Source organism: Accipiter gentilis, chromosome 4, assembly GCF_929443795.1.
Source record: "Accipiter gentilis chromosome 4, bAccGen1.1, whole genome shotgun sequence".
Lineage (NCBI taxonomy): Eukaryota > Metazoa > Chordata > Aves > Accipitriformes > Accipitridae > Astur > Astur gentilis.
The window spans coordinates 21279355-21401250 of NC_064883.1; the positions used below are offsets into that span (position 1 = coordinate 21279355).

Here is a 121896-nt window from a genome sequence, read left to right on the forward strand (position 1 = left end):
ATTCTTCATGTGTAAAGCAAAGTAGGTGATCTGGACTGTTATTTATCTTGCCAGCAGTAGGAATGACTGCACATTAGAAATGGAGTCATTCTCATGTAGTCCCCCCAGAGGAGACAAAACAATTTGTAGTCAAGATTAGTAATTCAGAATTTGCTGCACTAGCTCAGATCCATGTTTCCACTACTCTGGTGGCTTGTCTGCAGCTTTTACCAGCAGTAGATGTTTCAGAGGAAGCAGTAGTTGCCATCCTCCAGGAAAACAGTTAAATGTGGACAAGAGACATATAGAAAAACTTGTGCTGGTTTTGTTCATGTTCATGTCCAAAAGGGCAGGAGTCTTGCTAACATCCATGCCTTGACCTGCACTTGCACCACAACTTCTGTATGCAGAATGTAAACTGGATTCCTTTCTCTCAGATTAGCCCGAAACCAATCTCTTTTCATGGCCTTTCCCTGTGCCTTTTCCAGCCTCACCAAACAAAAATAAGGTTTTGCATAGTGTGAGAACACTGAATCAAATGAGACCGGGAGATTCACCAGTCACCTAACTAAAACCCATCCACATCATCTGAGTAGCACAACAATACATCTGTTGGTTCCACATTACATACAAAGTGCTACCTAAAAGCATGGATAGCTGTATGCATACCATTGTGAACATCTAATAGTTTGCAGATAGGCATATAACCACTTTTGATTGTATTTTTATAAGTCAATTAAAAAATTGGTCTAAAAAGTCAAAAGGAATCTGTATACAAAATGAGAATAATTAACTGAGAAAGCAATATTTTATTTCTTGGGAACTAAGGCTCCTCTGATGGTGCTGCCTTCGTGTACATATATGGACCTCCCTCTCCTCTGCTGATAGCTTTTGAATCCATTTGTCTGGTTTTTCCCAAACTGGACATATCTCAAGGCTCAATAGATTAATAGATTTCATTATAAATAGGTGGATGGGTAGATTGATGGAAACCCAGTAAGGATGTCCTGTGAGTCTCTTGACTGAGAAGAAAACTGCAAGGGTGAGTTCTCTGTTAGGTGACAGACTATCTGCATAGGACATAATAAATGTCTCTGCATCCAAAATATCTGTGTTCACACTTTGAGATCAATCTTAGGACGTGAAGTCCTTAAGAAAGAAAACGTCATTAATTCTGGCTCTTCAAGACCATATTGTTTGCAGTTTTCTCCTTCTGGGTGTACTTTCAAGGGACAAAATAAGGATTGTTTTTCTGTGAAATTTAAACTGCTTTAGTTAATTTGGCTAAATTAGCTAAATAAAAATTTGCATGTCAGCTGAACTACAAAAAATCACTACATTTCGCTGTTAAAAAAATCAGGTTTATTCCACTTGGAGAAAACAAAGTGAGCCTTCTGTGTCTCTCACTTCGTTTATGCTTATTTGACCATTTACCTTTTTTTTTCTCTCAGCTTTCTTCCTAGTGTATTTGTTAGTGAAATAAATGACTTCTAGAGAGTATGCTGGAATAGTTTTCCAAACATGGATAGAAACCAGATTTCACAAGAATTTCTTACATTGCATAAAACATAGTAATACTATTTGTAACAGATGTTTAGTTAAGCAAAAGCTGATTTTTTAAGGATAATTTCAACATACTGTGGCCTTAGTTTTAGGTTCGTTGTTAAAATTCACAACTTTTTGTATCCTGTCCTCTATTTTTCCAATTCTGAACAGGTGTCTTTGTAAATGCACAAAAAAAGGATCAGAAAAGTACCACCTTTCCCATCATCATTCCATCCTCAGTCAAAACCTCTAGCTAGCACTGTGCCCCGATATCATTCCTATTGTTGTCCCACAACTTGGGTCGTTTACCTGGTGTGTGAAATGCCAATATACACACGGAGCAGAAGTATGTTATTCCCATTCATGTTTGCACAAAGATGGAGGCTAGGTCGTAATCCACAAAGCTAGCACCCCTCATGCCTAAGCGGGCAAGCAATTTATACAGTTCAGTTATACATATTCAATTTCCAAAGTTCTTCCCCAAAACTATTACTGGTAGTTGCTTACCTAGCACAGTTTCTATTGGGTTAAAGTTTCCCTGCTTCAAATTAAAGGTACAGTGTTCTTTTATTCTACAGCACATGGTCAAGGAGAGTGGCAGGGGTTAAGTCTTTTGGTCTTGAATTGAGTTGGTGGTCCTGATCTCCCCCTGCCTCCTTTCCTCCAGTTACCAAAGATTTTTGCTGACTTCATGCCTATTCCAATTATTCAACTTTTTGGTGCCTCCTGTGGTAGGACGTTCCTTTCTTATCAGTCTTTTATTTCTTCTTCAGGGGCACAGTCGTTAGCAAGGCATGCCTTGTGTATACAAAGGGTATCTTATTTCACAAGACCTTCGTGGTCTTCTTAAGTACATCACCGAAAGCATCCTGAAATAGCCTATTGCTTTCCTTGTGTAGAGAGAATTGTGAAAACTTTAAGGCTCTTGGAATATGAAAGTAACACAGGATTTGCATCCTCAGTCCCAACCCTGCAAATTCCTCTCTTTTGGCTGAGTAATGAAGGAGATACCGTTCTCCTTCAGATGTATTAAACCCTTCTCCACAGAGTACAGAAAGCTGCAGTTCAGGTCTTCAGCTTTCAAAGTTTTACCTTGCTGCAGTTCCCTGCATACTTGTTATGTGTTTGTGTGGCGTGGGTTTTTTTGGTTGTGGGGGAGGGGCCCGCAGGGCCGGCTCCTGTGAGGAGCTGCCAGAAGCTTCCCCAGCTCCAGGCTGGACCCTCATCTGGCGCAGGGCGACCCATCAGTGGCAGTGGTAGCGCCTCTGGGAGAACAGAGTTAAGAAGGGGAAACCATAGTGAGTAGTGGGATTGGAATGTGAGAGGAACCCCTCTGCAGATACCGAGGTCAGTGAGGAAGGAGGGGAGGAGGTGAGCGGAGGCGGTGGATGCCCCTGCAGCCTGTGGTGAGACAGCAGGCTGTCCGCCCCCAGCCCATGGAGGGGAGCGGGGGAGCGGAGGCCCCCCAAGATGGCTGTGACTCCGTGGGAAAGGCCACGCTGGAGCATTTTGTGACTGAAGATCAGCCCGCAGAAAGGGCCCAAGCCAGGGAAGTTCGAGAAGAACTGAAGCCCGCAGGAAGGACCCACACCAGGGAAGTTCGTGAGGAACTGCAGCCCGTGGGAAGGACCCACGTTGGAGACGTTCGTGAAGGACTGTCTCCTGTGGGAGGGACCTCACACTGGAACAGGGGAAGAGTGAGGAGTCCAGCCCCGGAGGAGGAAGGATCGGCAGAGATGACGTGTGATGAACTGACCCCAACCCCCATCCCTGTCCCCCTGCGCCACTGGGGGGAGGAGGGAGAGACAACCAGGAGTGGGATTGAGGCGGGAAGGAGGGAGGGGTGGGGGGAAGGTGTTCTAAGGTTTGGGTTTACTTCCTAATATCCTTGTTTTGTTTTGATTGGTAGTAAATTAAATTGATTTTGTTTCTTCCCCAAGTTGAGCCTGTCTTTTGCCTGTGACCATAAGTGCTGAGTGATCCCTCCCAGCCCTTATCTCAATCCACAAGCCTGCCTTTATATTTTCTCCTCATCCCACCATGGCCGGAGGGAGGAGTGAGCGAGCGGCTGCCTGGGGCTTTATTACTGGCTGGGCTGAAACCACAACAACACTTAAAAAAGGGATTACACTTGTCTTGACATTAACTTCTAAATCTGTAGATGTTGGACACACCGTAGACCTGAACCATTTCCCTTCATTCTGACGTAAACCAAATGGGAATTAAATGCTTGACTGGTAATTCTACAGCAGTGCTAGTCAAGGACATTTGCTGTGCTTGAAGAGGCATAAAGTTATCCCACATAGCTCTGTCCCGAGTACAGAAAAAAGTACACCTAGCTAGACTGTGGTCTCCTCTTCATACATTTTGTGTCTAACTACATCAAGAATGGTAGGATATACCGATTTTATATGACACTGAAAGACAACAAGAAAGGTGGGAAAAAAGTGTAGAGTAACATGAAATTGAAAAGGAAGTTCGCAGATTCCATTACAACTTCTGTTCTTACTGTTTACCCTCCTTGGGTGTACCTGTTTGTGATAGCAGTATGGCATAGTACTGCAATAGCCTATTTTAAAAGCTTGTAAAAGAAGAGTATGTGTGGCTTGATACATGGGGAAAGAGAGAATGGTATATTCCTTGTTGTGAAATATCCGTGGAGAAGGCATACTTCTGTGAGCATTCGTAACTTCAAAGAACACACCATGTACTTGTGTCCCACGTATTTTCTGCAAGAATGCATTTCTGATAATAACTACACAAGCTTCCTGATGTATTTTCATGCATCCCAAAGCAAAAGTTCCTCTCTGGAAGTCCCTAAATAGTGTTATAATGATGCTAATTCCAATGATCTAATTCCTTAAATGATTTTAGTGACCAGAATCTGTAGGCAGGCAGGCCACTGTACATAAGAAAGATATATATCTCTGTCTGACCAGCTTTGCCAGGCTGTTTTTTAAAAGTGCAATTGTTGTTAGAATTACTTCAAATATGAAAACAATCCTTTTATTTTCAAAGGAAAGTAAGAATTTTGCATAGTTTCACTAAAAAACAAGCCTGAAGGCAGAAATGACAGTACTACCTCATTCCCATTTTAGAATTTTTTTTCAATCCAAAGACTGGTTGAGAAGTTTTTCCATTATTTTTTACTAACTTATCTTGAAGTAAGGTGCAATGTTCCGTTCAAGTCATAGATAGTGAAGTGAAAAAAAGTCCTTAATTGGTATCCAGGAAAGCAAAGAGAAACGGTTTATCTTCTGTCCTAGCATTAGAAATCATAACTGTTCTTTTTGATATCACACTGTCACAATCCACAGGGTTTTTCATCCTGTCTCTTCAGAATAAAAAAGGTTATTTCCATGTCTGATAGCAAACTTTGGTGAGCTGCCAATACACAAGTTGGGCTTCTGAAACAAAATTTCAAGCAGCAGCCCAATACAAGTATTCACATAGACTCAGCTGACTGTATGAGAAACTTGCATCCCCGGAGACAGCTTATCCCATGATTTTAGAAAACTGCAGGAGCTAAACTTTGTTTTGGCTTTGGAGCCTCTGTTGGGCTTTGTTGGAACTTCAGCTTGTGCAACCTGTGGAAGGAGTTTGGAGGGGGATATCAAACTTCTGGCAGAGTGCAGTGGTAACAAGTCTGTACAGAGATTTTGTTAAAGTCTGTGAGGCTTTTAATTAAACAGGGTAGTTAGCTTTCTCCCAAGCTCTCACTATTAAATTTGATTCAAGCAAGGCATGATTGTTTGTGTGGACAGTGTTGTGTGCCCCAGTTAGGAACTGCAATTACCAGGGAGGATGTTTTAGTAAGAAATCTGTGATGAGTAAAACTGTTTGTCTTTTTATCAGCTTTGCTCACTGCGGGAGCCTGCCATTCTCTTGGCAGTAGCATTCTTTTTCTCTCTGTGCTCCAAACTTTTTTTCACCGACATCAATACCGAATATTGACTTTGTTTGAATGACACCATTAGCCCAAAATAAGGCCAAAGTTAAATCAGAAGAAATATTTCTTCAAAATTGATAGTAATTAAACAGTTGTTACATTTCATTTACAATTTATGGGCCAGGTGTTTATTCCTATTTAGTCAGCAGAATGTAATATTATTAATGACTGACACCTGGAATTAAGTCCTGAAACTGCACTCAGAAATTAATCTACTTCAAAATATTTTTCAGTTAAAAATCAGTTTAGTTAAGTGCATACATTGATTCATATGGAAATAAGCAGAACAATAATTTCTCCCAGAAAATTGTCCATAACTCATATATTTTACGTCTCACATTCTTTATTCTACCTTCACAAATTTAGAGTTGGAAGTTCAGCTCCCAGCAGTATTGTACATCTGTTATGAATGCTGCCATGCAATGTTCAAAATCTTGCATTGAGATCAGCTTGAAGAACCTGATGTTAAAAATGAAGTTGCCAATCTTGCCCAAAACTGTTACTTCTATAATTAAAAAGTCATATGAGATACTTATATAGCTATAAACATCTGCTTGAACCACTGACCTCTATCCTGGCACAGGAACTCCTAGTGAGACCCTCTTGTATGCAGTACTGACAGTATCACTTATCTTGCAATGGTTGATAACTCCTGTTCAAACAGACTTGCTGCCTGAAAGATCATGGTCCTGATCTTCCAAAAAATGAGTCCTACCAAACAAGCATTTTTTCCAAAGAGCTGTCACTGCAAGTATTTGAAAAGGGACTCAGTGTTCAATAAAGGTGTAGCACTGGGGAGTTCTGCTAAGAAGGAGCTCTGCATTGCTAAGTATCCAGCATCCAGCACAGGTCCAAAATAATACCATTACTTCATTGTCTTTCCTTTGATAATAAAAGCTGAAATACAAATGCAGAGTAATGAGAGTTAAAATTACACCACTAAATATACATCATAGATTTTCAACACATGCGAACAGAAGTTTCCTAGAAAAATTTCAAGGTCCCTTAATAGGCAGATGCTTTTTTAGTCACTTTTGTGTATCTGCCAGTAACTCCTTAACTAACTCACCAGAGCAGAGAAATTTGATGACTTTCTGATCAATAGCTGTACAAAGAAATTAAAATAAGATGCACCTTGTAGAAAGATACAATAAGCAGACCTTTTAAGTAACTATATTCACAACAGAAAAGAAAAGACTGATCAAATATACATCTGAAAATAGGTAAGGTTAACAGAGATTAGCATCTACTACTAATCTGTTCCTAATTTACTGTGTTTAATAGCCTATTATGCTACTAAGATATCAAAATACAATGAGATTGCTGATAGGAAAATAGCACCTTTAGAATGAATTACTTATTTGGAAATACTACAAATGTCAGGTCTTGTAACCGTAGGTGCTGCAGGACTACAGGAATTAGAGCTCTCAGCTGACCAAATGTGCCACAAGGTAACCCCAGTTCATATGTGTCGTGGTTTAACCCCAGCCAGCAACTAAGCACCACGCAGCCGCTCACTCACTCCCCCCCATCCAGTGGGATGGGGGAGAAAATCGGGAAAAAAAAAGTAAAACTCCTGGGTTGAGATAAGAACAGTTTAATAGTATATAAAAAGAAGCAGCTGATAATGATAATGATAACACTAATAAAATGACAACAGTAGTAATAAAAGGATTGGAATGTACAAATGATGTGCAGGGCAATTGCTTCACCACCCGCCGACCAACACCCAGCCAGTCCCCGAGTGGCGATTCTCCGCCCCCACTGCCCAGTCCCTATACTAGATGGGACATCCCATAGTATGGAATACACCGTTGGCCAGTTTGGGTCAGGTGCCCTGGTTGTGTCCTCTGCCAACTTCTTGTGCCCCTCCAGCTTTCTCACTGGCTGGGCATGAAAAGCTGAAAAATCCTTTACTATAGTCTAAACAATACTGAGCACCAACTGAAAACATCAGTGTTATCAACATTCTTCGCATACTGAACTCAAAACATAGCACTGTACCAGCTACTAGGAAGACAGTTAACTCTATCCCAGCTGAAACCAGGACAATATGCAATCTGAGCACCAGTCTCATACCTTTAATGACATTAATTTCAAAGGAATTACCCTAACTGGAGAAGGAACTATATAAAGTCCCAATAAAACTAGCAACATTTAACTGAAGCATTTGGTAAGTGTTTGGTTGGATCAACACACACATTTAAACAAGTCTATTCATTAAATATTTTGCTTGCATTGTCTCTAATCAAGAGTATAATGCAGGACTGCTTGATCACAGCTAGATTAATATCATATGCAATCATAACTACCTGACTAAAAAAATAAGCCTTGGTAACACAGGAATAGTATTCTGTAAGGTGTAAGACCTGTACTAACTGAAATCAAAGGGAAATGTATTCCTCTGATTTCAAAGGGATCAAATTCAGCTACTGTTATCTGAAAAATAAATAGGTTCATTCATGTATTACTCAAAAATTATTGAACATTGCACAAGTTACAGCACAGGTGCAAGACAAAAATTTAGAAGCTAGTCTTTAATGGAAGCCTTTAAATGTCTCCAAATCCTTTTTCACATTTTTGTCCTTAACATTTATTCAAATCTGTAAGAATTGGATATTTTCATGATGGACCTATATCTAAAAGATTTCGCACAGTCATTTTCATCAAATCCTAGGGCCAAATTGTATTGCAATGCCTAGAAGTTCAGAGTGTAATAACCTCAGCTGAACTAAGCTAAGTGTTTTTCTTCCTCTGTACTTCACAGAAAAGAAAAATAAAAAAATAGTATCATTACTCTGTTTCAAGAGATATGAAAAAGTCCTCATCTTCCAAGATGAATCTTTATTTTCATCTAAGCTTTGCTTTATGTCCTTTGTTTTAATCAACAGCATCTCATTGCTTAGAAACAAACATTTTCTAGTCTTTCACCTAGGATGTATTAGTCAATATTTACTTGATATATATGGTATTTGTAGCTTAAATGATGGCCTAAATGATATAAATTCAAAAAGGAAATGTAAAACCAGTTAATTTTTTAATGAACTCAAACAGTTAATTTTGTTATGATACCTGGTTAAGGACTAATACTCTCCTCACAACTCGGGGAATGAAATATGATTGCATAGGGTTAACGTTCAGAGCTTTGGCACCATTCTAACATACTTGGAGCTTTCACTAGGAGCTCATTTGAAAAGGCAAGACCACTGATCGCACCACCTCGCTTTCTATACCAAGACAAAACACAGAAGATTTATTTTATATGCAACAGATCACCTTTAATTAAATGTCCTGCCGAATAGTACTGAAGTTCTACCACCCTGGTACACAGACAAGTGACCACTGTCAACCCACCTTTGATTAGTTAGTGGGCAAAGAATTTAAGCAGGGAAGTGTCTCATCCAATAATAGCAGTGAACAACATGCAACATACACATCCATTATCTTGGGAAAGAGAGATCAGATGTCATCAGAAGCCACAGCACCTTCATTGTGGTGGAGCCTGCCTAACTGTTCAGGGTGTAGATGGCCTTCAGCTACCGATCTGCTGCTGCTGCCCTCAGAAGGTCTATGGCTGCATAGATCGCAAAGGATAGCACTCATAATGTGCAGCCTGATGGACTAGCCGTCAGTGAGTTTGGTAAGCTAACATAGGATACAGCAGCCGTGTGTACTATGCCTACATCTCCTGAAATATGACCATTGTAAACCAGGTTAATGCTGTATATTCCTCTTGAAGACGGGAGCATTGGCGGTATCAGGATACCAGTCTGCATTGCATCTTTTTGGCTGAGTCATCAGCTTAAGGAGTTGGTTCAGTATCTGTTACCAGAAGCCCTGGCAGTGTCTGGGACCTCGTGTCAAGAGCTCCAAGCATCTGTCTTCTTATCATCATCTTCCATGATTTATGCACCTGAATTTCCCCATGGAAGTCCAGTGTGTTATTATTTGGCTTTAACCCAATCTTTCTGATTAAGCAAAAGCAGCTCTTGCCAAAGATTATCATTGCCGTGTGAAAATCCTCTCCTGACTTTTGCAGTTTGTCAGCCAAAATGCACTGCTGATCAGTGTAGAATACAAAGGTGACAGAGGTGTTTTCACAGATGAGTAGTTCAACCTCAGCCCATCAGATGTTTACAGAGGGGGGAAAAAACACCCTACAACTCCATTGACATGCTTATATTGGAGCAAGTCCAGCGGAGGGCCATGAAGATGATTAAAAGACTGAAGCATGTCTCATACGAGGAGGGGGTGAGAAAGCTGGGACTGTTGAGCTTGGAGAAGAGAAGGCCTGAGAGGATTTTTTCAGGTGTATAAATACCTGATGGACAGAGTAAAAAAAAATGGAGCCTGGCTCTTCTCAGTGGTACCCAGTGAGACAACGAGCATAAAGCAAAACATGGGGAATTCTGTCTTTTACCACAACTTGGGAATATTTTGATTTGTTGTGAAGCTTACAGAGATTGTTCTAGATGAAGTGACACATGCTTTTTATCTGATTCAATGAGAAGTCCAATAGGGGCATACCCTGCAATTTCCAGAGTGCTCAAATTTCACTCCTCATTTCTACCAAAGGTACTATGGAAAAGTTTCATTGCATGTAATAGAACTAATGCTGATTTATATCAGAAAAGGGAGCAGCTGTGTTTCACTGGTCTCTGAAGAAATAGTGCCTGAAGACAGATTGCAAGTTTGACCCACTGCAGTAGCTCTTTGTGTCAGATGTATATGTACAATTATGTATTTAATTGATAATTTTATTCTTTGATAGTTGCATATTCTGTGCATACCCGTTGACTTGAAAACCCGGTAAAATCCAATTGTTATGTTGTTATGTTGTTACTAGTAAAGAACAATGAGCATTTGGTTCCTGCAAAAAATTAATCTTCTCATTCCTCCCCTCCGTCTCCAGCTACTGACCATCAGCTAGCAGGTCCTTCAGCTGGGAGGCAAAATATATCATTGATTAACAAAAGATATCTTAAAACCTTGGTTGTGCAAGACTGACTGTCTCCTGGGCACCTTGTTTGGTTCCTCAGTACCTGGCAGGACAGAAACTCATTCTGGCTGAGGAACTGACTGAAAGGCTTCTCAGGTATATGACAGAAATGTGACATTTTTTCATCTTCAGCCCAGACCTAATTTGGTATATAACCAGGAGCTCTAGTACACAGTAATTCTCAATTGCAGACCATGCACTAGCCCCCCTCAGAGTGTAAGTGAACTTTTTGAGCTTTTTCTTAAACAATAATTTTTATTCTATTTACATATTCAGTCTCCTAAGATAGTTCTTCAAAAATTGTGCATAAGGTCTCATGGCATACAAATTTCACCTTACTTCACCAAGGTAGAAATTGACTGGGCAGTTTTGCTGCGGCTTGATAAAATTGAAGGAAACCAGACTGTCATCTCTCCTCCTTCTGCAAAAAGTTTCAAAATTGCTAACCAAATGTAAGACCAGAGGCACTGATGTCTGCCTGAAGTCTTCTTGGCATTTGCCCAGTGAGATCACCAAAGTTCCCAACTGGAAGGTGATCTCATTCTGCAGTGCATCCTGTTAAACACAGAGTCCGTCAAACACACTCATGCTGCTGGTTGCGTGGTCAACAACACAACCTCCAAGGTACAAGCTCATTGCATCATCTGAATGACTTCAGCTGGTGGACATCAGAGCCTCATTTCAGCAAATCAGTTAAATAGCATTTTAAAATGGTATTTAAAGCTAGGCTTGCATTTAGATGCTGTGCTAAACAGGGATTGAGTGTAGTGCATGCCAGAGAGATCTAAGTATTTCAGATCTCTATTGAAACATGTTCAAAGCACAAAGTATGAGCACAGACTCTCCCTTGTGGTATTACAAAAATGTCCCACAGACGTTTTCAGCAGTATTTCAGCTCTGTTTTATGGTTGAGGAGAGAATGTAGCTTGAAGGGAAAGTAACTTTGCTTAGGTAAAATCCAGTGAGATAAAGGGAGCGTGTTTCCTGCAAACAAGGCCTGAGTATAGCACAAGGGAGAACAATGTGCCTTTTCACTACCTGGAAGCTATATTGGTGGAAAACAATCTCAAACACCTCCAGCAGAGATTTTCCAGTACTCAGTGAGACTTTTTTTTTGCTGTGGCGTGAAATAAATAAAGGCTCTGTCAACTATTTTCACTATGATGGCCTTCTCTTGCACAATGATATTATGCTCGTTGCCCTGAATGGAAGCTGATGAGCTAACCTAAATATGTTGTAGGCACTTTATTTTTATAGTTGTCATTAGCTGGGTTTGAAAGTAGGTCACAACAGGCGAGTGTCACAGTGGACAATCTGTCCTTTTCCTTGTCATTTTTGCCAAATACCAACCCCCTAAAATCTGTACTATTGCAATAAACTATGTTCATGGAAGAAGTGTATTGTCTTAAGGTGTTCTATGCTGCCTTCAATGTCAAAAGTAATGTTTGTAGTTCACGTCATGTACTGATTTTTTCCCATGTATCTTCTACTTTTCCTGGCAGAATTCATGAAAGTAAAGCCAGGTTTGTGCTGCTAATGACCAAAGACCAAGTGAATCATCCAGTCATAGGTGTCAAAACTTTTGAGCCAACATCTGGTTTCAGAAAATCAGTTCATTGTTTGATTTTGGACGATTATTTTAACTCAAATGTCAAATAAGCACCTAATCTAGTAGAATTACTCAATATAGATGAATGGCTGGGCAAGAGTTTCACTTAAAAGTTCACAGAGCAACTGTTGTATCATAGGAGCAGCATGATTTTTTGGATACTCTCCCATTACTATCAGCAATGTAACAGGAGATCGATGAAGTAATGATTATCATAGTTAAACCACTCTAAAACAGCAAAATCCATATATTTGCCCAATTGTCTTTGACCATTGCCCATCTTATGATGACATTGGAGTAAAAGTGGAGTTTCAGGCATTCAGGACTGGCCAAGAAACACCAAAAGTGAAAGGTTGTTATTTTATACCAGTTGTGGCAAGTTAAAAAATACATAAAGGTATTCAGCAACATGTACTATTCCCATGTCCAGCAGCTGTTCTGTCTATATTGCAATGTGTAATTGCATGTTGATGAAGGCGGTACAGCAGGTGACTGAATGCAGCTTGCTGAGAGGGGCATTTCTGAAGGAATTGTACCTAAACTAGAGTGCCCAAGAAGGATGCATGCACTTAGTCATTCCTTGCATAGCAGCTGTTAAAACTGTACAATGTGAATGCATTTAATCCTTTTTATAGTGGTTCTTTCAGAACTCACTTTCCCAAGTAGGGTTTAGGGAGTTGTTCTTTTGCTTGGGACTTTTTTTTTTTTTTTTTTTTTTTTTTTGCCATTGGTGTTTTTGCTGTTTCTTTTTAACTGTTTTCAAAAGGATTGTGGGATTCCTCTTTGATTGCAACTGAACCTGTCTCCATTCATTAAGAGGGGAAGTAAACTTGAATGATTTAGGCATGATGTGATCCCTGGAGTAGAAATGTATAACTAGAGCTCAGTAAGCCTAGCCTAATTCTATAGCAAAGTGCTGGGGATTTTGAGGACATAATACAGCCAGCTAGATATGCTGTAAACTTTCAAGATAAATTCCACATGGGTGTTTTACCAAATAAATATGGAAAGTGATTAACACAATATTCACTGACAGTAGACTAAATTAATGTTATACCAGATTTTTCATTATCATATGCTGTAGAGCTCTGTGCTGTCAGTATAGGACTGCATTATGAATATAATTAAAGAAGGTGGGAATAGTATCTTCTGGAAAAAAATGCAGCTGGAAAAAGAGATAAAGGATAGTGGGAAAGTGCTAAATATAGAGAAGGGAACTATGACTACAAGGTCTGGAAGAAGACATGTTAGGACATATGGCCATGGAAAAGCAAGTTCTGCTACTTGTGTCTTTGCTGTGAGCTGTACTCTTACATAGGAATAGTCAAGATATTTTTTCACAGCTGAAATAATACCAGCTTATTTGGCAAGACTTATTCTACAGAAAGGTTCCTTTTGTAGACCCCTCCATTCCTTCTGTCCCAAACAAGATTCAGGCTACAGACCTACGCAAACATACAACTTCATTTTCCAGTGCCAATCCTGCTCCTGAGCTCATTTGTTGCTTTATGGTGATGTCTTCCTCTGTTAAAGCATTGCTTTTCCTTGTAGCTCTGTGAAACACCTGCTTAAATGGCATCAATGAATGAGACTACAAAAGTGGTGTTATTTTGCACATACTGATATCAAGTGAGTTAATAAAAAAACCCAAAAATTAAATCTGCATACTTTTAATAAAGAAAAAAACCTTCCAGATGCTGTTTGTGGCCCACAAATAAAATACGTGGCTTTTACATTGCATTTTTGCTTGTATATGTGCAATGTGGGAACTATATTATATGCAAAACTAGATCTTACTCCAATAAAACAGAGTTGGGCCTCCCACTACCTTGGTGAAGTCAGCTATCTAAATACAGTGCAGAAGATTCAAAATGCAGCCATAATTAGAAATATTTAGATTGTTTGAGAAAAACATTCTTTAGGTGCTTTTTAATTTGGTGGTGCCCGAAAAACATACTTCATAGAAAGGTCAAGTGCTTCATCAGGATGAATACTCAGCAAGCTTTAGGCAAAAGCTCCAACTTGCTTATAAGCAAACAAAAGCCTGAACTCTTTGCATCCCCTAGAAGGCCAAATCAACACCAGAAGAAGGGCAAAAAAGCCTCAAGACACAACCTCTACAGATCCCATAAGAGCTAGGCTGTGTAAAATACCCTACATCTTGAGATTTTTTACAGCTCTGCAGAAGCTTACACACACACAAACACACACATGCACACCGGCTTGGATTCAGCAAGACAGTCAGGATGTCAAGCAAGGTCAGCCGTAGCTGCTGTTGAATAGACTATGCTGACTTCTTTCCAAAGCTCTTAGAAATTTTTCTGAATCTCAGTGCTCATCCAAACAGGCTTCCCTTTTGTCCTCTGTCTGCTAGATAAAGTACTTTCCATATGAAGGCCCTTTGTCTGGCAACGTAATTTATGGAAGAGACCGTCTATTATTTTTCCACATGAAGCTTTTGATCATGGATGGGTATTTGAAGTCATTAACAGCACAGAGAGGCTAAAGTTTCAGGTCTTTTTACTCATTGCCAGTGAAATAAATACTCAAGTTGGCAACCTATGGTGTAACAGGAAAAATCTTGCTGAGAATTACAGACTACTTCCAGGTTTTTATTTTGAAAAGCCCTACAAATAGGCTGCTATATTGGAGGCATTTCTTTTCCTGTTTAACTTTATCATTTGCGGTCCAGATTATCCTTTGTCTCTGCAGCGGGATTTGGTAGGAAGATTTGGGGCAACCCTAAGCCTAGCTGTTACATAAGTGTCCAAGTTTTAGCTTTATAGGTTAAACTGAAGAACAGCTCCATGGCACCTGCATGGGTCTGGGCTGTGCTCAGGAAAGTAAAACTGACTCTATATTTTCAGCTGACTCAAAACTTGGAGGCTTGTCCTCATTAGTGACTTCAGCTGTCATTTTGGGGTTGGTTCTGAATTCCTCGGGTAATGGAGTCAGAAATTCAGTTCAGCAGCCCCAGTGAAATAAAACCCTGCTAAAGACAGGCTGTAGCCAGTGTATATTAAGATTTCACCAAAAGCAAACCTTGGCATAAGGAAGCATTGAGTGTTAGTTTTGGCAGCCTGAAGAAATACAGTATGTTAGAAGTGATCATGAATGGGCTTCGACTGACTTGCTTGAGAATTGCAACGGCCCCAGAGGCTTTCAGTCCTAAACAATGGAGCAGGTGGGAACCAGAGCACATGATGCTTCACCCACAGCGTGTCTCACTGGCCCTGGTTAACAAGATGCTTCAGAGTAGGCCCTCTCCCCACCAGTGCCCCGTCCAGCACAAAATTAGGCTAAGCATGAGCTGTCTGCCAAGGTACGAAATAACACATGAAAGGAGAGCAAAATCAGATAAATTAATTTGAAATAATCACAGTAATAGCAAATGGGACAGTAGGAATGACAAGAGGCCAATAAAAAGATCTGTATTACATTTAACAGGTTCTGAGGAGCCAACATTGGTGATAACAAATCATTCCCAAGCTATGCCATTTTCCTTTATGAGGTGTATACGTTAGCTTCCCAGTGCCGTCTCAGAGCTCCACTTAATATGTGGAATGGAAGAAGGAAAACCCAGGACTCCCAGAAGGGCGGTTCTGCTGCTTTGTGTCTGTATTGCAGCTTCTGCTGAAGGCAGTGAGAACCTTGGCACTTTGGAGGATCCAGCACTGAGATTACCCCCAACAAAGTGGGCAGCAAGAGCAAAGTGTCAGTCTGTAATCTGTGAGAGAGCCCAAATTGTCAGCGTTGTCCTCAGACTGCAGGACAGGAAGAGATCTTCAATAAATGCAGCTTAATACAAGCAGAGCTTCACTAACTCCTCAAGAACTTATTTATAGTAGCTCATCTCAGCAGAATGATGCAGTCGAAGACCTAAAGATCCAAAGCCTGTGCTCTGCTTTTCCTGGCTGGCAAGGTTGTAGTGAAAGGACTTGTTTCACTGTTGTACTGTGTTCCTCCTGCTTCATGATTTTTCTATTTTGGGAACATTTCGTCCACCTCTGATCTGCCAGACGATAAAGCCTTCTTCCATGGACCTGAATACTTCGGTGCCAATACAACTTCTGTGATAGGTGATTGGCCATTGATAGTTACGTGTATTTAGAATCTGTGTGAGGTCTTTGCTGAGACTCTGAACCCCACAAGTGTTTATGATAATCCTTCTGCTTATTAATATTTATAAGCAGAGGAAGAGGGCACCAGAGCTGCTGTTTGCATGGTATGGGGGCTGGCAGCGGATTTCCCTGAAAGGTCAAAGCTAATCTTGGTAGCAAGTAATGACAGGCCCTTCAATTGACGAGGCTCGTGCACGTGTTTCAGCCACGATCTAATTTAGCCATCTCCAGGCCTTGTTTTCTTGCAAATACCTTGTGTCTCACCTGGACCCACCTATCCCTGTGGGATACCCGGATGAACCAAGACTGCAAGCCTGGAAGGACATTTGGAACAAAGAACCAGGGCTTTTTATAAGATTTTCTAGGAATATGTGAGTGAGTTACACCAGTAATGTCTTGTCTCACTGTTCAGATGATTCCCATTCCCTATCTGTATTCCTTGCTAATCCACTCTAATTTACAGAAGAGGAGAGGAACCATAAAGAAAACACTAACCTTCTCTCTGCAGGCCTCTGCAAAGACCCGTTCCCCCCTTTATTCTAACCTAAGCACGTGTGTGTCCACTACGAACCTCACCTGCCTAGTTATCATTGGAAGTAAATGTCTTCACATATGTTAGTCTTGAAGTCTTCCACAGAATTTTAGTTTAAGTGTCTAATAGCTACCTCTTGGTAAAATGTCAGTTCATAGTAATTTACAATATGTAAATTGCCCCATTGAACTTCTGTAATGAATGTGTAATGCCATAGTGAGCAATGTGTGGATTTTGCCCTAACTGAAACTGGAAATTTAGACTGTTAAATTCAATCTAACCCTTTACAGTAATGGTGCCGTAATTCCTGGCAGGGACAACACAGTATCCAAGATGGAGATAATCTTGTTTTTACTGACTCACCTGTGTTTCCTTACATCTGCATCATTCATTACACCATTATATCTTCATTCATCATTACATCAGTTGTAAAAATAGTCTAAATTACAATGACAGCTGTGGGTCACTTTTCTATTTATTGTAGTGTAGACGTGGTAACAGACATATTAGTGTTGCAGTAGATATAATAGTTTAAGAGCATAGGTAAAGCAAGATTTGCCAGCAGAGTCAATAACTCTCTAAGTAGACCAGCTGGTATATATGTAAAAGTTAGCCAAGACCTGAGACACACAAAGCCTTCTTCAAAGACTGTCACAAGGGGGCTTGCATGCCTCAAAGCTTGTCTGTCTCTATTAGGGCATTTAAAATACCCCATTAGATACAACCCTTCCAGATCAACAGTGACATATTCTGACTTCAAATCATAATTACGATTTCTATTCATTATTAGCAGAGCTGCTATAAAATTAGAACCAGACTCAAGAAAAAAGTATTAGTGTTTCAAAACAGAATCATTTTTGTCAGGGCAGAAATGAAACCTACATCCAGCTGTAGCATGGGTTATTCTGCTGCCAAATGGGGAAAAAAAAATGCTTTAAATGTGTGTCATGTGCATTTGATTTATAGCAATCCACTCACAGGATTTTTCACACTTTATATGATTTATATAAAAACAGTGACATAATAAGAAAGTATAATATTTCTCTTGGTTTTTTTCCCACCCCATAAAATATTCACTTGCTTCAAATAATCTATAGGAATGTATGGTTACAAAAAAAGGACCAGTGGGAGTTTGCCTGGGGAAGGATCGAATGGAAAACTGAGAGGGAATTGGCCACAAATAAATATTAAATAACTATTTTTCTTTCCAGTATATGCTGCAGCTGAAGGAAAAATTTTAACACAAATCTTAATATATGGAATCAAAAAAGTATTAATCCAAAACAGTATTGATCCAAGAGGGAAGAATATCACATATGAGGTTGCATTCATCCAATTAGATGAAGATTCTTCCAAAGTGATACAGAAATAACTTGGGAATTAGAAAAAGCAATGCCCTTACATTCAACCTGTATCCTGCAGTTTTTCTTGCTTCTCCCTAACTCTTCATGTGTGCTTGCAAAGTCCATCCAGATCTGCCTTGTCATTATATTCTTGGTCCACTGAACTCAAATACTTGTTAGAATATTTTTAAATGCATTGACAGGCATGTACTGTACATAAGACCTAGGCTGTATGTACAGTATGGTCAGGGTGGCGGTCCAGTTAAAGTCGTAAGGCAACCATGGAGGTGGCTTTTTCCTTAACTCACAGAGTTTTGACTGAAGCTGTGTAACATATTTCAGTTTATTTAGCAATGTTTATTTTCAATTCTCATTGTAAATTGTACTAGTTATTAATGTTAGCAACAAAGATTATTTTGCAGGTCATAAGGTCTCTGAAAAGAAGAGAATTACAGTTACAGATTAATTCCAAATATCTGTTTTAATTTTGAAAGCTATACAAAAGATTATAATCTGACATAAATGTATGCGACTCCTTTGAAGTCTTTGCTCTACAGCAGGGTAGTATTGATCCCAAGCTTCTGGATGCATCCAAGCTGCAATGACACCAAGATTAGATAATTGCATACTTGCTCATTTTACAAGCACTGCTGCAAAGCCCTCCAAAAATTGCAAGCACTTTTGAAAAGACCTTTCACAGCTGTGCCTAAAAGGCTAAAATTATACTATGCTACTATGTGAGATGCTAAACCACAGCTTCACAGTGTAGTGAAATGGCAAGGAAGTGTTCTGCTTTGAGGAATGTTCAGTGATGAGCTTGGCATTCCTGCATTGTGGTTGATTTCATCTATCACATGGTAGACCAGTAGCCAAAGCTGCTTCATCTAGTCCCGTTACTCAAGCACTCTTTGAATATCAGGAATGCTCTGCTATAGATTTTACTTCTCTGCTTTATTACACAGCTTTCTGCTTCTTTGTTCTATAACTTGAAAATACTTGAATTTAGCATGATAACATTTACTGGCATTTGGTAAGTTTTTTTAAAATGTTGCTGGTTTTATCTTGTTATCTGTTACTGAAAGCAGAGCTAGTAAAATCTTGAGTGATACTTCAGAAATGTAAGGTTTGTATTTAACATTAGCATTACAAATCTGACTGTAAAACCAAACAAAAATAAAGCCTTCAGCATCAGATATGAACAATATGATATGCCAACTGTATCCTGAGCTGCATCAAAAGAAGCATGGCCAAGAGGTCGAGGGAGCTGATCTCCCTCTCTGCTCCGATCTCAGGAGACCCCACTGGGAGTACCATATTCAGCTCTGGGGACCACATTACAAAAAAGACATGGACCTTCTTGAGCAGGTCCAGAGGAGGGCCACAAAGATGGTCAAAGGGCTGGAATACCTCAGCTATGAAGAAAGGCTGAGAGAGTTGGGGTTATTCACCCTGGAGAAGAGAATACTCAAGGGAGACCTCACTGTGGCCTTTCAATACTTAAAGGGGGCTTATAAGAAAGACAGAGAAAGACTTTTTTACCAGGCCCTGTAGTGACAGGACAAGGAGCAACAGTTTTAAAATGAAAAAGGTAGATTTAGATAAGATATTAGGAAGAAATTCTTTACTGTGAGGGTGGTGAGGCACTGGAACAGGTTGCCCAGAGAGGTTGTGGATGCCCCATTCCTGGAAGTGTTTAAGGCCAGGTTGGATGAGGCTTTGAGCAACCTGGTCTAGTGGAAGGTGTCTCTGCCCATGGCAGGGGGTTGGACTAGATGATCTTTAAGGTCCCTTCCGACCCAAACCATTCTATGATACTTAGAAGGGTGCTGAGACCCTCACTTAATTCTTATGTGAACCATCATTGTTTTGTTACAGTGAGATTATTTTAAGAGTGTATCCTTCGAATAGTGATTGAAGAGGATGAACTAATTTTCCAGAAATGCAGTGTGATCTACTCTCTGTACTGTATTATGGCTCGAATACAAGTGTAATTGCATGTGTTGTTTCTTCTTTCACTGCAAAAGTACCAAAGTCAATTTTCTTTTAATTTCAATTCCACAACAGCTTAAACTGATATATATCAGGGCAGATGTGCTGTTGATACTCCCCATCACTTCCCCTTTCCTTTTATCACGAGAGCCTGTGGTAAGTTCAGAGAGTTGCAGAGGCAGAAAACCTTGTCAGTCAGTACAACATGAGCACAAGGGAGGGCTGAAAACATGTGGCTGAGGCACAGTATACCAAAAAGCAATAAGATTGTAAATGCTTATTATTTATATTTGAAGATGAATTCTGCAGTGTTCTTTCCCCCCTCCCCCACCCCCCCCCCCTTTTTTTTTAAACAAAGATGGTTCTTTCTGGGGTAACTTCACGTCCAGCTTAAACCCAATGCACATTCCTAAGAGTACAAAATAAGGTCGTATACATTGTTCAGACAACTATTCCTGGGTAAAACAGAATGATTTTACCAATTTCAGAGACGTGCAACAAGTTACACGAAGTCCTGTAAGAGGCTAAACTCCAGAAGTGCTTGGAATGCCTCTCTTCAAATACTGCTGTTAACACTTTGGGCTAAAATACTTCATATTTTACACCTTCTTAGAGTACATTTGAAAAAGGTAACAAGTAAAGCTTTTGAAAAAAATGACACAGTCCAGTCTTTGTAAGTATTTCAAACTTTGGCTACCAACAAATCCCCTGAAATACTTTGCTAGTCCCTTCCTGAAATTTTCTTTGCTTTTACTCGATTTTAAACTTCATAAAACCCCTTGGCCAACAGCCAAGAGAGGGATTAGGGATGGCTTCCTTAGTACTGAAAAAGTAGTAATTTTCTTGGCTAATACATGGTAGGAATCACCTGCCAGTAACAGCCATCAGAGAATGCAGAAATACTATAACCAGCTCTCTATATAATACGAATGGGATTCATTTAACTTCAGGGACGTAGAAGCTAGGTGCCAGTGCTCAGTTAGCTACGTCAGCTCCCCTCCTAGGTAATGGAAACCTGCCAAGGGCCCTTCACCCCGGCGTGCCCCTGGCAGGTGGAGGGAATCAGCTCCTCTAACTCCTTTAATGCTTTACTGTCTTTTATTTCATGAAAAGGTTCAGCCTTTTCTGAAAACCTTCTGGGTAGTTTGGCTTGCATATTATTAGAGTCCCAGGTAAATAATTCGCATTCAAAGCACATTTCTTGTACTTTTTATTCATTCAAAGTATACTTATCTCTGTCGTATTACCTAGTCTAATAACATCCAACTTCAGTTTTCTCTATAGTGTGTATGATCATATTGGCTGCTCAGATGGGTAGTGTGGGGGCTTTTCAAAACTTTGTGATCACCATAAAAGTAAACACAGACAAGTTTGTAGATACTTTCTGTTTCTTTCTATTTTTGTCCAGTTTATTGGCAAGGATTTGGTTAAAGGCAAGCCTAAGGTAAAACAGCCCCTTCTTGGCTAGTTTTGAATGGGAAAAAGAAGCAACAAACACTACAGCTCTGATGTAATCCAAATGAATCGATAAAGTAGATTTATTTGGCCACTTAATCTGTGTAGCTCTGAAATTGCCTATTTGCCATGGCTAATAGTTTCAATTTGTTAACATAGCATACACTCAGCTCTACAAGATGCAGTTCACTGTCTCCACCAGGCAAGCTAATGGAAATTAATGGTGATCTGCTTGAGTAACAACTGAGAAGTCATCACACAACTGAGCATTTGGCTCCCTGATAGTGAAATTATCTCCAAGACTACAAAAGGAATGAGATAAGATCCAGGAAGTGACCTAGATGCCTGCAATTTTCATGTAGCAATGTCTTCAGGTGCCTGACGCCTGAAATGAAGAATTTGGAACCTGTATTTCTCAGGAGATTTTCATATGAAAACTTCAGGAGTGTTAGACAAAAGAACAAGGAACTGTGTAAAGGTAACCAATAGGGAATACAGGAGTACAAGACATTAGATACGTCTTCTGCCTTGCCTCATCTTCCTGGTCGCTTGACTAGAGGCTGTAGGGAGGCACGTCTCTCCGCCTGGGACTGATGGCCACCAGCTTTATGACATATTAGGAAGAACTGAGCAGATCTCACCATTTCCCTTGGAAATGTGGTTGCCAGAAGATCCTGGTGCCAGTTAAACCATTTGCAGACCACTGCAGGCTAATGGCTAGCGCATGTGCTTGGGAAATAGGGGGGCTGACTGTATTCCTTTCTCATGTGGGGATCACACCCATGGCATTTCCTCTGCCTGAAGAGGCTGTAAGCTACAATACTGGTCTGCACAGGACCTGTGATTATAGAAGTGTGATGTACAGCTCACTCCTGGCCCAAAGCAGTAGCCTAAATTAGGAACACAGAGGTAAAATGTCCAGCTGGGAATGAGGACACAGTTTTAGTACTTTCCCCCAGACTATCTGTGCATTTGGTAATGCAAACAGACCTACAACCTCCTCTTTGGATCCAAATTCCCTAAACGCTCAGCAGCAAGGTCTGCTGGCTTGCCTATGTCTTGCCCATGTGCCTCTGCCCTGTGTTTCCTACTCCAGTGTGACCACAGGTAGAGTGAGTTGGTGCCCTTCTGTGCTGAGCGGCAAGGCACTCCCTAGGTGGGTCTGAAAGCCTCTCCACCAGTTAAGAAATCTTAGAGACCTTGGGGTTGGAGGTGGGTCCACAGCTATTCACCCCGAGAAAGCTGCATGGAGTGGAAAGGAAGCCCTCTAAGGAACTTGCAGCCAAACGAGGAGGTAGTAAGTGAATTTTCAAAGTTTCTGGGGGTAATACACCAACTGAGAAAGAGATATTTTTGCATCACACTTCTGTTCTTAGCTACAACCCCCACAAGTCCTGTTTTGTGCCGTTAAAACCATTTCTCCCTCCAAAGGTATGTCAGCACTGTTGTGAAAGATGGCATTGCAGAATTATCAGAGCAGAATAATTAAATGAGAGGTTTTTTCCAGTTCTTCCTCCAAAAAAGCCTTTCTTTCTTATCGTTTCTTCAGACCTCTGCAAAGAAGTGTTGCTCTACTGCCCTCTTTTGAATCTTCCCCCTTATATCCTCCTTTCTGACTAAATTTGACTCCCCTTGTTGGCCTTGTGCAACTGGCTGTGCAGGGAGGGTTGTCCCACCTTCTGGGTAACCCGATGGTAATTGTAATTGAAGCCCTGTTCAGCTTAGTACTACAGCTGCAGAAATCAGGACAGAGCCAGAAAAGATGTCATTACTAAGTAGGATGCTATGCTCATCCTCAAATGAGCATTAGGACTAATCCCAAGGTGTCAATAGTATTACTATAATAGCTGAAGCAGGAGGAATATCTTAGCACATAATGAGCTATGCTACACTTATGAAGAAAGAAGGAACAATATTCTAGGTTAAAAAACAGACGGAGATGTCACACATAACTATTATAAGCAACAGAGGGTGAAGAATTAATACAATAATGGAAAAGTACTGGGCTTTAGCAATGTGCTTGTGATGAATCACTAGATATGGAAGTTCTAAAATTGAAATGCATGAAGCACATTATATTATCTTAACATCAAGCAAGGACATTGTTGGACTTACAGAAAAAGGATAAATAGTATAGAAACAAGAATCAGGACAGCACCTAAAACCTGCTTGTGAACTTCAGCAAATGAAACAAATTTTGGGGTCATTGTAAACTTATTAAACCCCCATAATAATCATTCTTACATTAGGTCCAGTGATCCCAAGAACTATCAGTACATTATCTATAATTCCTGTTGTTTATTGTAATAAGCATCATCTCAGGAAAAACCTCATGCATACCTTGAAACATCTGCAGTGAAGAGCCATCTAAAATACCTACGCATAAAACAGCTTGAAAGATCAGAATTTATTGTTCCTCCATCTCTAATGGTAAAAAACATGTATTCTGTTCTAAGTGTGTAGCTGAAAACTGATTTCCTGACCTGCTTCACAGTGTGGCCCTATAGTGTGGCTGTGGAGGTAGCACAAGTCAGGTGGTAATAAGCAGCCAGAAGAAGGCAAGGAGAAATGCCTTTCACAGGTACTCTCATGAAAGCCCATATGTGCTTGAGTCACGGCATGAGTATGCACTAGGGACCAGGCTCATTTCTGATTTCTCCCCCTGTGTTCCTGGTAGCACAGCTCCAGTGCAACTATGCCCTCCGTGAGGCTGCTTTGGTCTGACCAGGCTCCCTTCAGCTGCAAGCAGGCTGTCCGTGGGCAGTAGTTGGTATAAAAAAGTGACAGTTCTAGCACAAAAGACCCAAAACCCAAGGCACCCTAGTGTACTGCTTTGCACATCCCAGCTTGCCTGTCACGTCACACCTGAACCTGGATCACTGGAGACAGGGGCAGAGCCCTGGAGATGCTGGTCTGTTCTCCATCTGGAGGCTGACAGGGTCCATCTCTTGCGGCTCCCCTTTATGTGAGTCTTTCTGCCTCCCTGTTGTTTCTGCACTGCCCATTGACCAACACTTTTTACCTTCATGTGCCTCTTCATTTCAAGGCGATCATCATCCTTGATCCAATACTGGAGCTAACCCAAGTGTGCTGTAGTGTTATGGGCCATTCTTATGGTTAAAGTAGAGAAAAGCCACTTCTTAGTCAGGGGCTTTATACTTGGACTGTTCAAATATTGTTCAACGGTTGTTGAAACTGGTGTCACTAGAAAACACTCCTGTGAAAGAGGAAGAAAAATGAGGTGCTGGATTTTATGTAGCATCTCAGCCATTCCTGTGGTTAGAGCTGGCTAGAAGAAGAAAGACTAGAAATATCAAGACTATATAAGATTTAGCATGGGAAATAATTCTTACTCATTTACTCGTATGTAGTATCATATGGCACAGTCATCACAGTTAACAGAGGGGAAAATAATGTGTTATATATTTTACAGATGGCTTTTTTTTTTTTTAATTAGAAGAGACAGGAGCAAGAAACATTTTAAATAGCTTTTTCAGTACATAGTAACAAATGTTCACAAACTCTCAGGAGGGTAAGATCTACCTGCAGCTACAGCTATAACCCAACTTAGTGCTGCAAGCGCTCCCAGCACAAAATACAGGAAAAGTAGATGTTTTGCAGGTAACTTCAATTGCTATTGATTTTTTTTTTTATGCTTTCTAGGCCACAATATTGTGTGCCATTTGTGAAAAGTGATGTGTAGTTTAAAACTGTCAACAGTTTGTAAGGCAAGTCCTTCCTTTGCCTGCTTTTCACCAAATCCCTATAGATGCAGCAGAAGTAATGAGGCTGGCAAGAAAAATAGAGGCACCTACCAGACTGGCTTTACACCACACTACAGAACGCTTTACAGTACAGTGTGTAACTGTATGTATACCGTATTCGTGCTTGTATATCTGATGATTGCACAGCTGACCAAGATGCATTGTTTATATCTTTGTGAATCTTTTTGGCAGTTTTGAACCAATACACACTGCAGTGAATTGTCTGGAGAAGATGCAGACAGTTCCAGGCATTTTCCTCTGATCTAGCTGTCCAATTTTTGCTTCAGTTGAGTTGTCTACCATTGCTGATCAAATACAACTATGTGGCCGACAGCATAATTACATATTATTTCTGTTTCATTTGCCTGCCCCATTACCTCTGGCTCACCAGAATGGTTCTGGCAAGGCTCAGACAGTAATAAGGCTACTTCTTATTAGAGGCAAATCCTCTGAACCCTCTTTTCCATCACTTTGTGTTTTATGTAATCTCAGTGACACAGAACTGCAATGCTCCCATTTGGATCTTGTAGGAGATTTACTTCCACGTGTCCTACACTGAAGTAGAAGTGCCACACCTTTATTACATTTTGAGATTACATATTTCTGGTTTAGATGAGGACAGTTACAACTGATCTCATATTTTCCTTTCCCTCTGAAAATGGGTGACCTTGAGACCATTTCAAGATGAGAAAAGCTGTTACAGTACTGTTCCAGAGATAAATGTTACACAAGTGGTTGTGTTGCTTGCTACATGTCAAGTAGACTAAGAATCCAAGTCTGTGTGCCTTTTCCCATTAAATTTCTGGGTTTCAGATATGTAGGGTGCTTACAGGATTTTTTGCCCAGGTAGAAAACACCTCACTCCTAGTTTTTAAGCTGTCTGAAAAAAAAAGTTGTGTGAGTGCTCACTGTCTTACTGTGTCTGAAGGTGATCTATAGGTATGTTGCTCAGCCCATGCACCACTAGTGGTCGATGAGAAATCAGAATGCACTGTGTCTTGATGAAAGCCATGTTTCTCACTCTAATGCAGAAGTTCCATTTTTATAAAACTAAAAATGATGTGTTAATGCAAAGAGCTTTGCTTGCTTGAACTCCCCAGACTGTGAACCAATATGATGATACATGGCGACCCCTGGATATTTTTCCCAGAAAGGCCAGATGGGTGTTGATTTAGGAAAAAAAAAGAAAACCAAAAAGCTGCCTATCCAGTTCCCTCCCAGCCTGTGGAGTCATGTCCATGCTCTGCCTCTCCTGTACTTTATGCAGCTGAAGCAGTCATTCTCAACAGCCAGAGGGTTACACTGCCATGTGTGCATCCGCAGCCTGGCTGAGCTAGCTGCATTAGGGAGGACGCAATCCCACGGTCTGGTTCCCAGTGTCTCTCTTTTCCTGCCACACTTACTTGTTCACCTAGCTGGGTGTCACCCAACCTCTGGCTTTCTCTAGCCCCGTAAATATGCTTTTTGAGCTGCCATTATGCTTATCTGTGAACCAGATCTTTCTGGGGTTTTTAGGTCATTTTTAAAATATCCAGATTCTTCATAGGTCTGCAGCCGTGAAGGTTAGAAGCAGCTGAATTAGGACAACCAGGGTAGCCTCAGCTGGTGAAGACACAGAGCTTAACCCAATTCTGCTGCTGGTGATGTAGTAACATGAAGCTGTACCCCACATCAGCTGAATTCACCACTAGAGATCTACAGAGGAGGCCAAATTAAAAGCATACTGGCCTCCAGTGAAATCAAACATGAGCACATGCAGGGCTGGGGACACACACACACACACACACACAGGGAGTCCACTTTTAGTCTGAAAAGATGCTCATACACAAAGACAAAGATTTTATCTTAACAGGTAAAGTCTAATACTGCTTTTGTTTTTGTTCTTTAATTCCCAGAAGGGTCAGCTACAACGTGTCTCTCCAGGAAGACTCCACAATGAAAAAAACAACCCACGGTTGCTTCTTACTACTGATCATCTTTCTAATTGTAAGTATGAGAAAACTGAACTGCTCATGACACATGCCAAATTTAAACTTGTGATGTTCAGAAAAATGAGTACTGTTATATTTGTTATACTGCACAGGTGAAGGAATGAGTTCCCTTACTGATAAATTTCAAAATAAGGTTAATAAAGTTTCTAAATAAGATATTGCATAAAAGTTTGAACTCGAAACCATTGTTTCTTGGTGAGACAGAACTGGCAGTCTGAAGAAGGTAATGCATGTGATTTTTCGTTTCTCTGTTTTACAGGCTGCAACATATAAGTGACATGGAAACTTAATGTGTTTGAAAACTTCCTTAACTTTGTTGTGTGAGACAGACTGACTTAAGTAATTGTGGTTTCTCACTGGTTATAGTTACTCTGCTATTAGGAAAGCAACTGAAATGGAAAATAACAGTATAAAGTTTAGTTATTCAGTTCAAATGCTATTTTCAACTGTTTGAGATCCATATTACAGTTATTTCAATGTATGCAATATGGCTGAGTAACTGGTGTTCTAAACATGTAGTAAATTCATTTCTACCTAAATACCTCTCTTGTAAGTTGAATGCTTTCTCCAGTCTCTACTTGTGAAACCTCAAATTATTAGCAGTTATCATAAAATCATAGACATTACATGTAGTCAGAAATGAGAATACTGCCCAGAGCCTCGGTTACAGAATGGTGAGAATATGTCTGAATGATGCTACTGGGAACAAGCACCTCTCTACCTTGGTGTGGTATGAGTAACTTGCAGGCTGGAAGCCACCTTATTCCCCAACTAACTGTTTATCTCTGTATTCCTGAATAAAGCTTTGATTCTTACTCTTCTTGTGTTTTGTTGGTTAGCTCCTCATGCCCCTCTGCTTCTCATCTTCTCTTCCCACACCTGAATGTGGAACATTTGTTTGCATCTCCCCATAAACCCCCATCCTTTCTGGCTATAAGTTGTAGAAATGGGGCTAGAAGACATGTTGGGGAACAGTAGAGACTGCTCTCCCTGGTTTGTTTGTTGGGTTGTGTCCCTCCTCTTCTCTCAGCCTAGAATAACTTGCCCACAGTGCTGTTTGCCACTTAAATTTATATGGATAAAAAGGAGGGAATGAAAGTAGAGAACAGTAAGAGAACAATGGATAGAAAGAGGGAAAAAGAAAACAATTAAATGAGATCATGGAGAACCCAGGAGAACAGTAAAGAACACCTTGCTTTGGTAAAATAATGAAGTCATAGTTCAGCATTAGAACTGTCAACCAAAGAAGAGCTGGAGAGCAGGAGAAAGAATGGAGGAAAGTTAATACATTTCTGCTAATTTGGTCTCAGAAGAATTTGTCCAGAATTGGTTAATGATTTGAGGAATCATCCCCGTGCTTGGCAGAAGTCTTCTGCCTTGAGGTATATTGGAATATTCTGGTATTTGTGACCTATTGTGGCTGTTCCACATAGCCCTGAAAGGGATGCACATGGCAGTCCACTGGCTGGGAAATCACCCATGGTTAGAGATGTCTCTAACAAAACAGCCTGACAGAGACCAGATTCCTTCTGGGTTTGAATCCCAGCTGATCTGCATAGCCTGACAGGGGCCTTGGCAAAGAACAGTGATTCCTCCTATAACAAGCCAATGCCGACTGAAGGAACAGTACCAGATTATTTTAATTCCCCAGTCAAGTGATAGGACTGTAAATATTCAGATAACTAAACTTGTCAACAGCATTTCTGAGCATCTGAGGTGCTCTGACCTACAGCTTGGATTTGTAGGTCAACCCTGAAGGACTGGGCTGATCCTTGCCCTGTTGTCCACAAATCTTTTAAATTTCTCACCCATGATAGCATACGTGCAACATTAGTTCTGTGCTCATTCCTGCAGTACTCCAGGGCTAGGACTTCTTTAAGAAACTGCAGTGAGATCTGCATCCCTTTCCTTTTAGATATCTTTGCACAAAAGGGCTGTCCAACTTCTGATCTCAATAGATAACTTAAGCACAAATTTACTTACATTTTCACTGTTTCAATCTCTATATTCCTTTCTTCCCCACTGCAGTGGCCATACTGTCATCTACTTAGACACGCCCTAGAATAATTTATCTTCTCGTAAGGGAGAAGCCATGGTCATAGAAGGAGGCCATGAGCAAGCTCTGTTTCCTTGATGACACTTGCCAGAACACTGCCATTAGATCAAATATGAAAAATATTTGGCATCAGTCATTTTTCCAAAAATTTCCCCACCTGTACCTGATAGAAAAACATTCACTTTTTACATTTTATTTGTGGTCTGTAATAAGGACTCTTCCAAAAAGACTGCTCCCACTCTCTTGGTTCTTCTAATCACACCTTGGTTCCCAGAGCCATTAGCTGCTGGGACTTACAGGTGAGCCATTAGCTGCTGGGACTTACAGGTCAGCCACTGTCTGAGGTTGAGGAAGATAAAGTAATTAACGTGATTTGTGACACATGGGTGATGTCCCATTCCTGTTCTCTACCCATCCCACAAACCATCCTCCAGATCTTTCTTCTTTGATGGCTTTGATGGTTTATTGTCATCCTCTTGTCCGTGTCCTGCACTCCCAGCAAGCTGTTGCAAAGCAACACAATCTATTGAGGTCCTTGCTTTCTCCTCTAGGCTCCAGGCAATCTGCTTATGCCATTTGTCCCGCTGTAGCTGCCAGTCCCGCTGTGGTGGTCACTGCTATTGAGAAGGGCATGCTTTTACTTGAAATTTCTTTTCTTGGGGTAGCTGTGATTCCCTAACACACTTTCAGTGTTGGAGCATTCTCTGTCCTGCATACAGTATCAGTGCTTTGCAGAAGACTTCCTCAGATTCATCCCATATCTCTCCTTGAACATTTTGTCATAGACTCTAGTTACATGGTGTCCATAGACACACCCTTCTCACAGTCTCCTTTAGACTTGTCACCAAGGGGTTTTGGTACCTTCTGATAGAAACCCTCTCTCTTACATATGTCATTTTTTTCATAGAATAAATAGCACTTTACTCTTCTGTGTACACGTCCATAATAACTCACCTTTACCAAACAAAAACAGAAGCACCAGTTGCTCCAAACTAAAGCTCCAGTTGATAGTTTAGAAATAAAACTCAACTCCTTATTGTCTTCCTCTTTGATGGCTTCCCTTGGTTTTGGATGCACAAAAATGCATCACCAGATAGTCCTCTACAATTCAAAGAGAATTCCATTAGAAAATTTAACTGTTCATTATTTCTTAGTTCACTTTATTCCTGATGCTCTCTAGTTTTTAATAATTATTGAGAGCCACAGAATGTGACTGAGATTTGTTCCTCAAGTAGATGAGCCCCTGTGCACTGGAGCAATTAGTTCATCTCCTCAGTGCACATTTCTCTCCACAAGAAAGATGGAGCATCAGTACAGTGCGTCCAGGGGCATCAAGCTGCAGAGAATGAGGAGAAGAAAACAAAAGTCTCTTTCCTGTGTGACGAATCAATTTTGCAGGACATTGAGAAAAAAGAGTTCTATTCTCTGCACAGTTATGTCAAGTAAGAATTGTCATCTAGTGCCTACAATTGGTAGTTTGGTCTTATCCTGTACATGAGGATTGATGGAGTAGTTTTTCTCACACATTCCAATTTTGTCCTGAGCCAACCACAAAGTAAGGACAAAATGGATGCCGCAGCTGAAGACCACACTATTATTCAATTAGGTCCATTAGACCAAAATTGTACTTTAAAATGAATTAATTTTGAGTGGAAAACATATTGTACAAGTTCATTAAGTCCAAATCTGTCAAATTGTTACCAAGCCTCAGTCACTAAGCTATACATAATCTGGTACATTGCGTCAGCTCCTAAAAGGCTTGTGAATAATTCCCATTCACGAAACATGGAAAATTAATTACGTGAAAGCCTAAATGTAATTTTCAGTAACTGCACAACTGGTGTGTTTGCAATGCAGTTGCAGTAGGTTCAAGTGTCCAGAAACCAATTAGTAAAACATTTGCCACCCTGATGAGGGCACCACTCATGGTGTACCCATTTGATCCTCACAGCTGGGGGTGCAATACGCGCCAGTGGTGTGGTGTGGCCATGTGTCCCCCTGGGGTCCTGCTGCCTGCCCAGCTCAGTGGCTTTCACCATGAGTCTCTAAAACCTGAGTCTGTGCAGGTACTGTAAGCACAAGCCTTTTCCTGCTTAGCCAGTGGCTCTTCCACCACCTGGTCCAGAGCAGGTCCCACTCTTCGGTGGGCAGGAAGAGCTGCTGAAGATCTGTCACAGCCTCCTCCTGTTGTCACAGCTTCATCAGAGCCTAGCTTGCTGTCTGGCGCTGAGGGCTTCCCCAGCCTTGGATGATGAGAACCCCCTGGGTGTCATCACCTGAGACCATGCCTCTGAAAGCTGTTGCTCTAAAAAGCACATTTCCCTTTGTAACTATGGGTTCCTTCAAGCTGTATGGCAGTGGACTTGCAAGTTCTGGAGCTCTTCTCACACAAGGAAAACTCAGGAAAGCAAGCTGCTGAGAATTTATGGTGGTGAGAATTAGTGTGAGAATTTGACACTCAAGCTGCTCATGGTTTCCCAAGAGGGAGAAGAATGCCTTATTCTGTTCTACTCACCCAGTTTCAGGGGTGATCAGGACTTTTTGTCTCCATCTTTGCTTTTTTTAAAAATAAGAATGTTGCTATGTAGCTGATTGCCCTAACGAGGCCTCTCGCAAGATGATAATCAGAGCTGCAAGCAAAAATTCATGAAGCATTCTGCCGCCTTCCTTTAAGACCACAGTTTGCATCAGGCTACTCCAGGAGTAAAGCTTCCTTGCGTGAGCAAATCCTGCAGCAACAGAAAAGAATTGTAAGATTTGTGAGTTGCTTTTCATTACAAGTGCCTTTTTCTTCATCTGCTGTGGCTGATAATCTCATGCTTGTTGAAACAGCTGCCAAAATCTGCAATGTAAATCATATGGGATCTCACTGTGAGATAATTTCCATCCTGCTTCAACAGCAGCTGAGTATGGGAAAATTTTAACATTCAATGGTTAAGTAAAACATGTCATATTGAGGTATTTCCCCAAAGAAATTGTCTTCTGTTTCCTAGCACATTTGCGATGGATAAGAAATTACTGTTATGTTTACTGAGCACCATGCACTAATGACCTTCCTAAGGCATCACAGTCCTTTTCTGTCCTAACACTCACAGCTGTGAAAAGTAGCTTAAATGTAATCGACGTATGAGAGGAGCTCTGCAACCAGTCTAAATCATGCTAAGCTCTCACTCAAAGGTGTGATATATTGAAGGACAGGAGTTTAGTGACCTACAAAGTGGTGACTACACATAACAGTTTTAAAAAAATTGTACCAAATGAATGGTTGAGCTATTGAAATCAGTAACAAACAGTTAGAGCCTCCAGAATTTGAAATATGTTTTTACTGATCTCAACAATAAACGTTACAAAATTACCATATTTAGTGGAAGGAGGGAAAAAAACAAAAGCAAAGAAAGCTACAAATGCCTTCTTTTCCTAAATGTCATGTGTAGTCAACAGTTAGTATACTTCAAGCTCCTTGATGGTGGAAGAAAAATATTTGGGGATGCTTGTTCATCATGTCCTATATTTTGTGGGGAAAAAAAAGGAATTCTATGCTTGCTTTATCTGAATTCTCTCTTCCAGAAATGGGCACAGTCTTGCACAGGTTAATAGCAGGTGTCTGTCTTACAGAAACTGGGGCACTATTTGTTCTTTTTGATATAGTTTAATAATGAAGCCAAATTGTTTTCTCTAGATTCCTTTATTAATTCTAGGTATAAAGTGAAATTCATCATTCCCAGCAGCCTGTTTTTCTCTTTGTAATGATAACTCATTTTCTTATAACAGTCGTTTGTCACGTGGTGGCTTGGTGGTCGTATGTATGACGTCATTTACTTGGACTTTTAGGAGTGACATCATATGTACGGCTGCTAAACTGCTGCATGGGACATCACTTAAACAGTTTTCTTCTGAAGAAATCATACCAATCATTTTCAGGCTATGAACACATCCTGATTATTAAGTTGTGAATTATTTCTTTCTCTTTAATAAAGATGTTTATAAATGAATGAGGCATTCCTTTATTGTATCTAACATCATTTATATTTCCATCTGAAGTAACTGATGGATGGATGGGAAGGGTTTTTAATGTGCAGTAATGGACTCCGAACATTCACAATTTTTTCAATACCTTAGGTAGTAACCAGGTCTTGGCTTTTTTATGGTGAAAACATGTGTTTTAAAACTTAATTCCTAAAATACCTAGCTATAATCATTAAAACATAGTAGCAGAGGTGATTCCTAATCATTAATTTCATGAGAGCACACACACAGAGACACACAGAGACTCGTGGGACATTCCCAGCCTCTCCCATTAGCATGATACACACTAAGCTTTCCTCCTGTGCAGCCATGCCCAAACTCCTGCTACTTCTGATAAGAGAATAATGACCCAGAGATTTCTTTCTGTCCCATTTGCTCTTTCCCAATCCCCATGGTAAGGAGCACAAGAAGACTAAAATAAATAATAATATCTGACATCACAAACTGTACCAAGATTTTTGTCTGACTGAGCCCCAGGAATATAAGGCTGGATCATCAGCCCACTGAACTGACTTTGGGGAGGTCAGGCTTTAGGCTCCGAGTCCTGCAGTAGTGGTGGATGTGTGACTCTCCTACGCACAGTAGAAACCACCAAAATTGCAAACAAACAGAGGTGTGACTGCTCAACCCCCAGCAAGCCACCAAATTAATTTTTCATTAGTCTGCTGAAATGGTCATCTGATTTTAAGGTAGAAGAAAATATTGTTCAAACTTCCACAGCCAGCTTTTCAAATTGAGGCAAACAGAAATGAGTAATAGCAATCAAAGGGAAGAGTACATTTAAAGGTCATATCACATTTGAACAATACTAGTAACGCACCTACATATAACCCCTTAATTTGATTTCACACATAAGCTATTCGATTACATCACAAGTGCCTGGCAAGTTTTTTGTGCAACTAACTTTGAAAAAATGAGTCTTTGTGTTTGGTTAAAAAAAAAAAAAAAAAAAAGATCATTTAAGAGGCAGCTGTAATCTAATATCATTATCCCAGTTTTTATCCAAATTTGCTTTAGATTTACTGTAGGCCATTACGTGATTTCCAATGATGAAGTAATTTCCATTGAGCTTTAGTGACGCAGTCTCATCCATATTTTTAATCTATCTGAATGAATTTCTGGCCCAAATGTGGGCAATAGAAATTTTGCTGGCAATTTCAGCTGGGCCATGATTGCCTTGCACAGAAGCAGTAGAATGGGCAGTCCTCCTGGTTACGTGGTTGAGCACTGTAAATAGTTTTGTGCACAATCCAAGACATTTATCCTATCCACCACCACAGGTACTCTCTGCCTCCAAGTATTAAAATATTCTCATTAAGCTGTACCCAACAAGAGTTGACTTCTTCTTCAGGAATTGGATTAGTCCTTTACACACAGCAAGTTATGAAAATGACCTTTAAGAGTAAGGTGTCTTTGGTCTCTGAATTGTATCTTACCCCCCAAAATCATCATCTCTAGTTACAAACTGTTACATCTTCGCCAGTTAAAAGATGTGAATAGAGGATTCCTTTTCTGATGCTATATCTTACTTTTGATTTCAGCTTATATGTTTCTATACTGTGCAATCTTCTGCGAATGGTCTGTTGTTTTAAAAATGGTGTATAAAAGAGGCTCCAAGAAAAGCTAGAATAGGGGAAAGATGTTCTGAAGCACTGAACAATTTCTACAGTTTCTATCTGCGTAGCTGGCATTTGCCAACTGTTTCATATCTGTGTTGTGATTTATTCTGTACAGATAAAGCAAATGAAACTGCAACAGTATTTATGGCCAGCAACACCAGTCTTTCTGGTCTCTGTCAGTGTGAAAAGATTTTGATCTTGTTTGGTCAAACATCTGTGAAGAACAGATCATCGCCTTGCTAGAAGAAAACAAAAATAAAATAAAAGCATTGTTTCAGGGCAAGGAAAACTGGTGATGTTTTCTGAGCGTAATCAGATGGTTATGCTTTCAAAACATGGGTGTGTTCCCAAACTGGCCCAAAGTAACAGAGGAATCCTCAAGAACAGAGGTGATGCCACGGAAGTCCCTCTAGCTTTCTTTGGCAATACCATTATTCCTCTCTTGAATGCAAACAGCTTGGAACTGGGGTATTATTCAAAATAAGAATGGAAAAAAATAAGCATGGAGTACCTATGAATCACTTCAGAGAAGTACTGAAGCCTGTGGTGATACATGAACACAAAGGGCTAAGACAGACCCGAGGGTGTCTGAAGAAACTCATCTGCCCTTTCCTACATTACATGCTGGATTTAGGATATTGCTTGGTTGGTTTTTAAATGATCCTCATGGACTCCAGCTACTCCCTTTAATCTTTTCATAAGTGAGGGATCTGTGATGTGTGGCTTTGCTTCTGTATTTGCCTTTCTGGCTTTCTAGATGCTTAAATTTTCACTTGGATGGCCAAATGAAATGTTCCAAATGGCTTCACTGCCCAATTATATCTTTGTGTGTGTATGTGTGTATACATACACATAAAATTTATTTAATATTGTTTCAAAATTTATATAAAATTGTTTCTTCCAGAAAATATCTTCCTTCTTATTCATCCCATTTTATTTCAAGTACCTGTTTAAGTGCAACGAGATAAACTGCCTTCACTGTCCTCCAGTCTTCAGATAGTAGATGTATCCAGTTGAAAATGAAACTGTTTCTATCAATCAACAGAGATTAGATTAATTTAAGAAAAAATAATTTATTAGGTATAAGAGTACAAAAATATTAAACTCAGATGGTTTGGCACAGAAGTATTGGGATAAAGTAATGATGCACTTTTTTTTTCCCCAACTAAGTCAAACAACATCCTGTTGTTTTGCTGTGTATTTTACCAAGGGGTTTTAGTTGTGTAAATGGGATAAAAAGTAATGTATTAATGAGATATAATTGCTTGTGATGTTCAATAAAAAAAGGGGAAAAATTGTAAGAAGTAAGCTGATGTTTGAACTTTCAAACCTGTCATTTTCAGTTTGAACAACTACAAATGCTTGCTTAAAGATCTGTGTACTAGTATTTGCTGCTAAAAACATCAAGTTTGTGTGTTTATGAGAGTCTTAAGTTTTGAAGCCGCCTGTAAATTACTCTGTATGTGTTTGTGATGGCTTTAGTATGATTTTGTATAGGGAAAAATAGAGGGTCATACAAGGGAAGTTCCACAGCAGCATTCCTTTTGCTTGGGGAAGCAGAGGAAGTAACACTTTCCTATCACCTTCACGCAGAGAAGTGTCCTGATACAGGATTAAGGCAGAACAGAATTAACTAAAGCTACGCACTCTCATTTCCACCCGGGCTCACAGACCTGGGCTGTGCAACAGAAGGATGGATAGAGGGAGGGAGGGATGGATGGATGGATGGATGGATGGATGGATGGGAAAAAAGACAACTGACCTCTCTCCCTGAGATTTTTGCCTTCCAGAGGCAGTGATCCTTCCCTTTGCCCCGCAGGCAGCTCAGAGTGGGAGAAGTCAGAAAATGCCACTCAGTCAAAGAGGACCTTGCTATTCAGATTCTCAAATTTAGGGACACTGCTTAGGTACTTCACTAGGAGTTAAGGCAAGGTAGTGAGGTTTAAACTCTCTGCTCCATGTTTCTATGACCTTAACAGTTGAAGGAGCACAAAGCAGGTGACATAAAACATGAAATAATCAGTTTTGTGGCTGTGGCATTGAGATATTTTGTGAGAGTGGTCCGGAGGGAAATCGGCACAAATGAGCAGAAATACATGGGTGTAACTTTGGGCAGATACAGAATTTTTTTGCAGATCACTAAGCTAAATGAAAAGATTTTAAAGACTTTTTCAAGTATTTAATGGTCCTCTGTTTTGCCAAGAAAAAGGGCTTGGTTAAAATCCTGAGTTTATAGTGAGGTAAACTAGTAAAAATTTAGCATTTACTTTGCAAGCAGTATAAGGCCTATCATAATGCTAAACACATGTGCAAATAAAAGGCCTCTGAAGCATTTGTAATAGAGATTTCTGATCCTTACTTTTTTATTTTATCCTCCTGGTTTATTCACTTGTACTAACACTTTTTCCTTTCTGTACAGAGAATGGTTCCAAGTCTTTCTTCTACTGTAAATTATACTGATCCTACATTAGAGCCTGTAGTAACTGAAAATTCAGTCATTCGACAGAAGATAATAGATTCACAGTTCAAGTGCTATGAGAGGATGAACAGAGCTCCTCCGTATAAGAAAAAAGGTAAAAAAGTTTAAAAAAAGGTCTGTTTGTGTATTGCCACTCTGGCTTATATCACTATAAATATTTTCTTCTGCATACTAATCCATAGTTTTCCTTGGGGTGCAGTTTCCTTCCTGTAAGCAGAGGTCAAATTCACTCTAATTTCGCACCCTCTTAAGCTGAACAGCTCTTCCTCACCATGCAGATGGTACCCCTGTCATCTACATTTCTGGCTCAGTGCTTTGCTGCTTGAATATCTCTTGTTCTTGCTTAGGGAATGGCATTCTCCAGAACCTTTCAGCAAGCTCACACAAAGACCTGATTATGAATAGTGATCTCTTAAAAATAAATGCCATTCTGCTTGCTTCACTCACTGTTTTGTTTTTCTGTCATTCTTCTATTGACTGATAGCTGCCATGCTCTGTACCAGCACAGATGTGCCAGGTATTCCATATTCAGCAGTGACACTAGCAAAAAGAGGTTTATAAAGCACTGTGGATACATCTTTATTGAATATGAGGCACATATTAAGATTAATGAAAAAGGAAATGACAAATAATAATGGTGCTACAATAGCACAATATAAATGAAGCAGCATTTCTGCTTGGGATGGAGCGTTCTGGTCACTTTTTCTCACAGAAAATATGGAAGAAGTTAGGAGGAGGTTAGAGAAAAAAATATTGGAGGCATTGTGGGGATTTATACGAGTAAAGAGCAGAGATACTGAGGGCACAGTTTAAAGAGAAAATATATTAAAAAATCATGATTAAAAAGCCACAACATAATAGATGGGATGGAGATAATGTGGGAGTTTTTTGTAATACATGAACACAGACATTTCTATAGCTCTTTACCATAAAGATTTTATTGGGCTCTGTAAGACTCAAAGAATTGGATATTAAGATACTCAGGTCTTGATGCAGAAATGTTTTTGAATGAATATAGAGATTCCCATTGCTTCAAATAGGTTTTCATTCAGGCCAATAATGGGGAAACCCCACAAGTATTTAAACAGGGTTAGGGGATAGAAAGCATCATGTTTCAGACATAAACAAGCCTTTAGTTGCTGGGCTTGAGGGGGAGATAACTTACCGTCTGCTCAGATCAGTCTTAGTCTCCAGCTCTATAAATTTGTAATTTTTGCATGCATTGATAGTTCTGCTGGATTAACCTTTCTTTTGCACCTTGCTCACATGATTAGTTGCAAAGGGCTGCAACTGGCATGAGCTGGGAATTTGAATGTCTTATGACATATGAATTCCTGGTAGTGTTCTCAAGGACAGCGTTGTCCCAGGAGGACAGCAGTGGCAGACCTGCAGCCATCAGACACAGCACAGCAGTTCCTTCACTGCTTTGACTGGCAGCTAGATTTAAGTGATGCCATTGGGTACTGTTATGTTCACAGCAAAATGCACTGAATTTATTTATAAACCAGAATGAAGATAAAGGGTGACTAAGGAATGATGCCAACACTACTGAAGTTGCTTTTTCAACTGAATTACAGGATCGTCACCAGCCCTCCAACATTTACACTTCATACAGGGTTGGAAGGGAGCAAGGGTCTAAGTCTCTTGGCTGCAGATTTGAAAGGGAGGATGGGATGAGGTGGGAAATTCCTTTAATGCAAAGGACAACCGTAGGCATGTCTCCTGAGAGGAAAAACCCAACACATGAACTGAAGGGGTATACTGGGTATGCATTTTCAGCACAAACAGTAGTGGAGTCTAACATCAAAGTTCCCAGGAAAGCCCAGTGTCTGGTACCACTTCACAGAGCCAGCCGAGATGTGTCTAATTTTTCCCTGGTATCGCTGCAGACCCTGATGGAGCCTATTTGTAGGCTGGCACAAAGGTCGTTTAAATCCTTCATAATCCTGGGGCTCAAAGCTGATGTCAATGAACTGCAGAGTAGCTCACACTCAGGAGCCAGAGAGATGGTATAATACAGGTGAGCTGTGGCAGCAATACAAGTAGCCATGTGTCAGCAGAGCCAAAGTAACAGACCATGTACACTCACTTATCTTGCCCATTTCAAGGTAGAGTTGATTAGCTTCAATCCCAAAGAAATAACGAAATGAGGATCTCAGGCACATGGGAATACCTGACCATCCCTCTGGGACAACGCAACACTCCTGCACTCCCTGTCCATCCAAAAATGTAATATTTTTAGCTGGTGATACAACAGTATGGTGTTCAAGTCTTCCTCTTCTGTTTTATTACTTACATTTTTTTACTTCCTGCAGGACTTAAAAAACATATATATGTGTGTGTAGATCTATATGTGTGTGTGCATATGTATATATTTATGGATGTATGTGTGCATATGTATCCTGTTACTTACCTCAAACGATACATTCCACAATGTATAGATCAACATCAGTGATTTTTTTTCTTTATCAGGCAAGGCAAAGGATTTAAAGCTAGAAATGCCTACCAACCCCATTCTGCAGTATCTTTCAGATAGAAGTTCAAGTTGCAAATATTTTCTACTCTTCTTTTTCTTTGATATTACAAATAGATTCCTAAAAGTCTTTCAGATACATCTCAAAGCTAGACAAGAACATGAGAATGCCTGAAGCAAAGATAACAAACTGCTGATATGATGGTTGGTTAATTAGGTGAACAAGTAGCATTAACACATTCAACTTGACAATGGAAAAATAGCTGTACATAAAATCTTAGCTAATGAAGAAAAAGTGTTGAAAAAATATCTTTTTTTTGCTAGACATCTGATCTGGAAAAAATTAATTTGGAACATTTTATGATTTCAATTTTTAATCCACAACTATTTTGACTTAAAACCAGTTATTGATGCAAACTTGAACGATTCAGATGTCTTTTTACAGCTTTCTTGCTTCAGTAAGAAAGCTTATCTGTGGATAGTTTCAAAAGCACCAGAAGCAATTAGCTGCCCATGTTTTATTAACTTTCAATGGTTATTAGGTGCAATCCATATGATTCTTTCAAAAACAACCTACGTGGTCATAGCAGCAATTCTGAAACTCCCTTGGGACCACAGCAAAAAAAGGCAAGATGTACCTTCTCACTGTATTTCCCTTTAACCTGATGGTCATGATGATAAATACCTTTTCCCCAACACAAACTGATTTTAAATGGAAAATAACTAAGAAGCATAGGGCAGTTTTTAATGTTACTTGAATAAATCCACAATGAGTCAGGAAATCGCATTATAGCAAGCAGTCTTATAACGCAGTTTCTGTGGCCCATAGTATGTAACACCTCTGTAATGGGAATCAAGAATGAGCTGTGTTCTGCCTCCCTACTATGGCCGTCGTTTCTGGAGCTGGGAACAGTCCTTGTAGGGGACACAACCTCGACAGTGCTACCCTCCCAGAAGGGGCATGATGAGGACAGGATCACAGCATGCCTACCTGGGCATCGGCAGGCAGAGTTTGCCTGTTACAGATTGGTCTTGCACCTGCTTCACTGGATCTGTAGCTATGTCAGTGATCTCTAGCGTTGAGCAACGCAACAACCTTAAAGACAGGAAAGTGTCTCTGCAAATGTTGCTTTTAGCTGGGACATCCCTGCAAGCCCTTCTTACCTTTACATTTCAAAGTCTTGATTTTCAGACCTGCCGAGCAGCGGAAGGTGAAATGAAAAGTGGGTGTCTATAAGGTCTTTAGGTACCACTAGTGTAGACACTCATGCCAAGGATGGAAGGAGGATCAAAAAGAGGAATTTGCACGATCAGACCCTCCATTCAAATTTTAGTTCAACAGGCTTTAAAACATTATTTTCCAGCAAAATGAACACCACTAACATCACGTCAGCAAAAAAAAAGTACCTTGTAGCACCTGAATGCCACTCAAAGTGTAGCAATAACAAGGGCTTTTACTGCAAAAAGAAAACATGATTTTCTGCTGGTGGCAATATTCCTTGAGAGGCTAGAACAGAGTGGGTTCAGGAGTGACTGTGTGTTGAATTAACTCCTGCATTCCTCTTAAACGTCCAGGTCTGTTCTGCAACCGAACGTGGGATGGCTGGTTGTGCTGGGACGACACTCCTGCTGGAAGAATCACTGCTCAGAATTGTCCGGATTATTTTCCAGACTTTGATCCAACTGGTACATATTTCTTTTTATCATCTGGTCTTTTGAAGGAAGTCTTCAGAACATTAATGCCATTCAATGGAAGCATGTTTCCAGTGGCATTTTTGAAGCATTGTGAAATCTTAGAGAGTTTGGCTGAAATTAAAATGGGTTGCTTAATTTAAAATATTGTAAAATATTTTATGTGTATTTATATTTATATAAGTATAACCCATGGATTTATGCAACCTAGTTTATGAAAATATTAACTACTTAGTTATAATATCAAAACATTTTTAGCACCTCATACTATTTTTTTATAATGAAGAGAAAATGCTTATGTGCATGAAATATATATCAGCATGTTCTTTGTTCAGTTTTTATTGGAAAATAACATTTTATTGAAGAAAATGACCAGAAATAACATTCTTTCTGTCACCAAGTTTCAGTAGTTCATTGAATTCTTCATACAAATATTAGCAGCCATGCAGATGAAGAAGCAATTCAAGAACATTTTAAAGGACAAATGAAAGGAAAGATCAAGCACAGAAATACTGCTAAATAGATATGAAGAAATACTAGACACAAGTATAAGTCCACAGAGTATTGTTTGAAGAAAGGCACAACTGCGTGTTCCACACTACATGTTGCTTGTAGGCAGTGCTTGATGCCACAGCGTGCTAAATCCAGCATAGACACAGTGTACCTACTGCAATTAAAAACTATGAAACTAAACATTTGGGGGGGAGGGTATATAAATCTAAAAATTTTCAACAAGGTTAAACCAATATGTGTGTGCCCAACTGAAAGGTAAGGAAAGAGACTATTGCATAGCTGTGAATAAATTACCCAATACCATTAGCTAAAACTGTTGATTTTGTCGAGCTTGTTGCCTATTCAGAAACAGAGGAGTTTCTAGGTTTGATCAGACCCAGTACGCATTTTGCTGAATCCCATTTGCAGTAGCAGCCAGATTGATCGATATTTCTGTTCTTTACAAATCAAGCTATCCACAATTAGAGAATTCACCCAGCAACCGGGAAACTTCTAGTATCAGCCCCAGTCTGAGGGGATTCAAACCTGCATCCCAACTTTGCTAGAGGAACCTCTCCCTTTCCAATGGAAGTAGGCATTGACAGGATGGATTGAAGGATTTGTGTGCCTGGAAAGTGAGCTCACATGGCAGTGTGACTGTCCATGTCTTGTGGGAATACCCTGAGCCCTACCCCACAAACCTTTACAGCAGTTTACATCCCTGAGACAGACAACAGGCACCAAATCACAAAGTCCTGCCCTTTGTGACCTTTTTTCCTTTCTGACACACTTAGTCTTGACCTTTTTTCTGTACAGTGTCATAGATTTCAAGGAGGAGTCTTGGAGGGCCACACTTGTGGCTAATCATTGGAGGACCTGGGGGGAGACAGGCTGAGGAGCTGAGACCCTCAACTGGAGGGTGCCTTTGACCTAGGTCTCCCTCTTTGTAGTCAAGTGCTTCAACCATCAGGCTCTTTGCACAAAAGATGCCAGAAGAACATTTTCAAAGAATTGGCCAGACTTGGTTCAGTTCCCAGACAGAAGGGTCCATGTTCAGGAGAGAGCTTGAGGTTCTGGATCCTGAGGTTGCACAAGCCTGTTCCTACATGCATGTTGGATGTGCCTCTTGGATGAGGTCTGTACCTTCCGCTTCCACCCCCATTTTGTTCATGATATCCTGCCCATGTGGCAGCAGCCTCTTTGATGAATAGGAAAATTTACTACAAGGCTTCTGCTTTCCCTGCTTCCATAGTTTTCATAGAAAATAAAAAATAGTGGCACTAACAGTCCTAGTTTATGTATACTCCATGCGCTGCTCAGCTTACACCTGCAAAAGTAGCTGTTGGGCAGCCCTGTGATCACAGATGTTTCCCCACAACTTAAGGTCCTCTTTCTTCAGTGCGTGGGGATGATTACAGAGCCATTCTCCTACTCATTCCCAAGCCACTAATTCCCAGCTTTTCCACTTGCTTGCTTGCCTCCAGTGACTTGTTCTGAACTAATTGCTCTGCTACAACACCACTATTCAAAGTAGCACTTGAAGCTGTCCATGGAGAAGCACCTCACTCCACTTTTAATGCTTATTAACGCCAAGGTCTGTGGCTTGTACAACTGATTGCAAATCACTCCTTAAGGTACAGATGTATGCTGCAGAGTCTGGCCCACAGTGTGTGCGTACTGCGGTTACTCTTTCTGCCACACTTTAAAACTTGCAGGTTTGGGAATTTTTTTAGTATTCATGTTCTCTGTACACAGCCATAGAAGGCAAAGCCAGCTCCAATAATTAATTTCCTACTGTCCTCTCTGCTGTTCCATTTAGCAACAATACCTTCTGGACTCCGTATTTTCCCCTGGCACATCTCTCTTCTCCTTGCCAACTTCTTTGCCTGCATCCTGGTCAGTCAACACTGTTTCCTTGGCTCAGCAGCAGCTCAGCATCTCCTGGTTGAGTCAGAGCTCCTTTCCTAGAGTAGCTGTTGAGTAGCCCAGCACATATTACATCTGCAGCATCAAACCAGCAGGTAGCCAGCCTTTGCTTTACAGGTGGCTGATTGTCACACAGGGACTTAATAATGTAGGAGGGAGAGAAGAAATCGTGGGGGTGACTAGAGGTCTTTCAACTGCTAATGGTAGTGGCTGCCACTGACAGGTGGCCAAAAGCACAGGTTCAGCCATCCTGAGAAGCCTGTCAGGTTTTGTGCCACAAGTCATTATTTCCTTCGGTTACTTATGCCTGTTAAACAAAATACAGCTAGATTTTCTGATGAGAAACAGAAAATTCATCCTAAGAACCATGATTTTACAAGGTGAATACTACAGTGCCTGTAAGATTTCCTTCCCATGAAGTCTCTGATATCAAACCACCTCAGCATGTATTTTAGGCATACAAGTAACTCCATGGACTTCTGAAACAAGAATTTCAAGCTGTGCCGCTGTGGGCTGCACTGAGATCTGCAAAACCACTATGTATCAGCTCACTGATGGCTAAGTTACTTTCAATTGAGGCCATGCATAGCTTTGAGTCCTGCAATAAAATGATGTCATTCAGCTTACTTTTTGTGCTTTGATACATATGTCATTTGTAACTGGAGAAGTGAAATGTTATCTGGCAGCTTAGGATCGGATCCTCCTCCCATCGGCACCTGTGGGTGCTGTATACCAGCTCTCTATATCTGAACACTCAATAACATTCAGCATCGATGCCAAGAAGAAATTGCTAGAGTATGTTAGGCAGTAAATAAGGTGAAATCATATTCTGGAGAAAAGGACCCAGAAGCAAAATGATGGACAACATGCTCAGTGCTCTGTTCATTTTCTCTCTGACAACTTCATAACTAACCACCAAATGTAGTCCCACTTATTTCACTGAACTTACATCAGTTCTTACTAGATAGGAATCTGTGTTCTGAAAGAAAGAAGGACAACTGTGATAATCTAGTCTGTTCAGTTAGCTAGGGCTTCCCACACTTCTTTCCCCACCTGAGGAAGCTCTGTCCTGTGAAAGGAAATTAGTATCTTAAAGCTAACAGACAAACAGAAAACCCTCTCTACAAGCTGTGACAACTTTGTCTTTTCAATAAACAACTCTTGTCTCTCGTAGCAATTTCTTTCTCACAATGACCACCATGTGCAATGTGATAATGCATAAACCCAAATCAATTTGTCTGGAAAACATACCGAGACCTACTGCTTTAACTCCAGTGACAGCAGGAAAGAAATTGTCTCATCTACTCCTGACTGAGAAGCTCTGAGCAGGGCTGAGTTTTATACTCCCCTATTCAGGCAACATGCACAGTTTCTCTTGAATTATATTTTATATTCCTATTTTATCCAGGTTAATTTTTGGTGTAATCCCTTTGAAATGGTTCCAGGTCACACTGAAATTGCTAGGAATTGAGTTTGATAGGAATACGGTATGTATTTCATGCTGGTAATAATCTTGCTGATAATTAAGGGAAATCTATTGTGGATGTAATGGCCTTCTAGCAAGGCAAATTTACTGGGGGCAGCAGGAGGAGCAGAACATTGTCTTGTGCCACCCATAGGCTGTGGGTTTGTGGCAGGGGAGAGTTATATCACCCACCGCACTCTCCCTGCACAGTGCGTTCAGTCAGGATGGATGCGGTGCAGTCACATAGCAATGGAGCTGAATGTGCAAGCTGCGCTGTGGCAGCCATACCTTTTCGTTTCACTTTCGTTCCCTTTCCTCTCTGGCAAAGAGCAATGGTTAAGAGCAGTAGCCACCCCAGCAGAGAGCAAGCCCAGCCCAACTTTGTGATCCAAGGCTGCATTTATCAAAACTCAACTCAGTTCTCCACTTTGTTGGGCTTCTGTCTTTCATTCCATTTTGTAAACCAGTTACTCATAACTCCTCATGTGGCTCCAAGAGCAAAGTTCCTAGAAGTGCAATTTGGAAACAGATCCATATGTATCCATAAACAATTAGCTCAGATGATGGTTAATGTGTTGTTACCTCTCACAACTGAGGAACATGGAAGTACAGCCTTGCCTTCCTGCTCTGACACTGACTAAAGACAGGGAGGTCCCCTTGCTCTGGAGTGTGGATCACGGTGGCAGAGGGGACAGAGGCACTGCGGTATTTGTATTCTCTGCAGCTCTCTTCTTGTGCCATACTGCAGTCTCTGAATTGCTTTGTCTTTCTTACAAAATAGAGGACTGTTAGAGAAATAAGGATGAATGCTGCATGCAGGAAAAGGGGGAACAGGTTGGATAGCTCTTGCAGACCCTTTTGCATTTACGAGCTGTGATGCCTGTGACCACGAGGGACTGGATCTGGGGGACACAGGCACACCCTTCTCACAGCTGGCAAATTGCTCAGAGCATTCAGCTGAGTAGGTTGCCAAGCTGACAAGAGCAGTCATTGCAGATGAGAAACCATGGCCTTCCACAAACCAGAGATGGAGAGAGACCTTCTGGGTCGCAGCAGCAGCTGCGGCTCCTTCCACCCCCTGGCTCCTGGCAGGCAGGGAGGCCACTTCCTCAGGCATCCCCTAATGCAAGCACTTGCCTAACCGTGGCCTCCCCTCCTGCATGCCCAGTCCGTCCTGTGCTCCTTCCCACCCAGCACTGGGTCTCGGCAGGGTGACATGCCTGCACTCAGAGCAGGTAAGGAGCAGCACCCTCTGTGGGCAGGAGCCCCAGGGACCTGCTGGGGCACCCTGAGCAGCCTAGGGAGGACCGGGGAGAAGGCTGGGAGACCCCTTCTCTTGCTGCCACAAACGCAGTTTTCCTGACTCTGCCTGAAAAAGCCAGCTCTGATTTTCTGCTGGTCCTATTTTCCCATCTTGAAGTGGTATCATTTAGACAGTGACAAATAAAACAGACCTGAACACTTTGTCCAGCTGCTTCTTTTCCTCCTACCCTTCTGTATGTTTCTGTCCTGCTTCTTAGTAAGCTTGACAGTTGTATTTTAAAAATCAATTCTTATCCCCACAGTGCACAATATAACTTTATTATACAGATTCCAGTTCTGCTGACTGAGACATTCTGATGATAGTGATAACTTCACTTACCAGGACACTGGAACTGAAGTTTTCTAGGGTCTCCATTGTATTATATCAGATGATTTTTTTGGTTTTGAAAAATTTTCTTTGAGAATATTTTATTGAGGATGTAAGTAAATCACATGTGCTACATCAGCTATTCCCTCATCTGCAAAACTAAGTACTGCACAGGTCTGTCCAAACAATGGCAAAGAATCCGATGTCTGGTATGTGCTGAGCACACACTGCAACAGCGGAAAACTTCTTTCTACTTCCAGCTTGTAACTCAACAATAAATTAAAAAAATGGTGTTGACTCTTTTAACATCTGCTAGCTATAGAGTTGGTCTAATTGTAAAAAAACTGATTGATAGAGCTATCCTGTTTGTTTCAGAATTATTAGGTGAAGATAACTGTTACATATAAATGACTGAGTTGGTTTTATGAAAATGTGATACATAAAACACTATTCGTAGCACAAGCAATACCACATGCAAAAACATTACTACTCGTTACTCTTTTTAGACACTTCACTTCTCCCATGAAACTGCCCTCATGCACAAGATTTCTCTTACTCTATTTTCCCAGACAGCTCTTGAAGTGTCTGTCTTTCTAAGCTAACTACAGATAGCCTGCACAACTGCCTATGAATTGCATAACTTTGAGGTTGCTAAAGTCAGATGAGACAAATCCCATGCAATGTCACTGTTCCTCCACTTCGAATAACGTGGTGCTCAAGTGGTGCCCTATCCAAGTTGATAGGGTACAGACAGAGACTAAAAAATTAGTGTTCACATCGTATTCGAATAGTCTTAAAGCACACACTTCCATTGTGCCTTGCTGGAATTGCTTTACCTTACATTCTTCAGAGCTTACTAGATTCTTCTGGTTAGCATAAAAACCAACATGTGCCCAGGTTCATAATCCCACACCTGCTGCTCGGCCACTGGAGAATAACTTGCAGTAGAACAGTGGCTGGCTTACAGACTCACAACTTTATTTCTGTATAAAATCATAGATTTAGAAAAGATGTTTGACCTGTTTGAGTCACTGGGTGGATGGGAGGGAGTCTTATTGCCCAGTCCCATATTCTGACAACATCACAGCAAGAAATCTGTGGGACATAGCTGCTTCCAGACTAGGATCAGTTGTGCTTGTCTGGCTTCAAGGAAAAGTATGAGGCAACAGGTTTGTCTCTAACTTACAGAGGCCACATTAAACTTGGGCAGAGTGCCTATCTAGGCACTAAAGTACAGAGATGATAGATGGTATTACCATTATACTCTATAGCATAGTAACAAAAGCCGTGTACTTTGCAGAGTGTATGGGATAGTAGGTACGATGTTTGTACACTGTGTTCCATGGTAGCATAACCATTAATCTTTTATCTATGACTGAAAACTTTTTCCAGCTTTAGATAATATCTGGCAACAAGTACAATGGGAACGTTGCTACACAGGCAGTCTGAGATTATCTCCAAGCTGCAGCGATGCAAGGCTGAGATAACATGTACTTTTCCTCTTGGTTTTGTTGATGCACGTATTGATTTTCAACAAGTCCACCAAAACAATGATTTGAAACTCATAGTATTTTCAAAAGTATGCTCTGTTCTGGAGGATTGTCTCTCTTTTTTTTTTTTTTTTTTTTTTTTTTTGCAATGGCACTGTATAAAGTGTATTTCTAGTCAGAGGAAGATAGCTTAGTCTGTACAATCCTTACCTTGCCGGTATGATCGATCGCTTTCCTTACGGTGTAGAGGGAATATGAATATTCCAAATGAGCTGATTAAGAAAAATGCATGCAAATGTTGAACACAAAAAGTGAAAATGTGTATGTTTAAATGGTAACTGGCTCTGTAAAAGTATATTGACCGGAAATGCTGTCAATCTCTGTATAAAGCCCATAAAATTACAAAGCTAGAATAGGCAAAGGGAAGTCAAGATAGGCTTTTTACACTATTTTAAAAGTCAGACTTGAAAACCTCTGTTTTTCATAAATAAACAACTGTGTCACTATTTAAGAAAACATCAAATAATTTAAGTTTCTGATCTTGTCCTGCCTTTGTTACTCGAGCAAACTTTCCAGTGACTCTCATTTGGCTAATGTTTGAGGGGAAGGCCAAAGGAACTAGTCCAAAACTTGACAAGTGATTAGAAGTGACTGTCTGCGCCTCAGCATCCAGGGTGAGTGTGGCTGGGAGGACACAGGCACAGCACACATCTGTGGCTCCAGGCATCCCTTGGAGCAGTACAGTGCTAAAGACCTGCCACAGTAAAAGGACGCACAGGAAGGAGCATGAGCCTGGAGAGCAATCCATATGGCAGGGCTTTCGGGAAGGATGCCAGAGCCTCCTGTGGTGCAGGAACCAGCACCAGAGACACACGTGGAGAGGCCAAACACACATCAGACTATTTAAACAGAGAATTCTGCAGCCATTTCAAATTAAACCGGACACTTGGGACCTGTGCCAAAATGTTTGCAAGGCTGCTTCTCCCAGTGCCTGCATGCTTTGCAGCCTCAGAGGAAAAGGAGCAGTGCTCCTGCTCACCCCTGGCAGGATGCAGCTGGCACACAGACTGGGCAGGACTCTTCCATCCCTCTGCATAAGCACATGGCTGGTGTTGGGGCTGTCACCATCTCCAGCACCCAGGCTCTGTTTCATACACTGCTTGCTGCCCTTTCTCTACACAGCATTTTTAACTAATTATTTCCCTTGATACCTGAAAGCCTGCTGCAAGATTCAGTCTGTTAGCATCTGTGTATGGCTACCAGCATGTCCTAGCGAGTGTCAGGTTTGAAAACAAAAAGTTAGATTTGCATGCTAGCCAGTGGGCACATTCATGTTCCAACATCAGTAATGCAGGTTGGGACAAGAACTAACGATATGCAGACATCACTGTGTTTGCCTGCCTGTGCACACTTCTGTCAGGTTTGGCATCAGGGCCTAACATTACTTTCTGTCGTGGTTTAACCCCAGCTAGCAGCTAAGCACCACGCAGCCGCTCACTCACTCCCCCCCCACACAGTGGGATGGGGGAGAAAATCGGGAAAAGAAGCAAAACCCGTGGGTTGAGATAAGAACAGTTTAATAGAACAGAAAAGAAGAAACTAATAATGATAACACTAATAATAAAAAGATTGCAATATATAAATGATGCACAGTGTGATTGCTCACCACCCGCTGATTGACACCCAGTTAATCTCCAAGCAGCGATTTTCCCACGACCACCACCACTCCACCCCACACACCCCCCCCCCCCCAGTTCCTATACTAGATATGATGTCCCATGGTATGGAATACACCGTTGGCCAGTTTGGGTCAGGTGCCCTGGTTGTGCCCTGTGCCAACTTCTTGTGCCCCTCCAGCTTTTTCGCTGGCTGGGCATGAGAAGCTGAAAAATCCTTGACTTTAGACTAAACAATACTGAGCAACAACTGAAAACATCAGTGTTACCAACATTCTTCTCATACTGAACTCAAAACATAGCACGGTACCAGCTACTAGGAAGACAGTTAACTCTATCCCAGCCAAAACCAGGACACTTTCTCTTCCAAAACCAGCTTTCAACAGCCTCCTTAAATGAATTATTATCACATAAATAACTGCATCTGAATGAAGGCTAGGTATATATTCTCTGCTGTATTCATTCAAGACAAAAGGAGACAGATAAACAAGTATACCATCAAATAAATCTCTGAGAAAAAAAAAACGAAACAGACAAATGTATATTAATTGCACAAGTTGAAAATCCTTTGGATTTTGTTACACAGGCATTTTATTTCCAAACATAGAAATTCCTTTTTTATGTTTTTTTTAAAATATGTAATATGCATATGCTAAAATAACTATTCTTGCAATTTATTGTCAGAGAGGGCTTCAAAATACTGTGATGAAACTGGAAACTGGTTCCGCCATCCCGAAAGCAACCGAACTTGGTCCAACTATACCCTGTGCAACTCTTTCACCTCTGAAAAATTGAAGGTATGCTACAGTTAAAAAGACAGTGATTGTTTGGGAATGGTTTTGAGCTTGTCTAGCAGTAAGACACAAATGAGAGAGACCAGAAAAGTTCTTATCTTTCAGCTCAATTTGTTGCACCAGAATTGAATAGCATTGTCCTCATGATTTTAGCTTATTAAAATTATTTGATGAGTGCTCAAACCCAAATATAGGTTTGCTATGGGGTAGATAATTTAGTAGCAATTCATGTGACAAGTTTTGCAGTATTTTTCAAATGCATTCTTTAATTCCTATGATTTTCCCTGATTGTCCATCAGTTATAAAATGATCCTTTAGAATTTCAATTTTGCTTTCTGTAACAAGTATCTTCCAAGCTGTTAATGTCTTCTCTGCAGGGCTAGAAATATTAATGTAAGCTAAAATTATTTTTCTTAAACAAAGAATATCACCCTGTACTTGGTCCCTTTGAAAAGCAATATTTATGAAGGTACCATTAATCCAGAAAATCCTACAAGCCTGGACATATTTAACTTTAACAGTTTGACTGAAGTCGTTGAGACTATTTACAATAATGAATTAAGCGTTTGCATTAATATTTTCAAAATCAAGTTGCTAAGCTGAAAGAGGAGAACTAAATATAAAAAGCACCAAAAGAAACAAGGAGAGGGAAATCTGAGAAAAGCTTAAAAAAAATTAAGTTAGGGAAGCTCATGAAAATAAACATATTTCTCAAATGTGAGTGGAGCTCCAGGAAAATCTGATTACAGATTTATGACAGAATAATTTGTGACTATTTGGAATTGTGGAAGGAAAAGAGTCAAAAAGTGATTTGATTTGGGGTTTGTATTGGAGGATCTTTTTTTATGCAGCCAAAAAGCAGTATGTGGTTATACTTAGTAATGATGCAGCCTAAAGGGCCTTGGAAAAGTCTACTGGACTAGGCAGGAGGTGAATTCTAAAAGTTTTTGCAGCATGAGGAACCATCATGGTGAAATGGGGCTCACCTATGTGACAAAGAGAGTATAATAGTAACATTCTGAGCTCACAGAGGCATTAAATGGAAGCACCATAAAAATATAATTTTTCCAGATGTTGGCGCATGTAAGGAGGCAAAAAATGTAGTTCTGTTACCTATTATCCATGTTTCCAGAAGAACAATTTTGAACATCATTCAAGCAAAGTGCAGATAGAACACAAAGGAAAATTATACGTACATTGAGATTCTTCTGAAACAAAAAATAATGGAAAATGCAGAAAGAATCTATCTTTACAGAAATGCCAAGTTAGATTATGACCTTTAATCCAAGTCTTCAAAAACAAGAGTATGCTTCATTTGTAGACTATTTCCATGTATTTACAGATAATGTAATTAAGTGAGTAGGAGGTATTCGTATTCAAGAATTCTGTTTCCTCAAGTGAAGAATTCTAGAGGGACCAAAAAAGAACATTTAAGTGTTTCTTTTAGAAGTTTTCTAAGCCCAGGATGACAAAATCTGCATAAACTAAAAATCTGGTGAGTCAGTGTGTTATAAGTCCTATATATCAGAACGGACATGACAGATTGCCAGTTCAAGGAGTGCAGAAATTAATAAAACAGTTCATTATTTGTTGAAGTTAACCGGAAATACCAACATGCTATACTTTTGAGGCAGATCACTTAAAAAAAAAATACTGTAGCCAGTTCTTTAAAATGTGGTGGTAGACCATACGCTTTGTTAGCTGATGGTTCAGTCCATTCTGATTTGTCTTTGTTGTTGTATTTGGGAAGCTTTTTTTGAGCAGTTACCATAGTAAGTTTACATGGAGTAATCAAAAATGCTATTGCTGAGTCCCAGATATACAGTTAAACTGATTTAGCAGTTGTACACTGAAAGGTAGATAGTTTGAATAACCAAGAGTCTTCTGGGGTGCACATATACTTGCATGTAGCTATCTGGAAGCCTTTCCTACTTCTAGCTGTTTCAGGCTCAGGGTTGGATACAGGATAGGCAGCACAACAACATATTTTTGAACAGATAATCTGTAAATTAAATTCAGGCTTCAAAATTATATCAGTCTAATATCATGAAAAACCACAGCAACCACTTAGTATGGAGCGGCAGAAATGTCACATGCACACAGGTGTAAACCTCTCCCACTACCCTGTATTCAGAAAGTTGTCTCATCTTCTCTGCACTTTGCTCTTCCCTCTCTGGGGTTGCTGGTGCTTCAGAGCAAGTTGTCAAGCATTTGCGCTTACTAGCAATGTTGTGATTAGTCTTTGTGAAGGAAAACTAGGAGACCTAGGATATTTGCAGTAAATATGCATAGATATCCACAATTTGTTGAATGATATTTACACTCAGGTCATGTCTGTTCTACATGGTCAGGATGGCGTAAATGTGACTTTGGCTTAAATTTGAATCAGGCCACCACCACCTAGGTTAATGAAAGCAGGAACTGATTCCAAAGTTGTAAAATGACTGAAGAACAAACTAAATAAGAAGACGTGCACCTTTGCTAAGAGGAATGGCTTTGTTTTCTAAATTTTATTCATATTTGTTTTCAAATGAAAGTTTAAAATTTCTTGGAAACACCACAAAAATGTGAGTGGCAAAACTTAGGGCTACAGCAATTCATCTAATTGTTGAAAAAAAGGAAAATTGCTCACACGTAACAGAAAAATGAATGAAGTGGAGCTGAAAAGAAAATAAACCCAGCAGAGGAACTAAGGCCTGCTATCTAGTCTTTTTTTCAGGACAGGCTGATACTATCTTAGTGCTTTCAGAAAAGAAGGCAATGGTGAAGCCTGGCATGCCATTTAGCCTCCTGCAGTCTTCTGACAGCTGGATGATGCTTAAGAGCTTGGCTGAGACCAAAGTATGACATTTAAATACCGCAGCATTCTGCAGCCCAGGTGCTGTCCTGTGATTTTGTTTTACTATTGGCATACAAAACATGGATAGGCCTATCTTAGATTTCACTGACATTAGTCTAAGTGAAAGCCCAGTTATCTGTTCATGCATACTGGCTTCACAGCACTGTAAGACCATCTAGTTGCCCAATAGCAAGGTGCACACCAGAGTGAACCAGAATGTCTCAGGCTGTGCTCTTCTAGTGTGGTAGGAGTTGAGGATAATTTTGATCTCATCTGCTGCTTTCATGACTCTGTAGGCCTTAATCGTCATTCCCCTCTGAATTCTCTCCAAAGGGGAGAATCCCAGCATTTGTACCCACTAGTCATAGCACAGCTACTCTACCTCAGTCATTTTAGTTGCTTTCTTTCCACCTTTCCTAGCTCTGCCATGTCCATAACGTGTGGAGACAAGAAACACAGATGCATTTAAGATGTTCTATGAAAATTTGAAGCAGAGGCACAAGGATGTTCTACTCTCGGTGCCTTTCCTGGTGATATCCAACATTTTGTTGATGTTTTGGCTGTCATTACACACTAAGCCAGTGATTCAGACAATTGGCCAGGATGACTCCAAAATCTCCTTCCCGAGTGCGGTTTCTAGTTCTGAGTTCAGCATTGTGTAGGCAGGGTTTAGATCATTTGTCCCTAGGTGTATCCCCCCACTTTTTTCTGTATTAAAGCTCATATGGCATCTTCTTGTCCCCTCAGTTATGTGAGGCCCTTCTGTAGTCCCTCACTATTACCTGGAAGACCTAAGTATCACCTGGAAACTTAGAGATTTCTCTGCATCAGGTTACTGATGAATATGTTGAACAAAAAAACAGCCCTGATACCAGTCCTGAGGGCACCTAACCACTGACTCATGTCCAAAAGCGACAATTAAGATTTTTCTCCCTGTTGTTTAAGCTGCTTTAAAACAATAAAAGCTTTCTACCAGTCCTGTGGCAATTTGTCGTGGACTTTTGAAAATCTGAATGTGTTATGTCTGCTGTGCTCTCCTAGAGCTCGGGAAAGTTAGTTACACATAGTGTGAGCAGAGATCTCACCAGTTACTTCAGCGCAGCAGAAACAAATCAACTCATCTAAGAAACACTTATCTCATCTTTAGACCGTGAGTCATGCTATTTAATAGATTGCTGATATTAAAAGTATATTGAAAAAGAACCTTTGAAAGAAAAGAAATACAAAATGGGAGGTTGATTTTGTAGATTCTTCCTCAATGAGAAAAAAAAACATGAGTGCCTGCAAATTGTTCATGTTTGCCTTTTTTTTTTTTTGTTAAATTGCAGATGGCGTTCATACTTTATTATATGGCGATCGTTGGCCATGCTTTGTCTATAACATCCCTGTTGATTTCCTTGGCAATTTTCTTCTATTTCAAGTAAGTGTTTCTTACAGACATTCTCTCCTCTTTCCCTGAGGGATCTCAAGTGGTAACCAGAGAAAAGATTGGAAGGAGACATGGCAGTGAGGAACAGCTCTTCTGAGTGCCTTTTTATATAATCCTGGTAAAAAAGTCTCAGCATAGGGTCTTTTCACGAATGGGACATGCAGTGCATAGCCAAGATCATGCTGTTAGATTTATCAATAGTGGTGTAAAAGTGCAGCCCATAGGGAAATGGTGTAACTGGGGGTGCGGTAGGGCCCTTCATTTACCAGTTGCCTATTGTTCCTTGAAGGGCATGTCCAGCCCCTGGGCAGGTGCAGTGACTACACAGGGCATTGGCTTGGAGCCCCCAGCTCCTGAAGAAAAGGAATACCTTCATCCGATGCTGAAGGACTGAGCTATTAACTTGAGTAGGTGCTTACAGGTCTCAGCACTAAGAGTGAATCTGACACTAGCGAGTAGCCTGTCATCATCATTAAAAGGAAAAACACTGATGTCCTATATCAGAACTTTAAAGGAGACTAAATTGAGATTCAGTGAAAGCATTGCAGCTACTGTATGGCAACTTAACTAGAGCATTTAAATCTTATCCTTTAGTGAACCTGTCTGCACACCATTTATTATAATGTGTCTGCAGTGAAGGAGCAGAGGGAGCTCAGATTTGCCGTCAGACAGGCAGTCACAGCTTCAGTCGCAATCAGTAGTGAAGGGCTGTCTGGGAACAGCCTTCAGTTTTCAGCTCAGGGAAATGGTAATCACTAGAAGACATCAAAGGCTGTGAGGAAAATATTCAAGAATAAACAATGGACAAGATCCTGAGCTGTTGTACATCCAGAGCTATAATGACTTGCATAAGCTATATTCTCTTACCTCTTTCAGCAATTTTTTAAAGGTATTTCACTTTTGTAACATTACTATAAACTGCAAACTTCCCCTACTGATAGCACACTCAGAAATCGGGGTTGTAATGTCCATTCACAGATACTTCGATGGAAGAGAATGATACATCCGGTATAATGACCCAATCTTACTGATGTCAGCAAATGCACATCAGTTACTTGCAAGCAGATAGCCAGTTCATGACCAGAGATAGAGAAATGCTCACCATCAATAAAGTATATATGGGGACAACTGCAAGATAATCTAAAAGGCCAGGTAAAGTTTTCCAAATTTACCTGGATAAAGGTTTCCAAGGATACAAAGGAGTATTCCCCACACTGCTTACTGGGAAACAAAGTAAGAGTAATTAAGAAACAATTACAACTGTTTCTGAATAAATAACACACACAGTTGTAACCTGATGGACTTTTATTGCCAAAAAACTTACCTCATTCAAGAATAGAGAAAAACCCCAAACTCTTCAAAGAATGCAGTATTCTTTGAGCAGTCAAGGATACAAGGAAAAAGGAACACACAAAAAATCCTTTTTTTCTTCACAAGCTTCTTCAGAGATTTTAAGAAAGAATAGTTGCACACTAATGGCAACCTGCAGTAACTAAAAGTCCATCACTGTTGTCATTGTAAGAGTATACTGTTTCAAGGTTGTAATTTAGCCTGCAAGAAATTATTTCAAACTAAATTGTGCCAGAACACAAATAGGCCTGTGTGAGAGTATTAGTAAGCTTATTTCTACATGTATGTCAACAGATTTGAGCGCTTGATGAGCATCCAAAATACAATTTTTTGTTTCTTTATCATCATCCTCATAGAAACATAAAATATATGCTTTTGTGTATTCATCAAACTATTTCAGCAGCTCAAAGACATATTTGCAATCCAGAAGCATAGAATACTTCTAGGCATTAATTATCTTTCCAGCAGGCAGATAGAGAGCATGACTTTTGTATACAGGTCAGAATTTATCATTTGGTTTTATTTGGTTGATGTTTCTAGAAAAATTAAAGCCAAAAATAAGCCCTCAAATCTCCCAACTCAAATTTAACAAACACATCAATTGCATTTTTTCAGATCTTAGTGGCCAAAATAGTAACTGTGAATTATGAGCAGGTTCTAAGTTAATACCTTCCCACTCATGCCAAATCATGAATGTATATATGCCTTATTTTCAAAAAGACCAGGATTAGTTCTCCGTAGAACCTTTATTTTCCAAAGCAGTTTTTCACACTGAAATTTCCAAGTCTGAAAAGGGAAAAATTGGTCATTGTTTCTATTCCTTTATCTTGCAGGCTTAACTTAAAACAAAGGGTATTTCTGTAAACATTCATCTATTCCTTTTTGTCACCTGTAAGGCCAAGAAATCGTAATGAAGCACAGCTAGTGCATTTTCTATCATGACCATTTAGTTTTAAACAGTTACCATGACTCTTTTAGTACAGACTTTTTAAGTGTCTAAATTAACTGGCATTTGTTAAGTGTCTTGGAATTGATAGATTTAATATTCCACAGTGAAAAACTTCAATGCAACGTGACAAACTTTACATGCTAGATTGTGTGATATCATCAACTTCATTATCTGTGTTCCTGAGATGTGGGGTTTTGGCCACAAATGCACATATGAAGATTTGTAGAATCCATCAGCACACAGCAAACACAGAATTCCAGCTTACACATGCACAGTAATTGCATAAATTTGGGAATAAAAAGAACCCCTTGCTGAACCCCCACCTCTAACGCACAAGGGATGGTTGCCTTGCTCTAAAAATCTGCAGTAAAGGTGCTCCGCAAAACCCCAGATACCTTGTGCCAGTGCTTAAATCAGTTCTAGCCTCAGAGTCCCTGCATAATTTAATCTAAATCTTACATGAGGCACCTTAGCCTATTTCTGGTCTCAATTTTCATCTATGTGTACTACATATCTATGGATATGCTCAGGTTGTGTACCTCCTAGCAGTAATTTCCTTAGTAACATTATGCAAAGCTTGTCCCTGGTTACTTCATCTGCTGCTGGTCCCTGGAATGGTACACCATGGATGAGGGTGTCCATATGGGCTTGAAAAGGGTATGCTTAGTAAATTGAGCGGCTAGAAGAAGCTGACATAAATCCTAGGGCTATACAATTAGATGTCTCTGCCTCAACTGTCAAACAGGAAGGGTAGTAAAAGAACAAGCCCCCAGCATCACCACCACCGAGAGTGAGTCTAGGAAACATAGAAAAATGAAATAGTTGGACTTTGTATAGACTGAAAGAGTCTGTAAGATTACAAGCTCAAAATAGGTGGATCCCAAATACATGTTATGAATTCTGCTAATTTCCAGAGAGGCAGTTTGATGAGCAACTATGATAATGTGCAGTAATCAGATACAGAGATAGCTAGAAACTGCCCAATGAACTGATGAAATCCTTTCCCATCTAAGTAAAGATGAAGAGGACAAAACCACAGACACAGTAATGCTTTGAGAAAACTGGGAAGAACACAATTTAATCTGATTTGGAATCCTATACCCAGGCTTCAGAGTTCTTTGGGACAGTAAAGACAGGTTCTCGTTAAATTGGCTGCCCAAAATGGATGAGGAAGGTGATTCCCTGCAGCGAGCGAGGCAGGATCGGGCTGACTCACTCTTAGCTCTGAGTCATGGACAATGCACAATCCTGACCGGTCCCAGGCCGCACTGAAAGACTCATCTTTGCAGCAGCCTTCCAGACAGTAACACACCTCCTCCTCAATTTCCTCCTCCACTTCTCCTTCCCCTTCCATGACTAATCCATGACACAAAGGTTACAGGAAGAAGTAGAGAAAGGAATTAAAACAAAGCACTGCAAAATGGGAGGACAAAGATGAAACCAAACTACAATCATAAGAAAGTGAGAATAAACCTGTATGGGAGCAGGGTTCATGTTACCTTCAGTTGTTCTCTATCATCTGGCTATGACAGCAATAGATTATTTGACCTTCAACAGAACGCGAGCTGTCAATCAGACAGTCAATCAGATAGCAGGAGATTATTTCAGGACTGTATAATAACCTTTGACTGTAGAGGCAGCAACAAACGGCTTGCAGAGGTTGCTGTTTCCCACATATAAGCCTCTCCTGGCAGAGCTTTATTTTCCTTTCAGTTTTGGGTATCAAGATTCATAATGATCTGGCATCACAGATGTTGCAGTACTTTCGGAAGGGAATACTGAATCAGTAGTGATGAGCATCACTAAGCAATACTAACTCATAACAGGAGACAGACTATTCATAAAGTAGTGTCTAACAGTTACGTGCATGATCACATTAATGTGATACTTTTATAATTGCAAACTGAGACCCCATTATCTTATACGATAATATACAAAAGAGAAAAGGGACTCCTAGCTCCAAATCACTTCCAGTTGAATTATTAAAACAAAGACATTTGTATAAAGACAGATGGGAAGTACAATAAGTCTAGATTTGCCAGAATAATAGATGGTGTGTTGTGAATGCACCTGCAGTCTACTTGTTGCCAAGGCTTTTAAAGGGGGAGCTGAAGAAGGATAATGGGTGGAAAGATAATTTGTGGAAATTTGTTGGGAGTCTTCCCCAGGGGTAAGGGAGAGCATGGTAGAAAGCATGAAAATAATTTTAAAATTAAACAAGTGTGTAGGAGATGGAAAATGGCTGGTGGTGAAAGTCAGTATTCTCGGTATTCATGAATGAGAAGAAATGACAGATTCATGAAGAAAATAATGCTAAAAATTCCTTGGAAGTCAAAATATCCTAGGTGTAATATAGAGGTGGGGATAGGAACGCAAAAGTAAGGGTGACTCTGTGAGTAGATAGGAGAACCTCTCTGCCAAAGGAAATGTAGGAGTCATAGAATAAATGTGAAACATAGGGGAGCCACGAGAAAAATAGGAGACTCGGAAACTCTGAGACACAATTGGTAGAGGCATAGCGACACAAAAAACTCACAATTTTTTGACACAGGTAACTGATTAGTGATGCCTTCTTGCATACTGATTAATGAAGTGAAGTAGGGAGCATATAGAAACATGGGTGGGGGCTGAAAAGGAGCCTTCAAAAAGACCATGAAGGTATGATTAGGAAATCAGGAAGGGGGCCAGAAAGAAAGCTAAGAGAGGTCAGAGAAGGAGAAGATTACAGATGTTTGTCAAAACCAGAAGAGAGGATGAATCAAGTAAGGGTTTTGGTTTTAACCAATGTTTTCCTCTCGGTGTGAGACGAGTCAGGCAGGTGCTGATGCCATTTTGAAGGCAAACACTGAAGGTCAAATTAAAAAGTGAGGGTATGGAAATATACACTTAATGATCTAGGTGGGTCTTTAATGTGAAAGCTCAAGTCAAGGAAAAAGGTGGGGAGTACTGAGAGGAAAGGAGGAGAGCAATGCAGGAGTAAAACTAAGAGAGGACAGCAGGTAGGGAAAGGAGCTTGGACAGCAGGTGAAGGCAACATGCAGTGAAGGACAGTCCAAACTAACAAAGGAGTAAGAGTGGCAAAAGTCAAGCGGAACAGTGAGGAAGGACAGAAATGGGAGTGGAGGCATGTGCACCTGCCAGAGATTTTCACAAAGGACTGTCTCTGTACCAGTACCCGTGTAGACAGGCAGCTGGAGAGACAAGAGTCTACATTTCTGTGGCCAAGTGCAGCAAACTGAAACCGCACCTGGCTCCATATCTGGTGCTCATCAGTTGCCAATATCTGATACTAAAGGAAGAATATAAAATCAGGGCAAGTGTAAGGAGATATTCTCATTCCTAGCCCCCAGGACCTACATCTCATGGACATCCTGAACCAAAGAAGGTGTCTTGGTAAATAAGGAGGTCAACAAAAGCGATGAGCACTGCAGAATGATGATGACCATAACCAGAAAGGAAGCTAAAGGAAGAATTCCATCCAATGACTCAGAAAATAGGTGTATGGAGAACTAAGAATAAGTGGCAGGTGACGAAGGAACTAAAAAGGGAAAATAAATATATAAACAAACAAGCAAAATTAGCAGAAAAGAGTTCAGTTGGTTAGATTAGATCTCTGTTTTTAAAGAAAGTGCATTCTGCATTGACATCCACACGCAAAGCATCAGAAAGTCACAGCCTGTGCTCCATTCCAGACTGCAGAAGACTCCTAGTGCCAAGGGGGGAAGCTTACCTCAGCGAGACAGAAATACTTGCTCTTCTTAGCTATTTTTTACCTACCAGTTTTGCCTGCTCGCTCTCAGTGATCACTGAATACAGACATCACAGCATTATCTAACAACTCCATGATTGCCTTTCTGCAATCACCTCCTGCCAGCCCCGGGCTGTGCTCCGGAGCATGGAGTGCTGCAGGGATGTTGTTCCCTGCATCAGGGGTAGCCGAGAAGGTGGCATGAGGATTTGGGCATGAATTAGAAAGGGGAGACGGTTCTGGTCTGAAACTGCAGTCATGATTTGGTTTCACAAGAATTCTGCAAACTTCTCTTGTGAAATTCTGCTACCCACAATAGCAGAAATGCTACCCTCCCCCAAATCAGTCATTTGGAAAAGATTGTTGCTCCTTCTAAGCAGGAAAACAACCTCTTCTGGTTTGGGCTCTCAGCTGGAGTTAGAAACATTCAGGATACCAACCCAAATCTCCCTGTAATTTAAGGAGATTCCTGACCAAATTTCCCATCCTGTCTCACCACTAATTCCTACAGTAACAAATAATTTTCATCTGAATATTTGAGAAATTCCCTCAGTCTCCAGGGAACAGTTACTTATAAAGCAGTATTCCTGATGTTCATTACTTGTATCATGCGCATCTAATAATTCTCAGGGTTCTGCTTCACCACTTAATATCTCGATTACCATGAAATAAAGAAAGGCATCAAGGGCTGAGAATGTAGCCGGATGGCTCTTTACAGCATGGTCTAAAAAGCATGTGGTGCTAAACAGGTGTAAAAACAAAACCAAAAATTTGTCAGAGGGTATGACTGCGATGTAAGGCATGTATTTTCCGATTATGCCTTGCCAAAAGGCATTCTTGAGAGACTATTGCCAGAAAGAGCTCGTTAAAGTGACATCAGAAGAAAAATACTAATTTACGATGTGTGCTACATATTTTTCAGGAGCCTCAGCTGTCAAAGGATAACACTGCACAAGAATTTGTTTTTTTCTTACGTGCTGAACTCCATGTTTACAATTGCCCACCTCATTGCTGTTGTGCCTAACCCTGGTCTTGTAAAAAGGGATCCTGTAAGTACTGCATGACTTGTCTCCATCTTAACACCCAAGTAAAATTACTACGGCCATGCCAAAACCAGACATTCCCATTCACCAGTTAACGTTAGCCATCTGGTAAAACACATATGGAGGGTGCAGATTCTGAGAACTTCACTCAACCTTACTCAGATCTTTCACGGAGCGATAGAAAGCTTTGAATCTGGTACAAGAAGCAGCCTCAGACTTGCTCCAGCCAGCCCATCCATACAAACATGTGTCAGATCCCCACCTCTTTCGGCACTACCTGACTTTTCCCAGCAAAGCCCCTGAAGGGGCAGGTGCCCTTGGTGGCCACGTGTCCTTTCCCACAAGCACACACGGTAGGGAGGGGCAGGGATGGAGAGAGAGACAACTTTTTTTCAAAATACTGCCCCAAAATATCTGTTTGCTGCATTTTTTTGCTTAGGAGGTGGTAAATCAAACCATAGCTTGCTTCACTGCTCTCAGTGACACAAATTGTGCCAGCCCCTCACCTGATAAATAAGTATGGCAGATCTCAGTCACACAGCTCTGATCTTGCTCTCTAACAGAGCAATTGCATTGTGCTTGCTGTCGTTACAGCAGCCCCGGCTGATGTGAAATTAATGCAAGCCTGGGAATCTCTCAAGTTATGTCACAACACTGATCAGCTTGTCTTCTAATAAGATCATTCAATTACAGTTCAACCATTTATCTGCTTCTAATTTTGTGGGAGCAATTAAGCATTAGCACCTGATATTATCTGATCACGTGTGTGTCTCAAATGTGTGCTGGTTAAGTAAGCTAATTAAAGCAGGAAATATATAGACTAAAGAAAACATCACCAGTCCCAGGGACCATCTGGAGATTAAAAAATAGAAGAGCAGAAAAATAATTAAAAAATCACATATTTTGTTTCTCCTTATTGCATAGCATCATATGTACATAGCCTGTGCAAGAGATGCAACGAAAATACACTTGATATTTGAAGATAAAAAGCTGGCAGATGATATCAGGCACCTAAATTGAAGTCAGATCATTGCCCCAGGGTTAAAAGTGGTACCTCCTGACCGCAGAAGTAAATTTTCTGAAGTGCTTTAAACTAAAAGTTGAGGCCACAGCGAGTGCTCTTATGCTTTAAGATTTCATTAAAAAACTGTATCATCTGGTGCCTTTGGGCTGGACCTTTATTTGGACTGAAATCTTGACCCCAGTGAAGTCAACGACAAAGCTCTCAGAGGCTTTGGTAGAGCCATATAGCCACAGGACAGGTACCGGCACACTGAGCATCACCCGATGAAAACCCCCAACTTCCATTGCTATGGCAACAGACAGTATAGAAATTACATAAGTGGTTACCTTTGGAGGCCGTGGAGCCCCAGAGCAGTGCAGAGGTTCATGCAGGCAGGCAGCTTTCAGGGCTGCGGCCCAAATATGAAGAGGCACCTTAGTGCTGAATACAGTCACAGAAATCACCCAAGCGGTGTCCTTCCACTGATGTTACCGAGTACAGCTGTGTTAGCAAACCTGCCTGCAGCTAGTTAGCTAAGCACATGTTTTGATGAAAAAAGCCTTTGTTTTGCACTTTCTTCTTCCAAACCAGATTCACATGTCTTTGAGTCAGCAGTGAACTGCTGTCTAGAGGCGAGGTGCAAAACTTGGGGCCAGAAGACCTGGGGTCTCCATTTTCATTCTGCAGTCAAATATGGGATGAGGGTACACTCACTGCTTAATCCTGCCTCATGTTCTAGATTTCCCTTCCTTAAAAAAAAAAATAATCAGAAAAAACCAGGTGAGGTGACCTGTTAATATGTTCAGTCTCCCAACATTACTAGGAAGTGTATTCTGTTATTTTAGTAACATAATAAACTTGTAAATACATGATTGGGAAAAGAAAATGAACAGCCGGGGCAAGTTTTTAACACGTGATGAAATTACATATAGTCTCAATACGAGTATATGAAGACTTAAAGGATTTACATTAAAAATTTACTTATCCCACCAGGTAGATTCCCATAATATTTTTATTTTAATGCTGATTAACAGAGCAAATGAAGGCTTTACAGCTTGTTTTTTTCTGTCCCTACCGCACCCTCTGTTTTATTAAGTCCATCTTAAGATGACTACTTCCAACTTCCTGTAGTTTGCTGCATTTATCCACATTTCACCTATGCATCTTCTGAGCTTGACAGGCTCATGTGTGTGTGCCTCCTACCTCTGATATATACAGAAATAGTGAAGTGTGTAGAAGGATTTTCAAACAGTCACAGATACCCCTTATGTAGTGTCCATATACAGAGATGAAGTTGGTGGTAATTACTCTGCAAAATAATAAACGTGTTTCCACACCAATAGCTCCAGCTTTTTTTTCCCTGCCTAAAGTTTCACAATAGATTTTAAATATGCAATGCCATGGGAAAATACTTACAGTGAATACTTATTTATGAAGATATCAACAAATCCATATAATTTTGAGAGAAGAAAGAAGGTTCTGTTAAATAACAAAGAGAAAAGACAGGAGGAGCAAGAAAAGAAATTCATCCCTAACACCAAGACACCCACATTCTTCCTGTGATCCAGACACAAATGATGTGAGACAATCCAAAGCACCATTTACATAAGGAGAGGCCATACTGCATGCTTACTCACATATAGTTTGCTGCACAGAGTTAAACCCTTTGGTGATCATTCTGCTCCCAAAAAATGGTAAGTCAAGCTGCTTTTTTGATACATCTTGATTTGCTTTTTTATCTCATTTTTTCCTGCTTTCTGGTTATATAATTCTCTCTCTTTCTCTTTCTCTCTCTCTGATTTATCTGGATCTGAAATCATAGAAGAGAAAGATGTGAGCCCAGGTGGCCATACAAGAAACGAAGAAGCAATGAAGAAGTTTCAGGGACATTGAACAAAAATAAATAGGACACGTGTATGAACACTTATTTACATGTACTGAAAAATGTTACCTGAGCTAATTTTTTGCATGTTGTATCTGAAGTAGCAACTGCATCGATCACACTATTACTGGAACACATTTTATAGGAAGGGGTATCTTCTATCACCTTCTTAAATGAGACTGTCCCACAGAAGAATGGTGATCTGTGAACAGCACATTATGTTCTCCATTAAAAACCCTGGGAATAGAAATTAAACTCTTGCTGCCTAATCTGTTAATACAGTCTTGCACATCAGATCTGTATTTTTCATTTTTTGTATTCCGCAAAGCTAGTAATTTTAATATTCAGTACTGATGGGGGTAAAGGAAGACACAGCTAATGACTGAAGGGATAGCTCTGCTAATGAGAAACTGAATAATTGATCAGCTCCATGGGCACCAATATAAATATGTTTGTAGATGGGACTAAGTTTGGTTACAAATCAGTGATGGCTCAGTAATTAGAACCATTTTCAGAAAAGCTTTAAGAGATCTTACTGTATTTTTATCACTTTCCTGTTCTAGTGGAGATACCTGTTCTCTTCTTTCTCCAGGCTCTTCTGTAGCCTCTTCACCTTTCATGTGGTAGTTTCACCCTTGCTTCTTGTGTTATATGGTGTGAAATTTTTTATTTCAATTGCAGTTTTAGAGTCCATAGCAAGGGCCAGTCGTCCCCTGGTTAGCTCCTGGCAGCCCTGCATGGGGTCTCATGCTTGGCTATGGTATCAGAGAGTAAGGACCAGCATCCATTCAAGCATGCACCAATCTCACCGTCAAGTCCCAGCTCTCTGCCACACAGCTTATTTATGCCTTAATCTGTATGCCTCTTACAGGGGCACAGCAGCAGAGCCGGTAAGGGAGAACCCAAAGCAATCCATGTTTTATTACACATACCATGATTTCATTTTAACAGCAAGGACAGGTTGGGCATGGGCTGGGCTGAGCCTGGCAAAGTCTCCTTTCCACTAGCAGTATCTGTAACTTGCTCAGCTCTTGAACATTGGGTGTGATAGGCTGAAGCCTGGTTTTGCCTCCTTGTGTAGATGTAGATATACTTTAAAGAGCCTTAGCTGGTTTACCATTCTAGCTGATGGTGCAGCATGCACTCTCTGTCTCTGACAAGAGCACATAGTCCCTTCCCTTTCCCAAGCATATTGCTAAAGTTTCTGTTACTGCAGGCATGAGGTGGGGTGAAAAAGGGCACTTGGTTTAATTGTACTGCCTGAAACCCATCTCCTGGTAGAAGGCAAGCCTTCAGGAGAAACCACTAAGCTGCTTCCCACTCAGCATTATTAGTGAGACAAAGAGAAAGTGAGAAGAGCACAAAAGCTGGTGTACACTAGCATTACACTCTTCAAAACAAGGCCATGGTAGTAGTAATATTAAAAAATCTAGTATCCTCATGGACACTAGAACACTATAAATAATCTCACCATTGACAAATTCAAGTGAAAACCATGACTGCCCAAGTGTATTAGGTTTTCCTCCCTATCACACTAGAACAGTAGAAATAAAACATTGAGCTGTGGGGGCAGATGAGGAGTGTATAAAGGGTAGTTACTGTGATTTATGGGGTTACGATACTGGTGACTTCCTCTGTTCTTAAAGGAATAGGGAGGGAATGAGAGCCAAGAAAACAAAGGAGATTCACAGCATTTCAGGAACAGTATCAATCTTAGGACTTTTTACCATATAAATGTTACCTTGTCATCTCTTGTTGCTTTCAGTTCCTTCTGATGTAGCCTGGCAGAGCCTGGGGGGGTTTAAAACATGTTTTTCTCAAATGAGAGGCTCATAGTTGATAACAGTGAAGTTAAATGGCAAAACTGCTGTTCCACACTTGTGTTTGCCTCAATAGTCCCAGCAGTCGTCACGGTGCAGCCCCCTTGGAAGCAGCAAAGGTGGAACTCCACGAAGACGAAGGGTGCTTTGATCCTCTGAGTTGTTTCATGTATTATGCTCAGGGTAGAGCTTCAGGAGGCTGTGTTCTTGTTAAATAATTTGATTCTTTATTGATGTAACTATTTCCAGAGCTTTCCTGTCACTCTCAAAGCATCTCCAAAGTCTTTCATCTTAGTACATCTGTTCCTCCATCCTGCTTCCACTACATTACTTACAGGGGCCTCTGCAGCCCATTTAGCCCTGAAGAGATGACTCAAAGCTATTCTAGAATATTGTCTAGATGCAAAAGTAATCAAAGACCAAACTTTTAATAGAGAATTACTAGCCAATGCCTAGCGGTCATGTCTCCCAAATCTTCTAGTGTATCATCTTCTATGCTAGAAGAGGGTCTCTGTTCTTGTGAAAGCTGTCATCATCTTGCCTAGGAGCTCTTCATCTAACAAAGGGTCCAACTGGCTGTTTAAAGCATTGCCCTTCTGCTGCTTCAGGTATAGGAATGAGGCTTGGTGAGACTGGGCCCATAGTGTATTTGTGAATTTACAAATTGTGCAAATTTTGTACATTTGCAGATTATATTTGTGCATTGACTTCACTAGGACAAACTGGGTCAGCAAGGTTGACCTGGGGAGAATAAAATGTGTTACTTGCTTTTGTGTAAGTCAAAGAGGACCAAAGTCGGTCTCCAGTTACACTCATGCCAAAGTCTTTGGAAGTCAAAGGTTTTCTACCATTTTTGTGTCTCACCACACCATGTTCAGTGATGAAATTCTGGCATTTTTTGTTCAGCTTCAAAGTAAAACAGGGAGCAAAAGTGCTGGTTGTGGGAAAGTGAACCAAACCCTTTAACTCATCGCCTACAAGCAAAGGACTGAGGCTGTGCTTTGGACTTTGCAGGTGCCCCAGAATAATTTTTGACATCTACAAATACATATGCAAATCCCATTAGTTTTCCTTTCCCTGAGTAGGTACATGAAGACAAGCTCGCATCTCCCATCCCTCCCATTTCCCCTGTGACAGCTGACTGTCTTGTCATTAGCTTTCAGTAGTAAAGCAGAGAAGAGTGAGTGTTCGAGTGGCACAAGATCTTTCCTGACATACGAAATGCTATACCAGGACAGGAGAGTCACAAACTATCTTTTGAAACAGGAACCAGTGAAGTTACTAACATCCTTCTAAAATCCACTTAGCTTTTTCTTTTTTAAAAACACCAAAAAGGATGCCACTGCTAATTGGGAAACCAACAGAAAGAGAGGGACAACAGGAAGGCTTGGCTCTAATGCTCAGGTTTAGAGAGAACCTGTCCCAGCGAAGAGGCATTTCTGAATTGGACTACAAAGTACCATATCACATATCTGAGGTTCATAGCTGTGATGGCTGAGCCTGAGAGGTGCAAGCAAGCACAGTCCCTGATGTGCATGTGTCTACAGGGGGGGTCACCTCAGGAGGTGACAGGGAAAAGAAATTCCTGCTCTATCTGCCTATGCCTTCATCCACAAAAGAGAAATGACACATGGAGAGGACAGTGCTCCTGCTGCCATTGCATTTCTCTAGTATCAGCAGAATTGCACTTCTTGGTACAATTTTTTGCTTCCTAGCAGCATTTGCTGTCTAGACTTCCCCTCACCAGTCCTGTCCAGCCCTGCTAAGCTGCAGGGACAAGGAAAATGGAGCAGAACTGTGCAGGATGCACAGGAACAGGATCCCCTGCTCTCCAGCTCTGGCACCCAGGAACAGCCAGCATGGGATCACTAACAGCGTCCTATGCCTGTGAGCAAAAGGCAGTGTGACCTTCCTTGGAGGCAGGGAATGACTGTGACTTCAGTTCAGGAGCATGTGTTTGCCTTCAAGAGTATGAGTTTGATGCTGGTGAATCATTTGCAAATGAAGTTTCTGCCAGCAGTAAGCTCAGGGGCACTGCCAGGACTGTGCTGCACCAGTTTTACCCTCATTGAAATCACTGGATTGCACTGGCATAACACTGAAGTAATTCAGATGTAAATCAGAATCTCTTCTTCCATCCTAGGAAAGATCAAATCTTCCCACTCCCACGAGGTTCAATGAGATTAATGCAGACTAAAGGACGTTGTGAATTCAGAACCAGCCATATTCAAACAATTCTCACAAATTTGCAGGCTGGAATAATATCTGCATTCATTTTAAGACAGATCTGTCAGGGTCTAAATGGCATGAAACAGAGAAGTAATTCCCATCATTTTTCCCAAGGTCTTTATATTCTTGTTTATATTCTCAAAACTCTCAGAGTAATGGAGGAAACAAAGCACCATGTAATCCTGGTGGTGTCAGATTCACTGATCTGATGTGGCGTGCCATGCCCAGAATATGAAGTATGGATGATTAAAGGATAGTCACAGCATTCATAAATGACACTTCTGTGAAGAGTATTTGTGGTTTATGCAGAACAACTGAATCTGGGCTGCAAAGAAGTCAGTCAGTCACCATCTCTGAAAAAGATCTGAGCTTTCTCAACAACATTATTATGGTTGCTTTCTCCATGGGAAGGCACCATCAAATTAACAGCTGCCATCAGGAGGGGGAAAAAAGAGGTTTAAGAGTCTAAGAATAAATATTTATTTTGGGACAGATTTCCTCATCTTACTTTCCTCAGGAATTATTCTGTCTACATTTCAGTTGCTTGCTCTTCTTTTAAAGCAGTATCTATTAGTAGGCTCAGGTTTCTCAAAACTGTTGCAACATCAGGACAGGAGGGGTGATAGCTTTCATGTAGCCTAGTCCCAAGGTATTTTGTGTCAAAATAACCCAGGCTCTATCAGATCCTGTGGATGGTATTTTGGCAGTGTGGTCCCTACATGCAGCCTCTTATTTAGGAATCAGAGTACCATTTCCTCCAGACATTTAATTCCAGAAAGGACTTTGTACTGCAAAATGCATTGTCCTGAAGCTGAAGGCATCAGGTTTTCAGGCTGCATCTTTTCTGCTCGGGTAAGGAAGACCTGCACTCTCAGCCACTGCAAGGATGGAAGCTGAATATCCAGCACGCAGGCCAAACTGCAGATTTAAATGTCTCTGTCAAAAGTCCGATCTAACCTGTCAATCTGCCTGATCATTGTCCACCGACACCAACTCTGGACCCTGAAGCTCTGCCACTGTGGCAGTGAGAAGTGAGCACTCCCAGGACAGCTGTTTTCAAAATCAGCAAAACATCAGCATCCCCAGTCTTACTGTCATCGACTGCAATTCTGCTGTTTGGCCATAGTGTACATTTGCACCCACTGGGGTTTTTATATGAGGTTGTCATAGCAAAGCACACGCTGGCTGTGTGTGCAAAATGAGTGAATCCACTCCAGATTTGCTAAAATTCATGACATGCCTCCAGAACTGCTGCTCAAGAAAGGTGTACTTATTTTACCCTTAGAACGGACCTGTAGCCATCCCTGCAAGGCTGTTAGTCTTTCACAGTATGGAGTTGTGCTTGATGGAGTTCTGACACTAATTCAATTCTCGCACGTTTTACTGAGGCTTTTTATCATTTTTCCCTTTGGTTTTCCTCAAGAAATGGGGGAGGTTTGTAATTACAGAGTGAAGATGGCCTAAAAATATAGGGTGGGACATGGGTGACCATAAATTTCTATCAATTGCACTGTCTCCTGTGCATCTGAGAGACTGGAAGGTAAAAACACAGACATGGAAAAAGGTCAAGTAGTGCCTTCTTCTTAAATGTCAGATCAACAATTGCAAATGCTAACAGTTGCCTTTTTGGTGGATTCTGTGCTACGCTAGTCCCCATATGGACATGGCACCCTCTAATGAACTCCTGCTCCCGTGCTTCCTACACAAGGCCTCCCAAATAAATACAGCATTTGAACAGCTTAGGTTTTGATATTTCTCTGGGAATATAAAGCAATTATGTTTAGAAACCTGGCTATTGTAGAAGAAACTACTGATTCAAGGTAATTCAAATCAAACTTGAAGTTCTTCCCCAAGTTTTCCTTACCACGTGCCCTTAAAAGGGTCTACCTAAAACCTAAGAAATTTGAGTCTGAAGTGGCCAGAAAGTACATTTTTCAAAATCCCTCAAAAGATGGACATTTCCAAAAGGAATTCCTCTCTGAAGGACAGTACCGTAATGTTTCCACAATATGATATTCTCCCTGATACTGTGCTGCCACTGCTATTTTCCTCACTGGGATTTGTCTGATTAAATGGCAGTGCTGCCAGTGCAGACAGCTGTGTCTGAGTCCGAGAGACCATCCACCTCGCCCTAATGCTGGTGGCTGAAACAGGTCAGGTGAATTAAATGCAGTGTGCGCATTCCTTTCCAGGGACTACTTCAGTCCACACATCTGTACCGTGAAGTCAGACATCCAGGTTAGGCAAGATGAATGCCATCCATGCTATTTCATTGCCCTTCAGTGACTGCTTTGCAGACCAGTATTATTGTCCATTTTCAGTCATGAGCTCCTCTTGAAGGTATTTAAGACCAAACAGAAGTAGCCTGAAACAAAAGACAAATAAATGAAAGGGCACCAAAGTGTCTTTACAGATGACAGCCAAGCACATGGGGTAAGAGTATGGGAGAAGAAACAGTAATGGCTTTCAGCAGGAGGAAAAAGGCAAGAGGCTTGGGCTAGTTATGTCCATGACCTTTAACTTTAGTTGGCAGTATGAGCTATCAACCAATAATAAGTCAGTTATTTGGATGATTAAGCTCCTTTCCTCACCATTTCTCATCTGAATAGCTTATGGCTACACATACCCAACTGACTGTTTTTTTTAATTTCCTGGTGTCCCCTTGGCTCAAGGTCCTTTAAAGGGTTGGGGGCTACCCCTGGCAGCAGGTCACCCCAGAAAAGACAGTGGAGCAGAGTCTGAGTGCACCTAGAGAGCTAAAACACCCATAGACATTTAAGGTCAGGTATGTCTTACATTTGAACACCTGTTTTGCAGATACATACAGCTGAGCTAGTAGTCCCACGCTCTTTTTATAGCTAGAGAAATGCACATTCGGGGCACTATCCATCTGACTTATTTTAGATATATCCTTTAGGATGTGATAATTTTTGCTGTGATCTCCATCACCTCTATTGATTCATTATCTTTTGACTACAGGAGAGACAGCTTAGGTGTCTATATTTAGTCTCACAAATCCCGGTCATACCATTAGGAAATCCCTGGGGTATTTAACTGAATCATGGAGTGGTTATATCCATGTCATCAAAGCTATATGTGTACCTAGTCCCTAGGAAATGCTTTTGAGGGTCTACTTCTTATACCTCAAATGTAAGCATAAGTACAGTCGGCTGTTAGATATACTCCATGTAGGCTTAAACTAGCCTGGCTCAAGGCATGACAACGTGCCCAGAGCTCAGGTATGGCTGCAGAATCAGCCAAGGCACTGCATGAATATATGTTTGAGTAACCTCTGCCTCGTCCCATCCTCCTGTGCCCAAGTGACTCTTGCTCAGGTATGATGGTGGAGGAGAGGTGCCTGGAATAACTGAAGCTCTTACCCCTTTTCATTGGGGATTACCTCCCACCACTGGGAGAAGATGGCAGCAGATCTTGTGACCACTCTGATTCTCTTCCCAGTCCAAATTAAGAGCAGGTCGAGTAGTTCCTGTTAGTATTTTTTTAGGCTGCCCCGACTGCCCCTGTTTTTTTCTTCCTCGGGGCCCCTCTCTGACAGCCTCTGTGCCCTCCTCTGTCAGTCAGGCTCATACTTACGATGCCTTCCTGAAAAGCTGCCTCCCTCCAGCAACTCCAGCTCAGACACCAAGCTAATAAAACCCATTGGGCATGACAAGGCTGTGTTTTGCTCTGCCTCGCACCTTGCCTGACGCTTTACCACGCTGCACCCCGTGGGCGAGGAGCCAGTGCTGGATGTGCCACGGGAAGCCCGCGGGAGCTCAGCCTGGCATGGCACCCTGCGGAGTTCAAAGCCGCGGCCCAGGGAGAGCAATAGCTACAGCAGCTGGGACTCAGGGATGTGCAGATGTAGCCATATTAACTCCTGTCCAGGGTGCCTAATTCTGGGCTGGCTGCTCAGCTATAGCATAGGCATGGACACAGATGCTGTTAAAAATATCCCCCGTTGCTTAATTTCATATTTTGCTTTCTTGTAACACAAAACCTAGGATCCCTCTGAGCAACTGTGTACATTTTGTTCTGTAAATGGTTTAAAAGTATATTAAAACATTAATCTTAGCCTAAGCTCCTGTGTGCCAGGTTTCTGACTGGAACACAATTTAATGGATGACGCATAGTAGATATATTGTATAATGCTACAAAGTTCTGATAGCCAGTGATTTATAGCAATAACACTTAGCACTCGCTTGCTTTGGAAAGCCCTTTTATTGCTTATTCGTGTAACATATCGATACTTTGAATTTAAGAATATTTTCATAGAATAGTGTTCTAATAACCAGAAAAAAACCCAAACAAACAAACATGTAAGGCAGATCGGTAATCAAACTTCAAGCTACTCCTTCAAAATGCTAAGTTAAGAATGTCTGAGAATATATTGTATTGTCTTCAAACTGAATTTGAATAAATCATGTCTGGCCTCCAGGGCAAGCAGTACAAACTCTCCTCGAGGAGGGTCCTTCACAGTCATGCACTGGAGAGGTCCACAGACATGAAGAGAAACCAAACTAATAAAGTAAAAAATGTTTCTTTCCCTTTAAACAAATAAGTGCACAGCTGTAGTGATGGCCCATATAGCTGGCTTGGTTTAATATCGATAACCTTGGTTGGCCTATTCTTAACAATTAATTTGAAATGTCAGTTGGGGGCATTTCAATGGATAGTGAGCATTTGAAAAGAGAGGTTTCATTATGCATACCAAGGGGCTATGCCACCCTTGCTTTCCATAGGGCAGGCTCTCTGGAGCTGGCAAGGACTGGTGTGAAACATGGACCTCCTAACTTGCCAGCCTGTATCCCTTCACCCAGGAAAGCATTGCCAGAACGAGGACACACAGGAATCTGTACAACTTTCCTAGGCCAAAACTGAGTCAGTCCTTTTACTCTGACTGAATTACTAGGAAGACCTGCTCAAAAACAATTAGCAGTTTATGTCACATTACATTTTGTTATTATTGTTGAAGATGGTATTCTGGGGTTTATGTAGTCTGAGTGTTTTGGTTTGATTTTCATTAATGCTGCAGCTTTCTGTCTGTAAGCTATTAACCAATAACCAAGGAGAGCCTTAACAGAGAAATAACAAGTACACATGATGAGAGGCTGCTGGATTAGCCAAGGAGATTGACATGCCCATTACATTACTGTGCAATTGCAGGGTCCTGCGTAGGCATATGGACCTTTGGGATTCCTTTGACAGGACTGGAACATTAACAGTATTTATAATATACCAATATATCCTGCAAAACATCACAGACACCAGTTGTAGCTCCTTCTTGTAAAAGGATAATAAATTATTTTATTTCTTCTCTGTGAAATGGTTCCAGAATCCTTTTGAAGTTCTTTCATTACATATTGCAGCTGAAGCGTTCACAAGAGTTACATGACTCTTATCAGGATTTGGAAGAGAGGAGAATATGACTGATTGTGTTCCTATTGACCCCTTTTGCCCCTGAGCAGTTAGCCAGAATTTAAGACCATTGCAGGTTGTTTTCACGAGGAAGGAAAATTAATAATAAAGGAGATTTTTTCTTGGGTGCTCTCCTGCAGAGCTGTAAAGAACTTTCCTCAGTTTTTGTGTTCATCAGTGCAGCAAGAACAAGTAGCAGGAGGCAGCCTCCTTGCTCGCAGATCGAGTTTCTTGCCAGGCTGCATTCTGCCAAAAAAGGGTTCACTCTTGGCCATCCTCCCACAGCCACAAAGGAGCTGCTTTCTTAGGTGCTTACCTGGCTTTCCTGGTAATTGTATCACACTTTTACTTGCTACATAGCCACAAACCTGTGCAGTGCAACGCCGTCTGTCTCCAGGCTGTCGAAAAGAGCAGCGTTTGTTTATTGCTTTGTTTAGGAGACAGACATACCAGCCTGAGCAACAGTTGCTGGGCTGCACGAGAACGGACCAGCTATTTCCTCTCAGCCTGCCCTGCTCGTGAATTAAAACCCACTAGCTTCAGTCACCTGCACACCCATAGATTGAAAGCTCATGACATTTTACTCTCCTTCATAGAGTGAAGGTGCTGTGACAAACCTTTGAGTCCTGGATTTGAGTGTGCTGCATACTGTACAAGACACAACAAGGATAGAGCCTCTGCCTCAAAGAACTTGCAACAAAACATATTTGACTTCAGCAGAAGACAAAACCCCTAGGCATGTTTTTTATCTCAAAGTTAACAACCGGTTATCCAGCATGGAAGCGGTGGAAGATTTGCTTCTGTATCATCTTGCAGTTTTATTTTACCTGTTTCTGTGAGAATAAACACCTCATAAAACTTCCTAGTTCTGCAATTTTCCCAACTAAGGCTAACGTGCATAGAGATGTTGGTTACATTTGTCATGCTTTATTTGTATCATGCATGAATCCAGTTCTCATCAGTAACAGGTACTTTTTTACCTCTTCTGACCTAAGAAATACACTCTCTTTTTATTGTAGCAAAATAGTTCCACTGCATCAGGTAGCCACAGATGAAGCGTGCTGCATTTGTTAGCTCACCCAAAGCAAAGCCTGATTTTTGCTGTAGTTTGATTAATATGAATTTAATGTAATTCATCTCAATGCACTGTTGTGCTTATACTCTTTATGCTAACATTTTCAGATTCATTCTCAGATTAATGTGATATGGATCTGTCGTGGTTTCAGCCCAGCCGGTAACAAAGGACCACGCAGCCGCTCGCTCACTCCTCCGCCCCCCTCCGGTGGGATGGGGAGGAGACGGAGGAGAGAAAAGAAAAAGAGGGTTGAGATAAAGGCAGTTTACTGGGACAAACACAAAGAAAAATTACAACAACAACAGCGGTACTAATGAAAAAGTATACAAAAAAGAGTGATGCACAGTGCAACTGCTCACCACCCGGGACCCGACGCTCCGTCACTTCCCCCACCGAAAAAACAGAGAGCACCCCCTGGCCCGCTCCCCATTTATATACTGAGCATGATGTCCCATGGTATGGAATAGCTCCTTGGCTAGTTCAGGTCAGCTGCCCCGGCTATGCCCCCACCTCCCAGGTTCCTGTAAAAATTAACTCTATCCCAGCTGAACCTAGGACAGGATCTAAGTACTAATCATACCCATCCTTCATGCTTTGCCAATGGTATTTTTACTTCTTTAAATTACCGGATAGGAAGTGATTAAATTCTTCAACGGAGTCCTCAGCTGTCTGCATGGCCATTACCCTATGTCATGGTTTAACCCCAGCCAGCAACTAAGCACCACGCAGCCGCTCACTCACTCCCCCCCATCCAGTGGGATGGGGGAGAAAATTGGGAAAAAAGAAGTAAAACTCGTGGGTTGAGATAAGAACGGTTTAATAGAACAGAAAAGAAGAAACTAATAATGATAATAATAACACTAATAAAATGACAACAGTAGTAATAAAAGGATTGGAATGTACAAATGATGCGCAGGGCAATTGCTCACCACCCGCCGACCAACACCCCGCCAGTCCCCGAGCGGCGATTCCCCGCCCCCACTGCCCAGTTCCTATACTAGATGGGACGTCCCATGGTATGGAATACACCGTTGGCCACTTTGGGTCAGCTGCCCTGGCTGTGTCCTGTGCCAACTTCTTGTGCCATGGCTGGGCATGAGAAACTGAAAAATCCTTGACTATAGTCTAAACAATACTGAGCAACAACTGAAAACATCAGTGTTATCAACATTCTTTGCATATGAACTCAAAACATAGCACTGTACCAGCTACTAGGAAGACAGTTAACTCTATCCCAGCTGAAACCAGGACACCCTAAAAGAGAGGTATATGATTTCATTTTTAAAGCCACAAATGATAGTTCACATGGAGGGTACAGGAAAGAAAGAAATGTTGAAGAAATGAAGTAAATGAAGTTTAGGTATGTAGTTCTCAGGCGGTGTGTTTTCTATGTGTGCATTGGTTTGAGCTACAGATAAAAGTTCCAGCAGAGACTGACTTAGTTCAAATGGAAAGTATGTTTAGTCAGTCTCTGCTACGAGGTTTAGTGAACAGTGCTAACAGCTGGCAAAGAGAAGCAAGGATGTTCTGTAGTCATCTCCCTTTCAGTTCAGTGATATGAAATGGTGGAAGCATTAAGTTAAAATGCCAGGTTTGACAACATACTGTGGATTTTGTTGCAGAACTGTCCGGCCGTGCTCTGCTCCCCTCCAGCTGCCGGGCTGCCGCATGAGACCGTTCCCAGAGCCCCAGTGCCTGGATGGAAAGCTGGGGCAACTTTGGCACTGGCGGGAGCAGAACCACCTTGTATCCAACCTGCAGGCACCCCAAGTCGCTCCCACTGGAGCTGCCGGGGAAACGATACCTGGAGCTCTCGGGTCAACCCCCTGACCTGCATCTCCTCTGAGGAGATCCCCACAGGGCAGCATGTGGCTGGCCCAGCCCAAACCTGGGACACAGTGGATTTTATCAAACCTGTCTGGAAAACTGCTGTAATGGCTCAGAAGTTTGCTGACTTTTCAGAGGCCAGGATAGCTGGCTGATGTCAGGGATGGTGCCACCTGAATGGGTATGCAGCCTTTGGGAAGTGCCTATCAGTCAAGGCAGCCCTTGCAGGGATGGATAATGGATAAGGGGAGAAGGGAGAAAGGCCAGCCACCAGCTGGGAGGCTGCATTGTACATGGGCAAGGGAACAAGCCAAGAAACATAATTGACCCAGACCTGTGAAAAACAGTCCAAGGATGATTTAAGAACCTTAATGAACACATCTGCCAACAGAAAAAGGAGAAAATACTTCCTTCTTCTTCTTCTTCTTTTTTTTTTTTTTTTTTTTTTTTTTAACCTTTTCAAGCCACTACACAACCCTTTTTGGGCATACTTTGTAAGAGCTGTTCAGATGGGTGTGGAAAAAAGATGTGACTGTCTGCTCTGCCCTGTGTGGTGAGCAGAAAAAACGAATCACCAAAAATAAAAATCAGTCCTTCAAGTTAATCCTGTCAGAATCCTATATCCTAACCTATCAATAATCCTATATTTTCATGATCATCAAGCTTCACTGCAAATATTGAAACAGAACTAAATGCACATGTCTGGGGAGTTGCTTTGGGAATGTTTTTCAGCAACAGAAGATGGTGCACTGAGTGGTTAACAAGCTTTTCTGGTCCAGAGGGGCAGTCCAGATGGATGCGGAACATGCAGTCCTCTATCTGCTGAACTGCCAAAGTGTCTTTTTAAAGAGACAAGTAAATCCTAAAGACATCTCTTACAGCCCAGAAAAGGGCTTGTTTTCCAGTTTGGAAAACATCTGCAGAAGTTAAAGGGAAGGGGTATTTTCCTGTGGCCACAGATGAAAACTGTCACTTTGCCATCACTGCTGTGACTTCAAATTTCCAAGTAGCATGTGGAGCTCTCCCAAGAACAGTGGGTCTCTGCTGGCACAGCAATGTCCTCCCACTCCTCCTGGCCCTCCTGGGTGCTGGTGGCATGGAAGCCCATGTGGAGGACCAAATTGCCCTCCCCGAGGAGGCAGGTGGACATGCGATCCTCTCAGAAGAGAAACAACGTTGTCCTGCACCAGCTGGCTCTCTGGTAGTGGACATGACACGCTTCCCCCCACGATCTGCCCACCGCTTCCCAGCGTCTGGAAGCCACAGTCTCTTGTCAAGGTCTATGTCTGCAACCTCATCTGAACTGTAGGCAGGTGCCACTTCCCACCTTCACCCCCTTTGTTTAGCTCCATGTGTCGCTTTCTTATTTGGTTGTAATAAACTAAAGCTGTCTTCTCGCAAAGAGGCAAAGCCAGTATACCTGGTACTCTACCAAAAAAATCTCCACTGCCAACAGCACTTGCCCTTCCTGAAGGAGTGAGTTCAGAGCTGGGTGCAGTTTAAAGAGTAAGTGACTCTGGCTCAGATGGGATTGCTGAACAAACCTTAGAAAAGTTTGATCAAAAGTAAAATAAAATGACCCAAACTGGAGCTCTAAGTTACTGTCTTCTTCATGGCCTTTCTTGTACATCTAGAACATGTTGCTTGTTACAGTTCTTAAAAACAACAGATTACTGAATTTTTAAGGTGATTTTTTGTTATATGGTACTTTTTGGAGTGCTGTTATCATACATGTTTTCAATTTTGTGGGGGCTGTTTGTTCCATTCATCTCATTTATAAAAGTTTAAAATCCCTGTCACTGGTAGGTGCTGAACAAACCCAGCAAGAGCTGGGGATTTTTGTTCCACTTTGCTTTCTTATAGCCTATCAGTAACATTTGTCTTCACCTGCTTAAATGTAAAATGCTGGTCAAGTGTGTGACATTATCCCATTTGTCTAACAGGTAAGCTGCAAAGTGCTGCAATTCTTTCATCAGTACATGTTGGGCTGCAACTACTTCTGGATGCTCTGCGAAGGCATTTATCTTCACACGTTGATTGTGGTGGCAGTGTTTGCTGAAGAGCAGCGTTTGCACTGGTATTACCTCTTGGGCTGGGGTATGTATGTTATAATTTGTAGCAAAATGATCAATTCTTTCAGATGTTTGAATTCTTCTACCATTTATACACCTGAATTTTTTTATTTATACCTCTAGATCGTAGCTTAAGATGGAGTTCTTGGGTGCTAAATTTGAGTGCATTTATTTAGATGGGCCTAGAGACTTACAAAAATCAGCAAGAATCAGTATCCATTATTTGCTGCATCTTGGGATTTGCTGAAAGAAATGCTTAAGTTTTGTCAAGCAAAGCTTTGTGAAAGGAATAGATTTCTATCCAAAAGCATCTCTTTTCTGAACAAAAGTTGTCTATTTTTGTCACTTTATATGCAAAAATATTAATCTGTGACAATACTTGTAAAAGTATATTATTTCTAGAATGAAGAAGAGGAAAAATCAGTGTCTATGTCTCCCAAAGTGAAAAAACACAGTATGTAGAAAGAGGAACCAGAATGTCTCTGGAAGTGAATTCAATATCAGATATATTTTTGCAGATGTTGTTTTAAAGGAGAAGATTCAGTTTTACCTACTTACACAGGAGCAGATAATGACTCTGGTGTCAGGGGTGATTTTGTCCAATAACAGTGATCTCTAAAGCATTTCAGAGAAACCTACAGGTGTCAATAAGAAAATCTTAATGATACTCTATGACCGAGTTTACAAGCCCATGCACTATGGATGAAAACTGTAAGTAGTCACATGCATATTGCCCAAGGAACCATGACTAGGTCTGGTCCTTCATCTCCAAATATGCAGATCTCTTCTGTTTTCACTAAGGGACCCCTTCCTTTTAATTAGTAGCAACAGCAGATATTTATCCTTTGGACTGTCTGGTCCCAGAAAATGCCATATAAATACAACCACTATATTACAGTGGAGTGCAGTCTCTTTCACATTTAAATCACTATTGTAAATCCAGTCCACATCAGTGTTGATCATTATCAAGAGCTTTTTCCCAGTTTGGGAAAAATGAATCTCTAGACTCATTCCAGTTTCTGGCAAGCCAGTCCCCATATCTTGAAACCTCGGTGCAGCTAAGCAGCAAATGATGGACCTTTTTCCATCATCCCATTGCACTTAGGGATGTTCAGTTGTATTCAGCTCTTGCAATCCCAGTCTGAAGCTGCTAGAATTTACTCTATATCTTCTATCCTTTTTGGAGGTGCTCTACTTGTTCAACATTATTTCATTTACAGCAGGAAAATAAAAAATAGCCCTACTGCTTAAACGAAGAAAAATTAGGAATTAATTAGATCAGAGAAAAATGACCCAGTTCTGAGTGTTCTGAAGAAGTTTAAAACTCTGACTTCTACCAGTAGTTAGGCATCCAGTATCAGGTCCTACACAGGTAGTAACAGCAAAGTGCAAAGTTGTTATTCCCCTGTTTGGATTTCCATCTAAGAGCACGGTAACTTACTTTCCTCTTATGGTATAAGACTTAGTGCTCTCTGGATACCTACATTAGATACCTAGAAAATCAGCACGATTTTCTATTTTGTATGGATTGTAGTGCCAGCTAACAGTTTCCAGGCACATAAGAACTCTAAGAACTCATCTCTTTTTTTTCTTTTTTTCTTTTTTCTTTTTTCTTTTTTTTTTCTAAGAAAATGCCGTCATGCACTCTTTTTTCTTATAAGAATGGCATCTTTTTTGAGAAGAGAGGGACCTGTCATGCTCTTAGAATTAAAAGTATGTGGAACATCATCAGCTCTTAAATGAAGACAAACTTCCTGAAGAACCCTAAACTGAATCAAGGTTTCTGGACTTTGTCAATCCAAATAGCTGAGCCCTCTTGGAGCAAGTCACTGCGCTATCACAAAGTTTTCATAGTTCAGAATATTTGAATATATAAAGTCTGATAGGGCTCTGCTTTTGAAACAGCAGCCCTATGTGGAGTCATTTTAAACATTCCCTTTCAGATAAAGCTTTTTCCATTTTCATGTCTTGCAGCATAAGCCCTCCCAAAATAGTGTCATTCCATATCCAATTATGCAAGAGGAAAATGGTCATAAACATATTTTTTTCAGGTGACGTTCAATTTAGGCCATGCAATTTAATGCAACTGGGACAGCTAGCCTGCAATAAAAACTTATGAGCTAGCTGTAATACTGCTGAGAATGACACTAGCATCATGGTGCATAATTCAGTGAAGTTATCTGATAAAATACTCATTAGTACCTGTAGCACTGCCCAAAAAATAAACAGGGTGGTGGCTGTGGTAATAGGATGATGATATCTTGAGAAGGAAAAGATTAATAAAAATGCACACAACTCATGACTATAAGTCTGCAGCCTTTTAAATGAAACTAGATGAATACTTCCACAAAAAAAGTAATCATTAGCACCTCCTGACTAAGGTAAAAATCATTAATAACAAAACTATCTAATTCGGACTACCTGTCCACCCCTTAAGTTTGCATAAATCAGTGTAATTCCACTGATTCCAGAAGCAGTAGTCACACAGTCTAACTTTAAACATCCAGCTGTGTTAATCAATGGAGAGAGATACATTTCTCCAAAGGGCAATGCAGAGCAACGAAACAGATTGTGCTCTGAATTACAATTCTAGAGATAGAGGTAAATGTACAACACAAGATGAAGTTACTCATTATTCATTGTTATAACTAATCCCTATGCAAGAAGATCTAGATTGTTTTATTTGGAAAAATCACTAATGACATTTGTAAAATAGGTTTATAAGAAAAATAAAAATCCGAGCAAATATCTGAGCACTTCTACAATAGGTTTGAGATCATTGAATGGAATCTGACATGGACAGATATATTTCAAGGCTAATACCTTCAGGTGATAGCTTCTCTGGGAACTGCTGCTGGGGGTGTCATTTCTCATTTGTTATTGTTTCACTGGGTCAGGAAATCACCCTTATGCAGGGCAAGAAAACAGTATCAAATGTGTGCATCCAGCTACAGTCCACTCTGGCTGCTTCAGGCAGCTTCATCCACATAAAAGTGAAAAGGGAATCATTTATTTGGACAGTGCTGAAACAGAATGCTTTCCAAATTCAACTGGAAATTAAATTAAGCATAATTGCCGGTTTGTGCCATAAAGGACCTGGAATGGCCTATGGGGATATGTCATACCTTTTCCTGGGATGGCTGGGGTAAGACCTTTTCTGTGTTACTCACTGCTCACCATGTGTCGGTGGGACACCTGGAGTGATACATGTTGTGCCACCAAGACCCAACAGACCTTGGTGCTCCACTTCTCACTAACTCTCTGCCTTTTGGCCCTTTACAAGAGAAGAGTAACATCTAGCCCTAGAAGAGCCCATCCAGCCTGCAGCTGGAAATCTGAGCAGTAGACAGTCATGAGCTTCTTGCCCTGTAACTGACTAATGAAAACTTTCCGTCGCATTCTTAAGATTTGCTTGTGAGTTTGTTGAGCCAAATATACTAGGTTAATGCATTTAGCAGAAGAAAAAAGGTCCCTTGGCATCATGTGGCATGCTCTACTCATGATACTCCAAGCCAGAGCTTTCAGATGAAGAATTTTTTGCTATTACAGAAAGGCCCCTTAAAGATTGCACTTCAATCTGTCTGTCAACAAAACTGGCCCAGACTCGCTCCATTTCCAAATGAAGAAAAACTTTCTCAAGCTGTCAATCTCATAAGCCCACCCTAAGGTTGGAAGCTCCTTTCTTTCTGTTCTGAGCTTTTTGTTGTTCTACTGTTCATCATCACCCAAAAAAGGCATTCTGCAGCCAGAAGCCAAGTAATCATTTTCTAATAATACATAAAGGAGAAGGCAATCTAGTTTGTTCTCCCATAGCTGCATTGTCCTCCCAGGGAAAACTGCAGTAAGAACTTTATTTGGCAGTAGAGTAAGTAGCTGTTGCTCAAAGATACTTAGAGACATCAGAGTGTCCTATTTACATACTTTTTTGAGCTTATTCTCACTCCAGCATTGGCTGGCCTGTGCTCTGAGGTAAGGCTTCCCCAGAATTGGGCTAATTCTCTGTCTCTTCTAAAAGTGTTTGTGAAATCACTAACACCTGAAGAAACAAGGAGCCACGTTCTTCCTTCCATGACTAATCACGGTATCAGCAGGACATTTTCACACATTTTTATTTATAATTATAGAGCATCCAAAGCTCAGAAGAATTGTCCATGGTTTATAGGGAACAGGCAGCAGTAACACCAAAGGTGTCCCCAGAGCTCTCTCTGCACAGGACAGACAAGGCAGTAGATCACCTCCCCACTGGCCAGCTGCCTGTATGTGCAAGGTTGTACAAACTGGGGTCAGTATTATAGTGCAGACTCCCTGATTCCAGGTTTCTAGCCTATTGGAGAGGGACACAACATACAAGCAAGCTGAAGGAAGATGGCAGGAGTGGACCAGATTGTCACTCTTAGTGTCCGGCTGGAAATAAGAATTTGAGGCTTCCAGTTTGTTAAGCATGGCATGTTCTCAGGCCTTTGGCCCAGTGCAAATTTGCTCCCATCACCTCCCTGTCAGAGCAGTGGCCCCCCCTGAGGCTTCAACAGATAAGTCAGGAGATGTGGATTTATGGTACCCACAGCTTCACTCCCTGCTGAGATAAAGCTGCATGGGCTTGGCTGCACAGAGGCTGGGAACCTGCAGAAGATACCACAAATTCCCATCCCCCAAAAACCCCTCCTGGCTCCAAAAGAGCAACTCCTTGCTCTGTTGTTTATTGCTCCATCATCTGGCATGCGAGTTAGCGTGCCTCTCTCTTGCTCAACAGTGATTTGCATGGTTTTAACAAGTGTCTGCAGTTTCCCGAGGTAATACTTTGCTGAGAACCGAATGCTCCCTGCACTGTTCCCACACTGCCTGCTCACACCCTTCCCTGCACAAGCCGCTGCAGCGCAGGGGAGCCTGGCAGCAGCTTTGTGACGCTGCAGGAAGGCATGGCCTATGTTGAATGTTATTCCCTTTTGCATTTCACCATTGAGGTAATGCTAGGGCCCTGAGTGCGATGGGATTGCAGTTCTTTCCTGAAAGCTGTGATTTCACATGCATGTGTTTTGTGGACAAGACTTACTAGTGTGTGTGACATATGAAATTCAAGCTAAAAAAATACCAAGACTGATCTATAACTTTAATCATTTCAGGGTTCCCTTTAGTGCCAGCATCTATTCATGCTGTTGCAAGAGCCAGATACTTCAATGACAAGTGAGTAGCATGTCTGCATTTGAAGGAACTTAGCATTATTTAACTGTGTAACACATTTTATTTCAGTTAATAATAAATTTTAATGGTGTATTTCCCCTCCAGCTGCTGGATGAGTGTTGACACGCACTTGCTCTATATTGTTCATGGACCTGTAATGGCAGCTTTATTGGTAAGAATATTAGTTGCTATCAACAGTTTAATAATTATTTTAGAAATGCTGCTAACCTGTACAGAACAGACGTTTCTGTACTTTAAGTGTTCTGGTCAAAACTCAGAAGTAGCTAGAGGCTTTCTCTACTCAGTGTTACAAGGACAGGTTCTCAATATTTTTCAAAAACAAGTCCTGTAAAGGGACCTCCCATTGAAGAATCAGATTGAGGCAAACAGAATCACTAACGGCTTTTGAAAATCAGGGCAGTCACTCTCTCCCAGTGTAACTTATTTGTGACAAATGTATTGCATTTATGTGACATCAATGAGGCATTTAGCTATGCTTTAGCTGGGGTGAGCTGAGTGCAGGCTGGTTGCTCAGCATGAGTTTTACTCGTCATTGAACTGGTGTGGTCCAAAGGTAGGGAGCTAAACTAGTCCAGGGAAGGGACTGGACTGGGCTGTCTGAGTAGGACAAGATTCAAAGTGCAGCTTGGCGATGTGTATACGTATAGCATCTTGTATGCTAGTGGTGCTGTTTGGCACAGTAACCCTGACCTTCCTGAAAGGTGCAGTAAGGGTTTTATTCAACCCAAGCCCCAGCTCACCTCAGTGTGTCACCCAAGATAGACTTTCAGCTTTCGAGCTGTCTCTTGCCTGCAAACTTCTGCAGTAATTACCTCAGAGATCAAACAGTAGGGCAGTGAATACTGGGAACACCTTTGAATAAAGAAACAACTTTCCATCTAATAGCTGAAAAACCTGAAAATCTTTCTACACTTTCTTGAGAAGCAGCCTTGCGCATCAGCAATGTGAAGAAGCCCATTCCTCCCTGCCATATAGATAGTCTGCTGTTCCCATAAAATCACATCTATTGCGGCTTTACTGGTTCAATCTTAATTGCTTCTGCTGTTGTAATGCCAGCCAGCTTCTAGGAGAGGCCATTCAGCCTTTATTTTTATCACCATGCTCCAGATCTGTACATCTTAGCCACAAAGAAAAAAGAAGGGACTGTTTTTTATGTAAAAAGAACAATCTTTAACTGTTTTCGAAGTAAGGTATTATAATTTCTGGTTTGTGCTTATGCCATTTCTAGTCTTATTTTTCTCATGACAATATCAATGCCTACAGAACATCCTGCATGATTTGATGCAAAAATCCCATAGTGACAGACTGGCTCAGAAGACCTGAGGATTTTTACCTTTCTAAAGTCTTTTTTCCGCTTTTCACAGTTACTTCCAGAAATTCTAAAAGTGAAGGTTAAGCAGAGTGAGTGAAGTCAGAGTAGGATGGAGAATAACGTTTAGATTTAATGCTGAATGGGACCTCAGAAGTCATTTATTATTCCTTTTTTCCAGTAGAGCGCAAATGTAAAATAGTTGAAAGGTCTCTCACTAGTTAAGAAGTGATGAAATGCTTTACCAAAGCCTATTGACTCATGTTTTATTGTTCTGAAAGATTAAACTGAAATTTCTTATGTATCTATGGAATTCGGGCTATTAAAATATCTATGTAAGTTTTGCAACTTACTTCTTTTAAAAAAATCATCTGAAAAAAAGTCTATTGACATTCCGAAACATAGGTGCCTCATATTACAGTAACAGAGTGGAAAAGAGTGATCTGGGCACACTGGAGAGGGAGAAGGTCTGTGATACCTAAGGTGTCCACAGGGTACCCTCTGGGCTCATTATCAGCCTGGGTTTGCCCTTCCTGCTCCTCCGCGGGCTCTCAGCACACCCCACAAGGAGCTCTCTGTGAAGCCAGGGTCAAGAGCAGGTTTCCGTATGCTGAGCACCCACAGCTGGAATCAGAGTTCTAGAAATGACTGAGGAGATGAGATGCTGAGCTACTTGGCATCGCCGACCATAAGGGTCAGGGGCAAAACTTTCTGCAGCCTCTGGCATTTCTGCCCTGAGCCAGCAAGTGTTAACTTTTACCTGTGGGTAGTGTACCACGGGGTCCATGCAGTCTGGTGGAGGCAAGGGGCAGCCTAAGGTTCTTCTCAAGAGCAGCCTTGCCCCCCTGCTCATACACAAGCCTTAAGTAGTGGCCCATGTAAGATGGAGCACATGCCTCAGAGAAATTGTTGTGCCCCCATAGGTCCCATATGCCCAGGGACACACTGGGGTTTGTCTCACCTGGCTGCAGACATCTTCAGTGTGGACTGACGCAAGACACCTAGGTGACTTTCAGCCTCAGAATAGAGACATGGTTACTCCTTGGGGACAATTTGTCCATCCCGTTTAAACTTTAGACGTAAAAATGAGATTAATTGTTCCCTGGAAATCCTGGATTTGCCCACATCAGTGTCAAAACAGCCAGTGCTTCCTAGAACTGTTCCCTGCCTGCCTGAAACATCCATTAAGGCTTCCTAAGGGAAGCACGTAAAGCAGCCTAACATCTCTTTTCTGAAGACACTCAAGGTACTTTCTAAGGCCTGACTCCCAGGCAGCTGCCCATTACGAGCTATGATGAAACTAGAAAACTACAGTTTACTGCCATTTATGTGCTCTGTATTTTTATTTTGAATGTCAGTTTAATTTGAGTGCTTTCACCTATAATGGCTTTGCTTTTGCAGGTCAATTTTTTCTTTTTGCTTAACATTGTCCGAGTTTTGGTGACAAAGCTAAGAGATACCCATCGTGCTGAGTCCAACATGTATATGAAAGCTGTCAGAGCCACTTTAATCCTGGTGCCCTTACTAGGAATTCAGTTTGTTATTATTCCCTGGAGACCAGAAAACCGACTTGCTGGAGAAATATATGATTACATCATGCATATATTAATGCATTACCAGGTATGTTATATAGTAGCAACTTCAGCTTAGGTGAGGTGCTTGCTATTAAGTTAATTTAGCCAAAGATGCTGTTGCCAGTTGTCTTGCCCTGAAACTGAGCAGGACCGTGGTTTTGCAGTTCTTTTCTAACTGCTTTCACGTTATTGGATTATCTGCCTTTGCATGAGTTGCACAGCTACATAAATAACAACCACAAGATAGGGAAGACAATGAAAAATGCAGCAAAAATGATCAGATGGCACTATTTCTAAACTCAGGAGAGAAAACTGAGATCACAGAGGGCTTTTATGTCCCAACATGATTTCTGTTGAAGTGCTCAAATTGACAGAAACTGGTGCTGTGAGGTTTAATATTAAAATTAGCTGTGTATGCAAATTGTTGTACAGAGGGAATGCCAACACACAGAAGAAATGACTGAGACGATGAAGCTTCATTTAGGAGTTAATATTCCATTATTAGGCAGTTTAAATTAAACTATAAGACTGACATTTTTATTTCATAAATGCTTTGGAAATACAGCATCATTCAGTAAGTCTGGTTTGTTTTCTTTTAAAAACAAAACAAAACAAACCTAACTGACTTTAAATGCTTGGTGATCTCGTTTACTGACTACAATATATCCAGTCCTGTATTGACTAGAAAAGGCAGATTTCTAATGTGTTTGTGAATAGTGGTCAACATGAGTGAATACAGTGACCCGCTTCTTGTTTCCTTTCATTCAGAAGCTAAATGCAGAAATTATTTTAGTGTTGTAGTAAGAAAACAGGTTAAAAAAAAAAAAATCTGTGGTGTTTTTTCCTTAAATGAAATTATAAATAATGCTACCAAAATCTATTCATCCTGTCATCTTAGATTACATTTTCTGCTTATCACCCTTATCCCTTCAAAACTGTGGGTGTGCATGCTACTGCATGCATAGAATAACTGAAGTTATAAGTCTATTTTTTCAGTGTATGCCATCTTATATTACAGTTCTGCTTAAAAGGAATGTGAGTCTGCTTATTCTATTGTTACTTGTATTGTCACTTCTTTGGACTCAAGGGCTATAAAGGAATATCTCCAAATAAGTTTTCTGGTGACAAGTTGCTTACAGTTTTACCAAGTTAGGATAAGATAGAGTGTTACAATTATCATTTTACTCTTAAAACATCTTTCAAATCCTGTGAGGTTGTCGGAGAATTACAAAAAGAATGTTAGTAATCTTAACAATCCTAATTATGATCATTATGCAATAGGAAGTCACCAAACCAATGTTAAAATGGAACCAGAAACAAAACCAAAGTATCGTGAAACTGTTGTACCGACAGATGGGATTAGGTGAGGGACGGATCCAAGGAGGCAAAGTTTCATCTCCAATGGGTTCCTTCTGCCCTTGTCTCAGCCATCGGGAACCGGTGTCTCTCCATGGCTTGTTGACCCCGATCAACCCTTGCCAATACATTTTGTTCCATTTCAGCAGTGGGGACAGTGCTGAGGACACCGCTGTGGGCACATGGTGGGGGCTGCCCCTGCCCCACTGCCGCTGTGCCCAGAGAGGCCACTGGGCATGCCTAGGGGTGACAGCCCACCCAGGGCTATCCCCGAGCCAGGGCAGCAATGCAGACCTCACAGGGGAGCTCTTGACACCTCTGCAATGTAATCTCTACGTGCTTCCCACCAGCATGTAAAATTTGGCTTTTGGGGAGGGCTGTGCAGTTATCTTGGCTAACTGCAGCTGACTGTGATGCTCCCTTTTCTACTTAGAGGGGATTTTTAATTGTATTCTAAAATAAACTTTCCTAATCCTTTCCCAAACATTTCTTGCATGCATATTTAAGATAGCCAGCTATATAACCACTCCTCTGCTGCTTGTTTTCTTCTAAGACTGATTATGTAATTAGCAGATATTGTATTAGCATGTGTAATGGCTATATTTCCCTGCTAGCTATTGCACTCTCATAAACCACAGCGCAGCCTGCCTCTCCATAAACTAGCAGCAGTCTATTACTTTTTGCATCCCGTGGCATGTCAATCATATACAAGCAGGCATTGTGGGTGCAATTATGATTTTTTTGGGGTGGAAAATATAATACATTCTCCATTTCTGCATTGGTTAAGTGACTAATTTTTTATGGCTTTTCTAGAACAAAAGAGAGACAGATTTTCAACAGCACACTGCTTTAAGTGAGCACAATGGTTTGATGTATTAGTTACATTGTCCACATACACAGAAATGGTGCAAACAAGCAGTGCAATGTATTGTAAAAATCAGAGGATTGAGAATGATGAATGAGAAAGAGTTTGTTCCCACAGGAAAGTGTGTCATGGTATTTTTTTTAGAGAATGGTTTTCCCAGCTGATAAACAACATGTCGAGATGTTACATGTTAGGTTTCCTCTGCTGAAGTTACTTTTGAATAACAGAAGCCAGTCTGGTTTTGAATTGTCCTGGTTTTTTTGCAATACTATCATCAATGCTCACCATTTTAAGCAGAAGTGTTTTTTTCCAATATGATTATATGAGCAATTCCCAAACACTATATATCTACCTACCCTGTATCAACTGGCTTTTGTGCTGCAAATATGAATGCAAGTACTTTGCCAGCCAGAATCCCATGGATACTGTAAAAATAGAGATTAATATCACCCCTCACCATCACCAATATCAGCCCTTCAGTCTCCAGACTGCTGAAATGAAGACCGCACCAGGCAAAAGAAAGATACTTCAACCCTTAAGTGGAATAACTTATGCACAGAGTGGGATGCTGTAGGTGCATTGCTGAACACGCAGTTAGCTTATTAAACAGAGCTCCTAAAGTAGGCACCAGAAAGCAAACGTTTGCACTCCAGAAGAGCCAGTGAGTTGCAGATTTTCCCTAAGAGGACCTGACTTCCAAAAGCCTGTTAGATGATGTTGAGAGCACATGAAAGATGCAGACTTCCTCAGAGTGTAAAGCATTACAGTACAGGATGCGGTGGCTCCTTGCACACTTCTGGCATGAAAACACACCTCTCCCTTAAAAGCCTGAAAACTCCCACCGTGCTGCCCAGCAAAGATGAATTGGTACACCTGGGCAAGGAGGGCACCTGCTGCGAAGGAGTGGAGCAGCGACAGCCGTGTGTCCTGCATGTACCTGCATTCAGGTGTCCATGCCGAGGGAGGGCAGGAGAGATGTGGCTTGTGCCTCACACCCTGGTGGGGCCATCTGCACCTCTGCTGGCTCTGGGGCTGCTGCTGCTGCTCCCCCCACCCCGGGAACCTCGGAGCATCTTTTGAGGGGTCCCAGGCTGCAAAGTGATCGGGGTGCTGAGCCCCTGTCAGAGGGTCTGCTACCAGACACCATTATCCCAGCTTCTGATCTCTGACGTTTGTCCAGCAGAGGCCTCACAAGAAAAAAGGAAGAGTAGAATAATGCAATAACCCCATGATACATCGGTTAGTCCCACATATAGACCCCCCCCACCAGATGCTCTCAAACAAGCCCAGCGATTAACGCACTCCTGCTTGTGAGCTCCTTCCACCAACTGGGCCTTCTCGCCAAATTCTCTCTCCAGCACGTTGTAGCTGGTTTGTAGAGGCTATCACGGCACCTAACATGGCACTGTTGCTATGCCAGAGAAGACTTAGCCATGAAGGTCTGCTCGGTGCAGTGGAGAAATAACCCCCCAATCAACAGCAATACATAAGCACTTAAAGTTACTCTTCTTCGCAATACCTTGTTGACTGTGGCCCTAAATGTGCAAGTCTGCCTCTAATGAGAAATTAAAACACTATTCAGCATAAGAGACTTGGGGTTTATTGGCAAATAAAAAGTTTTTTTCTATTAATGATGCCAACCCAGACAGAAACATTTTCTCCTTCCGTGCAAAGTGAAGGTGATAGGACAGCTTTTGACAACATAAGTGGGGGGGTTTATTTCCTGTTCTTTTTTTATTTGCATTATTAGTAATTTCAAGACTTTCTAATATTCTGAGCCAATAAAAGTTGGGGAAAATATTTTTTTGAAAGCTGGATATTATAAAGAGCTATTTTTGTATGAAAAATTCATGTACAAAATGACAGTAATGAAATCTCCAGCAGAGAGTGGGAAAAGCAAAGTGTGAGCTTTGGCTGATGGGATGTCTCTGTCATTTTGCAGCAGGGAGGCTGCCATCTTCAGCCCTCTCATGACAATCTCCCCACCTCAGTAGCAGCAGAAACTGCACAGACACATTCTTTGCTATGTTTTGTGGGGTTTTTTTAACTTAACATAAATGAACGCTTGATAACACAGTCATTTACCTCAGCAATACTGTATTAATGTGCTGTGAATGAAGATGATAAGGAACACGATATTGTTTTTCTCAAAGCTTTTCATCTTTGCTGAAATGAGAGACATGGGAATCAGAAGTACCTGTATGAAGAAACTTGGCCATGCTATTTTTTTATTTTTTATTTTTTGCTGTCCATTCAGATCCAGAAGTGAGAATTGAATGGACATGGACCAAAGCTCACACAGAGAATCACAAACTGATTTTTTTTATATTATGGCCATCTGTACAATTACATGTGCCATCATAGTCTACCATCGACAATGAATATATTATCCCACTAAAGCCTAAATGGCAACACACTCTGTGTAATTAGGGCAGAAACTAAGGCCGTGGACATGCTCAGGAATAACAGGAATAAGCATATCTATATATATTTTCTTGGTTTTATGGAGACATAAGCTAGAAGAAAAGCAACTGGGGTATCAGAAACCCATGTAAATTTGCAGTATCTGCATAGTAATTTTTGTTTGTTTCTTTTTAACCTGAGCAAATTACTGGAACTTCTCTTCAAGACACTCAAGTCTTCTAGGAGAGTGAGATACAAATTAAATACCTGTCAAGCAAAGAATGTCCTTAGATCACTATAGGCGCTTAAACACAGGGAAAAATTCACCATGGTGTCAGTAAGGTACATGAAGGTCTGAGAGCTGCTGAATCTGCCCAATCCTTAAGGCATGATTTGGCCGAAAGCCACATTAACCTGGTCTTCACATGGTTCCAGAAATAAAGAATTTCAGAAGAATCCATTAAAGGCTTTAATCTCAAAAGAAATGTATTCTTTATCTCTGCCTTCAATACAACAGCAAACGTTATCCTGCTGGCAGCAGATGATATATCACAGGTCAGTTTAACAACTCCACAGAGTGGTGAAGAGATAAAATTGACCTAGACATCTCATACTCAACAAGAACTGCACCCTGGGCAAAGACCAGCAGCAGTTAGAGAGAATATGGAAGATGTATGTCAAAGAGATATGAGAAATAACCTGTGGGCCTTACATGAAATAATTAACCTACATCCAGTCTGTCACATGTTTCAATAGATCCACTGTAGATTTATCATCATCCCAAGCCCTCCTGGCTCTCAAGAGACGAAGCTAGTGTCTGCTGCAGATATCTGTGTAGCTTTACAGCTGGAGATAACAATAGTCCTCTGAACTATGAGCAAAACTTTATGTATAAAATGGGAGAAAGAGAAAGAGAAAAAAGAGAAAGAGAAAGAGAAAGAAAGAGAAAGAGAAAGAGAGAAAGAGAAAGAGAAAGACAAAGACAAAGACAAAGAGAAAAAAATAGGAACAGAAACAGAGACAGAAACAGAAACAAACAGAAATAGACATAAATAGAAATAGAAACACAGATGGCAAAAGTCAGAGGGCCGCTGCTGGTGGAAGAAGAGCAACGAGACATATATGGGACAAACTAGAGAAAATAATTTCTTCAGCCAGAAGATGTACAACATGCATGGTCTCAAAATAACAAGGAACCAGATCTGCTCTCAGCTCACCCCAGACCAGAAGAGCAACTGAAAGAGCTATAAGGCATCACCACAGCTTTCTCATTAGCTTTTCTGTCAGAAGTTGTCTGGAGAAAACACTAGTTAAGGGAACCGCACTCTCCAAAAGAAGAAAAGTAGAGCAATTGCAGGATATAACAGAGGAATTAAAATACCATACAGGAACAGAAATGGAAAATGGCTTCACTTCAATAGTTCAGGTTCATTTTTTGCCTGCAGTGAACTGCAGTTCCCAAATTCTCCCTAAACAGGGGAAAGAACAGACTTAGAAATATTTCTCTGCTTCTTTTTCTCCTCCTGCTGTCTTTTGTGTCTGCCGTGCCTCATGTGGACTGTGCATCGAGCGTCCCCACTCCCAGAGGAGATCACGATCCATCTCATTTGCCATCGTGGCTGACTGCTGTTAATAAAAACACACTTTAGCAAAATAGCAAGACCCCTGCTGCAACCATGTGCAATGCAGTTCAACAGCAGATATTTTGCAAGACTGTGCAAAGTAATGTAGTGCACACAGCGCAGGAGAAAATCAATATAGGGCACCGGGAAGTGACACATTTTCTCCCCTTGCATAAATTTTTGATTTAGGAATCTGTGGTCTGTCAAAGTCCTGCTTTAGAGGCATAAGGTTTTGGTTGACTTTATGGTGTTTCTCAAACAAAAAAATATGGGCAAACTACTGCGCATTGCATATTGTACACTGGGATTTGAGTTTTTTGAGAATACTCACTGTTTTTCCAAAACATGAAAAGAAACATTCTTTTTCTCACTATGTCTACCTCCTTGCACATGCTTTTCTGTGTTCATATTTACAGTCATGTCAAATTACAAATTCTGCATTAGAGAAAATTTCTTGGAGTAAAACAATTGCCAAAATTCAGGTGGTCAGCCCCTCTTCAAACCAGCCTGTGTATTTCTAATGTTTAAGCATTTTCTTAACACAGTTATTGCTTATCCTACATTTCTGGTCCAAAATATACACTTGAGAGTCCAAGACATTTTACGAAGCATTAGCTACTATTTAACTGGTAATCTGTTAAATGAGGGTTTATAAAAAAGATACAGCTGTAAAGCTCTTCAAAGCAGCCCTTGGGAGCACAAGCTATTGTATTGCAGTTTTCCCCTCAATTTCACAAACTGCCATAGGTTTAGTTTATAGCAACTGCTTTAAATAATTTAAAATGAAGGCATTTGGCTCCCAGTGATGCTATGTAATGTTATTTTAATAAGAGTGATTGTGGTTAGGACATGGACCAGTGTAACTACGTGATTCTGAATGGCAGGGTCTGTGTGTGAGAATTTTCTCTCTTATTAATTTCACACTTTCTCACCTCATGTTCCTGCCTTCACCCTCTTCAATCTTGTAGCAGTAGTGAAATATTATCTGAACAACTGTGGCAATAATTAAATTAATTTTAAGCCATTTAGGACCAAGCTATGATCTGCAATCTCTCTTCTTTTTTCTTCTGTCCCCTTACCTTCTAACTCACCTCTTATGGTGGGTTATTTTTCCTTTTTTTGACCACTTATACCTCTTTTCACGTAATCTCCATCCATTGTGATGCCCCACATACGAGTTCACTTATCCTGACATACAGTTCAATTTAAAGCCTTCCTGGGGCAGCTGGATTCCCCTTGGCTGACACTTTTAACTGGGTAACTGCACTCTGACAAATAAGTGGCAGCATGTAGGACACAATTGCTCTTCCATCTCTTCGTCAAAGTCAGTGGTAGAGTGGTACTCCACTGTAAACAAAATATCTATCTATCCAACTTACTTATGTAGCATTCAATGTTCCTTCTCTGGGCCTCTTGTACAAAAATAACTTCATAGCCAAAATACATAATCTATAAATGCTAGTAATATAGAAGAAGATGGCAAAACATGTTGAAAAGACAAAAATCAGTGTAATAACGTAACTGTGAAAGAGGAGGAGGTTAGGTGAAATGTCTGTGATGCAGAGGAAGTGAACTAATGTTTTTATCTTGTATCCGTCAAGCCCAAATTTCCAAACAATGCCAAAAAAAAAATTATTCTGATCTCTAAACTATTTTCTTTTCCTTTCTCTTAGGGGTTACTTGTGGCAACTATATTCTGCTTCTTCAATGGTGAGGTAAGCATGTGAAATACAGCAAATGAACAGAATTTGAAAAATAGTCACTGTGTTGTTCATTAATGCAGAAATGAAGCATGTTGCGCTACAGACTTTGAAACCGAACAAAGTCACTTTTTACTTTCTATATACAAGCAGCAGCGTGCATTTTTGAAAGCTCTGTGCAGAGCGTGACTTGAATATCTCTGAGCAGATTCATCAGGAGTGTTACCATTACAAAGCAGATGGCACCAAATGAGGTACAGGCATGCAACTCTCCCTTTACCATCTGCAATTTTGAGACAGAGGTCTAAGTAAAGGAGAAAAATGCTCTACTTCCCTTTCTGCCCCAGAATAGTGGGGAGGACCACAATGCCCCATAAGAAGCAGGCTGGTTTTGAAACATTCTCTCCCCATAGGAATGACTGTATAGCCATGTACAGGCAGTGCTCCAGTGTGTCCTCACTTGCTTCCAAACAATGTGTTACCCCAGAATCCTGGTCTCGAACATTGCCTTCTTCCTTCTTCATTCTCCTGAACATCACCTTCCATCTTTTTTCAGATTAGATTTTGCAAAACAAATTTGCTTAATGTTTTATAGCTTTAGTGTAAAAGGTTGATTATTCTGTAATTCTCCACCTCTAATGAGAACATACAGATTTGTGCCTAGATTAAAAGTTGTAGCAATGCTAAAAATGAGGAAAGGCAGCAAAAAAATGGACTGAAAACATAAAGTATCTTAAAAGCTGTTTGTTTCTCAGATACGTTTCATCAGATAGCTCTAATTCCAAACTGCTTTTGGCAATGCCACAGTGTCAGAAAAGCATACCCACCTTTACACCTTCAGGAATACAGTTTTCAAATTACACCATAATGAATATAACTGGAGCAGCTGCTTGCCAACATCATGACAGACCATATATATAATTTAATTCAAAATTAGATTGCAGGGTATGAATGAGTTTACCTGTCATATGAACAAGCGTATAGTGTGCAAGGCAGAAAACTAAAAGCCACATTCCAGGAATGAAAGTGAGTCTAAAAAAAATACACAGCTCTTTTGTTCATTAAGTATTGTATTACGTTTAATTTAGAATTCAGAATAAATATATTTGGATTAAGAAAATGCACCATATTCATACATGATATTCAGATGTCCAACCTCAGAGACACGCTGTGCTTTGTGGACTTCTGCATTGACTGAGCTGCTGTTAGGAAGTGGCAATAGCAGCCAGTGATTCCTTACGTGGACTGAAGATGCACGGTCTAGATCCAAATCCTGAATAACAGAAATAGTCACCAAACCTCTATTCACCTCTGAAAGTCTTTTTGACACATCTGGCAGCCCACAGTAAAAAGACCTCTTCGTTGTGAAAGGCTCTTATCTGGATATCCACTTTTGATACTTGAATTGTCAGCAAGCCATTACTGAAGGGACACATCTGGAAAGGATGATGCCCAAAAGGAGATGAAAATGAATCTGATATTGAAATGTGGCTTCCAGTTTTGTACTCTATTGCTCCCATAAGTAATCACATGGATGGTTTAACTACCTTTGGGTATCTCCAGACTGCAGGTAGGATTAATGACTCCTTGGTGGAGTGGCTGATCAGAAATGTTCAGCAGTGTCAGGCAGTAAGAACAAACAGCTGTGGGGATTCAGGTTTCCCAAACATCTTGAGAGTGATTTTTGTTGGTGCTTGGGTATTTTTCACCATTAGACCCATTTTCAGAATTGTTGTATCTGCTTCAGTCTTGCAGATGAATGGCAGGGATGCTGAGAAACCCTCTTGTTATTTTCTTATAGGAAGTTTTGTTTACTAGACAATAAGGGAAGCTTTTTTTTTTAGAATTTCCCTTTAAGGTGGGCAGGGAGTCAAAGATGACACCTCTCTAATACAGACTCAAGACAGTTTGGTGCTACTTGCACTAGCACATTCCAATAAACATCAAGCAAGTTTAGGTACTGGAGTAGCTGGGCTGGGCTGGGCTTTGTCGGAAGACAGGATGAAAGGATTATGACCCCTTTCCTCCAAGTCCCATCTATTTCTGCAGTTACACAAGGTGTAAATATATAAAGCACAAAACCTACAGAGGAGCAGCAACAGACTAATGCTTAGGTCCTTCCAAAGGGAGCACTGGTCTGAGTTTGTCTGCCCAAGAGAACTAAGCTGAGATAACTTCCCCCAGTCTTGCTGTGTGCAGTAGGACATAGACGAAAGCCGCAGTCTGGTCTTCAGGCATGGTAGGAGATTGTTTCCAAGCTGCTTTATACATCTGCTGCCATAGAGCTCAAAATTATTTCTCATGAGAAAATTCAATGTGGGGCAAGGAGAGTAATTTTAGTACCACAGGAGCCTGGATATTCTCGGATTTACTTTTTCCTACTGGAATATTTAACTTCAAGGCTGAAATACATGAAGTTTAGCCAGGACAAACAATGCTAAACTCAGAACCACCTGACAGTGTTTTATATTGCATTCATTGCCTACTACCTCACCAACCTGACTTAGTACCATGACCCCATCTACAGAAAGAAATGTAAAAATAGTAATAAGAAGCTGTACCAATGCCTGCATTCATGTGGAAGAACACATAAACAATGGATTTGTTTTGGACTTTTAAAATGACAGATCTTCTTGTGCATTTTCGTATAAAATCTGTGTCCAGCAGCACTGTAGTTTCTCTGTCCAACAACAACAGTGTTATACAGATGATACAAGGTCTCTGCAATAGTCTGCTCACTGGACCATGTTTCCAGGCCTGAGATTGCTTCTAGACTGCAAGGCTGGCCAACAAAATGGAACGTCTCTTTGAAAAAAACCCAGCCATGTATCTTGTGTGCCAAAGAGGCATGAATGGCTAATAGAGAACAGAAAAGTCTTTAAAGTCCTGAAGAGCAGAGTAAATAAACTCAGGCTCTTCATTTCTTTAGACTGTACTTTCTTTCATCTGCTGTCACAGTGGAAAGCATGGCAGGCATCGTCCTGCCCCTCTCGGTCCCCAGGAGCCTCTTTGTTTGTTAATACTTTATGGCTGTGCATGTGATTTTCAGTAATGCTGCTTACACATTTAAAATCCATGCATGAACAGTTTTAGTTGGCACTGAATTATGATCATCTGAGATCCCTGGAATCATGGCAGAAATCTAGATGAACATGTTGTTTTACTCAAGCTCAGCAGCTTGTACTGTCCATTATCCGTTTGTGGCTGGATTCTTATACAGGCCAGCAGTTCAGCAGAGAATAAAAACACAGCTGCTTTGACCTCACGCCGTCACTGCTCCATGCAGCCTTTTAAACCTGAATAATGGCACTTCTAATCATGGGCTGAACTGGAAGAGGTGTGCCTGTTCTGTCCCCAACCATACATACAATTGAAGTGTCACTCCCGTCTGAGAAGAAAACTATAAGCTCCTCACGGCAGGGTTTATACTCAGTGACATTGTTCTTCCCTCATCAGTTAACCATGTTATCATCTCCAGAGCTATGGTTGCTCTGGTGGCCCATCAGACTCCAGTTCAACTGAGAGCAGTTTGAGAGCTCAGCAGGAGCTCATCACCTTCACAGCAGCTCTTCTCCCCATGCAAGAGAGATCAAAGCCTTGGAGTCTAGGCGAGGGGCAAGGGGCTAGGAGAGGAACAGGAAGGCTGTAACAGCATGTTCTTGCCACCTTCACTGAGGATGCTGAGATTAATCTCAGTGGATGAACAGCTGTGAAATGCAGACACACTCAATACTTGGGAGCAGAGGCGAAGGCCAGAGATGCACAATGGCTAGGGGTGCTAATGACGGTGGTGGTGGTGGTGGTGGAGAGATGGCTGCAGACGGGCAGAGCTGCTGTGCTTGCATTATCCTCATTGTGTCCAGCCTTAGGTTCCAGGAGCCGCTGCCCCAGTGTGATATTGGGGAAAGTCACTGACTTAGTACTTCTGAAGATTTCTTCTTCCGGTCCTTCCCTATATCTTCTAGGGTGACTGAGCTACAATATTCATGCTATAACATCAAAAGGCAATTTTAAAGTGACTAAAATCTTTACAGGGTCTACCTCACATGTAATGTTTCTGTATCATGTGCTACAACCACATTACTCTTTCACACAGCAATTCTTTCTCACTGATAAAATCCCTGCGTGCAGCCATTTCACCTTAAATCTCAATATTGGCATAATAAGCTTTGCTCACAGCCCCAGTAATTAGAGTTCCATTGTAACCATATGCCTTTTCCATGCTTGATATCTAATTAACCTACACTCAGCCATTTGTTTTCTTTTCTTTATGTGTGAGGAGAAGGTGAATAGCAATACATTTCTCCAAATGAAAAGAACTCTTAACTACTTTGTCTTGAGCTAAACAATAGCAAAAAAGAGCTAGTATTGGAAACTGGGCATGGATATCGTTTTCAGTTAGTTTTAAAGGACTAGTCCAGCAAATCTTTGTTTACTCAAGAAAGTAGTCATACCAAAGTCAGTGCAACTACTTGCATGAGTAAGGATTTATAGCATCAATCTTCATACCTTGGCTTGCATCTTGGATTAAAAATAAAAAGCCAAAGCAATTGAAATATCCATTCTTGGCATGCTGCATAGTCCCACTGTACACTTAGTAAGCATCTCAGATTCATAGCAATTCCTTATGAAGCCTTGTCCTTACGTGACATGAAACAGCTTTCTTGCAGGCAGCTGTGGGTGCTGAGTAGATAACATTTTACTATATTCATATTAATAGAGTGATTAGAATTGTGGAGGCTTGGGAAATATCATTCATCTACATGAATCAAAGACACTGTTCTGCACAGAGCATAGAGAGTGATTTCAGACTACTTCCTGAGCAAAAAATGACGTACAGCGTCCACCTCAGCAGGAGCACAGAAACACTGGGACACTCCTGCCATCACAGTGCCTCAGCTGCACCTGCCTTCCTCTGGAGGGGTGGTCATTTACAGCAGATTATTATGGCAAACTGCTCCTATTCTCACATTTTGCTGGCTGGAATCGCTGATCTAAAGGAACAGAGCCAGGGTTTGCCCACTTCCTGCTGATGTCTCAACGCTTCCTTTGGGAAGGAGATAGCGAGTGCCAGCGCGCCTGAATGTGCAGCTGGAGAAGGGCTTTTTATTCCCTGGCAGCACTCAATAGCTTAAGTCATATCCTAGCACCACATATAACGTCACTCTTAATGTAAATGTTGAATAAAATATTTTATTCCTAGAACATGAATGTCCTAAGGTTGAAATTCTCTGCTACGCAGAGGGCTGTGACCAGTGTTATTTTTTGCCAGCGCAGAACCTGCTCTTAAATTACCAGAACAAAATCTCTGTTTAGCTGCACTAATCCTCCAACTCTTTCTCTCTACAAAATTAGCCCTGGCAAGTTCTTGAAATGTACTTACACTTTGCCATTCATGGCCAGTTTTACTCAAGGTTAAGTTTTTTCAGGGATCACAATGCATTAGCCATTCTAGGGGCAAGGATCCAGCTGCAGCATTCGAAGGGTTTTAATCCCATCCCTCCTTCCTATTCCTTCTTCTACCATGGCATCCTACTGTGTTCCCGTGCAGTAATCTGTTCCACATTTATCTCTTATGGGAACAGCTAATCTATACCCACTCTTCACAAGCAGCAATTGCTGCCACATGGTGGGCAGGGATGGAGTTAAGGCCAAGAGCTGAGCAACTGCTTCTGGAGCTGCGAGCAGAGGGGAGGAGAGAGGTAGACTGAACCTGATGGAATTAGACCTGGAGCTTTTTCTTTTTCCTCTTCTTTTCCTTTCCTTTCCTTTCCTTTCCTTTCCTTTCCTTTCCTTTCCTTTCCTTTCCTTTCCTTTCCTTTCCTTTCCTTTCCTTTCCTTTCCTTTCCTTTCCTTTCCTTTCCTTTCCTTTCCTTTCCTTTCTCTTTTCTTTTCTTTTTTCTTTTCTTTTCTTTTCTTTTCTTTTCTTCTTGTCTCTTCTCTTCTCTTCTCTTCTCTTCTCTTCTCTTCTCTTCTCTTCTCTTCTTCTCTTTTTTCTTTTAATTTCCTTCTATTTCCTGCAGCATATTTTAAAATGTCTACAGTTATAGGGGTTTAGATTATGCTTCACCCTAACTATGTGTTTCTTTAACAGGTACAAGGAGCTTTGAAGAGGCAATGGACACAGTACAAAACCCAGTGGGGCCAAAGACGCCGAGACCACTGTTCCACGCGATCTACCTCCTACACTGCAACGTCAATCACAGAGGTCCCCGTTTACCTGTACCATCATGATTCCAACAATGAACAGTTAAATGGAAGATACATGGAGGACTCTGAACTTGTTGCATTAAAATCTGGAGAGACATCTGCTTAGCCAAGCACCAGCCATTGCAAACACATCATTTCACATTCTGCTTTTGAACAAAGTGGGGAGAAGGGTGGGAGTGTGGAAATCCAAGCCACTGTGTCAGAGGGCAAGACCGGGTGAAAGGACACATCATATTCAAACCACATCAGCCTCTGACAGCAGTGGCGTAGAGGGAGTCTGACACAGACCTGGAAACAGCGTTTCTTCTTGTGCGCTGCAACAGGGAGTGAACATGGACCTGCCCACCAGGCTATGTAGTCTCCACATCTCCTGATACTGGCCATATGAAGTGACCATCTGACAGTAGTAACAGTGCCAGGTAGCCCATAACAAATAGGAAAGAAAGAACCAGTATGCAGCAATTGGAAACTTTCAGCACTTTTTGTTTTCAGTACTTTTCTTTAACACTAGATTTTGAACTGTCACCTTTCACAAGATGTAACCGGCTTGCAGTCCTTTATTCCTCCCCTTTTAATGAGCTCGATGACTGCTTAAAAGATTTTGCACATTGCAAGACAAATCAAACAAATGAACAGAAGAGTCATTCCAAAATACTCAAATTTTCATGATCTCCAAAGAATGCCCCAAAATATTACCATCCCCAAAGGATACCCCAAAATATTATCATCCCATTAACAGGTGCATAAAGCAAATGAAAGTGTAATAGTCATTGCATACCAAGATTGCAAACACCCTCAGAGAAACAGATCAGTTCTTCAGGCTGCGTCACACAAGTCCTGAAGGCATCTCAAACCAGGGTTTTTTTAACATTACTGGTAGGTTGAGAATATTTATTTATAGGAAAAATTGTCACCCTATTACTCTGCCCAGAAACTCATCATTAAGGCACAATTCTTTCACTCTGAATAAGCTGTGAAATTTGCTTGGAAATTATGATTTTCTTTAGTAGCCATTCTGAGATGAATGCTAGATGAATGCTTGTCTCTGTTATTAAATTATGATCACTCCAGTGAAAGATCCCAGGTAAGAAATGAGAAACTAATGTCCTAGCACAGCAAGCAGCTGGTTTTAGAATCTAGTTGCTGTTCTAAGTCTCTAATTGTTGAAGGTGACGATTTCATGTGTGAGCCTGTCATCAGGAAAACATGATGAATGTACAGTTTTGTAAGTAATAAGCACCTTTTATCACACATTCAAAGCATCATTAGAGTCTCTGTGTGATTACTGAGGCAGAAATCAGGTCAGGGAGAAGCTGATTTGCAGTTAGAAGTTACAGTACTGTCACTGAAGAATTTCTGCAAATCACAAAAGAAATAGATTAATTTCCCACATGAAGCTAATTTTAAAGAATCTGCAAGAGCAAGGGCAGTGCCAAGGAAGTTTTGCAGGGCTGTGACTCCTATGGAGTTTTATGCATAAAATGTCTAATGAATGTAGTGCCATTCCTTCTTGCATCTCTCTGAAAAACTGTCCTACAGATTCCCACTCCAGTGCCTTTGGCTGAGAAGTGCATGGGATATTTCGAATGGTAACAACTTCAAAATATTCATCACAATCTCTGAAGTTGGAAAATTATCAGTCCCCCTTTGTTTTGCCTGCTAATGCACTTGCATCTGATGCTTCAACCCCAACCCAAGCAGGAAGACATGATCAGAGGAGGAGACAGGTGCCAGTGGTGACACTTGCTCATCTCAAAGGTCTAAATATCATCCCTGACCTGGGAGTTGTAAAAACTGCCCTACGTGGCAGGTGAATAGGGAGAGACTAAATGTCATCCCATATACTGCAGCTGCATTCATGTGAAACCTCTGCTGTTGGTGTAAACTTTCTTCCTTTCCTTCATTTGCTTACTGAGCTTCCATCCATAATGATTTTTCTCCTTAGGACTTCATAAGATACTTAAAATATCATGGGTTAGAACAGTTGTAAATCCAGATTTTGTCAGATAGTAAAAGAGAAGAGAAAAACTGAAATAAGGCACTTCAGCTAAATATCAATTTTTTTGAGGTAACTTTGGAGGTTACAGACAGAGGCCTTAACCCTGTGGCTGTGTTGAGGAAGGACTGCAGGACAGTCTGTATCCCACAAGGTAAAACGCACTTTAGAGAGTCCCACAGGAAGAGATCATAAGCTACTTCTGCCATAAACCTTGATAATCTCCTTCAGATTCTATTGAAATTAGCAGACAAATCCCTGTTGACTTAGATGAGCAGTGAACAATTCTCTTCAGTGTTCAGGAATGACTTAGGCAATACTGTTCCACGTAGACCTCAAAAACAGGAGACAATTTCATCCTTAGCAATTTGAAACCATTTTTAAATATTGTGTTCAGCCAGGCTCAGTTTTTTCTTCACTGACACAGCTAGATCCTAAGCTTTACCCATTTGTAAATTTTAAATGGAGGGCTGCTTGCACATCTACCTACATGAATTACCATCTCACTGGAAAAGTCCATTCCAGGAGTAAGTTCATGAGGGATAGACATAAACCCAGCACTATGAGAGGGGACTGAATTCCCACTATCCATACGTGAGGAAATGCCTTGCAGGGAAGGGGTTTGCTGCATTTGTGCTACCAGTATATGCACACAGCCACGGTGCATCACCGAAGATTCCTCCCCGGTGGGGAGTGAGCTGCTGGCACTGCCACTGTACAGGACAGAGGAGCTGGGAAACTAGAACTAACTGTCCACCAACGGATCATCGCATGGTTAATCCAGTGAAACATTTACAAGAAAATACGATCACATGTATTTGTTCAAGCCACATACCTATTTTTCAGACTTCAAGGAATACGAAGGTGGTTATTTTTTCAGACAACAGTATTTCACATATTGCTATTTCTACTTTTACCAGTGAACAATGGGAAGTGCAGGATTTAGTCATTAAAGACAATAAAGTGGCTCTGCTATGAATGCTGTGCTTCTGAATATCTTTGGGGCACACTGCACTTCCCAGGAGTGCTCCAGAAGGCATTTCTAAAGATGCAAATGAGCTGATTGTAAAAGAAGTGTACATAATATAGTTTAATAATGAACCTGTTGGGTTTAATAATGTACATATTTACAACATGTAAGTGCAAAGTTGTTTCACAGTCTATTATGTTTATGTGGATGTACAAAATGGAAATGCTTTGCCATTATAGTGGTTGTTTTCTTTCTTCACTAATGATATTTTCTTGCTCTGTTCAGTAGAATGTTCTCAAAAGTCACATTCAGGATCTGGGGCTTAGGATCTCAGTTTGAGCTTCAGGTGGTGGAAACATTGTGTGGTGATGTCAGTCTTTATGGCAGCTTTGGTTTCAGTGGAGGGATGTGATTTGCAGCCACTAACGATTTGGTCTAACATACATACTGAGTTTAGGGTTGGCATAACCCTTGGGCTTTCCAGGAAAGGCTGTGTTTTAGAGGTACTTACCGAGTAATTTCTAATCAAAATATTTTCAGATGGAAAATGCTATTTTCCCTCATCTCAAGGTAGCTTGAAATGTTGTCATTGCATTCATAAGGTAAATTTCACCTCTCTGCTTTATAAACAGTACCATACACTAGTGACAGTAATATTGGGGATGCTGATACGACCTCAATAATTACAATGTCTTGGCAGTAGGGTGTTTTGTCCCTAATACATTTCACAGGAACAGGAAAAATGCGTAATTAATGTATCAGTGTATCAAAAAAAGTAGCAAAGGAGCTGACACTTGAATCAGTGGGTTCAAGATGTACTTTAAGAGGAAACCAACATTACATTAATCACCTCTGCAGTATCTGTTTCCTCTCAAACACCACACCCAACACATGAAAACCCAGTTTAGTGAAACATTTGCTCTGGCAGAAGTGTTTGTGTGGTTGTGAGGAAGAAAATCTACCAGGAAGATGCTGGTTATTATTCTTTACTAGGTACAGAAGCGCAGCACAAATTAAAAGACTTGTTGTGGCATAGGATGCCAAAAGTAAGACTTGGGGGTATTTTATTTACTTAATAAATATGTTTTAGCTGAAATAAAACAGCAACAAAGGTAGAACAGACAATTTTCTCTGTATTAAAATCCTTAGCAATAACGCTACCTTAATTAAATGTCTGCCAGTATGGCCGTTACAAAGTGCTCATGTGTTTATAATGTAGCAAAATAACTTTGGTTTGGGATAAAACCAACCATGCAAATGTGGTGAATTTCTGTCCTCTTTTCCCAAATCCTCTTCCATCCTTTGCCAACCTTAATAGACAAAATCTGAGCCATTTTTCAAAGCTGCAAATCCTAAACACTAACAATGGGAAAGTATCTGCATTTCCAGTGCTTGGAATTTTAAAAGTCAGATGTGTCTTCACGAAGCTAAATATGCACAGTTATTTGATTACTGCTCAAAAATAGGAGCATTTGTAACCTAAAAGTCATTTGCATTGAAACGGTAGTTCACCCCAAGCCAATGAGACTCTGCAGTGTGTGAACATGCCCTCTCTGCCCTCTGGCAGCATAGAAGACCTGAGCCCAACTACGTGCAATGTGGACCCAGTGCTAGCCTCATGGGAAAAACGACCAACAACAAAAAAAGAGCCTTTGCAGCTAATGGTAGTGGCAAACTGGGAATTTTGAGTTCCTGGGTCAGCTGGGTCATTGCAATGTACTACTGTACTTGCTCCACGAACACCTGCTTCAGAGGGACTTGGCAAGATGAAAGCATGAGTCCTACACAGCAAATGTCATTGGCCAGCAGTGAGGGAAAGTCAGACCTCCAGCTGAAAATACCACCTTGGGAGGAAGAACATGATCAGCTCCTTAGTCAACTGCCTAGTGAAATTTAAGTACCTGGCCAGCCCTGACATTTAGGATGGTGCCGAGTTATGCTGCTTTGACACCTGTAGTTCCGTGGCAGCTGTAGTAATTGAGGAACCTGTAAGGTTTAAGTTCAAAGTATCCTTTTCATGACCTGCAGATGTTTCTGTGCAGCACAGAATTTTGCAGGTACTTCCAGATGAATGGCAAATCTGTATTTAAGCACCCCTTTGAGTACTCAGAGCATCATCAAGAAAATAAAAGAAAGTACTTCTCAGCTGCTCAAGTTTAGATCAATATGTTCCTTTCAGCCTAATAAAGGACAGCTGTTTTAACCAGTAAAATTAAGCAGTGAGAAGGTTATCAGTACTGAGCATGTCATACTGCTGCAGAAAAAGAAAGCATTGTGGTAAGATGACTAACCACGGTGTTGTATGTGAGTCTCATGAAACACAAATTGGCACAGACAGTGTTAGGAATGATTTAGGCCTCAGTCATCTGCCTTGGCAGAGGGACCATTTAGATGACCTGTCAAGAATTATTTTCTATGACTTTATAGCAACAGAGATGGGCACTGTGCTTTGCTGGGGCAGGAAGGTACTTAACTCTCATGATATGCTATTTGAGATTTTCTTCATAATCCAATTTCACGATCCCACAAGCCTATATTTAAAAGGAAAAAAACCAACTATCTTCAATTAATTTTCGAAGGACATCAGATGTCTGCACTGATTTTAAGAATCTGGTTCCTTTTCTCTCACTGAAAGCAAGTGCAACTTTGAGAAATGACCACAAGAGGTTACTTTGTGTAATGTCTGATGTGCAGCAGTGTGACTAGATGCAACCCCTCCATTCCCAAGTGCTGGTGATATTAGTTTGCATAAATACGGTCAACAGCATACAGCTCCTTCCCTCACCTGCCCTGCATTTCTCTCCACCACGCTATTGCCACCACAACAAGTGTTTACTCTACAATCTGTGCATCCTATGCGTTTTCAGGAGGAATGTTTCTCCTCTACAGTTTGCACCTTACATTGACTTGCTGTTGATCCAGGAGGCACTCGCCACAAGTCATACTGGAAAGTGTGCATTTTAATCCAAATCAGTTCACAGAATTCAGGTGCTTGGCCCACATTGTTTTTTTTAAAAAAACACCCCACCGCTGGAATTATGGAAATGGCAGGTGCAGATTTCAAACTAAATTAGGGATGAAAGTCTGAGTATACAGGTTAAGTATCTTTAGAAGCAGAATAACATTATCTTCCTCTTTTTGACAGAATATAATCCTGTCATCTAAAAAAACCCAACATCTAAAAAGCTCTTGAGAAGTTAAATGTCAGATAAAAAGCACAAAAAACCCAAAAATCTGGAAGTTCTAGGCAGCATGCATGCATATGTATATATTAAAAAAATTATATGCAATAAATATATATACAATGAATTATTGTAAGAACTGTGTTCAGGTAGAGAGTGACCCATAGTTCCCCCAAAATGCACAAAGCATAAGTCATGAGTGGGAGAGACTGTGGGGCAGAGATGGTATGTAGCCTCTTTTAACTATCTTGATGCTTTCTGGGGACCCCATATGGAGCACAGGCAGCTGGGGTCACCCATCTGCCCACTCCCGCACCAGACGCGTTCATGATGGGAATGACTGGGACAAGGGCTGTTGGCTACACTGCGTTTATCAGCTTGCTAAAACAACGCTGAGCTGATGAAAGGGGCTGATCAGGAGACAAGCAGAAATATTCTCTTTCCCAGCTGTATGTCTGCTCTCCAACAGATAATCTCATTTACATCACCAGCATAAGACTCACTGTTGTGGAGAAGACTGGCCTGAGACCAGAGAGCTCCTTAGTGTGGAAAATGTCTTATTTCAGTGTACCCTGTGTAACACAGCTGCAATTCTCACTGACTTCAGCAGTGTAGCCAAGGGCAGGATTTTTCTGTCACTGATTTTAGAGGTTATCTAAATATCTAGCAAACACTGAAAACACTTGGTGAAATACAGTCTCACCTTCATATTTAACATGAAAGATCCCAATTCATCGGTGTTAAGCTACATATAGACTGATATTTCTTTAGTTTTGAACAAGCAAGGCCAACATACCTCAGTGCAGATGGTGGCACAATGCTGATCACTAGTATGTTGCACGGACACGTGCTTCTGGGAGGCAACTGGTATGCAAGATGTGTGGCTCTTCCCAATAACTGCTGCAGGGGACGAACTTCTCCCACTGTGAGTGTGTGTGCACACGTACATATTTCTAATGAATAAACCATTTATAGATAAATACCATCACAATTAACAATCCCCTCTGAGAAGGGCCTGGGAGGGAGTTCTGTGCAATTCAAACAATCATCTGCGAAATACATGAAGAAAGAGGCCAAATCTAGTTCAGAGACACCATCACCAGTATTAGCTTCCACAGAGATTAAAGTCACATAGAATAGCTACCTATAATGAGTGTTGCTCTACAAATGGTCAGAGCTCATATTCTGCTTGCTGCAGATTGTGCGGGCAGATTTATCAAGTTCAGGCCCACAACAAATGGACAGGAAATAGCTGAATTGTATTGTACTACAGGCTTTTTTATTTTACAAGCCTTTTTATTATCTTTGGTATATAGCAAATATTTAACTCCCAAGAACTTAGGCTTCATGCTCACAATTGGCTCTCCAGCAACCAAAGGGAGGTGCCTCTCTGGCAGATGCTGTAGATTTGAACTGGCAGTGATTCAGAGCCTTCACAAGAATTATAGTATGAGTATGTCCAACACAAAGTTGATGCAATCCATACTGCAGCCTTCATTTTTAAAATGAGGGAGTGCAAGGATTTTTCATTTTATCCCCTTGCTGTAAAATTTCTTCTTGATGAGAGACTCCTTGGAAGTCAAATGTAGTAAGCGTGTGGAAGGTCACTCCAGATGTGCTCTCACCTACACAGGTGCTGCCACACACAATGAAGAGTTTGTCATGACTTCTCAAGTTTAGGAAAATGCTAAAAAAGATCCAGAGTATGTTTCTCCTTTCTAGCTACAGACCATGTAGGAGTAACTTGGTATCAATTTTTCTTATATATCAGGATATTGTGAACAAAGGTCTCTGCTTTTCAGCCATTTGTATTACATTACACAAGTACTAACACTCTTGAGTGCAGAATATTGTATCAGTTACCAATAACGCACCTCAGCAAAAGGAATGAATGCAATCAGGACAAAGAAACATAATAAATATATTTTATGCTTAGTGTACACAATCTTTGTAAATTGGCAATAGAACTTGAGGAATCAAAGCATATACAATAAACACTGGACATATTTTAAATGATTCCCTGTATATATAAAAATCTTTCCTTTTTGTTTTTTGGTTTGTTTTTTTTTTTACATTCACATCTAGATAAAATATTGCTGTATGTTCATGACAGAAAAGTTTTACGCAACCAAGTTATATTTGATTGTGCTTGAAATGCATGGTTCACAAAATTGAAAAGGCTTGAAAATGTAGCAAGATTTCCCATGTTGGCAAATCTGAGGGACAGTCTACAAGCCACAAATTCATTCTTTATGGCTGATATGATATGAATGAAAACACAGTTCTAACTAAATTATCCCTTTGTTTTTATATAAGCCAGGAAATTAATTGTCTAATTTAGCATTTACTGCATAATTTGTTTTTCACAGAATCATGGAATGGTTTGGGTTGGAAGGGACCTTAAAGATCATCTAGTTCCAACCCCCCTGCCATGGGCAGAGACCACTTCCACTAGACCAGGTTGCTCAAAGCCCCATCCAGCCTGGCCTTGAACACTTCCAGGGATGGGGTATCCACAACCTCTCTGGGCAACCTGTTCCAGTGCCTCACCCCCATCACAGTAAGGAATTCTTTCCTATTATCTAATCTAAATCTACCCTCTTTCAGTTTAAAACTGTTAACCCTCATCCTATCACTACGCTCCCTGTTAAAGAGTCCCTCCCCAACTTTCCTGTAGGCCCACTTTAAGTGCTTGAAGGCCACTACAAGGTCTCCCTGGAGCCTTCTCTTCTCCATGCTGAACAACCCTAACTCTCTCAGCCTGTCTTCCTATAGGAGAGGTGCTCCAGCCCTCTAATCATCTTCTTGGTCCTCCTCCAGACTTGCTCCAATAGGTCCATGTCCTTCTTATGTTGGGGGCCCCAGAGCTGAACACAGTACTCCAGGTGGGGTCTCATGAGAGAGGAGCAGAGGGGAAGAATCACCTCCCTCGACCTGCTGGTCATGCTTCTTTTGATGTAGCCCAGAATACAGTTGGCTTTCTGGGCTGCAAATGCACATTGCTGGATCATGTTGAGCTTCTCGTCAACCAACACCCCCAAGTCCTTCTCTGCAGGGCTGCTCTCAATCCACTCATCGCCCAGATTCTATTTGTGCTTGGGATTGCCCCGACCCCTGTGCAGGACCTTGCACTTGGCCTTGTTGAACTTCATGAGGTTCACACAGGCCCACCTCTCAAGCCTGTCAAGGTCCCTCTGGATGGCATCCCTTCCCTTCAGCATGTCAACTGCACCACACAGCTTGGTGTCATCAGTAAACTTGCTGAGTGTGCACTCAATCCCACTGTCCATGTCATCAACAAAGATGTTAAACAGTGCCGGTCCCAGTACCGACTCCTGAGAAATGCCACTAGTCACTGGTCTCCACTCAGACAGCGAGCAATTGACCACAGCTCTTTGAGTGCAACCATCCAGCCAATTCTTTATCCACCAAGTGGTCCAGCCATCAATTCCATGTCTCTCCAATTTAGAGACAAGGATGTTGTGTGGCACAGTGTCAAATACCTTGCACAAGTCCAGGTAGATGACATCTGTTGCTCTTGCCTTATCTACCAACACCATAACCCTGTCGTAGAAGGCCACCAAATTTGTCAGGCACCATTTGCCTTTAGTGAAACCATGTTGGCTGCCACCAATCACCTCCTTATTTTCTATGTGCCTTAGCATAGTTTCCAGGAGGATCCACTCCATGATCTTGCCAGGCAAAGAGGTGAGATTGACTGGCCTGTAGTTCCTTGCATCTTCCTTGTTTCTCTTCTTAAAAATGAGGGTTCTGTTTCCCCTTTTCCAGTCAGTGGGACTGCCACTACTTCTCAAATAAGATCGATAGTGGCTTAGCCACTTCATCCACTATTTCCCTCAGGACCCTCAGATGCATCTCATCAGGTGCCAGGGACTTGTGCACCTTCAGGTTCCTTAGATGGTCTCAAACCTGCTCTTCTCCTACAGTGGGCAGTTCTTGGTTCTCTCAGTCCCTTCCTTTGCCTTCTGCACCTTGGGCAGTGTGACTGGAGCACTTGCTGGTGAAGACGGAGGCAAAAAAGTCATTCAATACCTCAGCCTTCTCCATGTCCCAGGTAACCAGGTGTCCCATTTCCTTCTGGAGAGGGCCCACATTTTCCCTAGGCTTCATTTTATCACTGACGTACCTGTAGAAGCTTTTCTTGTTGCCCTTGGCATCCCTGGCCAGATTTAATTCTATCAGGGCTTTTGGTTTCCTAACCTGATCCCTGGCTGCTTGGACAATATCTCTGTATTCCCCCCAGGCTACCAGTCCTTGCTTCCACCCTCTGTAGGCTTCATTTTTGCATTAGTATTTGTCCAGGAGCTCCTTGTTCATCCACCTAGGCATCCTGGCATTTTTGCCTGACTTCCTCTTTGTTGGGATGCCTTTGTTGCTCCTGAGCTTGGAGGAGGTGATCCTTGAATATTAACCAGCTTTCTTGGGTCCCTCTTCCCTCGAGGTCTTTATCCCATGGTACTCTACCAGGCAGATCCCTGAAGAGTCCAAAGTCTGCTCTCCTGAAGTCCAGGGTAGCGAGCTTGCTGTGCGCCTTCCTCACTGCCCTAAGGATCTCAAACTCCACCATTTCATGGTCACTCCAGCTAAGGCTGCCCTTGAGCTTCAGATTCCCCACCAGCCCCTCCTTGTTGGGGAGAACAATGTCCAGCATAGCACCTCTCCTCGACTGCTCTATCACTTGGAGAAGGAATTTGTCATCAATGCATTCCAGGAATTGCCTGGATTGCTTATGTCCTGCTGTGTTGTCCCTCCAACAAATATCAGGGTGGTTGACATCCCCCATGAGGACCAGGGCTTGCGAATGTAAGGCTGCTCCTATCTGTCTATAGAGGGCCTCATCTGATTAGTCTTCCTGGTCGGGTGGCCTGTAGCAGACCCCCACTACAATGTCACCTGGCCCTGCCCTCCCTTTAGTCCTGACCCATAGGCTCTCAGTCAGCTCCTCATCCATCCCCAGGCGGACCTCCATGCACTCCAGCTGGCCATTGACATAGAGGACGACGCTCCCTCCTCATCTCCCCTGCCTGTCCTTCCTAAAGAGCCTGTATCCTTCCATTCCAACACTCCAGTCATAGGAGCCATCCCACCACATCTCTGTGATGCCAATAAGATCATAGCCCTGCAGGCATGCACATGTCGCTAACTCCTCTTGTCTATTGCCCATGCCATAAGAATACCCTGAGGATTTTCTACACCAAGAGATGTATATTTCTGATTGTAAACCAATTGTTCTGTTGCATTGTGTGCTACACATAAGCTGAACCTTGCTGTAAATAATTCACCACCTGTGGAAAATGTTCTCACAAAGAACTACTGACTGATGTGAGTGAAATCTCAACCTTACTGAAATCAAAAGCACCAGCTGCTTGAGTTCTATGGAAACCAGGATTTCATCCTTTACAGCTCCCATTTTATCAACTTCAAGGGCTATGGCTGGATCAAAGAGGGGATGCTTGGTACTGTCCCTGCAACATCCATGTCCCCCACAGGGGCTGCAAATGTGCGGGGGCTGCTGTTGTCTTTTCAGGTCATTTCCCCAAAGAACTGGGGAAATTGCTCAGAGAGCAATGTTGGAGGAAAAAAATGCAAAAGGTAAGTCTTTCTCTGACATTTCCTATTGCAGCAGATACAGCAAGATGGAGCCCCGGAGGGGGTTTCACATACCCTGGACAGCCTGGTCTGCTCTAGCCCCCGGATCAGGTGGTGCCTGGCAGGGTCCACGCTGAGCTGGGTGCCAGTCAGTTGCCCTTTCTTGGTTTATTTTACGTGTTGCACAAGAGTGTTTTATGTGGAATTTCTTTGGTGTAGAACTGAGCATTCAGGAAATTTTGGCTTTGTGAGGGGCTTCTATTTTTGCAATTAAAGAAAAGTCAGACTCATTTTAAAACCATTGGAATGCCGCCTTCTCTTCAGGTAATCAGATATAAATGAATACTAAACAACTGGTGCTGTTGTGAAACAGTGAGATAACCCTTACCCCACCAAATATTTCTTCAAGTCTTTGACAAGCCCAGCTATGAGCTAGTAGCACAATACCATTAAATGTCACAGAAATGTCTATTAAAATCAAGGAAAAAACTGTGGTTAAGACACTGGACTTCATAGACTCAGCAGACCTACATTTGTGTCATGTCCCTGCCACAGACCTACTGTGTGGTCCTGAGAAAATAATTGCAAAGTGCTAGCCTCACTAAATCCACTGAAACTACCACTGACAGATTTAAACTCCTATACTCAAAATTTAGACTTTTCCTCCAGGCATGTTTTCATTGGTAAAAATTCCCAACCTGTCAGATAATTTTATTCTAGACAAATCTAAAACCTTCTCTAAGTCCTGACCAAGGTTCCCACAAAAGTCAGTGGGGAAAAGCTGTCCCTTCCTCTCCCCAAACCACCTACTCCTGAATAACTACCTGGCTTTCTGATCTCTGAGGGGAATTTTGTACCAAAACCTCCTTCTTTGCAATGGTGCTCAGCCACGAGCTAATGAATTTTTTCCCTCTGGTTAGTGATTTTTTTCAAAATATTTAAAACATTCTGAAGTATTAGAAGGAAAAACATTCAACGGTTGTTTCTGTGAAAGCTCTGTCTTAGGGAACCGTCTAGTGTGCTGTGATGTAGAGACTTACACACACACATATGTTGAAACATACACGTATAATACAAAATATGTACATAAACTCTACACCTATAGTCCCAGTCATCTAACTGGGGTGCAAGTGATGAAACTTCAAGTGGTGCTGGGCAGGGAGGGGATTCAGCTCCTGGAATTTATAGTGCTCCAGCAACTGGTTTGCTAAAAGGCAGCTACCAGGCTGAGGTGGGGCTGGTGTGCAGAAAGGCCTGGTTAAATTGCACATATTTTTTAGGTGCCTCATGTAGCTGAGAGGGCTGAATTCTTCTCCATCAATTAGGCCCATCTATATATAAGTTAAAAAAAAAACACCCATAAGCATATCAAATGTAACCGATACATATAGTATTAGCTGCATGCTTTGCTAGCAACCTTTTGGTGTTAATTTTCTCAGCTTCTGCTATAAAACTGCCTCTTTCTGGGCAGCAAGACAACACTGAAAATCACTGTGGGTACTACCAGTAACAAAGTCAGCAAGAAAGTTAAAAATCTCCTTTGTGTCACTATGACCTGATGAAAACACCTCTGTTGGCACAAGGGCAAAGTAGACATAGGCAAGGCATCCTACACTGGGTGTGAATGTTAGCAGTTCTCAGAGAGACAAAGCTCGAAAGCCCTTTCCCAGATTGGTTCTCTAACATTCAAAAATACCAGCTCTTCAGCAGAATTCATTCTGGCAGAGGTGTTTGTCAATCTGCCAAGAGAGAGCTGCTTCTGAAGCAATGCAGCTGAGCTGCATTAAGTCAGCTAGCATAGGAAGACATTGGAAGAGAAAAATACATCCTGGCCCAGAACAATTCATATTATTAAGAAATGTTTCACATTAGATGAAGCATCACCAGTGAGCAGTATACACAAATAACATTAGGCAATTAGACATGCATGGGACACAGTGGTGGTCAAATGTATCCTAAGAATATTTTCATTCAGCCAAGGGACAAAACCTTTCAGTGGCACGTCCTGAATACAGTTGCATTTGTTATTCTGCTCAGTGAGTTATAAAGCTGCTCAGGAGAGGCTGGAGTGCTGCTACCCATGAGGTTCCTTGGGCTGGCAAATGCACCTCACAGATAAATGCTTTTTTGGCATCAATTATGTCTTGCCGTCATTTAATGAAGCCTTCTGCACACAAACAGTATCTGCAAAGGGGAAAAAACTTTTTTTCATATTCTTTGGACAAATGACAAGACTAATGGGCTTCAAATAGCAGTTACACATTATCTGTCTTAGAAAGTTTTTCCTCATCTGGGGAACAGATGGCCCCAGAGGGTCCTGAGTGTCTGTCTTGGGAGGTATTTTAAGGACGTTAGACAAACTCAGAACTGATAGAGATGGACTGTTGTCTTTGATAATATTGGGATAACAAATAATTGCTTGTTAACAATATCCCATTTTCAGTGGGGAAACTGCCCTCCAAGCCTCAAACACTTACTTGACTTTTGGAGGGTTGCTTTTCATTTCTCCTGGTAGCAAACCATTCATAATGTTGCCCATCAAAATAGACTTCATCCCAACCAATATTTTTCCATAATGTTGTTAGTAGTTCTGATTTGAAATGCCAAATAGTTGCATGTGTAGATGCAGTTTAAATGCAACAGCCAAAGATGATTGCTCCATTTCCAAATTGAAAACCACTCTGCTTCACACAGAATTTTGCACTTTTCTGTACTGTTCTCAGATATTGCCCTGAGATTCTTCTCTACTGTGAGACATTAGTGAGCCATTTACAAATGACTCTTGAACGTGAATGAATCCTGTACTGCCAAAATAAAAAACCCACCAAATATTTTTGCTCATGAGGATTTCAAGATCATAGGTAAGGGGTGGTTTGTGTTCAGACTGTGTGGCAGAGACATGTAGAATGGTCATGAAGTCTTTTACATGTTACAGCAACAGAGAAAGCCTAGCTCTTTGCAGGTATTTTGAATTTCCCAAATTCATTTGAGGATGGGGTCAAGCTTAGAAAATTGTTCCACAAGCTCTGGTAGGTTAAATAACTGTACTCTTATTCATCCTGAAAAGTATTTTACATTTTCACAGTGCCACGTGGCACAGCATGAAAGACGTTATCAACATTATGCCAGAGTAATAACCTCCAAAGCAAGACTCTGATCCTTAATGGTGTAGAGCACGGCAGTGAGTATTTCTACAAGTCTAAGCTTAAAATAACCCCCCCAAATAATCTGCCATAGCAGGATGGATTCACAATAGATCCATACCTCTATTGTGACTACAGCCTTTGCCCGCTGCCCCTAAACAGCCACTTTATTTCTCCTCAAAGCCCAAACTCTTCCCTGTCATGAAAGCCTTGAAAACTTCCCACTGCTTCATGGTGGAAAGCCTCCGTCCTTTTGCCTTTCTCAGGCTGATTTAACTGGGGACATTCTATTTCTGATTAAAAGTGCTGGTTTGTCCTTTGCTGGCAAGAGCTACAGCAGTAAAAGTCCTGGTTAAACTCCATCAGCTTTCTTTGGGTTTGGAATCCATCTCCACCATTGGCATGTTAGCTGTAAGCAATCCAGAATAGGCAAGGACCAAGAGCAATTCTCCGGCACATTTCTATTTTCTCAAAACCAGGCTGTGTTGGATGTAGCACCTTGGAAAACATATTTGAAATCAACAGAGGTTTGCTATTTTTATTGCACTTCAAAAAAACAGAGCTCATTGGTTTCCTTGGGAAACATATCTGTTTGAGTAAATAGTAAAGCCAAGTTTCAGTGTGGTCAAATTAGAAGCAGCTGAAATATTAAGCCCTAATTTCCAAGATGGAAACTACAATGAGCAAAATACAATGTTACAATTGGTACTAAGAAGAAACTGGCATTAAAGAGAAGCCATGGTGTACTATGGTCGTAGAATATAGGTGTTCTAGCTGCATTTTTGCACAGAAGATAAAATGCAAATACCAGAATCACACTTTGGATATCTCTTCTTACAGCATAATTTTTCCTCTCTTCATCTCTATCTTTCAGAAAACTGTCATTGTCTTCCTAATTCTCTGCTACAACTGACTCTGTCAAAATGTGGTTTGAACGTGTCAGGATTTCCTGAGACATGAACATAAGTAGGGTCACCTCACTTCTTGGGCTCCTTGCAAATAGCATGTTCTTATTAGCTTCAGGTTTTTTTCTGACCTTGAAAGAAGGCATTGATAGTGGACAAACTGTGCCTTCCTGTTGACTTGGTTCTGGTTTCAGGCCCTCACAGCCTTCAGAGGAGGTTTGGGTGGGGTTTTTTGTTGTTACTTCTTCCCTGGTAATGGTTCTGGTCTTATACAGCTGTGGGGCAAAATGAGAAAGGCAAAACAGTTCCCTCACAGCCCGAACAACACAGATTAGAGTGACTATGCAAAAAAAACCCACAACAAACAAACAACAAAAAAACACCAAAAAAATAAAACAAAAAAACTGGGGATGGATGTTAAATTCCTGCGAGCTATGAGGAGTTTTCTCTGCCACCGGTTAGTGCTGCAGATCTGAGAGTGACAAGAGCACACCTTTCTTCTTCTCTCTGGAGATGGTGTTCACTCCTTTCATTACAGCACCACAAAACAAGAAAGAAACTCTATTACAAACAACTTTTCTAGCTTTTCTAGCTCTAAAACGTATGCCATGGGGCAGCATACTGCATGTTATGAGGTTACTTTCTTTCTTAGGCTTGGCAGGGACTCATAAAAGGAGCACTAACACCACTTTACTACGTGATGCATAGCCCATGCAGAAGTCAGAAGTCATAAGCAATCTGCCTGAAGCTAAGAAAATCTCACTGAGCTAGTCAGGTATAGAGGGATTTGGAAGGTCATAATTTTTCTCACAATCTGACTGTAACTGGCCACACAAGAGTTAACACATTTGAATTTATTTACCTTTAAAAACATGTGGACTCCAAATGGAGCCTATTTCTTATTCAAAAAGCTAGGCTGGAGAGCTTTCAAATCCCACTAGCATCACTGCTGTCCAGAGACAATTTGGCTGCGTGAAAATGGTGTTGACAAAACTTGTGCTGATCTGTTTTTATTTTGAGTTAGAAATATTTCTAAAGAATCCAGAAAACACTTCTATGCATCAAAACTTCTTTAGCAGCGTTATTCATGTTGCCTCTCAACTTAACTGCTTGGTTTCTGGTCTTGCTACTGACAGCCAGTAAGAAGAGAAAATCAAGAAATTTGCTGTACTCCTCCCAAACATGAGGCTCACAGCACCCTTCACTGCTCATAGCTATCCTTCAGGTTCTGTCTAAGCTATGATTGACACAACCATAGTGTCTGTTATGATTATTTCTTATTTAAGTGTTTTCATTGTCAAAAGATTCTACACAATGGCTAGGAGTGCTGTTACCTGGGTGCAGCAAGGCAAAGCCAACAGCAGACCCTGCTCCATGACAAGTTCAGGAGTCTGCCCACAGAGAATGTTTTCACTCACCACACAACACAGCAATGCTGAAATTACACAGGGCAGGTGAGCAGAGGGCTGATGCGTGGGTGTACAGGACTTCATACTTTGAGGAAGGAGCACTGGTAACTCAGTCTGCAAAGTGCAGTAGCAATGCAAGTCAAAAAATCAGCTAAGTTTTCTTACAAATACATGTATATTTACATGTAGATGTGTGTGTGTCTCTCAATACTTGGATAAAATTCATTGAGGCCCCATGCATGCAATTCTCTACATGCACCCAAGTAGTAATGGATGTCAGGGACCTGCCTTGTCTGGAGCAGGCAAAGTAACCAGGAGGCAAGTTAGGCTGTTATGCAGCCAAATACCCTCTGAATGAGCAAAGTGGTTTGGGTTGACTAAAATTATATTTTGATGTAATGACGCTCTTTTCAACTGAAAAGAACTATCTTAGGTGGGGTTTGTTTTGTTATGTTTTGTTTTGTTTTGTTTTGGTCTGTTCTTAATAGTCTTGCACCTTGGCTTCAAGGAGCTCTTAGCCCCTGCAGCGGAAAGGAGGAGAGCCTTGCTCACAGCTGCTCTCCACCCCACCCTGCAGCTCAGTGTTTTTCCACCGGACATGATTTGTTTTATGAAAGTGCCAGCAGAGGTTAACACTTCATTAACAAATTTCACTTCTTCTTTAAGGAAGTATATTTTTGTTGTTTTCTAAGATCTCTCACTTCCTAATTAATTCCTCGGTCATTTTTTTTCACAGTCCCTCAGACAGGGGAGTATAGTCTTTCATGAATTAAACAATGTCATATTTTTGTCTTAGGGTTCCAGGTATATTGGCTATTTAATTCTGATGTGTGTTAATCTATTCCACCCTTCTCTTAGGCCAGACTTCTTATCTAGGAAGAACAGCATTTGTTACTAACCAGACTAATGGTAATTTATGAAAGTACCTTAAGTGTTTCCTCTCTTCTCTCTACCTGCTCAATAGCCATTTCTACATGCCCAGGTTAAATTGTAGCATTTTTATTCTTTTCTCTAAAAATAAATAAATAGATAAATTGCACACTCCAAACACATTCTGGTTTTTCCTTCATCTATCTCAGCTGTTTGATAGGTTTGGTTGAGGACAGCCCAGTGAGGAGATGGTAAACTGCAATGCGGGAAAGGAGGCGAAAAAGGAAGACCCTGGCATTGGCTTTGGTTCCAAAGAAAATGCAATATGGATCCACTTCTTGTGTTTAATTCATTCATCCTGAAGGATGAACTGGTGAACATCTCTCTTCAGTTATGGTTGGGAAGAGAAGAACATGCTTCACACCAGTAGGACCAAGGGGAATGGCAGCAAGAGAAGGGCTGATACCACCCATGAAAGAGAAGATGGGCTGGCAGGAGATGAGCATGGAGAAAAATGCAGGGTAAATTGAAACCTCTACTTCTGTGAGGTGTTTTGTTTGGTGCTTAATACTAAGCTCAGCTTTTGAAGATATTTTATACCCTAGTCATATGGGTTGCATGGGCTCTCAGCACTGAAAAGCCATATAGCAAAGAGGAAGGGAACACGTCTTACATGATCATCTGGAAGTTATGGTTTGAAATATAGCAGTAAGGACTGGGAAACACATTTTTTTCCCTGAAAATAAAATGTGAGCTTCCTGTCATTTCTCAAAGCCTCTTCTTTTTCATCCAGTTGAAGACCCCAACAAACAACTCATTTTCCATTTTCCACCAACATGAAGTCTGGACACTGTCTGGGTTGATTTGTAACATAAATGTTCTGCAGTTTATTGCAAAAGGCCTCAGTTTCCAGAATTTCATTATGACATGGAAACTTCAGCAATTGTTCTAATTACAAATCTTTGGCTATGTCTTCACACCTATGGTTCCAAACAATTACGACTGCCAATCTCTGCAAAATAGGACTCGCAGATGAAAAACTATTGGTTTCTATAATACTGATGCACAGGAATTTTACATCACTGCAGCTGATGATTGAGACAGTCAGGATCTATCAGGACTGAAAGGCTGAGACTCTGATTGATTGACCTTAATTATTCACTTCATTAATTGGCTGTCTGCGGTTTGCTACTGTCTCCATTTTCAGGAGTTTCAGTATTAAATTCTAGGTGGATCCAAAACCCACTCCGAGATTAACTAAAACATGTCTTCCTGTGACAGCCATATTATAAATTCACTGAAGATTCAGAAGGCTGATAGGACCAAAATTAGTTCAGCCTCCAAGCACTGAAACCGAGGAGATTGCTGAAAGGGCTCTAACAATTATTATTATTTCCATGTTGCCTACCCCTCCTTCTGCCAGATGCTACTGCCCCCACAGCTGATACAGCAATATATCTTTTTTCTGGCCCAAATTGAATCAAGCCGCTATCAATTTCGGGTCTCAGGCTAAGCTGCAAGCACTTTTGCCATCTCTGATTTAGGGTCAGTACCCTTCAGGCCCCAGAATGATTGTCAATGTTTTAAGTGATACTGCGGATAAAAGAGTATTCTATGAATTTTCTGTCAAATGAGGTTCAAGGAGACTGAAGCTATGTATAACTGTGCCTTTCCTTGAGTCATTTTGCCAGATGTACAAATAACATAGAAGAAAATAAGTAATTTTAGAAGCAGAAGTCACAATACCTTGCTCAGTATATGGCAAGAGAAAAATCATATTCTATCAACATATTTT

General features: G+C 41.1%; 1 protein-coding gene across 1 annotated transcript; it reads left to right on the plus strand.

The window, feature by feature from the left end:
• Positions 1–37399: 37399 nt before the first annotated feature.
• On the plus strand, positions 37400–102574 carry CALCR (calcitonin receptor). The gene is made up of 11 exons (XM_049798921.1): positions 37400–37550; positions 41505–41615; positions 50985–51097; positions 55262–55353; positions 62332–62458; positions 79650–79803; positions 84899–84959; positions 85062–85128; positions 87688–87906; positions 95780–95821; positions 101901–102574. Exons 1-11 carry the CDS (start codon positions 37400–37402, stop codon positions 102120–102122), a joined length of 1359 nt encoding a protein of 452 aa, XP_049654878.1. The 3' UTR covers positions 102123–102574.
• Positions 102575–121896: the final 19322 nt, after the last annotated feature.

Bases quoted from the DNA above. Each gene is read 5' to 3' on its own strand.
- CALCR (XM_049798921.1), top strand. From the start codon at position 37,400: ATGGTTCCAAGTCTTTCTTCTACTGTAAATTATACTGATCCTACATTA. The intron at 85,129-87,687 runs GTAAGAATATTA...TTGCTTTTGCAG, and splicing joins CTGTAATGGCAGCTTTATTG to GTCAATTTTTTCTTTTTGCT. The intron at 87,907-95,779 runs GTATGTTATATA...CCTTTCTCTTAG, and splicing joins ATATATTAATGCATTACCAG to GGGTTACTTGTGGCAACTAT.